Source organism: Lepus europaeus, chromosome 14 (assembly GCF_033115175.1).
Source record: "Lepus europaeus isolate LE1 chromosome 14, mLepTim1.pri, whole genome shotgun sequence".
NCBI lineage: Eukaryota > Metazoa > Chordata > Mammalia > Lagomorpha > Leporidae > Lepus > Lepus europaeus.
Window position 1 is genome coordinate 83,201,029 of NC_084840.1, and position 144,179 is coordinate 83,345,207.

General features: G+C 41.2%; 2 protein-coding genes across 6 annotated transcripts; one reads left to right on the forward strand and one right to left on the reverse strand.

Moving 5' to 3' along the window:
- Nucleotides 1-14,568: 14,568 nt before the first annotated feature.
- LOC133773617 (isopentenyl-diphosphate Delta-isomerase 1) lies at nucleotides 14,569-21,589 on the reverse strand. 4 transcript variants are annotated; one of them, XM_062211086.1, is made up of 6 exons: nucleotides 21,105-21,589; nucleotides 20,759-20,830; nucleotides 17,177-17,349; nucleotides 16,493-16,585; nucleotides 15,934-16,064; nucleotides 14,569-14,956 (listed from the first exon to the last, which is right to left on the reverse strand). In XM_062211086.1, exons 1-6 carry the CDS (start codon nucleotides 21,299-21,301, stop codon nucleotides 14,639-14,641), a joined length of 984 nt encoding a protein of 327 aa, XP_062067070.1. In that variant the 5' UTR covers nucleotides 21,302-21,589; the 3' UTR covers nucleotides 14,569-14,638. The 4 variants fall into 4 exon arrangements, with proteins under 4 accessions (XP_062067070.1, XP_062067066.1, XP_062067068.1 ...); XM_062211082.1 differs by lacking the exon at nucleotides 20,759-20,830 and having other exon boundaries at nucleotides 21,105-21,538; XM_062211084.1 differs by lacking the exon at nucleotides 20,759-20,830 and having other exon boundaries at nucleotides 21,120-21,532.
- Nucleotides 21,590-32,902: 11,313 nt separating this feature from the next.
- WDR37 (WD repeat domain 37) lies at nucleotides 32,903-110,043 on the forward strand. 2 transcript variants are annotated; one of them, XM_062211088.1, is made up of 14 exons: nucleotides 32,903-33,161; nucleotides 43,199-43,376; nucleotides 48,413-48,509; nucleotides 52,147-52,242; nucleotides 52,550-52,614; nucleotides 56,106-56,241; nucleotides 57,582-57,653; nucleotides 67,756-67,800; nucleotides 69,769-69,845; nucleotides 82,145-82,385; nucleotides 83,677-83,818; nucleotides 101,610-101,744; nucleotides 102,219-102,333; nucleotides 107,016-110,043. In XM_062211088.1, exons 2-14 carry the CDS (start codon nucleotides 43,239-43,241, stop codon nucleotides 107,145-107,147), a joined length of 1,491 nt encoding a protein of 496 aa, XP_062067072.1. In that variant the 5' UTR covers nucleotides 32,903-33,161; nucleotides 43,199-43,238; the 3' UTR covers nucleotides 107,148-110,043. The 2 variants fall into 2 exon arrangements, with proteins under 2 accessions (XP_062067072.1, XP_062067071.1); XM_062211087.1 differs by lacking the exon at nucleotides 32,903-33,161 and adding an exon at nucleotides 33,606-33,777.
- Nucleotides 110,044-144,179: the final 34,136 nt, after the last annotated feature.

Genomic DNA, 144,179 nt, shown 5'->3' on the forward strand with positions numbered 1-144,179 from the left:
GCTAATACTAACTGATAGAATCAAAAAGGGAGAGAAAGATCCAACATGGGAAGTGGGATACACAGCAGACTCATATGATGGCAGATGTCCTAAACAACACTCCGGCCTCAGAATCAGCCCTCAAGGCATTCAGATCTGGCTGAAGAGCCCAGGAGAGTATAGCAGGCATGGAAAGCCAAGATATCATGGAAAAAAAAAAAAAAGACCTAAATGAAGGATCTCTGTGAGTGAGATCCCAGTGGAAAGAACGGGGCCATCAAAGAAGGAGGTACCCTTCTCCGAAGGGAGGAGAGAACCTCCACTTTGACTATGACCCTATCGGAATAAGACCAAAGTCAGCGAACTCTAAAGGCTTCCATAGCCCTGGCAACTCATGACTAGAGCCTAGGGAGATTACTGACGCCATGAACAGGAGTGTCAAATTGTTAAGTCAGCAACAGGAGTCACTGTGTACTTACACCCCATGCGGGATCTGTCCCTAATGTGTCGTCTAAAGCCAAGTGATGCTATGACTGGTACTGAAACAGTATTTTTATACTTTGCGTTTCTGTGTGGGCGCAGACTGATGAGGTCTTTGCTAATTATATACTGAAGTGATCTTCTGTATATAAAGAGAATTGGAAATGAAAAAAAAAAAACAACCTGGTGTTAAAATGGAAATGGCATAGAAAATTAATTATTTTGAAAAAAAAAATTATGTAGGATCTCTGTCTTTAATGTGCTGTACATTGCTATTTAATGCTATAATTAGTAATCCAATGGTAGTTTTTTCACTTGATATTGCTATATGGGCAAAATGTTGAAATCTTTACCTAATATATACTAAATTGATCTTCTGTATACAAAGAGAATTGAAAATGAATCTTTACATGAATGGAAGGGGAAAGGGAGCGGGAGGGGGGAGGGCTGCGGGCGGGAGGGAGGTTGTGGGAGGGGAGAAGCCATTGTAACCCATAAGCTATACTTTGGAAATTTATATTCATTAAATAAAAGTTTAATAAAAAAAAAAAAGAAAATATACACTTTGCATGTCAAGGTGCTCTACCTATATAACACATTTGCCTGTCTATAAAGCAACCAAGAGTATAAAACTGTCATCCCCTTGGAGAATAAAAATATGGGAAAAAGGGTGGGTGTTGTGGTGAAACAGGTTAAGCCACTACTTGGGACACCTGCATCCCATATTGGAATGCTGATTTTAGTCTTTGCTTCTCTGTGCTTCTGATCCAACCTCCTGCTGATGTGTCTGAGAGGCAACAGATGATGGCACAAGTACTTGGGTGCCTGCCACTCACAAGGGAGACCTGGATGGAGTTCTGGGCTATTAGCTTTGCTGTTGTGGGCATTTGAGGGTGTGAGTCCCTGAATGGAAGATATCTCTCTCTCCCTTTCCCCTCCATCTCTCCCACTGTCTCTGTCATTCTGCCTTTCAAATAAAATAAATCTTAAAAAAAAAAATAGAAATAAATGTGCTCAGTGTAAGAACGTTGCTAACATCGGTATATAATAACTAGCACTAAGACTCACAGAATGCCACTATATGGTCAACAACAGAGTGCTTTGTGTGTCTAAGCCCATTTAATTCTGCTAATAAACTTCACAGTTCTATTATTACTCAGTTTAGAATGAAGACTGGGAGTTTCATAAATGTGCTTAGGGTCACTAAGATGATAGTTGCAGAGGTTGTGCTACGTGTAGTGTTTTAAAAAATGAGTTTAGAGTTAGCTTTGAATGATCCCCCTTTGCTTATGTTCCCTACCCAACTACAAATGCTTTTCAGAAAAGTTAAAATTGGCTCTGGTTTCTTGTAGCTCATTAGGCTAGAAAGATCTGATGGTGATATAATTTAGCAGTCCCATTTTAACAAAAAGCTGTGCTGTTAAAATACTTCTCGAAAGAAAAGATTTAGCAGAAATAGATCCATTTACTAGAAAATAGATGCATCTTAATATATCAGTACAAAGTAAAATCAATAACAGAATTCCTGCCTTGACTCTTATGTCCAGGCTCTACTGTACAACCTTGGGGTTATATGAGTGGTCTGGGTAGGGCTGGGTTTAGCAGCTCATGGAAAACAGGTGCGCCCTCCCTTCAGCCAGTCTTAGCTCTGGAAGAATCCTATGAAATGAGGAGGCAGGGTCTCTCCCAACAGAAAGAAACGCCCCCTCCGCTCAGGACTTCTGGATCTGGTGTTTTGTTTTTTTTTTTTAATTTTTATTTATTTATTTATTTATTTTTTGACAGGCAGAGTGGACAGTGAGAGAGAGAGACAGAGAGAAAGGTCTTCCTTTTGCTGTTGGTTCACCCTCCAATGGCCGCCGCGGTAGCGCGCTGCGGCCGAGGCACCGCGCTGTTCCGATGGCAGGAGCCAGGTGCTTCTCCTGGTCTCCCATGGGGTGCAGGACCCAAGGACTTGGGCCATCCTCCACTGCACTCCCTAGCCACAGCAGAGAGCTGGCCTGGAAGAGGGGCAACCGGGACAGGATCGGTGCCCCAACCGGGACTAGAACCCGGTGTGCCGGCGCCGCAAGGCGGAGGATTAGCCTGTTGAGCCACGGCGCCGGCTTGGATCTGGTGTTTTTGATGGTCCTGTTGGGTCACCCACTGCCCCCTCTGTGCTCAGAGACTCCAGTGGCCTCTCATCCTTTGGCTGGAGAAGAAGGAGCAGTATTCATCCTCCATCCCTGCTGAGTGTCAAGCTCCGCACGTAGGTGAACTCAAACTTAGTTTAATTTCTTTTTTTTTTTTTTTAAAGAGGTAGAAACTTTTTTATTTGATTGGCAAGCGACAGAGAAAACATCTGATCCGAGGAGACCGAGAGGAGTGTCCGAGTGGGACACTGGCTTTGAGGAAGTGTTCTGGGTGTTTAAGGCATTACTGTTTGTTCATTGGGTTATCTTGTTGGGGGTGCCCATTGGATAGGGGAGTTTCACATATGTATGTTGATTGGCTTGGGGCTCAAGGAGATTATGGGGGCCTCCTGGAGGGAGCTCAGCCCCCTCCTCTGCTAGCTCTGGCTGGAAGATTGCAACTCACTTGAAGGCGTGGTTTAAAACCACAAGGTCACACAAGATAGCCAGGATCTCTTGGAGCCAGTCCAACTCTTCCTGGGTGCTCAGCCCCGTCCCCTGCCAGCTCTGAGTGAAAGATGGCCCCCACCCTGGAGGTGTAATTTAAGACTGAACAAGAAGCTATTAGTGGGGGAGATGCCCATTGGCCTGGAGACAGGCTTTCCAGCCACAGCTGGCAGCCTGCGTAGGAAGGACATTCTACCCAAGTCTGAATGGGCCCACAGACTCCCAGCCCCACTGGCCGGCCTTTGCCAGTGAGTCTATTTTATCTGGTATTGGCATATCAGCTCTTTCGGTTACTGTTTTTGTGAAATATCTTCACCCTCTCACTTTCAACTTCTTTGTGATTTAAACTGAGTCTCTCTTAGACAATAAAGAGTTAGATCATTTTTTAAAAAATCCATTTTGTCAATCTATATCTGTTTTTTAAGAAAGCTTTTATTTAATAAATACAAATTTCATAGGTACAGCTTTAGGAATATAGTAGTTCTTCCTCCCATACCTGCCCTTCCAAACCCCAAGTTGAATTTTACCCCAGATGCCCAAGCATTGTCTTCCCAAAGTTGGGTGCTAGGGGCACCCTACTGTTTGTTGGACTCTTGTGAATCATCTGCTTTGCATCTGTAATGGGGCCCCATCTCAGACTTTAACATTTAGTTAATGATAAGACACTGTTCCTTTTTTTCAACAAACTTCTCTGTTTTATCTACCATTCAGTCCTCTGTTCTGTACAATGAGGTGCTTTGTAACTGTGGTTACGCTCAGACATAACCCAGACTCTGACTGAAACTGTAATAGGAAATTAAAGGAACTTTGAAAAAAAGTTTAAGATGTTTTCCATCTAGGAAGCTGAGTACACATAAATAACTCCAGATAAACTTTTTTGGCCACATGAATATGTATACTGTGTATGTGTATATAAATATTTAACTATATAATACTTTCATTTTTACTTATTTTGAAAGAGGGAGTAACACACACACACACACACAGGGAGAGAGAGAGGGGGAGAAAGAGAGAGAGATCTTCTCCATCCGCTGATTTACTTCCTAAATGTAGCTCAATTCTTAGTTGACTCATGCCTGAGTTTTTCCTATCCCAATTCCCTGAGAAGAATTCCTTTTCCTCTGACTGAGGATCCCATTTCTATCCCTCACATACATGCACACCTAAATTCCTCCAGGTGAATTTCTATGCCCAGTAACTCTGGACATAAATGTATAAACTTATAAAACCCTAAATTACCCATTACCAGTTTAAAATATAATCTGGGACCAGTGTTAGGGCACAGCTTTATGTAGCTATGTAGCTTATAACACCAGCATCCCACACTGGAGTGCCAGTTTGAGTCCTGGTTATTCTTCTTCCAATCCAGTTTCCTGCTAATGCTCCTAGGAAGGCCGCAGAAGATGGTGCAAGTACTTGTGCTAGCCGTCACCAAAGCACACCAAACACTGGAGTAAGGGAAAGGGCTTATTGGGGAAAACCAGCAGACTGGAGGGGAGGGATGAAGAGGGAAAAGGAGAGTAAGAGAGAAAGAGGAGAGAGGAACAGAGGAGGCTAGAGAGAGAGAGAAGGGAGAGACGAGGGAAGAGAGAGTAAGCGAGAGCAGACAGCAGGAGAGAGCAGAGAGCAGGAGAGAAGAGCCAAGAGAGCCAGGTGTTCAGGAACAGGTCCTTTTAAAACTTTGCCCCAAGTGAAGAGATAGATAGGTCTGGGCCTCTTAACTTACAAAGCCTAAAGCCCAACATATTATTATCAAGCCCCTTCTATCAGGTTCTACTTGCCTCTCAATCAGAAAACTTAATTGTAGCTTAGACAGCACCTTTCTTAGCTCCTCTAATAATGACTCTGTCCTTTGTTCTAGACCCTGTCTAGTGCACTTGGGCTTCATTTCTTTGTAATCATAACCTCTACTCTACCACCAATGGCTCTACTCCCAACCTGTGTGTACTGATGGTCCTCTTCCCCACTTAATGCTGTATAATTGTTCAGACCTGGTTAATGCCTCTCTTAGGATCATTGGTTACTATCCTCACCCTGTCTTTTATGACCTTGTCTAAATATGATCAGAGTCGGCAATCTTGGAAGGCTTCCATAGCCTTGGCAACTCTTGACGACAGCCTAGGGTGGTTACTGGCACCATAAACTAGAGTGTCAATTTGTTGGGTTAACAACAGGAGTCACTGTGCACTTGCTCCTCATGTGGGATCTCTGTCCATAATGTGCTGTACATTTTGATTTAATGCTATAACTAGTTCTCAAACAGTATGTTTCTATGTGGGTGCAAACTGTTGAAATCTTTATACTAAATTGATCTTCTGTATATAAAGAGAATTGCAAATGAATCTTGATGTGAATGGAAGGGGAGAGGGAGCGGGAGAGGGGAGGGTTGCAGGTGGGAGGGAAGTTTTGGGAGGGGGAAGCCATTGTAATCCATAAACTGTACACTGGAAATTTATATTCATTAAATAAAAGTTTAAAAAAAAAAAAACTTCGCCGGAGGGTGGGCAGGGAAACAGGAGCAGCGAATCCCATTAGGATGGGGGTGGAGCTGGACAACAGTGGTGGGGCCATGTGGCCACCTGGCTTCCAGCAATGGCGGCAGGGGCTAGAGCTTAGGATGTAAATCAGGGTGTAGATCGTGCCATAGATAAAACTGCGCCAGTTTCCTAACACGCGGACTTCTATTGCACATGTAGGAGACCAAGATGGAGTTCCTGGCTCCAGGTTTTGGCCTGGCCCAGACCTGGCTGTTGGCCATTGGGAGAGCGAACCAGCCGATGGAAGATGTCTCTCCCCTCTCTCTGACTTTCAAATAAGTAAATAAATAAATAAATCTTTTTAAAAAGTGTGATCTGGTTTGTACCTCCTAAAATCACTTACATGTAAAAAGAGAGCCTGAAAAAGGAATCACCAAGTAACATCTTGGAGTTTCTAGACTAAGAATGACAAAACTGCCATCATCAATGCAGCCAGGTGGAGGAAAGTATTTGTTGCAGCCTCTGCATGCAATATTTTCAAGGACACGTACACTCCTTAAGATCTTCATGTGCCATGATTCCACAAATTCCAAGAATGACTACTATTGGCCAGAAGCATTAAAATTCCAAAGACTTTAAATAAAGACATGTTTCAGTTGTACTTACCTAGGCCTATGACATCTCCCTCTCTTACTAACTCTGACTTAAAGGCTGTGAGGAACATTGTCCATAATGAAATGGAAATGGATTATTAGCCATGGGAACAGAAAAGGAAATAAATGTCTTGCTCCACAGCCTAAAGCAAGGAAGGCAGATCTCTCCATGGCTCTCAAGAGCCTCTCCCACCTTCTCAATGAATAGTTCACATGCAAGATATGTTTCTCTTTCTTCTCTCCTTCCCCTAAGAAACAATTATTGAGTGCCTACCATGTTCTGAGGATAGTTCTACAGTATCTATGATAAGAATCAATCAGGGGCTGGTACTGTGGTGCGGTAGGCTCAGCCAATGCTTGCAATGTCCACATCCCATATAGGAGTGCTGGTTTGAAACCTGGTTGCTCTGCTTCTAATCCAAATCCCTGCTAATGTACCTGGGAAAGCAGTGGAAGATGGTCCAAGTTCTGGGGCCCCTGCCACCTAAGTGAGAAACTAGGGTGGAGTTCCTGGCTACTGGCTTCAACCTGGCCCAGCCCTGAATGTTGCGGCCACTGGGGAGGGAACTAGCTGATAAAAGAACTATCTCGCTCCTGTCATTCTACCTTTTATATAGATAAATATTTATCTTTTTTGAAAAGAAACAATCAGAGTACCCCAGCCATGGTGTCTGTCTGGGTCCCATGGTCCCAAAGGACATCCTTTGCACTCCCAATCTGTTTGATTCCTTTCAAATAACTCAGTTAGTCTTAAAATTCACAATCATGTCTTTTATTTCCTTGATGATATTAGGCTTTATACCCTAGAATTTGTGATTAAACATAATGGCATTATCTTATCCGCCAGTGTCTGTTATCTGGGCTCTTGTTTCCTTGATATTCAGTCATGTTGGCTTTTCACCTCTGAGATCTGATCATTCCTACTGGATTCTGAGTCCTGTTTATGAAAAAATACAGGGGGGATACTTGGAGTCTGCAATGATGTTATTTTCCTTCAGAGATTATTTATTTATTTATTATAATATTTCAGGCCCTTAGTTCCTATAAGAATCAGCTTATTCCTAGTTCACCCTGGGATTTAAGCCTGGGAATTTCAACCTAGGCCACTAGGCTCAGCAGCCCCCTACACCTGGTATTTGTTCCCGTATATCCATCCATCTGGAAGAAAAAAAAAAACTCTCCTCTGTTTCTCAGCCTTGGCTCACTTACTGGAATTGGGCAATGTTTCTTGGGGAAAAAACATGTCAGGTTTTCTTCTCTTGGATTCTGACCCCATACCTATTTTCAGAGCTGCTCTCTCTCTGTGACATATCTCTCTCCAGGTTTTACAGTTCTTGGCAGGTGAGTTTTATCACTACCTGGCCTGTCATTACTTGAGGTGAAGCATGAAAAATATCCTTTGACATGAGAGCTGTGATTGCTTATCGGACACCATCCGCATTCAAAAGAGATGCGGGCTCAAGACCTTAAGTGTAAGCTTAAATTCTCATTCACTCATTCATTCACACATTTACTCAAACAGTAGTCACTGAGATCTCAATTTATGCCATAATTTGGATTTGTGAGTCATGGAAGGAAGGACTTCGTCTGAGATGCAAATTAAGAGAATACACATTCCAGGTAGAAGGACAGATTTAACACTTCAAGGTCAAGAAATGAGTTCTCAAAGCCAGTGCTGCACTTGTTACCTTGTGTGGAAGTCTACTCAATGTGTATGCCTTTGTTCTGCACAAGTAGAACACAGAAGGGGCCCTATGTTTTGAGTATGCATGTCATATGGCAACAGGCTCAGCCCACTGCTGTCACCTGTGGGAGGGGACACGGTTCTTTTACTGAAGCACAAGCCACTGCTCTGTGTCAGCTGCTGGGAGGCACCTGCTGGCTGGGAGGGGCTGACACCCACTATTGAAACTGACCTTGCTGTCCTTCCTCTATGGGAGTGTTGTTCCACCCAGTGCTTGTCTTCATTGTTTTTCTTGGCTAATCTCATACAAAGATGCAGTGGGCAGGAGCATCCAGACCTCTGTGCCTGGTGAGAAGCAAGTAGTGCCACCTGCTGGACATCAACTTCATATTTCACTAATATTGAACCATCGCCTATAGCGAAACGCACAAAGCTTAACTTTAATCAATTCTATTGTATATTTATTCTCCTGTGTAATAACACCCAATCAAAGCTGCATATTTCTGAAATCTGGAAAAGCTCCCTGTGCTTCCTTTCAGTCACTACAAGTAGCCTCTGTCCTGGCCTGTAACACCTTCAACTGGTTTTGCCTGTTCTGGAAATCTATTTAATTGGAATCTGACAGCAGACATTCTTTATTTGTATCTGTCTTCTTTCACTTACTAGGGCTGTGAGATTTCACCCATGTTGTTGTGTGTGGAAAGCCGGTTCTTTTCATTGGTTGATAGCATTCTATTGCATAACATAAAAATTGATTTTTTCATTCTAGTTTTTCTGCAGGGACTTCCCTGGGCTTGCAATAAAGAAAGAACTCCAGGAGAGAGAATAAGCTGACCTGAGACTGCATCATGTATTCATAGGTTAGTGTGAGACTCTAGGAAATATCTAGCTTTCTCAAGGTAAGGAATGTATTAATGATTTCCTTTCTCAAGAACAATGCTAGGGGTGGGAGTGGTGGTGGCAGTGCTGTGGCATGGTAGGTTGAGCCTCCACCTAAGGCGCCTGCATCCCATATGGGTGCTGGTTGGAGTCCCACCTGTTCCACTTCCGATCCAGCTCCATGCTGATGTGCCTGGGAAAGCAGTGGAAGATGGCCCAAATGCTTGGGCCCCTGCACCCACGTGGGGACCCGGAGGAAGCTCCTGGTTCCTGGCTTCAGCCTGGCAGAGCCCCGGTCATTGCAGCTATTTGGGGGGTACACCAGAGGATGGAAGACCTCTCTCTCTGTCTCTCCCTCTTTCTGTCTGTAACTCTACCTCTCAAATAAATAAATCTTAAAAAAAAAAAAAATGCTAGTTAAGTCTGCAAACTGAGGGCCAGGATCTAAATGCTAAGTCAGCAAAATGGAAATCAACCAAGGCAGAAGAATCATACAGACTTGTCTCTCGTTAGGTACAATTCATTTGATTTTAGTAGCTAGTACAGTATTTGATGGTGGCACCTATGCCTCTCAGCAGTTTGTCTGAAAGCAGCAGTTAGCTTACATCCTGTCAATACTTGGCAATGTCAGTCCTTTAAATTCTGATTTAAATTTGCATTTACCTAATGATTAATGAGATTAAGTGCCTTTGTATGTATTTAATACCCAATTGAATATTTTAAAAAGAATTTTATTCTTCAGACCAGTTTGGATTTACAGCAAAAATGAGCTGAAGACAGAGTCCCCTTATACAACCTACCGTTCTAATCCTATGTCAGCATTGGCCACTGTAACGTTTGTTATAACTAATGAACCCCACATTTATAGATGAATATCACCCAGAGTCTATAGCTTACATTGGAGCTCATTCTGGATGTGCATTCTGTGGGTCTGAACAACTGTAAATTGACAAGACTCCACCATAGCATCAGACAGAATAGCTTCATTGCCCTAAAATTCCTGTACTGATGCTGTGGCGTAGTGCGTTAAAGCCGCCACCTGCAGCGCCGGCATCCCATATGAGCGCTGGTTCAAGACCCAGCTGCTCTACTTCTGATCCAGCTCTTTGCTAGCTCTTTGCTAGCAGTAGAAGATGGCCCAAGTCGTTGGGCCCCTGCATCCGCATGGGAGACCCTGAAGAGGCTCCTGGCTTCTGGCTTCGGATTGGCACAGCTCCGGCTGTTGTGGCCAACTGGGGAGTGAACCAGCAGATGGAAGACCTCTCTCTCTTTGCCTCTCCTCCTCTAACTCTTGACTTTCAAATAAATAAATGAATAAATCTTTAAAAAAAAATCTAGCCCCCCTGGATAACCCCATGAGGTAGAAAGTCACTAAGATAACCTTCCCCTGCTCTCACCTCATGCCTCCAATATCTCTTTACTAATATTTTCTGAAAAAGTCCAGGTGCATTCAAGAGCCACAGGTCCTTGTTCTATAAATCCTTTTCTCCTGCCCCTGGCTATGAGGACCCATTGTCTTGCAGCTGCCCACTGAGTCACAGGTTGTGTACTCCTGCATGTGCCTTTTTTGGTCCCTACACCTTCCACCTTCAGTTCTCCTACACTGGGTTGTTCTAAACCACAGCCTATTTATCCCTCCTTGCCCCTAACCCCTGGCAATCACTTAGCTTGTCACTTTATTTTCCTTTTAGTAGAATGTCAAGAGTTGGACTCAAACAGACGTAGCTTTTTCACTGGCTTTTTAAAAAAGGTCTATTTATTTATTTGAAAGGCAGAATTAGGCAGAGAGTCTTCCATCTGCTGGTTCACTCCCCAAATGGTCGCAACAGCGGAGCTGGGTGGATCCAAAGCCAGGGCCTCCCAAATGGGTATCTTCCACTGCTCTCCCAGGCACATAAGCAGGGAGCTGGATCAAAAGAGGAGTACTTGGGACTTGAACTGGCACTTAACATGAGATGCTGGCACCCCAAGCAGTGATTTAATTCACTGTGTCATAATGTTGACCCCAATATGTGAAACTTGTAAAGCAGAAAGTACTTTGCAGGATAAATAATCACAAATATTCCGTAAGTGCTTAGTGCGTCTATGTTTGGAGCTCAAGAAAGTACTGAGTTGAGGGGTATGGAAGAGATGAATCTGAAATATGAAAGCCAAGCAAAACACAAAACCCACCTGGCAAGAGACCTAGAGTACTTCATCCCACAAGGGACCCTCCGTCATGTAAAGGTCCAATAGATGGAACTGACCCAACTGAGAGAATGAAACTTTTTAAAAGAAATTTCTTTTGAAATTGAGTTTGAGAATCTTCCATCCGCTGGTTCACTCCCCAGATGAAGTGTCGGTACCAGCGCCAGCACTGGATCAAACTCAGGCTAGGAGCCAGAAGCTTCATCCAAGTCTCCCACATGGTTGGCAGGGCCCCAAATACTTGGGCCATCCTCCTCTGCTTTTCCCAGGCCCTTAATAGGGAGCTGGGTGGGAAGTAGAGCAACTGGGACATGAAACAGTGTCCATATAGGATGCCAGCATCACAGGCAGCTTACCTGGTACACCACAATGTCTACCCCAAGAATGAAACTTTTCAAAGGGTCCCCAAGAGGAAAGATGGACAACTTTCACCTGAGAACTATCTAAGGCATGCCCCAGCAATCTGCTGATGTGTCTCTGAGCTTCACAGAACCACAGACTTGTCCTATCATCCATGCCCGTTCCCCTCTGCCAGGCCAGGTAAGAGTACATTTCCTATCTTCCCTCCTACATCTTCCTTTTTGCTCTTGTTCTCTGTATACTACAGACTTCTCTGCATCTACAGATATCGGCAGATATGGACGTCTGAGCATATACTCTAGTTTCTATCATTGTAAGTTGATTTTGTAATTTAATTATTTTGGAAGTATTTTGTTAATGCCAAAAATGTTAGAGGGCTATCTGCTTTGTCCTTAATGGAGCGGTCTATAGTTTGTCTGGAATCAAGCTGCTATATATTTTGGGGACTAACAATTTTAAACAGTTTAAGGAAGAAAATAAAGCTGAAAATTTGTGGGGCTGGCGCCGTGGTGCAGGTTAATCCTCTGCACCCATATGGGTGCCAGTTCTAGTCCTGGCTGCTCCACTTCCAATCCAGCTCTCTGCTGTGGCCTGGGAAGGCAGGCTCCAGCCGTTGCGGCCATCTGGGGAGTGAACCAACGGAAGGAAGACCTCTCTGTCTCTCCCTCTCACCATCTGTAACTCTACCTCTCAAATAAATAAATAAAAAAAAAGAAAAAAGAAAATTTGCATCTCTAAGTTGTATTTAGGGCTGGGATTAGGAAAGGGATACTAATCTTTTATTTATTTATAAGATTTATTTATTTATTTGAAAGTCAGAGTTACACAGTGAGAGAAGGAGAGACAGAGAGAGGTCTTCCATCTGCCGGTTCACTGCCCAACCGGCCGCAATGGCCAGAGCTGCGCAGATCCAAAGCCAGGAGCCAGGAGCTTCTTCTGCGTCTCCCACGTGGGTGCAGGGACCCAATGATTTGGGCCATCTTCCACTGCTTTCCCAGGCCAAAGAGAGCTGGAATGGAAGTAGAGCAGCCGGGACTCGAACCAGCACCCATATGGGATGCCCAGCACTGCAGGCAGTGGCTTTGCCCGCTAGGCCAGAATGCTGGCCCTGATACTAATCTTATAAAAGATAAAGTAGTTCTATGGAATTTACCAGGTCAATGAACATTCATACTTAACATGATCTAGAATGGCATTCTAGTAATATAACAGTGTATCTAATACTTGTTAAGTACTCAAAAAGTGCCAGGTAATAGTTTCCACTGTCCAATTCAGGAGTCACTAAGCATGTACCAACTATTGTGTGGGTGTTCAGCCTAAAACTTCCTAGAAAAAACTAAAGGATCCAAAATAATCTTATCAATGCATTTATATGACATGTATCCTGCAGTCAGACCAACTTATTACTGTATTAAAATCCTAACAAATCAGACAACGGTATTAAAATGTAGTCATTTTTAATTTTCAATAAAATAAATACTTGCCATATAGTCTTGCCTGAAATTAACTGTTTAGGGCTACCAAGAAATGAATTAGTCTGTTGAATTTATACAACTTCTAGCTTTGTTAAGAAATAAGGTTTTATTTTTTCTTCATTATTCATTAATCTATAGCATTTAAGAATAAAACTGAATGGAAGGGGAAAGGGAGCGGGAAAGGGGAGGGTTGCGGGTGGGAGGGAAGTTATGGGAGGGGGGAAGCCATTGTAACCCATAAGCTGTACTTTGGAAATTTATATTCATTAAATAAAAGTTTAAAAAAAAAAAAAGAATAAAACTGTCTTAGGATTACAAGTTTGAGGAATCTATTGCAAGTTTTGAAAAGTGCATTGTTTAAGCTACAATTTTAAATACATATTAATTCCATAACCCAAATCTAATGAACATAAACACTAGCTAGCCTTTCTGTTATTCTCTACCCCCTAAAATAAGGCCTGACAACTTTGGCTGTCATGAGAGAGAGGAGATGGTAATGGCATTTAGTGTGTAGAGCCCAGATATGCTGCTAAACATCCTACAATGCACTGAATAGACTGTCACAATAAAACATCCAACCCACCCGTCAACAGTGTCAAGGTTAAGAAACTGTTGTGGATAGAGTGGGACTCAGTTCCCATTTTATGAGTAGCTTTTCTGTCCATTCTTATTCTGAAAACTCAGACTTCACTAATAGGTAAATACTATTTAAAAGATGTCACTCTAACCATTGCTATTACCAAAAACAATATTTGGCATTATCAAAATACTTCCAGAATGATTAAACTACAAAATCAACTTAGAATGATAGAAATTAGGATATTCACTCAGACCTGCATAGGTGTAGGTCCTGCATCTAGATTTAATTAACTGTGGATGAAGATATTCAGAAACAACTTCATCTGTACTGATCCATGTACATTTTTTTGCTTGTTAAACAATAACAACTATTTGCATAGCATTTAAATTTTAGGTATAAGTAATCTGGAGATGAGTTAAAGAAATATGGGAGGATGTGCATATTGTATGCAAACAATAGGGAAATGCATTTATTTATTTTTTTAAAATGTATTTATTTGAAAGACTGAAAAACAGACAGAAAAAAAGATCGTTCATCCACTGGTTCACTTCCCAAATGCCTGCAACAGCCAGGGCTGGGCCAAGCTGAAGCTGGGATCTAGGAACTCCACCTGTATCTTCTGCATGGTGGCCCAGGTACTTGGGTTCCTGCCATCCATCTGTTGCCTCTACGGTACATTAGCAGGAAGTTCTATCAGAAGCATGGAGTAGCTGGGACTTGAACCAGGCAACCTGATATGGGATGTGGGTATCCCAAGGGGTGGCTTAACCTGCTGCAATACAGTGCTTGCCCCTGGAATTTTTTTATGCAGGGATGATTATACACTATTTTAATTTCCCTGTAACCTGCTTTGCCAGTTTAATCTGTTAATATGGAAAGTCAATTGGGTATTTTCCTGGACTATTATAAAAACAATAATACATAAAGCATCTGGCAAATAACAAAGATTTCTGAAAATGTGAATTACAACAGGTCAAAAACCATCTTCAATTACTTGTTCCAATTTCTCATAACCACATTTGAGCAGATTAAATCTTATCTGCCCTCTCATTTTACACTAATCTCATAAATGTCTTTTATAAGTAACAGTGAGTATGCAGTAGGTAATGCAAAATTGTAAGTCAGCTGTTTTTCCCACAGAAATTCTGGTTGCCAAAAACAGCAATGTATCTTATGAGATCTAGTGGGGAACCAAATTTAAAACAAACAGAAACATTCTAAGTTTACTACATAGAGAAAATATTCAACAGTCATTCATCTGTACATTCACATTCTATGTATTTTCTCATGGTCAACAAACTGATTCAAATGACTTAAGTTATCCCACCATTTAAAGAGGAAAGTCTCTGCAATAATTTGAAACCATGGAGTTATCTTAATTTCACCACTGGCTGCTTTTTTCAGAAGTTCTTCCAGTTCTTCTTTTGTCACGTAACAATAGCTTTTAATCTCATTGGGATCTGGGTTCAAAGTTACATTCTTCCTCACAAATAAAATGTAATCAATTTCATGTTCACCCCAAATGCCATCAGATTGAGCTTTGTAGTGAATTCGTGTTAGATAATTTATTTCTTCTGGAGGAACCTAGGACATTAAAAAAAAAAAAAAAAAAACTATTAAAAACAACCATAAAACGTAACCTAAAATTAATTCACATTTCAACAATGTCTTTAACAATGGCAGCAGAATTTTAGAATTAGAATGTTTAAAGTATTATTCTCCTATTAATGATATATGGAAAATGTACTATATTGTTAATTTCAAGTATTTAAATTTTGTTCCATGGAACAAAACATAAGTTATTTTTCAAAATATTTAAAAAAAGGTAGTCACTCAAGTTAGAAATGTAACATTCTCCTTATTCATAATTTGATTACTTTTTGTAGGAGAAAAATTACCAGTTAACTAGATATTTTAGGTGTCATTTAAAGGGTCTAATCTCAGAAAAAAAAAAAAAAAGATTGTTCCAATTCATTCAAATTTGCTAGTAATGATCTCCACAAGAAAATCTCCATCTTTAATTTAATCAACTATAAAGACAGTTAACCTTACATATTGGTTAAAAGATCAACCCACTGCAATACTGAGCTAAATTCTGACAACTGATTTTAAGAAATCAACATTCAAATAACCTGGACAGGCATTTGGCTTAGTGGTTAAGATGCCTGCATTCCATACTGGAATGCCTGGGTTCGGGTTCAATGTCTGTATCCTGCTTCTGCTAATGAAGACTCTGGGAAGCAGTGGTGATAGCTCAAGTAATCAGGCTCATGCCACCCGTAAATGGGAGACATGGGTTGAGTTCCTGAATCCTGACTTTAGCCTGGCTCCTGGTTGTTGTAGGCATTTGGGAAGTGACATAGCAGATGGGAGCTCTATCTGTCTATGTCTCTCCAATAAAAATTAAAACAAAATTTCTTTATGTAGTTGCCTTCTGGGGCTAACTAGTAACAAGAAGTTTAGAAAGCAGAAGACCTACACTTGAATTCAAAAATTTTATTGAACAATAGTTTAATGTATGTTTAGATTTCAGCTTGTTCAAAGTGCAATAAAACTGTTACCTCTTCCATAGGAATTCCTAGTTCAGCTTTTAAACGCCTCTGTGCCGCCCTTCTTACTCCAATGGCATCATTTTCTTCAAGTTCTTGTGGGTTACTTAACGGATGACTACAACAAGTATTGGTAAAACAACCTGGAAAATGATAGCAGAGATTAACTTTTCTTCAAAGTAGGTCTTAAAGATCAAGAAAAAGTTGTATAAGTAATGGAAAAAATAAAATGATATTTTAGGATTTTTAAGTCAATAATTACTAAATAGATAATTGAAAATAAGTTCTTTATTAATGTCCCCTTAACCAAAAAGATCAAAATGTGTAGAGATCCTGATAAAAAAAATGTATAATACATACAGACACACATCTATTCCTTAAGAGTTCTTATTCTTTATTGTTACTTTATCTGGTCACACTCACTGTAAAGGCTTACGTTTGGTGGAATATCAAATTGCATCACTTAAAGGATTTCCCTTTTTGATTTTTGTTCCAGAAAATTCAGAGTAATAAAAACTCAAATTCAATATAATCTCCAACAAAATCTACGTTGTACATTAAGTATACTAACCTGGAAAGGTAATTTTAGCATCTGATCTCTGCTGTAGCAGGAGCTTATTTTCAGTATTGAATAAGAAGACACTAAAAGCTCGGTGCAATAGCCCTGAAAGCAAGAGATATATGATTAGGTTAGTCATAAAATGCCAGGTATTTGTCCAATTCTCCTCTTGTGGTTCGAAATAACACTGGTAACTGTTCTGCTTTTTTCCTAGTCTTCTATCTGGATAGTCTTTGCATGACTGTGATGGAGAAGAGCTCTGGTATATCCGAGGAAGGTTGCCAAGTGTTAGAAATGGTCATCTTGCTAGCCACTTTGCTACAGGCCAAATCCCCTTTCAAGAATATCTAGCCCTAGACAAGTCAGTCTTCTGCTCCTTGGGAGAGTTGCAAAGCCACATTTCCCTTTGTGCTATCTGCTCTTTCCCCACTCATGAGAAAAAAAAAAAAGGCTTGACAACCACTGTTATGTTAGGATTAATCTGTTCTCCTTTCACAAACCAAAATAATTCCAAAGAAGTAGAAAGAAACAGATATTGCACAGGTAGCGAGTTAGATTTTACTACTCTATTTACCTAACTATAATCAGAGGTTAAAATACAAAGTTTAGAAATTACATCTCTTTTACCAATTTCCTCAGCTAATCTCAAGTGCCTAGGCAAATCACTTTATAAAAAAGAGTACTTTAAGACAATACCTTTCTCAATGTTTTCATTCAGGTGACAGTTCTTCTTGGTCTCAGCCCCAATTTTATTGTCATTTTCATCAATAAGAATACACATCTCTGCCAGAAGTTGAACCTGTTGCTCATCGAGATGGTCAGTATGTATTTCCGGCATCGTTACAAAATGTCTGATCTGGCCAAGAGTACTAATATTAAAAGGAAAGAGGAGAGGTTTTGTATTTTTCTTAACAGTGGAAAAGTGATTCTAAAGCTGCGTCCAGTGAACGTTTCAGCTATTTCAAAGGTTATGAATTACGCCCGCTGCTCCTATCTGCAATCTCACCACTCTTTATTCCCACTGAGTTCCTCCAGGAATGCTGCTGACCCAACATTCAGTCCCATCCTTGGCCATTTCTCCTTTGGGCAGTCAATCACCGCTGGTCTTTTACCACGGTCACTCTCAACGACCAAATTCAAGGTTCTAAATTCTTGGCCTCTGAAACTTAGTCAGCCTTGTTCCTTTGTGTACTTTTCTTGCTTAGAAGTCTGTCCACCCATGATCTGGCCCTAGCTTAATTTTTCACCCTGTTTTTCTACAACAGCTTCTGTATTCTTTATTATGTGGTTCCACAGCCATCCCAAAGAGTCTGTCATTCCCTGCTTCTTCATAGTTGCTCAAGAATGCCACAGGCCAGCCTTTACGGAAATCCATTTTTCAAAGTCCAATTCACATGCCAAACATTGACTAAGCCTTTAACCAATATCCTAGTAAGATTTAATCTAGTCTTTCCCAACCTGAGTGTTTTATGAGCAAAATGATTTAAGTAACTGCTTTGTCAACTGTCTCAAATACCATACACAGTTCATAAGATTCTAGATAAACAAGAGAAAGCTTAATTCATTATATTTAATGATACCTCAGAGCAATGCTCTGCAATTTTTTTCCTTTAAAGGGCCAGAGTAACAATTTTGCATTTGTAGCACTGAAGTAACCATAGGCAATGTGTAAATTAAGCATGGTCGTGTTCTAATGTTTATTTATGGGCACAGAAACGTGAATTTCATTTAATTTTCATACGTCACAGCATATTTCCCTCCCCACCCCAACCATTTAAAAATGCAAACATCTGGGGTGGGCCTTTGGCACCGTGATGAAGTCACCACTTTGGACTTATACATTCCATATTGAGTGCCTGATTTGGGTCTCGGGTCCCTGCTTCTGCATCCTGGGAAGCAGTGGATGATGGCTCTAGTACTTGGTTCCCAGCCACCCACAGAGGAGACCCAAACATTGTTCTGGGCTCCTGGGTTTGGCCTGGCCCAACCCCAGTGTTGTGGGCATTTAGAGAGTAAACCATGGATGAAAGCTATCTCTTCAAATTAAAAAAGAAGAAAGGAAGATGGAACACAAAAGAAATTTTAAAAAATTAAGGCCGGCGCCACGGCTCAATAGGCTAATCCTCCGCCTTGCAGCGCCGGCACACTGGGTTCTAGTCCTGGTCGGGGCGCCGGATTCTATCCCGGTTGCCCCTCTTCCAGGCCATCTCTCTGCTATGGCCCAGGAGGGCAGTGGAGGATGGCCCAACTGCTTGGGCCCTGCACACCCGCATGGGAGACCAGGAGAAGCACCTGGTTCCTGCCATCGGATCAGCGCAGTGCGCCAGCTGCGGCAGCTATTGGAGGGTGAACCAACGGCAAAGGAAGACCTTTCTCTCTCTCTCTCACTGTCCACTCTGCCTGTCAAAAAAAAAAAAATTTTTTTTTAAAAATTATTTGCTCATTGGGGGCCGGTGCTGTGGCTCAGCAGGTTAATGCCCTGGTCTGAAGCGCCGGCATCTCACTCGGGCGCTGGTTCTAGTCCCGGCTGCTCCTCTTGTGATCCAGCTCTCCGCTATGGCCTGGGAAACCAGTGGAAGATGGCCCAAGTCCTTGGGCCCCTGCACCCTCGTGGGTGACCCGGAAGAGATTCCTAGCTCCTGGCTTCGGATTGGCGCAGTTCCGGCCGTTGCAGCCAATTGGGGAGTGAACCAGCGGATGGAAGAGCTCTCTCTCTCTGCCTCTCCTCTCTCTGTGTAACTCTGTCTTTCAAATAAATAAATCTTTAAAAAAAATTATTTGCTCACAACACACCACAAAAACAGTAGGCCAGCTCTGGCCCATTCGGCCATAGTCCATCCTTACTTGGGGGCAGACACTGGGGCTTAATTTTCTGAACCCTAATTAATGCCTCTCCTGTTATTTAAAACACTAAACTCATCTGACTTACACTCTTTGAACATCTCTAGTGAGCAACTTCTAAGCTCTTTAACCTTTACATTCTTCAGAGCACCTTATACACAATATGTATTTCTTAAACCCCCTTTTCCAAATGGTATTTAGAAGATTCTGTGTTCTACTTTGTGATTTTCATTAAAATATACAGATTACTGAAACACTTCCAACAAAGTTCAAATACACTACAGGATATATACAAAGTGTTTAAGCACAAAAGTACAGAAATGGCTCCTTAAAACAAAGTTCTAGGCCGGCGCCGCGGCTCAATAGGCTAATGCTCCGCCTGTGGCGCCAGCACCCCGGGTTCTAGTCCCGGTTGGAGCACCGGATTCTGTCCCGGTTGCTCCTCTTCCAGTCTAGCTCTCTGCTGTGGCCCGGGAGTGCAGTGGAGGATGGCCCAAGTGCTTGGGCCTTGCACCCACATGGGAGACCAGGAGGAAGCACTTGGCTCCTGGCTTCTGATCAGCACAGCACACTGGCTGTGGTGGCCATTTGTGGGGTGAACCAATGGAAGCAAGACCTTTCTCTATGTCTCTAACTCTGCCTGTCAAAAATAAAACAAAACAAAAGAACAAAATTCTAAACCTAAATAGGCTCTTGAGTGGCCTGTGCCTTTGTGCAGACTGCGAGAACCAAAATAATGATATTTCATACCAAAAACAAGCTTAATGAATAAAAAGAGATAAAGAGGAAAAATACCACAGAAAGGAAAAGTCGACTTCAAAGTGAGCCTCATTTTACAAAAGGTGTACTTAAAACTTTCATCCCAATAGAATTAACAGGCGTTGGGAAGTAACAATATTTTAAGTTGCACTGCTCTTTTAGGATTTATACCTTAAGTCTGAAATTCATAATTACAAGACAAAATGATTACTTTTACTTATTCATCTAAAGATAACAATTATGGAGAAGATGCGCGAACACATCACCCCCACCCCCACCCCAAGAAAAAGACTGTTCCATCTCTGTGACGCTCCCCACTTAGGAGTAGTCTTTAGAATTTTGCAGCCAATCTCATGCATGTAGCTAAGTGTGTGTGCATCTGTATCCCATATTACCTGTACACTCCAGGCAGATTTGATCACACAGGTTTGCCTAGGCTTGTTTCTAAGCTTCTATAAAAACTGTCTTCTGAGACTTGAGTTCAGAGTCAACATTTTACTCAAGGTCAACTATTTTTATGTGCAGATGATGGTCTTTCCTTTCCACTGCTTAATACGACCGAAAAAGAATTTCAAAGTCTAAAATGGCTAAACGTGACAAAAGACTGGTTTCAAAGTTCTCGCACACCGACCTTTTTAAGCGGCACGTGAATTCTTTTTTAGCAATCACAGAACCTACCAAGTCTTCTCAACGAAGCTGGGAGCTGGCCTACATGCGTCCTCGGCGAGAAACAAGGGACCCACGCCCACGCTGCAGTGAAAACCAGACTTTCTCGTCAGTTCCCTTCCTGAAGGACCCTCGTCCTTAGCCGGCAAATCCCCCCGCTCCTCAGACAGCAGGTCCTCGAGGCGCCCATGCGGGGGTCCGACCCGCCCACCCCTCAGAGCGGGTCGGTGGGCTGCACCTGCCGCCCGCGCCTGACGCCAAGGGTAGAGGTGAGGGGCCGCCCCAGTGGCCTCCGTCCCCCTGTTCCCCTGCCCCGCCGTCTCTCTCAGCCCCGAGTCCCCTCGCCCAGCCGCCTCACCTGGCCCTCAGCCACCTCGCTCCACCGTGTAGCTCCCGCGCCGCCCCGAGGCGTGAGTTCTCCAACCTCAAACACAGAACCCTGGAGGCCTTGGGCGCGCGCCCCATTTGAGCGCCGTGCGCGGCGCGCACCGCCCCCAAGTCCCGCCCCCTGGTAGCGCGCCCAATGGCCCACGCCAGCGCCTGTCCACGCCACATATTGCTAACCAATCGCCGCCTGCGCTCGGTTGACGTCACGGTCGCGCCAGACAGTCGCGCGGTGGCACCACCTGCGAGGACCCGGGCTTCTGCAGGTGCACCAGGGCCCTTGACGGGCGGCGGGGCCTTTGGGCCGCCAGCCCGGGTCCTCGCCGCGCCCAGACCGAGGCTAAAGGAGACCAGCGTGCCTCCCTGTCCCGCAGAGGTGAAGCCCCGCGGCTGAGGAGCCGCCGGAGGGCGGGAGCGGCCGGGACTCGCCCACTGACCGCTGGCCAATCGCGCTCTCGTTTCTGCTCCTGCGCACCAATCGGTTCCCAGTAGCGGCCGGGGCGTGCCCACGGCGCAGCCGAGGCTACGTGCTGACGTCACACGCCCCGCAGTCCGGAGTGGAGTCTTCGTGCTAACTCTGCGGCGCGCTCTGCGGCAGCGACGCTGAGCGTCAGGGTTGGTGCGTCTGCTTGGAGGCGTTAGGTCGTGAAGTCTGTACCGGCAGTTAACGCGGGATGTAGCGGTTCTTCTGCCTGGGTGGATTTACTGCAAATTAAGGAAAAGCGGGATTGATGTGTTGCCTTGGGAGACTTAGCCCCTCTCCCCCTCCGCAGAGGTTACCTAGTGTGGAGTCTTTTCATAATTCCTGTCCCGTTTCCAAGGTGTTTGTAGCTACAGAGCAACCTGCAAAGCCAGCTGGCCAAGAGGCAGGTCGCGGAACCTTTCTACACTCAGACAGGATTGGTTTTGCACGCTCAAAGCCATCAGTGGCTTTCTAATATTCTATTCAAATAAGTTGAATAAAGCAAAGTTGTACGTTGGGAGTATTGTGCTTAGGAGTATACGGCATGATTTATAGATTTTAAATGGTAAGATGTATCTGTAAGTTGAATGAAAGTTTACTTCATCGTACTTGGGAAATTTAGAATAGTGACTGTGTCAGCTAAGCATGGTGTGGTGCACCAGTTCTCCAATTTTTTTTTTTTTTTACGTTCTTAAAAAGGCTTTTGCCTACTCTTATTTCTGTCTATTCCAATTTCCTACATTAGAAGTTGAAGCATATTAGAATACTAGTTCATCTAAAGTAATGATGAACATTGACTATTAAGTAACATTTTTAAAAAATAACATTTTTATGAAAAACTTTTTTTAAAATTCATTTTACATGAAATGCAATTAAGGAGGTGGGGAGAGATCGAGATCGAGATCTCCATCCCCTGGGTTCTCTCCGTAAATGGCCACAACAGCCAGAGGTGGGCCAGGAAGAAGCCTGGAGGTATTGGGTTTCCCATGTGGTTGGCGGGTGCTCAGGTACTTGGGCCATCTTCTACTGCTTTCTCAGGTGCATTAGCTGGGAGGTGGAGCAGCTGGAACTCGAATCGGTGCCATATGGGATGTGTTCCTCACAGGCGGTGGCTTAACCTGTTGTGTCACGTGCTAGCCCTGAAAAAAATGTTTTTTTGAAACAAAAATTAGAAGAATTTCTTGTCTCACATTTTTGCAAATGTAATGTCTAGCTTACTAGCAGACAGCTGTTAGGTGTTGTATTGGCTGAAGGAAGAAGAAAGTATGGTCTCAGATTTGTAGATACAAAGTTAAGGTTTTTAATAGCTTTTTCTGATGGTCATGGTTTAAGTTTGAAAGGCAGAGTGACAGAGGGAGAAGCACCCAACACGCACACACAGAGAAAGAGACAGAGGTTCCATCTCCTGTTTCTCTCCCCAAATGGCTGCAATAGCCAGGGTTGGGCCATGCTGAAGCCAGGAGCCAGGAACTCCATCCAGGTCTTCCACTTCAACAGAAGTCGACTGGAACATTCACCCTGCCGTAGCTGTGGTCACAGATGTTTTGATATATATGATATAAGAACTTCAAGATTAATTTGTAGACCCTTTTCCAGTTATACAGGATTGGAGGTAACCCTTGGTGTTAATTGGCAGATTCCTGCAGCGACTTTCAATTACTGCATTATCAGTAATTTAGCAAGCAGCTTTACTTTGCATGATGGCGTGATGCATGGGATATTGTTTTGTTTTAAAAATTCATTTATTTGAAAGGTGGAGTTACAGAGAGGCAGTGGCAGAGAGAGAGAGAGGTCCTCCATCTGCTGGTTCACTCCCCAAATGGCTGTTTACTCCCCCAAATGGCTGCAATGGCTGAAGCTGGGCTGACCTGAAGCCAGGAACCAGGAGCTTCTTCTGGGTCTCTCAGATGGGTGCAGGGGCCCGAGGACTTTGGACATCTTGTATTGCTTTCCCAGGCCATAGCAGAGAGCTGGAACGGAAGTGGAGCAGCCGAGATTCGAACTGGTGCCCATATGGGACGCCGGCACTGCAGGCGGTGGCTTTACCTGCTGTACCACAGCGCCAGCCCGTGGATATTGTTTTTCAGTGTTGTTGCTGCTTTTAATAGTCTGAAAGTGTAATCCTCTTGATTTCTTCTGTCCTCATTTCAGCCTTCTTGTATTAGTTTATTCATTCAACTGAAAGGTTCTTTCCTCCTTTATGTCTGGTTATCAGAGATACAAAAATAATAGAAATAACAGCTGCTGTCAAAGAGCCCCGTCGAGACAGATTCAAAAATAGAATGTTAAGATAAATTCAAAAACAAAGTTAAGATAAATCCCTGATTTAGAGATGTGAACAAAAATGTATCTTAGATTGGTAAAATACTTGGATTGAGAGGAGGGTGCTAGGCATAAGGGTTAGTCAGTCTCAGGTTACTGCTGGGTTCCTGGTGAGGGAAAGTGAGTGCAGCATTCAGGTAGGGTACACACGGAGGACCAACAGAACGGCGACAGAGAAGGGCTGTAACACAGTTCTGATTGTGCTGCACTTGTAGTGCCTGGGACAAAGTTACACTTGGCACCTCTTCTATATAACATGCATTGTTCCATTCCCTTTCCCCAGTACAGCCTCCTCTTTCTAGGCAGTATTCCCTCCCTATGCTCCAAGAATATGAAAAGAATAAAAAATGATTTATTTATTTACTTGAAAGAGCTACAGAGAAGGGGAGAAAGAACTTCCATCCACTGGTCCACTCCCTAAATGGACACAATGGCCAGGGCCGGGCCAGGTCGAAGCCAGGGGCCTCATCTGGGTCTCCCACATGGGTGACGGGGCACAAACAGATGGGCCATTTTCTGCTGCTTTCTAAGGCCATTAGAAGGGATCTGGATTGGAAGTGGAGCAGCCGGGACACTGGTGCCCATGTGAGATGCTGGCTTTGCAGACAGCAACATAACCTGCTATGCAAAAACTTCAGCCTCAAGAATATGAATTTTTTTTAAGATTTATTTATTTGAAAGTCAGAGTTACACAGAGAGAGAATAGGCAGAGAAAGAGAGAGGTCGGTCCGTCTTCCATGTGATGGTTCACTCCCCAAATGGCCGCAACGGCCGGAGCTGCGCTGATCAAAGCCAGGAGCTAGGAGCTTCTTCCGGGTCTCCCACATGGGGGCAGGAGCCCAAGGAATCTTCCACTGCCTTCCCAGGGCATAGCAGAGAGCTGGATCGGAAGTGGAGCAGCCGTGTCTCGAACCGGCGCCTATATGGATTGCTGGCTCTTCACGCCAGGGCATTAACCCACTGCGCCACAGCACCGGCCAAGAATATGATTTTTAAGGAGACTGCAGTTATCCCACTGAACAAAGCGTGGGCAGGTAGGCACAGGCTCTAACTTAAAACACCTAGGGTTTTTCTCTGAAGTTTTTGAGTTGTAGTGATGAGAAAAAGATCAGTGCTTCTTGGACACCTAAGCTGAAGATACCCTGGCTGTTGATGGCAGATAGGTAATCTACCTGGTGAAAGGAGCTGGTCTACTTAGGAGAGATTGAAGACAGCAGAAAGAGGTAAAGCACAGAGTTGGAGAGAAAGCCCTTCGTTTCTGTTTGCCTTCCTGGTCACTTGCATTCTTGCCCTTCTCATATTTTAAGAATCAATGGGAGCTGGCGCTGTGGTGTAGTGGGCCAAGCCTCTGCCTATAGTGCCGGCATCCTCTTGGGCACCAATGTAAGTCCTGGCTGCTGCACTTCCGATCCAGCTTCCTGCTAATAGCTTGGAAAAGCAGCAGAGGCTGGCCCAAGTGCTTGGGCCTTGCACCCATGTGGGAGATGCAGAAGAAGCTCCTGGCTCCTGGCTTCAGATTGGCTCAGCTCTGGCTGTTGCAGCCATTTGGGGAGTGAACCAGTGGATGGAAGACCTTTCCCTCTCTCTGTAACTCAAATAAATAAATCTTAAAAAAACAAAAAAGAATGAACTCCTTTTTTGCTCAATCAAGTTTAAGTTAGGTTTCTGTAACAAGAATTCACCAAAGCCTTGAGATACCCACACTGATGATTAGAGTATTATTTGACTATCTCATGTGTGCCAGGTAAAGTTATAAACACTTGGCATATATAAATTTATTTAATACAGTTGCAAAAGATGGAAAGCATGCTTATCCTAATTTGACCACAGATAAGTTAAGACCTTGCCCAATATCACACAGCTAGTAAGTGGCAAAACTCAGGGGTTTGAACCTGGATGATCTGGCTGAAGTCTAGAGAGGGCTCCAACTTTGATTACCTCTCCAGGCAGAAATATGCACATAAAACAAGTCAAAGGCTTGGGAGAGAGTTCTAGGTCAAACACAGAGATCTGAATCTATAAGTAGATAAACTGTGGGTGAAGCTGCAAGAGCGGATACAAGAGGGTGTGAATTGAGACTAGAAAGTGGCAGGACATAGATTACTGAGAACTGAAGGCTAACATGCAGACAGAAGAGGAGGCCACAAGAAGTCTGAGCATGAACGCTGGGAGGGAACCCTTCTGCCTACTTCTGCATGCTTCCATCCTCAGGAATGTACAACAAACCCCTATTTTTTTTTTTTTAAGACTGAGAGGTTTGATTTTACAGGCCTCCCAGAGTCTTCTAGAGTCATTTTTCATCATTTGCTGGTGCAAAACCTCTGAATACACCAGTTGGGCCAGTTTCTTTGCTGTCAGTTTTTTATAGACATCTTTTTTTCTGCCTTTATTTTTTTTTTTATGTCTATCTGAAATGTGCCTCCCTCTTCTCCATCCACCAGTCAGTATATCTTATACAGCCTTCAAAGTTCAGTTTACATTTCATTTCCTTGGTGCATTTCCCAACTATTCCAAACAAAAGTGCTCTAGTTTTCTTAAACTAGGAATATGCTTAATATCATGCTTCATGAACCTTATTTTGCTTCATGTCATTATTTTAAAAATTTCCATCTATTTATTTGAAAGGAAGAGAGAAAGAGGGAATGGGGGGGGGACAGAGTGAGAGAGGGAGAGACAACTTCCATCTACTGGATCACTTTCTAAATGCCTGCTCAGTTGGGGCCAGGCCAAAACCAAGAGCTGGACACTCCATCCAAGTTTCCCACTTGGGTGGCAGAGATCCAAGGACTTGGGCCATCACCTGCTGCCTCTCAAGGTGTGCATTAGCAGGAAGCTGATATGGAGAGCACAGCCAGGATTTAATTGAACCTAGCCACTCTGATATGGGTTGTACCTGTCCCAAGCAGCAGCTTAAGTACTAGACCTGCTCCATGTTACTGGTTTTAAGTAACTTAGAATTTGAAGTTTTGAACCATGTCTTAATGTTGTTATTATTTTAACACAAGTGTAAATATAGTTATGGGAAAATAAATACCCAATAAGTAGGTAATGCGAGGTACCACATGAGTTGGCACTTTAATGCATAAAGAAATGTATACATAAGCCATTGCAAATAAAATGGTATCTTTTCCAGTTTATTTCGCTCTTTATCCTTATGAAACAAAATTTGTGAAAGACCGTTTAATTTGGACTGAGCTCTTGTGCTAGGTCCTAAGAGACAAAACTAAAATGGAGTTGCTCGTGCTAAGTACCCCATAATTAAAAATGAAACCTTAAGGAAGCAGGTAAATTCTCCAAAAGACCAGTCTTTCATGAAAACAGCAGATTCACAGCAACCAGTTAGAAAGGGCCCATTCATCCTGAGCCTGTAATGAAGTCCCCTCTGCCTTAACTTAGAATAGTAACCTGCTTTTAACGTGCTCTTATTACTCTGTTTCCTTGTTTTCATCCTAGAAAAATCAACTGTTCTACCATGATTACTGCTATGGTTTGAACAAGACTCGGTTCTTGAACTCATGCAGATGTTTAAATTCATTAATTCATGATTAATGATACTCAAGGTGGAGACAGTCCAATTCTGGTGTTCAGGAGGCAGGTCTAATGGGAGATATTAGGACATTTGGGGTGATATTAGGACATTAGAATATTAGGACATTTAGGCTCTTGGAAGTGACAAAGCTGGTTATAAAAGCCTGAGTTGGGCCAATCTTTGCTTCCTGGCTTGCCATGTGACCCTTCCTTTGCCCATGCTCTGCCAATCCTAGTCCTATCTACCACCCTCACTACATGTCCAATCTTGTTCTTGAACCGTCAGAACCCTATGTGAGTCAGAATAAACCTCTGTCCTTTGTAAGTAGCTTGTGTCAGGTATTTTGTTCTAGTAGCAAAAATTGACCAATATGCCAGTGCAGCACTTTTTTAGAATGAGTTGCTTCCCCATTCTAGAATCTAATAAAATGCCAATTAAATTTTTAAATTTGTTAATTTTTTTTGATAGCATAAACTACCCACATTCTCCTAATGAATAGCTAGTGTTTGTTAGCAAAAGAGCAAAATGGAAAGATTTCTGTATTTGCATTTTAGGTGGTGTTTGTTATTTTTTGTGATTTATAACATAATGGGTAAACATTATGGACTTATTACATACTATAGTATTTGTATTCTAACATTCCAGTTTGAAGATTCTGTTATGTCAGACTTTGCCATCTGATGTGGCAATGATACCTTTACCATGATGCCTTTGTATTTAATGTTGATGGAGAAATACAGGATCAGAATACACGTCAGAGGAATTCCTCTGTGTATGCATAGGGCTACTTACACAATTCAGATTCATGTAACTGTTTCCCTGTGGCTAATACTAACAAAAAGAGATCTGCTCGGGGCGTTTCAGCTCAGCCTCCTCTGTGACACTGTGCTAGTTACTCTTTGGTGGAGTTCTTCTGCCCTGAAATAGGCACAACAGTACTGGGCAGTATCACTTTCGATAATGCAAATGCTTGTTGGGTCAGGAATTATGTGGTGTTAATAAAGAAATGAAAGTATCAACTGTGTGGCCAGTGTAAAGTTATTCATATGTACTTATTTTCAACAGAGGTAATAGTTTTCTGACATTATCTGTAACAGATTTATGATATATATTTGGCAGTTCATTAAGTAGAGTTTCCAACCATTTTTCCCCAGTATAACCCCACTGTGTAAGAATCCAGGTGACACAAATGAGACCAATGCCTATTTGTTTTACTCAAAATCATGAAAACTCCTATTCTACATCTGACTCAAACATATTTCTTTTTTTTAAAAAAAAAAGATTTATTTATTCGAAAGAGGTACACCGAGAGAGGAGAGGCAGAGAGAGAGAAAGCTTTTCCATGTGATGGTTCACTCCCCAGTTGGCCGCAATGGCTGGAGCTGCACTGATTCAAAGCCAGGAGCCAGGAGCTTCCTCCAGGTCTCCCGTGTGGGTGCAGGGGCCCAAGGACTTGGGCCATCTTCTACTGCTTTCCCAGGCCATAGCAGAGAGCTGGATTGGAAGAGGAGCAGCTGGGTCTTGAACCAGCGCCCATATGGGATGCCAGGGCTTCAGGCCAGGGCGTTAACCCACTGCGCCACAGCGCCAGCCCCAATCCAACAAACATATTTCTAAAAAGAGATTGAAGACTGAAATTAGACTACTTGTCCCTCTTTTTTAATCTTTTTTTTTTTTTTAAGATTTATTTATTTACTTGAGAGGCAGTTAGAGGGAGAGACAGAGAGAAAGTTCTTCCATCCACTGGTTCACTCCCCAAATGGCCACAGCAGCCAGAGCTGGACCAACCTGAAGTCAGGAGCTTCTTCCAGGTCTCCCACATGAGTGCAGGTGCCCAAGCACTTGGGCTATCTTCTATTACTTTCCCAGACCATCAGCTGAGCTGGATCAGAAGTGGAGCATCTGGGACTCGATCCAGTGTCAATATGGGATGCATATTGGCACCAATATGGCGCCGCAGGTGGATGCTTAACCTATTATGCCACAGTACCCGCATAGTCCTTTTTGTTTCTCACATTGATAGTACAAAAAGTAACAACCTACAGCACAGAAATTAGATACAGAAAACATGGTATGTACTAAGAGAATGCAATGTTTTCCCAGGTGAGACTTTGGGAGTATTTACTTAGCAGTATCTGTTCCAACCTCATGGATGATGGACAAGTGAATTAAGTCATCAAATCAGTGCTGGTGAATCTTTATCAGATGGACCGGTCTCTTTAGTCCTTAAGACTTTTAATGAAGTCTTCTTGGGTGAAGTGACAGTAGTCGTAAGTAGGAGAAAAGGCTGAGCAGTTCTTCAGGTGATTATATTCACATTCTAGCTGACTGTTTTTCTTAATGCTCTTCTTGAATAGAACTGGCAAAATTCGGTAGATCAAAGGAATGAGAAAACTTGACCTCTGCCATTAGGGAGTTTACATACTTATTAACAGTACAAACATTAATTGCTCTTTGGCAAACATTTATTGGGTGCACAGTATGCGGCCATCACTTTCCTAGGTCAGGGAAATATACCAGTGAACAAAACAGAAAAAGTTTGCGTACTTGAAAGAAATGCTAAATATGAAGTACCTGCCAAGAAGAAAAAATATGACAGGTAAATACATATATCAAATGATTATAAAGCAAGCTTTTTATTATTATTATTTATTTGAGAGGTAGAGTTATAGATAGTGAGAAGGAGAGACAGAGAGAAAGGTCTTCCATTTGCTGGTTCACTCCCCAAATGGCCACAACAGCTGGTGTTGAGGTGATCCAAAGCCAGGAGCCAGGAGCTTCTTCTGGGTCTCCCACGCGGGTGCAGTGGCTCAAGGATTTGGGCCATCTTCTACTGCTTTCCCAGGCCATAGCAGAGAGCTGGATCAGAAGTGGAGCAGCCAGGACTAGAACTGGTGCTCATATGGGATGCCAGCACTGCAGGCGTCGGCTTTACCTGCTACGCCACAGTGCTGGCCCCTGAATGAAGTTTATTTATTTATTTTTTATTTATTTATTTTTTTTTTGACAGGCAGAGTGGATAGTGAGAGAGAGAGAGACAGAAAGACAGAGAGAAAGGTCTTCCTTTTTGCCGTTGGTTCACCCTCCAATGGCCGCTGCGACCAGCGCATAGTGCTGATCCGAAGCCAGGAGCCAGGTGCTTCTCCTGGTCTCCCATGCGGGTGCAGGGCCCAAGCACTTGGGCCAACCGCCACTGCCTTCCTGGGCCATAGCAGAGAGCTCGCCTGGAAGAGGGGCCACCGGGATAGAATCCAGCGCCCCAACCAGGACTAGAACCCAGTGTGCCGGCACCGCAAGGCAGAAGATTAGCCTGTTAGGCCAGGGCGCCGGCCATGAATGAAGTTTTTAATACTATGGTACACTCCCCCACCCCATTATCCATGAGGGACTGGCTCCAGGACGCCTTGGAGATGCCAAAAATTCTTGTCTCTTATATAACATGGGGTAATATTTGCCTATAACCTATGCACAACTTCCTGCATATTTTACATAATCTGTAGGTTACTGTAATAGCTAATGTGAGGAGTCTTCCAGCAGTTCATGAAAAATGCCTAATATGAAAAAGCTGCATGGATTTCAAATGTTTTTGCACCAAAATACACCTACTATTTAATTCCATTTTGCAGTCTTTTTGTAGCACTTATGATGTAAATACTACGTATAGTTGTCACACTATATTGCTTAGGGAATAATGATAAGAAAGTCTGTATATGTTCTGTACAGGGGAAATTTTTTAAAAATATTTTTGATGCATACTTGGTTGAATCGAAGGTTACAGGATTACCCACAGATAAGGAGGGGTGATTGTAGCACAGATAAAATAATCAGCGATGAGGCAAATGAAGGAATATCAAACCATGTTCATAATTCAATTTTACTAAATCATTTTATTACTGATGGGGGTGAGGCACGCATATTAGACCTGGAAAGACATGTGACAAGACAGGAACTTGTTTTGTGGGAAGGGTCTGCAGGAGGGAGTATGTAACTGGATACCAGGACTGCAATCATAACCTTTTACAATTTAGGCTAGTTTTGTGTCATTTAAAAAATGATGAGACAATTATTTCAGGATAGTCTTATGGACTGAATTCATCTGCACTCCTTCCCCTGCTGCGGCCCTATGTCATAAGCTGAAATCCTTACTCCGTTCTTTAAAAAGGAGGTCTGACGTCCAAAAACAGAACTGTTGTGGTTATTTGGGGAGTGAAACTGCAGACAGAAATTCTCTCTGCCTTTCCAATACATAAAATGTTAAAAAATGAATGTCACGTGAAGATCAGATATCACATGGGAACACCATGTGAAGATTACTTACACTGCTACAAGCAGCATGGGAAAGACTCACCCCGACAGCTCTGAGCAGAAACAACCCCTTGCCTTGGACTTGTAGCTTCCAGAACTGTGAGAGAGCTATTTAGACCGCAGTGTGTGGTGTTTTGTTACTGCGGCCCTACCAAACTTAATATACAGTGGAAAGGACGGGGCTTTGATGTCAGCCTGGATTTTAATCTTTGCCTCATTGCATACTAGCTTTTTTAACTTTTGACATTTCATCTCAATGTTCTCACGCTCAGTTAACAGCGAATTTGGAATAAAGATTTCTGCTTTACTGCATTGCTTTGGGGACATGCAAGCTATAAGATATGTAACATGACTGGCTCACAAAAGTGTAGATTCTTTTCCCTTGGATTTGTGACATCCCATCATGCCCTCAGTTGATCTCAGTGACTTTTGTGGAATCTTAAGCATATCAAAGGAAAGTATGACTTTTGTTAAAATCCTACCATCTGAACTGTGACTGCTCTGCTACCAAATAACCCACCAATTTGAATGGGAACCTGAGATTCACAAAGCTTTCTGTCATCACACACAGTCTTGGGCATATTATTTGCTAAACAAAATTGCTACTTGAATGTCTGTCACAACCTCCAAGTCTGAAAGTGACAAATGAAATACCCTCTCCTTAGAGTTCCTCTTACCGAACCGTTTCCAGCAGTAAGCCTTTATTATTGCACTTAACGCAGAAGTAACTCTGTTGAACATGTTTTTAAAAATCTGGATACCCAAATCTGTTAAATTTATTTCTTGTGCAACAAATATATCCTATCACTGCTTCTTGCATGTGAATCTTGATCTTTATTTTTAAAGGGAGCAGCAAGAATCTTGACTCATATGGAAGAAGAATGCTTTTTTTTTCTTTTCTTTTTTAAATTATTTGGTGCGCTTTAACGCCTGATTAGAGTTGCTGGCAAAGCCAAGAGACTGTTTACGTAATCGTTCCAGTCTATTATGTAGGTTTTCCAACCTAGATTAAAGGGGGTATAAAAAAAAAAGCAGTTCAAGTCCCACCTTTCGCAGTGAACAGCTGATTCTGTTTTCTCTTTTTAGCCAATGGTGATCAAATATTTCAGGAGGAAACTGGGTGAGTCATCTTCTGCAGATAAGCTGGAATATTAATAGTTCTAGCTCCATCAGGTTTTCCCAGCAGCCAAAAGCAAGTCTCCCACAGAGCTCTGCCAGTGAAACAGTTCACGGCAAGTCGGCGGTTTGGATCGGAAAGGTTTGAAACTCATCCACAGTTAGGAGCAGTAGGCTTGAGCTTGTAGCTTAAGGGACTGTTTTCTCTTTCCCAGGTCTTAGGCTTGGGCGAGATTTTAGGGCAGATGGAATTAAAACCTGCTTGACCGTGGACCGCCACCGGAACCCCTGCAGCGGTGAGTACAGGTCTCGTGTGCGTGTTTCACATGCTACAAACGCTCGGGGCACCCAAGGAAGCTGCGCCCTGAACGACCGTGCGTCTCTGCAGGGTGCAAGGCTGGCGTCTGCCGGGGTCTGCGTCCTGGTTTTCTCCATGAAGCTCCCAACTCAAAAAGGTAACGCGCCGCCCCACGGCACCAGGGGGCGCCACGCCCGCTTCCCTTCCCAGGCCATACGCCTTGTCCTCCCCCGGCGCCGGGGGACAGAGGCAGCCTGGGTGGCCGAGCGCCAACCCCACACGGTAGGCAAGGACAGCGCCGTGTACTCAGGTTTCTCTGGCAGGAGGGCGGAAACCGGTATGCGTTTCTGGCTGCGCCTGCGTGAGCGGCACTTCCGGCGACGCTGGGCGTACGGCGGGGGGCCGACTTCCGGTGGCTCCGGGCGGAGGCGGAGGCCGGGGCGGGACTTCCGATGGCAGGCGGAAGTGCGGTTGGGCCAACTCGGGGTCGTGGGGTCGCGTCAGTGCGAAGTCGGTGGGTGTCTTGTGTGTTGGCTTGGGTGCTACGTATTGGGGACCGACGAGCTGAGCGCAGCCCGGACAGGCTCCGGGTAGTGACGAGCGCGGCGGCTGAGGTAGGTTTGCACCGCCATCTTCCCGCTATCCAGCGCCGCGTCTTCTCCCCTCTGCCAGGGGGAAGGGTCGAGGTGGACGTGGAGGTGTGGGAGTGGAACTCTAGGGGCTAGGGTGGACGGGAGGCCGGGGTGCAGTTGGAGACGCGGCCCAGCGGGGGGTCTGAGTGGCCCGGGGGTCGGGTTCCCGCTGTCCCGCGGCGCCGCGGCCCGGGCATCTCGGAGCTTCCTGTGTGGCGGGGACAGCGCTTGGGAGGTTTTTCCGAGACCAGGGCCTTCTGTTGCACTCAAAGGGGCGGCGGGGAGGGGGAGAGTTGAGAGCAGATGCTGAAGCGGTTACTCTAGCGCCTTGCTGCTTTTGTTCCTCTTCTGAAGAGTGGTTTCCTATCCCCCGGTGGACTGACCACCGCTGGGGGTGGGGAACGTAGCAGGGACACAGTTACAATGTGTCCGCTTCCTAAAGAAAGTTGTGGAAGTGCGAGAACTTCCTCAGCTTGGGAGGAAAGGTATCCTGGAGTCGGCCAGGTGGTTGGAGGTTTTGTCATCTGTCTTCAAACTCTGCAGCGGTGCTCACCGCCGGGGCAGGTCCATTGGAAACTGACAGCCATTGTTCAGAAGTTTCCTTTACGTTCAGATGGTTCTGTCTTAAACTCGGTATGTTTTGACCCATGGATTACGGCCTTCAGGGGGTTCTGAGAACGAGCTGCTTCCAGTAGGAAAACAGTATCCAAATGATTATGTCTGACCAAAGTGGAGTAAGTAGAGTTGACACTGTTAGCCCCTTGTTTCGGATGCTGCCCTGTTAACACTGCTCACAGGAGACAGTATGCTGGGTAGTGGATGCCGGACACATCACAGCTCTGTGACCTTGATCGAGGAATCTGTAAGTCTCCATTTCCTGTCCTCTAAAATGGTATTTATCTTAACCTCATTTTGTTATTTGGAAGGTTATTTAATACATGGCAAGCATTCTTGTAAAGCGCTGGACACAGGACACAGGAGATCTTTATTAAGTATGTTTCCTTCCCTTTCTCTCAACCTGACTACTTTTTTGGGGATAGTGTGTCCTTAGACTATTCCACTTATTTTGTGCTTGTCTTGTAAAATCTGTTAAGTCCTTTTTTTTCTGAACTGATGGTAAGAGACTTCTTAATTATCCTGCCTTGCATTCTTTAAGGAAAAGATTTTATATTCTTGACTTTCATCCTTGGTTTGAACTCATTCTTTTAACTGTTGAGATCTTTAAAAAATCTTGCTTTTTTTTTTTTTATCCTGTTAACGATGCCCATGTTCTGTAATGTCCACAAAATTGATAAGCATGCATTCTATGCATTTATCTCATCAGTGACAAAACATTGTAAGCAGAGAAATGTTGGTGACAGACTTCTGAGATTGCTACTAAAGATCTTTCTCTCCTTTGGTAACTGCTTCGAAGTTGTGGTTGGTGTTTCAGTCTGCAGGCAATTCACTTAACATTTGTATTACCATAAAATTTAACAGAAAACTTTACCAGACTTCTGGAAATTTGGTCACCTGTTTTTTTAAAGCCACACACAAATTATATCCTTTAATCATTGTTTTGTGTATGAGTCATGGAATTAGCCATGAAAGCAAGTGTTTTTTTCTCTTGATGAAGAAAAATAGGTGACATCTCAGCTTTTTTTTTTTTTTTTTTTTTTAGTTTTGTATCTTTTATTTCAAATGAAGGCATAAATTAATATGCTGTCTTGCTTCTAAAAGCCACTTTGGTTATCTGCCTTCTTGGGATTACATACATTTAGAAGGATCTGATAATTTATGAAAGCTAAATGTTCATTGATGGCATATAATGTAACAGCATTTGCAGAGGTGAGGAGTTCAGCTTGCTGAGATGAAGAAGTAAGTTTGTTTTTCATTAGTTTGTTAAGTGTTCATCACATGCTGTATGTAGAGCCCTGCTGCATGAGAATGTAGGAAGGGGCAGGCATTGTGCTGCAGCAGCTAAAATGCTGCTCGGGATGCCTGCATCCCACACTGGAGTGCCTGGATTTGAGTCTTGGCTCTACCCCCCATCTACCTTCATGCTCACGTGTAACAAAGGGCAACAGGTGAAGGTTCAGGTACTTGAGGTCCCTGCTCCCACACAGGAGACCCATGTAGAGTTCTAGGCTCTTGACTTCGGCTTGGACCAGCCTTGCTGTCGCAGGCTTTTGGGGAGACCTATCCACTGGTTCATTCCCCAAGTTTCTACCACACCTGGGACTGGGGCAAGCTGAAACCAGGAGCCAGGAACTCCATCTGGGACTCCCACATACTTGGGCAATCCGAGTACTTTGGGCCATCATCTGCTGCCTTCCAGGGTGTGCATTAGCAGGAAGCTGGTACTGGGAGTGGAGCTGGGACTTGAACCCAGGTGCTCCTGTATGGGATAGGTTGACTCAACTGGTGCTTAACCTCTAGTGTAAACCCTGCCCCTTATTTTTAGATTGAAGTTAATAAAATTTTAGATACCAAAATAAACTTACCTTTAATTCCATTTTCCACAAACTTTTTGAAGTGACTTCATATAATCAGTTTACCAAAGTGTTAAGTCTGTACAGGTTGTTAATTGGATTTGGGAACTTTAATTCATATGGATGTTGTAAGGTTTAGTGATTGTTTATATTTATTGAGCCATTTAAGCCTTAAAGCTACCGTTTGTAGTAATAGTAGTTCTTCAGCCTTAGATAGAACTGCCCATCGACTTTCCTCCAGTATCTCTCTATTCTTTATTTTCACTTCATGTCAGCTTAGATAACTCATGTCAATATTCCTTTTACAGACACCTGCAGCTTCCTTGCCTGTCTTTCCATGACACCAGCCTGAAATTCTAAATTTGTTATTAAATCACACATTTAATATGATTGCTGCTAATACTGACACATGACCTGAGATGAGTTCAGTAGAGTCTGTAGCCTTAAGATAATGTAGGTTCTTGAGCCAAAGCTTACTCTCCGTGGAGGATGTGGTGTGAAAGGAAGTAGTGATAGTATCGGTACAGACTTCTGGGGAAAAAGGTGGAGGGTATGAATGAGAAACAAAAGTAAAATTATAAAAAGTCACTGGAAATGTGACAAAGAGAAAGATTAATAACAAAAGAGACTAGAGGGAAAAACTATAGAACTAATTTTGGAAGAATATTGATAGTTGAACAATGGCTGAAGAAATTATAGGAAGAGGCAGAACTTGAATTAGCCAGATAATCTTTTAGTGTAAATAATACAGTGTGTGATACAGACATCATCAGTCCATTTTTGAGCTATGACTTCATAGAGTTCAAAAAATTACTAAAAGATAAAATTCTGGTATGAAAAAAATCTCCATTTGGTGTCCGGTTTTTGGAAAGTAATTGTTTGAAATGTATATATGTGGTTGAAAATTTCTCAGTGGAAAAAGATTGCCAGTGTATTAATTTTTTGGTGAAATGGTAAACAAAAGCATGCAAAGTTTAGGGGGAGGGGAATTAAAGGCTTAGCTAAAGCATAATTGAGGATTTTTAGTGTTAGTTGTGAAGAACACTGCTTATTTCCTGGTGGAAATGCAGGGGACTAGAAAAAAAGCCAGAGTGTTATGACTTGAGATAAAAATAACTGATCTCAAACCTTTATTTTTATTTTATTTTATTTTTTTATTTTTGACAGGCAGAGTGGACAGTGAGAGAGAGAGAGAGAAAGGTCTTCCTTTGCCATTGGTTCACCCTCCAATGGCCGCCGCGGCCGGTGCGCTGTGGCCGGCGCATCCCGCTGATCCGAAGCCAGGAGCCAGGTGCTTCTCCTGGTCTCCCATGCGGGTGCAGGGCCCAAGGACCTGGGCCATCCTCCACTGCACTCCCGGGACACGGCAGAGAGCTGGCCTGGAAGAGGGGCAACCGGGACAGAATCTGGTGCCCCGACAGGGACTAGAACCCGGTGTGTCAGCGCTGCAGGCAGAGGATTAGCCTATTGAGCCACGGCACTGGCCGATCTCAAACCTTTATTTACTTATTTATTTTTAAAGATTTACTTCTGTGTGTGTGAGAGAGAGCAAGTGAGCATGCAATTGATAGATCTTCCGTCTTTTGGTTTACTCCTCTGATGGCTACAACAGCTAGAACTGGGCCAGGCTAAAGCCAGGAACCAGGAACTCCATCTGGGTTTCCCATGTAGGTGACTTCCCATGTAGGTGTTGTCCATGCCTTCCAGAAACATCAGCAGGGAGGTGCGTTAGAACCTAGTAGCTGGGACTTGCACAGGCGCTCTGACATGGGAGTTGGACATGCTGAGACTTCACTCGCTGAGCTTTAATGTAATGTCTGCCCCCATCCAGAACTTTTAACCTGGAAATGAAAAGGATTGGTACTGCAGTTTTCCCTTTTTTTGTGGAATCTTCAAGATGCATTAACCAATGAAGTTCTTTTGAGGGGCAAAGGAAACCCTTTACCATTTTTATTGGTTTGATTTAAATGATTTGAAGATAAAGTCTTTTTTCCATCTGAGGCCGTATCAGGGTAGGTTTCACAGGCTTTTGATATTTGCTTTACTTTATAAATGCAAGGTAACTGAATGTTCTTAGTGTTGTACAGCAAGATGTTCTTGTTGCAGTTTAAAAATAAAGCCTACATGTAATGCAGGTTGAGAAGCAAAAGGTGATCTTTGGCTTTGTACATGTGGATAAATGGGCAAGGTACATTTTTCCTTATTCCTCCCATTAAGTGTAACCAAAAATACTGGACTTCATATGTTAAACAAATATAAAGCAGAAAGGTGGAGAAAAGAAAGTAGACTTGATAATTTTTGGTACCTGAGAGATGACACAGATGATAGTTTTCCTCGATTTTTCTTTAGTTTCACTTACCCTGACTGGTGCTGGAGAAGCTAGTGACCCAGGAACACTAAAGAGCTCTGGCAAAGCCCCAAGGAAAGCCTGCCCTTCTTACCTGAAGGACCAGGAAAAGGGCAACCTACCAGACAGAAAACTTCTAGACCATTAAGTGCTTTACTCCACCCACCTACCCAGAAAATACTGTATCATGCATCCGTACCCTAATATCAAAGGCCATATGGCCAATCCAGACTTCCAACCTTGACAGACTGATGAGATGCCCCTTTCTACAGGGTGGGATTCAGAAGACTGGATGAAGTGGTGGGGTTTTCGTATCTGTTGGGTAGTAACAAAGCACACCCATCCCTCTTCAGCTGAGTTGGCCGTCAGAGGAGACCTGGCAAAGGGTCAGGAATTTTACTACCACACGGTGCTAGGGAAGCCACTTATCTTTGGTGTTGGGAGGCTATGTAGGGAACAGTAACAAAGCACCCCAATTCAGCTTTGATAGTGTAAGTAAGGTAAGGGGAGGACCTGAACTCACTCCGCCCAGAATTAACAAGGAATACATCCTCAAATAGGTGTCAGTGGAGGCTGAAGGGGGGGACCTTAACTTCCACCTCTACCTTGTGTTCCAAGTGGCAGAACAAGGTGGTTTCTGTCTTTTTTCTGAAGGACTGTGAGCAGAGGCCTTCTGTAACAGAACTTTCAGATGAGTCTGATAACCTAAGACCCAAAATGTTAAGGTTTCAAGTCAAAATAATTTTTCATCTAAATAACGGAAAATATCAGCCTGAATAAAAAAATAAAACTGATACCAAACACAGAGAAGATACAGATGTTAGAATTATTTGGCAAGGATTTTAAAGCAGCCATCATAAAAATGCTTCAGTAAACAATTACACTAATACGTGAGAGAAAATAAAAATTTCAGGAAGAAATTTCAGGACATAAAAAAGAAACATGAACATTTTAGAAGCAAAAAATACTGTAAAGGAAATAAAGTTAGTGGATGCTCAACAGCAGGATGGGGAAAGATGAAGTGGACTTGAAGATTGAACAATAGAAATAACGCAGTTTGAACAAAGAGATATAGAGTGGAAAAAAATAAACAGAATCTCAGGACTTGTAAGACTTTAACAGAAGATCTAACAGTTGTGTCTCAGAGTTCCAGAAAGAGAGGATAATGACTGTTGGACTGAGAAAGTATTTGAAGAAGTAGTGGTTGAGTACTTACTAAATTTCGCAAGCCATAAACCTAGTTTCAAGAAACAGTGAAGCCCAAGCTTGATAAAGGCAATGATGTTATCACCATAGTGAAACTTCTGAAAAATAGAGACACAAATGCAGTGAAATACCATTCTGCTTATTGTGTAAAACAATTTGACAGTGAGTTTCTCATAAAAAGTCATAGAGACAGAAGGAAATACAACATTTTTCAGATGCTGAAGGAAAAGTACTATCAGCTGAGAATACTGTGTCATGTGAAAACGCTCTTCACGTGGTCTGCAGCAGATGTGCTCTCAAATGTAAAGGAAGTTGTCTACACAGACAATGATGAAAGGAACATGGGAGCATCAAGGAGAAACTAACAATGGAAAGAGTAAAAATATGGGTAAATTTAGTAGGTGTTCCTTTTCTAAACTGTGTTTGAAAGTTGAAACGTGATTGTCCATGGTTCTCAGGAAATATTGAAAGTGATGTTATAAATGAGGAAGGGTAAGGGACATGGAGGAATGTAAGATTTTTTTCACTCTTTTATGACCTGGTAAAATGTTGAAAATCTGTAGGCAATGATTTGTGAGTGTATAATGTGATACCTAGAGCAGCCACTAAGAAAAGTAAAAGAGATAAACTCAAACACTGAGTAAATCAAAATGAAGTTCTAAAATAGTTTCAAGTAACATTATAAGAAAAAAAGAAAAAGTAGACAAAACAGAAGGAGAAAGACTTCTACACAGTGACCAAGTAGAGTTTATTTCATGGATGCAAGGTTAGATTAATATTTGAAAATTGTCACTGTAATTAACTATTACTTGGAGGTTAAAAAAACCACTGTGCCATCATATTGATGCAGGAAATGCTAATAGAAGAATTCACTTTTTCATGAAGGAAACTTAGAAATAAGAGTGATTGAAGGAGGTGACCTAAACTTGTTAAAAAAATACAAAAAAAACCTATGGCTAATTTAGCATCATATATTATAAGATCTGAGTATTTTAACAGTATGAGTAGGGGCAAAGCAAGATTGCTTACTGTCACAATGATAATTCACAGCACTGGAATTTCTAGCTAAATCAATAAAGTATGTAAAGGAAATAAAAGGCTTATATATCAAAAATAATTAAAACTCTTCCCCCCATGACATAATAGTGTACATGGAAAATGCCAAGGAATCTATACAGAAATCTCTTATAATTTATAAATATATCCATCAAGAATACATGGTAAAAGTTCAGCACTCAGAAAACAATGGTATTTCTATATATAGAAATTAGCATGTGAAAACATAAACACAATATCATTTAAAATTATTAAAAGACCAGTGTAAAACTGAGAAAATGTGTAACTTATACAGAGAACTACAAAATTTAGGAAAGAAAAATCTCAATAAATACTGTGTTCATAGATTGGAAAGCTCAGTATAATAAAGATACCATTTCTCAAATTGGTGTGCAGATTCAACACAATTTCTATCAGAATTCCAGCAAGATTTTATATTTATGGAAAAGAATATTCTAAACTTTGAGAAAAAAGTTTTTTGAAGCATTGAGACAGATCTCCCGTCTACTGGTTTACTTTCTAAATGCTGGTAATAGCTGGGGCTGGGCAAGGCTGAAGCCAGGAGCCAGAAATTCAGTGCATGTTTCACCTGTGGGTGGCAGGGACCCAAGTACTTGAGCCATCACTTGCTGCCTCCCACAATGTGCATTAACAGAAAGCTGGAGTTGAAAGCTGAGCCAGAACTTGAACTCCGGCACTCTGATAAGGGATGTGGGCGTCCCTAGTGACATCTTAACTACTAGACCAAATGCCTGCCCCAAGAATATTCTGAAAATTTAAAGGAAAGATAAACTAGGGTAGCTAAAACAATTTTGAGAAAGATTTAAATGATAGGATTTAGTGTAACTGATTTGAAAACCTATCAAACAGTTACAGAGAGGGACAGAGAGAGAGCATCAATTTGCTGGTTCACTCCCTAAATGTCCACAATGCCTGGTGCTGGGCCAGGCTGGAGCCAGGATCTTCATCCAGGTCCAAGGATTTGGGCCATTCTCTGCTACTTTCCCAGGTGCGTTAGCAGGGAGCTGGATCGGAAGAGGAGCAGCTGAGACTCTTAACTAGCTTCCCATGTGGGATGCTGGCATTACAGGCAGTGGCTTAACATTACACCACAACACAGCCCCCTAGTAATCTTAAGGTAGTAAATAAACCATTTGGGAGGCATCTAGAAGGAGAAGAGTAACATTTTAGAGATTTCAGCATCTGGTGGTGTCTGAGGAGATGGAAGGTTGGACACACTGGAAATATGGTCTTGCCTTTAGGGACAGGTCTATGATGTGGTCACTAAAGCCGCAGATTTAACTGCACACTTGGAATTTGAATGTTTACATAGTCTCCATGTTGATTTTAAAGGTCAACATATTTTCCCATCATGTAATACACTTATTTAGTAGATCCATTTCTGTAATGTTGCGTTTTAGGCCAGTTTTTCTTTCTAAATCAAGATAAGAGAACCTTTGGCATGTTGGTTTCTCAGCAGTCACAGGTGTACCTTGTTTTACCTTAATATATAGCATTTGGAAGAAAGGCATTCTATTAACAATGAAGCACAATGCTACTTAGCATTTATATGAACTGCCATAGTAATAGGATTGTATGTGAAGGAGAATTTGTAGCAAAAATCAGTAGGTAATGTTCACCACAAACAGATCTGTAACTGAAGAAGGAAGATGTAATGTGTTAATATATTAAAACTGCTAATGTGGAGATATTGACAGAAGGAATGGTTAATTGCAGGAATTGAATACAAAATGCCCAAAGCAGCAGGTAAATCATAATGTTTAGATTATTTAGAGTAGTTTAAATAACAATCATCTGGTAGTTTGATTTGTGATGTTCTGTGAAATTAAAATACTAACTGAATTTTGAAGAGGTAATCACAGAAACAATATAAAATGTCCCATAATTTTTCTGTTGACTAAAATATTTTAGACACTTTTAAATCATTAGAAATAATTTTCACGTTTCTACTTTTTTTAATGTGGACCCTAGAAAATTTGAAGTTACATATGTAGCTTTAGATTGTATTTCTCTTAGATTATGTTCTTCTAGAATCTTTTGTTTAGAACATGCAATTAAAATTAGTTTTCTCTGAGGAACTAGACTGAGCCTGAGGAAAGTGAGGTAAAGAGTGAGTTTTTTGTTTTAAGCCTTTACTTGCTCTTTGATCGCTAAAACGTTAATGAAATTTAATAAAAAGATTATGTTAACCATGGTAAGAAAACTTTTAATTAAAAGTAATAGTTTTCTTGTCTACTGTTTTTCCTTTATTTCCGTTTGCTATACAAGAAATAAAATACTTGTTTTTCTTGCTCTTGTTTAGCTTATTGCAGGAGTGACCAGGACACTACCTTCTGGAAGTAATGCCCACAGAAAGCGGAAGTTGTTCAACTGCTCGCCAAGCGAAACAAAAACGCAAATCACATAGCCTTTCTATACGAAGAACTAACAGCTCGGAACAGGAGAGGACAGGACTACCAAGAGAAATGTTAGAAGGACAAGTAAGTTAATATTGATTGGTACCACATTTTAAAGATGGTGATTGTAATATTTTCAAGATAGCCAAATATACATTGGTCTTCAAAGTAGAAAAAAGACATGGGTTACCAAAACGGATCCTACCCCAGAGCCCCCAAAATAAACTTATTAAAACTACTGTCAAATACAACAGTATTCACAGAGAATTCAATTTCTGGTTTAATGTATTTATAATTAATAACCAAAAGAAGTAGATGTGACAGTATGTGTTAGCTTTTATTCTTTGTACAGGTTAATTTTGGAGTTTCTGTCTCTAATAGTCTCAAGAAGAGAAGAGCATCATACAATTGTATTGATGTCTTTCAGTTCCCTGAAGAGTTTGGGGAGTCAGATCTCTTACTAACTTGACTTTGTCCTTGTCTTTGCTGTAATGAGCATGTATGCCATCTGATTAAATGAACTAATGTTCTATTGACAAAGATAAGTTTTGCCTCTACTTTTTCTAGTTCCATTAAAGATGATGAAAATGTTAGAATCTCTAGACTATTTGTGAGTCCTATACAAAAGTATATGTTACATTAAAATAAACTATAGATATTTCTAATACATGCTAATATGTATATATAAATATACATGTATTTAATTTTATAACCATTCCTTTACAGTTATACTGATTCATTGGCTGTAATGCTATATAAAAATAACACTTAAATTTGAGGAATTGGCTTAAATAACTGTTGGATCTTTTTAGAACCAGTTGAATAACTTTATGCCTAAGACTTTCAGAATTTAACTGCTACAGTATAGTTGTGTGCACTCAGAACCCAATATAGTTATTGCCACAAAAGATATTTATTTAGACATCAGTAATTATGTGTTGAATGGATGAATAAATAAATGCAGTTGTACAGATAAACAAAATCATGAAAGATCTCCCAAGCATAACAAAATCTGTTGGATACACAAATCTCTTAGTGTACAGTATTTGCATATAACTTGTCACATTCTCTTGTATACTTCATTTATTTATTTATTTTTACTTGAAAGACAAAGATCTTCCATCTGCAAGTTCACTTCACGAATGCCTGCAGTAACCAGGGCTGGGTCAGGTCAAAGCTAGGAGCCAGGAACTCTATTAGATCTCCCACATGGGTGTCAGGGATCCAAGTACTTGAACCATCACCTGCTGCCTCCTAGGGTGCACGGAAGCAGGTAGCTAGACTCAGAAGTGGAGCCAGGACTCCAACCTAGGCCCTCTAATATAGGATGCAGATGTCTTAAACACTGTGCCTATTGCCCATCCCCTCTTGTTTCCTTTAAATTCTCTAGATTACTTATGGTACCTAATACAGTATAAACGCTAAGTGAATGGTTGTGCTGTATTGTTCAGGGGATAATGACAAAAAAATCTGCACACGTTCAGTAAAGATGGGATTTTTTTCTCTGAATATTTTCAACGTGTGGTTGGTTGACTCTGAGGGTGAGACCCATTCATGTTGAAGGCTGACTGTACCTTGTTCTATTTTCCTTAAAAGTTAATTCCATTTTATTAATTTGCCATGGATATTGTAACAAATTACCACAAAGTGACTTAAGCAATATAAATTTGTTTTCTTACCATTCTGGAAGCAGAAGTCTGAAATCAAAGTGATGTGGGTTTGGTTTTTCCTTGAATTTTGTAAATGGCTACCTTCTCCCAGTCCTTAGATGGCTTGTCCTTTCTACATCTCCATGTCCTAATCTCTTTTAAAGACACCAGTAATATTGGATTAATACCCACCTCTGTGACATTATTTTCCACCTTAATTACCTCTGTAAAACCCTTACCCCTAAATATAGTTGTGTTCTGAGGTAGTGAGTTTTAGGGGCTTCAGCATTTGAATTTTGAGGGACTTAATTACTTAAATGATAACGTAACACTTTGGAGAGTGAAACCAGATCTGTATGTTAGAACATCTGTGATGATGGAAGTGTTCTGATTCAGTGCTGTGTGATGACAGCCACAGCCTCATGTGACTGGGGAGCACTTGAAGTGTAGCTGATGTGACTCAGAACCTCAAATTTTACTTTTTAAAAATTCTGATTACTTGATGTAGAAATTTAAATAGGTGTGGCTAGTGGCTACCATATCGGTTAGTTCAGGTAAACAGTCAAAAATAGGCTTAGATTTCTAGCCATGCCATTTCTCCAACCTCTTTACTGGTATAGTCTAGAGTTACCTCACATAGGAGGTAATTATGTTCTTCTCTTGACCTTCTTGAGCCCCTGTCCTCTATTGTGATGTAGTACAAGGAGGTACATTTCAAAGTAACTTTCATGAAAGTAATTCAGAATTCTCCAAGCTGAACAACTCATTCCTCTGAACCCCTCTATGGCTCTTTACTTTGTGTTTCCTGCATTCCTTAGGCAGTACTTATTTGTTGAATAAATACAGTTATTTAGAGTGGGACTGAGCAGCATGTTCTGTGAGGAGCCAGTGTAAGGTGCTGTGCCTTCCCTCTGCAGCAGGTAGAGAGTGAAAATGTTTGGTGTGAGCAGTTGGCATGGTAGGTATAAGCAGATCACTTTTTGGCCATTTGGCCAAGATCAAGTGTAAGTGGGGTGATCTAAGAATACAGATTATTGATTGCCAGTAGATTTGAATTAAATAATAGGGGAAATCACAATCTAGACAAAGTATGAATAGTGGTATTCTTTGTTGGGGAGTAGTATCAAAAAAAGGTGAAGGTTAGTCTGGATGAGATCTATTAGGTTTAACTTTATATGAATTAGATTTGTAAATCTGAAGTAACTTAGAAAACAGTGGTTAGTGTGGGAATGAGGTCTGTGTTTGCTGGATCTAAATACTTCTACTCACAGTGTTGATTACAGAATGAAGAGCTGCTCTTGCCTGTATGTATCACGGTTTTTTAGCTGTTTGGTGAAGTGCAGTTTCTTTAAAAGCTTTACTGAATCATAGTAGCCTTTCTGACTTGAGTTTTTTATTTTGGTGTCTATGGAATTGTGTAGCATAAAAAAAGAGCTGATAGAAAAGATGAAAAGGTAGTTTTGTAAGGCTCAACTTGTTCTCATTTCACTTTTTATATATTTTGTTTCTTAATTATCTATTTTATAAATTGGAGCTAATGTTTTATTTTTTTATTTTTCATATTGCATCTCAGCTTTGTTTTCCACAACAGTTACTTAAAGATTCATTTAGTATTCAAGTAAATAAACATTTTGTTACTGAATGATAAAGATCTTAAAATGTGATGAGTCTAGATCAGTGGGAGGAAATTTGCCACCTGTAGAAGTCAGAAGGCTTCTGTGAAGAGGTAACACTTATGAGGAAGGAGCGTTCCACAGAAAGGGAATGGGATATGCAAAGACCACAAGGCAGGACTGAGAGAGAAAGGTTAACTATTCTCATTTCTGTACAGGTTTATGTTTTATACTTATAAGAATGTGATAGTTTGGTTTTGATTTTTGTTAGAGTTTTCCTTTTTTGTTTTCATTGGCATTTTAGAGGGATGTTAAATTACTGATTCTGTCAGATTCATATTTTATTCATTTTTAAGTGTTTTTCATCTACTTGAAAGAAGGTGGAGGGGAGAGAAAGAAAGAGAGATCTTTTATGTACTGGTTCAGTTCCCAAATGCCTGCAGCAGCCCTGGCTGGCCAGGCTGAAGATTAGAGCCCAGAATTCCACCTGGGTCTTCCATGTGAGTAGCATGGGCCAAACCAATTGAGGCATCATCTGTTACCTCCCAAGATGCATTATCAGAAGTAGAGCAGGTGGGATTTAAACTGGCACCCTGATATGGGATTTGGGTGCCCCAAGTGGTGATGTAATCCACTGCACCTCAATGCCCAGCCAAATTTGTATTTTCAACTAATGGTTTCACATAAATATTTAAGTAGTTTGTAAAATTTGTGTCAGAGATCTGTGATTATTGTAGAACTTTATCCTAAAACATTAACATTTTCCCTAAAATTTGCTTTCTTATGAAGTTAATCTCAGAAGAAACTTAATAAATATATTTTAAAAATATTTATTGATTTATTTAATGTATTTGAAAGGCAGAAATTCAAAGAGAGCTTCTGTCTGCTGATTCACTCCCTAAATGTCTGCAATAGCCAGGGCTGGGCCAGGCCAAAGCCAAGAGCTGGGAACTCAATCCAGGTCTCAGGTAACAGTTGTCAGGGACCTAAGTATTTGAGCTATTTCGTGCTGCTTCCCATAGTACACTTTAGCAGGCAGCTGGAATTTCTAACAGTGGGGACTGCCACGTAGGCACTCCAATGTGGGCATCCTAAGATGTATCTTAATGCCTCTGCCAAATTCCTGCCTCCATCTTTTTTCTTTTTTTCAAATTTGGATCAAAAACAATTATCAAAACGTTTGTGCTATGGGGCCAGTGCTGTGGCATAGCGGATAAAGCCACAGCCTGCAGTGCCAGCATCCCATATGGGCGCCGGTTTGCGACCTGGCTGTTCCACTTCTGATCCAGGTCTCTGCTATGGCCTGGAAAAGCAGTAGAAGATGACCCAAGTCCTTGCTAGGACTGTTGTGGCCATTTGGGGAGTAAACCAGTGGATGGAAGATCTCTCTCTGTGTCTTGATCTCTCTCACACTACTTTTCAAATACATGTATACATATATACATATATAAATCTTTAAAATAATTTATAATAGCATATGATAGGCTTAAAGGCTGTTTATAATATTTCATTTATGGGAACTGCATTCCTTCTCTACAAATTTGGAAGTTTTTTAACATAATAGGCATACATCCTGTCATATATAAAGAAAATTTAATGCTGTTTTAGAGAAGTGCTTGCTCTTAAATCCCATAGTATTCTGATTAGCCACTTATACAATTTGCTTATATTTTCCTTTGTAAAAATTTGGAAGTTTGAGTTTTTAAAGCATTTTATGTATAAAAAATAAAATATATAATAATGTAAAATAAGAGTTTAGAATAAAAGATTCACTGGAGAAATATTTTATACTTGGTATTAGAATTTGTTACTCATTGATTCCTTCATTTCTTTTAAACAAAATCTTTGTCTTCTGCAGGATTCTAAACTGCCTTCCTCAGTTCGCAGTACACTTCTGGAACTATTTGGTCAAATAGAAAGAGAATTTGAAAACCTTTATATTGAAAATTTAGAGTGTGAGTATCTCCTACCTTAATATACTTTTACAATTTTTCAGTTACCCTTCAAAATCTTTGAGAGTAAAGTTCATAGACAAACATAAATGCCTGTTTTAGTTTTCTAATCTGCTGTAATGAACTTTATGGCTTAAAATAGTACACGTCTGTTATCTTACAGTTCTAAAAGTGTGGACTGATTCTTACTAGAGGAAAGAAAGCCAAGGAAGCAGAGCTGTGCTTCCTTCTGGAGGCTTTCGGGATGAGTGTCTCCCAAAGGCTGTCTCTGTGTTTTTTTAGGACAGAGTCTCTTTGCTGCACTCCTTGACTCATGGTCCCCTTCCCCCTTGGTGATAGGTCCTCCTGTTGCCCCTCTGGTTCAACTTTCTGCTTCCCCTGCACTCATAAGGATGAATGTGCTTGGATTGGGCACTCTGGATAATCCAGGGTAATCTCCCCACCTGCAGAGTTCCTTGTGAGGTAGCATATAGGTTATGTAGTATTTAGGTTATGGGACTTAGGCCTTGGGCCTTTCTGGAGGGCTGTCAGGCTGCTTAAAGTATCTACCCCTCCTAATTGTGGTTTTATTTTGAAAAAGTTTCATATTTTTTCCTATATCAACCATGTAATGTAAATTAAGACAACTTTTATTTATATTTTTCCTTTTATTATCGCTTGAAAATTTTCTAAGAAATGTATTAATTGGCTTATTAAGATAAATCAAAAGAATTTGTAGTTAGTTTGGCTTTATTTTTTTTTTTTTTTTAATTTTAGAAATAGTGGCTATTATTCTAATATACTTAAAATGAAGACTGAAAAAGGAGAGATAGCTACCATTACCCCTTGACCCCATCACACTCTCTAGGGGAAAACATTTTCTGCATCTTTTGCTTTTAGTTCTTGTGGAGATTATTTATGTAAATGTAAGTAGTCTACTTCTGGTTCTCCATCTGTACACTTCAAACTGTCTGCATTAAGGGGACTGGCACTGTGGTGCAGCGGGTTGACACTCTGGCCTGGGGCGCTGGCATCCTATGTGGGCACCGGTTCAAAACCTGGCCCTGCATCCACATGGGAGACCCGGAGGAAGCTCCTGGCTCCTGGCTTTGGATCAGCACAGCTCTGGCCGTTGCGGCTAATTGGGGAGTGAACTGTTGGATGGAAAGCCTCCCCCCCCCCCCCCCCCCCCCCCACCGTGTAACTCTGACTTTCAAATGAATAAATAAATCTTTAAATTGTCTGCATTAATAGTTTACCTTGAAATGTTAGAAAATGAGCATGTCCTTTGCTGCTCCGTTGCTAAGCAATTTTTCTTCTTATAGAGTTTTTTTCATAAAATTTGCTTTATGCAGATATAACTAATCAAATCTTCTGTGCCTTTATCTGCAAGTTGATTCCAAAAATTGGATACTGATGAACAGCATTTGTATCATGAAACAATTTTTCACTCCATGGCTAAGTGATATAGTTGGATCAATAATAAAGACAAGGTATAATCCTATGTCATTTAAACTTTGCTATTGGAAAATTTAATGTTTTAATAACTGGGTTCTTTTTTAAAAATCTTCTACGAAAATTTATGGAGGTAGAAGTGATTCCAACTTTTTATAAAATAAAAATTAGGTACTGCCTCTAATTTTTAAGATGTTTAGAAATATTAGAGTTTTAACAACTGGAGTATTATCGAGCTTCCATTGATTAAAGGTCTTCATTTTATGAATTTATGCAGTTTGGACAAGAAATGAAAGGATTATGAGTTGCTAATTCTGGAAAGTACTTTGAGTTTACATTATTACTTAGTACTTAACAGGTTTTGATGGATCCTTGCTATCCAAAAAATAAAATCCGAGTTGCTCATACTGGGTACTGTTTAGAGCCTTTTGCTCTCAGTGTTTTTCTGATCTTACCTTGTTCTGCCCTTTCACTAATACCTTTGGCCAGACCAGTCTTCTTTTCCCACAGATCTGAGAGACTGCAGGTGTCATTGGCGTGCCATTGTGTCACTTCAGTAACTGTATTTTTGGACCAGTTGTTTCCCGGTTGAGTCTCTCTTTCCTTATCCTCACAGTCTGGCTAACAGCATGGATGCTGCAGGAGGACCTGATGTACAGAAGGATCCACATTTCCATTCTCATTGGTTCCTTCTGTTCTTTATAGCTGTTGTCCTTTTTTTTTAATTTTTATTTTTGACAGTGAGAGAGAGAGACAGAGAGAAAGGTCTTCCTTTGCCGTTGGTTCACCCTCCAATGGCTGCCGCGGCTGGCGTGCTGCGGCCGGTGCACCGTGCTGATCCGAAGGCAGGAGCCAGGTGCTTCTCCTGGTCTCCCATGGGGTGCAGGGCCCAAGAACTTGGGCCATCCTCCATTGCACTCCCGGGCCATAGCAGAGAGCTGGCCTGGAAGAGGGGCAACCGGGACAGAATCTGGCGCCCCGATCGGGACTAGAACCTGGTGTGCCAGCGCCGCTAGGCGGAGGATTAGCCTGTTGAGCCATGGCGCCGGCCGCTATTGTCCTTTTTTATGCTTTTCTTACCCCTCCTGTATTCTGTAATTCCTCTTTATTTTTCAGAACTTTCTTGAATTTTTAAAAAAGATTTATTTATTTATTTCCAAGGCAAAGTTACAGAAAGAAGCAGAGGCAGAGAAAGAGAGAGAGAGAGCAAGAGAGAAAGAGAGAGAGAAAGGACACTTCCATCCTCTGGTTCACTCCCCAGGTGGCTGCAACAGCTGGAGCTGGACTAATCCGAAGCCAGGAGCCTGGAGTTTCTTCCAGGTCTCCCACACTGGTACAGGGGTCCAAGCATTCTCCCTGGCAATTATGTGGTACCATATGTCAGTAGCTATATATTATTTTTCCCTAGTTACAGTGTCCTCAGCTAGATTGTAAATACAAGGAACCTCCAAAAAAAGTAATGAAAGATGTGTATTATGAAGGAACTATGTATGGATTTCAAAGTTTTTACCACAAAAATGAGCTTACTTATTTTGTTTTTTAAATGTTTATTTTCATTTTATTTGGAAGGCAGAAAGAGATTCCATATACTGTTTTACCGTCCAAATGCTGTGACAGCCAGGTTGGGGCCAGGTTCAAGACAGAAGCTTAGCACTCAATCTGGGTCTCTCACATGAGTGGCAGGAACCAAGTATTTCAACCTCACTCTTGCCCCCAGGGTGTGCATTAGCAGGAAACTGAATCAGAATTAGTGATGGAATTTGAACCCAGGCATTTCAGTGATGGTTTGTGGGTGCCTGAGGCAGTGTCCTAACTACCTTGTCAAACTGTTATTTTGGTCTTTTTATGAACTTTTTGAAGTACCTGCTTGCTTCTCTGAATTTCAGACAGTATCAGAATAATGTTTCTAAGTGCACAGATCCAAGCACAAAGGAAACTGTTGCAGAACTGTCGAAATCAGGTATCTTGTTGGAGCTCCTGATAGTAGAGTCTTCCATTGTGTTAGTAAGATTATGAATATATATTTTTGGAATGAAATTTTGAATGTCTTGAGTCTTTTGGGAATGCTATAAATTGTGATTGTTTCTGTTAGAATATTTTTCACATGTTTGTTTAGATAGCACTAGCATATAACCTTTTTATATGTGCAAGTTTTGGAATCGGTAAGTACATTTAGCATAAAAATTGTTTTTTTTTTTACCCATAGTACGAAGAGAAATTGATACTCTTAATGAACGCTTAGCTGCTGAAGGACAAGCAATTGATGGAGCAGAACTTAGTAAGGGCCAACTCAAAGCAAAAGGTAAGGTCAATGCTCATAAAAAGTATTGTTCTCATATTATCAAGGAAGTTTGGAATTTAATGAAGGGCACTGATTTGCTTTTTTGCTGTAAGCAGAACTTGAAGTACATAATTCAGCTGTGGGTCTAGAGAAATAAAGAGTTGGGGAGCAGCTTGGGTTCTTTCTCCAGCTCTGCCATTGTTGCCATGTTACTGTGGATAAACGAACCCTTCTGGGTTTCACTTTCTTCCTAGGATGAAAGATATGCTTTGTGATGCTGTGGTTCTTTGTAAGATTGTATTTGATTGTTGATTCTTTGTCTCTACAGCCAGTCACAGTACCAGTCAGCTGTCTCAGAAACTAAAGACCACTTACAAGGCTTCTACCAGCAAGGTATGCAGGGCACTGACACTTGAACCAGTCATGTGGTGTTTAAAGTGTGCTGATGTGTACTTCAACCTGCATATTTTCCAATTAGAAATGTGTAATAGAAAAAGATAAATGTCTAGTGTCTAGGAAAATTTAATTTTTAAAAGAAATATCATGTTAAGTGGCCACAGTATGTAGGTACCTATACACTAACTTGCCCTAATGCTTATTGTTATCAATATATTTGTATATTAGTCAATATATTGTCTTTAGAAATAGATATTTTCTATTCTTAATTGGCTTGTTATAAAAGGTATGAAGTTGGAGAAAGCTTATAAATAGGTGTAAAGCAATGAGTTTTCTGAGTTAAAGTTACATTTTAGTTACATTGAGTTCATTATCTTCTATTTTCCAAGTATGATCAGGAAGAGGCAAATAGGGACAGTTGTGGTATTTTACTTAAAGTATCTCGTATTGCCCTCATTAAAGTGGCAATGATTTATATTGGGAATCTGTTTATCTATGGTATTACTGCAACAAGGTCATATTTTTGAGATAGTTTTGTATATGTCTCTCTATTTTGGAGTATTTCAGGGATGTAAAAGATAAATTATGTACCTAATCTTAGTGAATGTATGTTCCTTTTGCTAAGCCTGAGGGGAAAAGCTAAAATTTGCAGTGAGTCTACTATGATGACATAGTTAATATTAGCTTTTTACTTTTCCAGTTTGTTTTCTTGAGTTTAAGGTTATTTAGCATGTCATCTGCAGTGAGATAAACTGCAATTAATAGAGCAAATTTAGACTTTTTGCTGTTTCTTCTTATTTGAAAATCTTTGGTATTTCCTTTTATTAAAAAGAAAAAGTAAATATTGCTGGCATTTCCTACTGTTTACCTTGTTTTCATAGCATTTAGATTGTAAATCAATTTATTTGATGTTTTTGGTTATATAATATGTAGCTTATACTTACTAGACATTTTTAATAAATTAGCTTAAAACATTTTCTTCTAAATGAAGTGTGAAATTATGGTCTTTACATTTAATTTCTTGTTAAAATATCCTGAATTATATTGCATATTGTGCTCACAGTTGTATATATACAGTGTGTGGTCTTAGAATTTCAAAACTTTCTAATTATGAAGTAGAGGAAGAAATGATTATATAAAGTTATCCTTTACCACGAGCAATAAAAACTAAGATTTGGACAAAGGTAAGGATATCTATAATATACTTTGCTTTAATTATTACAATTATTTAACACTCCAATCATTTTAGGTACTAGAAATTCATCTGAATTTGTTAAGAAGCATATTATTGGTAATATTTATAGCATTTTGCACACTGTGTATACCTATCTTAAAAATATTGAAAAAATAGAACATCATTAAAAAATTGAAGAGATAATTTGGTAAAAGAATATATTCTGATTTGTACTGCAGCATGGATTCTTGTTATTAAAGCTAAGCATGAATCTAACAGGAAAATGCATCAGTCTACATTCATTACTTTCCCTCCTTCTGGCTCCGAGCCATGAAAGGCAAGTAGCATGTTTGATGAGATAGTGGGAGAAAACAGTGTTATAAGTTAAACCCAGAAGAGGTTGTTCTCCTTTCTGGGTGGCCAGTGATCTAGTTCTGATGTGTTATTGGGAGGGTAGTAAGATAGTCTAACCTGCAAACCCCTTTAAAGAAACTTGTAAAATTATTTGCAATTATTTTTATGAAAATAAGTATCTTTCATTGTGAAAAAGGCTGTCTGATTTTTTTCAAGTGCTTTAGCTTGTATCTTAATTGTTGAAATGATTTAGGATGACAGGTGTCATCATTCTGCTATTTTTCTTCTAAGTAATTCATTCTGTTTTTTGGACTGTTTTGTACTTGGGACTAAGTCAAAGAATAAAGAGTTGAAGTTAACAGAACGTCCGAGTCTAATGGGCATTTTGGAAGCGACACATGAGATGATATATTACAGTATTCTAAGAGCACATTATCTTCTGCTTCTAAAATAACACCAGAAATGCAGCTAGAGTTTCAAGGCAGTAACCCCTCTGCTTCACAGTATGAATGGGATGTGTGAAGAAGGTGGCTCTAGTAGTTTGTTTTCATGGTATTTATGTTAGCAATGCTGAGGAACTTGGAAAAGGAAATTTATTATAGCTTCTTATATGGGAAAGTTTCATGTGCTTTATAACTTCATTCCCTTCTAAAATTCTGTAATATTATTCAACATCTAAATGGCACTGTATGTTAGCAAAAACACTTTTTCATATTGTGGAGGGATAATTTTTCTGGGTTGCATAGCTTTCAGAAAGAAAAGAAGGTAATGATGGATTTGATGTTGAACAAATCCTTTTAAATACTTGTTAAATTAAAAAAAAAAACCAAGCCAAATGAATCTTTTGATTACTGGTAAAAGTGTCAATCTCTTGATCAAGCACTTTGTTTTAGTCTCCTACTGTACTGGAAATAAATTTTATGTATGTGCCTGAATTAATGTAGCAGTGGATTCTGGATTATGTTTTTATGTTTATGTAAGAATGAATTTAGATACATTTTCCAGTTGCTTTGCTAAAGCAACATTTAAAGTGAGCTGTATAAGGTTATCAACTTTTTTTTGTTTATGGTTTCATTATTCTGAATAATCTATATTATTATGATTTACTTAAAAGCTCAAAAGCCCTTTTATATGAGAGCAATTTAAAAACCAAACTATAAGGAAATATTTGTTTCATTAGTTTCTTCTCTCACATATTTTTCTTTATAAGAGAAACTGAGAACTGTTTGTTGTGTATATCATTATGTGAGACAATACTTTATTGTGTGTGTTTGTCATTGTTTGTATTGTTTTCATGTCTGTCTCCCTTTAGACTGTGAGCTTCTGAAGGCAAGGAGCCCCTGTGTTGCTTTGCTATGTCTCTTCCATCTAGCAGAGCGTCTGACTCAAGACAGGTGCTCAATAAACAATCTTGAACAAACTTACTCATCTGTTAGAAGTGTCGTCTTTTGATTCCTCCCCTACCATGGGCTTTTTTCTTCCTGATAGTTTGTGGTTGGTGTCATGATCCAAAACTGAACAATCCAAGTCCTGCCATGATCACAGCAATTGGTGATAATGGTTTGGGGGATCCTTCTTGCCTTTTCCATGTCTGGCTGCTAATTAGCTATGTGGTTTGTTAAAAAAATTTGGAAATTTTGTCTGATGATTTGGATTTGTGGAAGAGTGACTCTTCTTGTGTAGTAAGACATTAAGTACCTCACTCCCATCAAGGGGGTGAAGGGGGAGAAGTCTTCTGAAACCTCTGTAAGGACTTTATTCTCTGTGGTGTTGAGCTGAAGGAACCTGACATTACCGTACAAGGTGGTTCTGTTCATGCTTGTGTTCTTTCATTGTTTAAAATAGTCTATTCAGTGATATAATACATTTTTCAAGACCTCTTTTTCTGTTTCACCTTTTTTAACTTGGAACATTTTACTTCAGTACATGTTTACAATGCTACTTCCCTTCTCCATTTCAGATTGTCTCTAGCTTTAAGACCACCACTTCGAGGGCTGTCTGCCAGCTTGTGAAGGAGTACATCGGCCACAGGGATGGCATCTGGGATGTTAGTGTTGCAAGGACACAGCCAGTGGTGCTGGGGACCGCGTCTGCTGGTGAGTCAGATACTGATCCAGCTGGCTTACTGAACATGGCTTTGATGACTGACTGAAGTGGCAGACTTTCAGCTGTCCATAATGGAGTGATTTGTGGAAGCAAAAGTATGATGCAGGAATTGTCAGAACTGCAGCATCTGGCTTTGATATGGGAACATGTGAGGATGTCCTAAAGCATATCGTCCTCTCTTTCTGTAGTCCTAGGGGTGGGATATTACTGTAAACAGTGGATTTGAATATCTGCAGAGGGAAATATTTGGATTTAACTTAATTTTGTTAAGGAGTCAGTGTTCAAATAATAGAGGCAACAGAGGTAGAATATTTTTTAAGCATTAGGTATTGTTTGATTGACTCTATTCTTATTCACATTCATGTGTGTTTCTTTTCTGGAGTTATATATGATGTTTTTCTGGTACTAGTGAAGTACAGCTGTGGGAACTGTTGTGATAAAAACTGGAAAATGCACACTTTCTAGAGAGTTGAATTGGCAGTGGAGGCTGGTGGCATTCCTCAGGGTTTGCCTGTGGAATCACAGGGGTGTGGAGTATTAGAGAAATAAAGGATCTCCCTTTCTTCTTACTAAAAGATATTTTGTGAAAGCTGTGGCAATTTAATACCCCTTCAGAGAAAAATCAGTAACATTAAAAATGTTGCTTTCTTGTTGAGACTTATTTTCCCAGCTTATGAGAAGTCAACTACTTGCTATAATCTGACAAATTAGTTACAGTGATGGAAGAAGCAATTTCTCTGATTTGAAACTCATGTTCATACATGAACATCCCAGATTGCTTTGGAAATCATAATTTAAAAAAGATTAAAGGCATCCTTTCTGATATTTCTGCAGTGTCGTTTGGATAGTTGCTACTTTTCAGATTTTCCTATCAAATCTACTTGATTTTTTTTTAAGCATTATCCCATAAGAGAAAGGGTAAAAGGAATAGTTAACCTCCGATAATTGGTAACTGGATTTGGATGCTAGTTGAATTTGAATATTGTGTTCTGGAAAGTTTTAATACTTAAGTAAAATAATGAAAGCATCATCTTCAGTGACTTCTAAGTGTAAGTTTCAAGTATAAATGCAGCCAGGGTCATATTACACTAAGAAATTGAGTCCCTGATTATCCATTTATTTGCCAAATCCATGGCACCAGAGGAGTCACAGTCTCCCCAGTATTAGAAATCGTTTCTTTGAGTAATTGTATTTTACAGAGTAATAGAATCAAAGTTGCAGGCAATATTAGGGGTAACAGAACTTACCACTTTTAGAATATCTTACTCATTTATGGGACAGGCTGTAAACTGATGGTGGCTAAGTCACAACCATGATTTTGATCTTACAGATCACACTGCTTTGCTGTGGAGCATAGAGACGGGGAAGTGCCTTGTCAAATATACAGGCCATGTAGGTTCAGGTAAGCATTTACCTTAATTAGAGCTGTAGTCAGAGGTTATTTTCTGCTTTGATTTAATTTTAAAATCTTGTATGATAAAATCAACTGTAGAACGTTTTACTATTTTGGTTATCAGAGGACAGTGTGGTGTATTTGGAGATAAGGATAAACTCTGTGCCTTTTGCTTGGTTGGATTTAATAAAAAGTAAAAGCCGTACTCCCTTAACAATGTATAATTAACATTAGTTTATGTTAGTAAACCATATGTAGGAAATTTTGAAACTGATGTGTGTGTGTTATTTATCTCAAAATATTAATCTATTTTAGAGATTTACTTCTAATGTCAATTATATTGAAGCTAAATAAATTGTACTCTGTTAGTGTGCTTCTGTGCCTGTAGTTCATGCTATTAGATACTGTAGCTCCTTCCTGCCTTCTCAGTTATGCCTGTGCAGGTAACCATATCCTGATCAAATTCTTTGTTTACTTTCTCCCAAATGCCCTGTGTGGTTCCTTCCATCTAGAATGCCCTCATCCCTAGTACCTGTTAGGAGCCACCTCTCCACTGACTCACCCTTCTCTGCCAGCTCTCAGTGTCAGAGTCAGCATTGATTTTACCCTGTGCAAAATTACCTGCTTGGGTGAACTCTCATTCGTCTGAGCACCTCGCTTCTTCCCTTGGTGGTCCCGCTGAAATCCAGGGCTCCTCATGAGCTGTCGATACCCACCTCTTCCCTTTCCTAGGGCCCTCTCCCCCTTCAGCTGTTCCTGTTGCCTGGGACATGATGCTTTCTTGCCGTACATTTTTTTTCCTTAGCATATAATCAAGTTCAAGCCTTTCTCATTAAATTTCCTACTATCTTATAAGTCTTCCTCTCTAACTTGTATCCCACAGACTGTCTAGGCTGCTGTTGTATTGCTTATAATTTTTTAACACTGTGCGTGAAATATAAAAGATAAGTGCTCGAAAGTGAAGAGAACTTTGTTAAAAGAGTGTTGTATTTTCTTTTTTTTCCTTTTTTTTATTTCTTCACCTCAGATTTACTCTTTAAAAATATTTAAAAAGGGGCCAGTGTGGGTTAAACCCTGTCTGCAACCTCAGCATCCCATGGTCTTGGCTGTTCCATTTCTATTCTAACTTCTTGCTAAGGTGTATGGGAAAGCAGCAGGAGACGGCTGAAGTTCTTGGGCCCCTGCCACCCACATGGGCAACCTGGATGGAGCTTCTGACCCCTAGCTCCAGCCTGGCCCAGACCTGGCTGTTGGTGGCCATTTGAAGAATGAACCAGCCTGGGAGAGCTCTCTGTCTGTCTGTTTCTGTTGCTCTTCCTTTCAAATAAATATATAAATAAATATTTAAAAAATAAGAAAAAATATTATATATATATGTAAATACTTGACCTAAAATTTTAGCAGTGTTATATGTTGCACAGAAAAACATCATTGGTAATTTCCTGCATCCTCCCTCTTCACTCCCATGTTCACATCCCAGAGACAACTATTTTAAGTAGTATTCTGCTTTTTCCTTCCATTTTTATACATAACAACCAATTTCATTACTTAATTTCTGAGTTTTAAATTAAGTGACTCTTACTATACTCTTCTTTTTTTTTTTTTTTTAAAAGATTTATTTGAAAGGCAGAGTTAGGAAGATAGAGAGATCTTCTATCTGCTGGTTCACCCCCAAAATGGCTGCAACAATTGGGACTAGGCCAGGCTGAAGCCAGGAGTCAGGGGCTTCATCTGGGGTCTCCCACATGGGTGGCAGGGGCTCGGGGACTTGGGCCATCTTCTGCTGCTTTCCCAGTTGCATTACTAGGGAGCTGGATTGGAATTGGAGCAACTGGTACTTGAACCAGTGTTCATATGGGATGCTGGTGTGGCAGGCAGTGGCTTAACCCATTACACCACAATGCTAGCCCCTCTGTACTTTTTATCATTCCAGTTATACTATGATTTTTATTTAAATGGATATTCAGATTTTCTTTCTTTCTTTCTTTCTTTTTTTTTGACAGGCAGAGTGGACAGTGAGACAGAGACAGAGAGAAAGGTCTTCCTTTGCCATTGGTTCACCCTCCAATGGCCGCCGCGGTAGGCGCGCTGCGGCTGGCGCACCGCGCCGATCCGATGGCAGGAGCCAGGTGCTTCTCCTGGTCTCCCATGGGGCGCAGGGCCCAAGCACTTGGGCCATCCTCCACTGCACTCCCAGGCCACAGCAGAGAGCTGGCCTGGAAGAGGGGCAACCGGGACAGGATCGGTGCCCCGACCGGGACTAGAACCCGGTGTGCCGGCGCTGCAAGGCGGAGGATTAGCCTAGTGAGCTGCGGCGCCGGCGGATATTCAGATTATAATTATTGTGGCCGTGTTGTTCATACCTCTCCATGTATTGAACCTTAAGTTCATCCTTAGTTTTGTTTTCCCTGGAGCCAGAAGTTGCTGAAGTTTTTTCTCTGGCTTGTTATTCTATATTTGTTCCTAATTCATCCTTAAACTCTGCCAGATTTCTAAAGTGTGATCCAAGTCAATGGTAATCTTTGTTCCGTCTGATGTTCTTATTCTGTCCCTGAGTCCTCCGTTGTCTGCACTGGTTTGATATTGAGTACTTCAAGCAGTTGCCCTTGGAATTTCCCTTCAGCATCAACCTGTGATTACTCTCAGCTTCTTCTCCATTATAGCCTCTGTGTTTGGATCCCATATCATCTTTCTTCATGGAGGCCTGTCAACAGCTTCCTTAACAAAAGGTTATCTTGGTGACAAAATTTTTGAAGGATTTCAAATGTTTGAAAAATAGATTTAATCTTTACATTTGATTTAAACTGTGGCTGAGTATATTATGCTACATAGGAAATACTTTTCTTTCATAAAATTTGAAGATTTTGTTATTTTGTCCTGTTTTTTGTAGCATCTCAGATTGATATTAAGTTTAATGCCATTTTGAATCCCGACCCTTTGTAGGTGAGCTAATTTTCTCTTTAGAAGTTTCTAGGAGTTTCTATTTTTTGTTGTTTTTGTTTTTGCTTGTTGACTTAAAAAAATTGTGCTGGGTATTCAGTAGGATTTTTCAGCCTAGAAATGTTAGGTATTTAGAAATATTCTTGCGTTGCTTTTAGATCTTTCTGCACTTTATCCTTTGCCCTTTATTTTAAAAACAATTATGCTGGCCGGCGCTGTGGCTCAATAGGCTAATCCTCCGCCTGCAGTGCTGGCACACCGAGTTCTAGTCCCAGTTGGGGTGCCAGATTCTGTCCCGGTTGCCCCTCTTCCAGGCCAGCTCTCTGCTGTGGCCCGGGAGTGCAATGGAGGATGGCTCCAGTCCTTGGGCCCTGCATCCCATGGGAGACCAGGAGAAGCACCTGGCTCCTGCCTTTGGATCAGCGTGGTGCGCCGGCCACAGCGTGCTGGCTGCAGTGGCCATTGGAGGGTAAACCAATGGCAAAGGAAGACCTTTGTCTCTCTCTCTCTCTCACTGTCCACTCTGCCTTTAAAAAAAAGAAAGAAAAGAAAAAAAGAAAAAAAAACAATTATGCCATCATGATTTTACTGTTTTAACATATGTTCTTTCTTGTTCTCTGAAAGTTCCTTCTTAACATAATCTGTAAAATCTTATCTTACTCCTCCATCAAGAAAGTCTTCTTGGGATGATGAGGTGAAAATATGGAGCGGACAGGGTGGGTGCTTCCTGGGACTCCAGCTACTGCTTAAACCAAGTTTAGATTAGTTTTCTGTTTAGCCTGTTCCGTACCCCTGCCTTCGGGGCACCTGGACCCTGTTTTTTTTTTTGTGAACTTTTTATAATAGTATGACATACGTACTGAAAATTGAAAAAATTATAAGCATACAGTGAATTTTTTAAAAAGATCTATTTATTTATTTGAAAGTCAAAGTTACACAGAGAGAGAAGAGGCAGAGAGAGGTCTTCCATCTGATGTTCACTCCCCAATTGGCTGCAACAGCCGGAGCTGCTCCAATCCGAAGCCAGGAGCCGGGAGCTTCTTCCAGGTCTCCCACACGGGTGCAGAGGCCCAAGGACTTGGGCCATCTTCTACTGCTTTCCCAGGCCATAGCAGAGAGCCGGATAGGAAGTGGAGCAGCTGGGTCTCGAACCGGCGCCCATATGGGTTACCGGCACTTCAGGCCAGGGCGTTAACCTGTTGTGCCACAGCGCCAGCCTCCATACGGTAAATTTTTACAAAGTAATAATAGAGACCTCTAAGGATAAAATGTTGATTATGAGAGTTCATCTTTTTTTTTTTTTTTTGCATTGTTGTGTGGTCTATTAATTGTCGGCCGTTTATTTGGGTATTTCCAGTTTTGAGATATTGCAGATAATTGTGTTTGCAGTTTATGTTTTAGTCTCTTGAAATAGCATGCACACATGAACATACACACCCTCGTATGTGATCATTTCTGTTTGGTGTGCACCTTGAAGTGGGTTGTTTGGATCTTACAGCCTCTGCAGATACTTCAAAGCAGTTTTCACAGTGCTGCCTTATACTTCTCATGCCTCATTGTAGCACCACCATGTGAGAGCTCAAGTTGCTCCATATTTTCTAACAGTTGATACTATTAGCCAAAGATGTTGTCCTTTAAGAGTTTACTCCACAGCCCCAGAACTTTGTCTCATACTGCTCTCAGCTTTTTAGCTCTTGGAGGTTGCTCTCTGTTTGGTTTCTGGCCCCTTGCCCTACATATCCAGGGTAGGTATCGACATTGCCTGGCCTACTTCTTCATGGTCACCTTTTGCAGTCACTTTTAATATGGAATGCAGATGCCTTAACTGCTAGGCCATACACTCCTGGCCCTATATGCAATTTTTATGATTGAACCCAGTAGGGAAGTTGCATGAATCTTGATTCAAGCTGTTTCATCCTAGCAGGAAGAAGTTTCTTCCTGTTCTTGAGTCATACTTTGTTTCATGTCAGATTTCCTGTCTTTGTTTCGGTTGATGACATCCTTCCCGTGTTCCCTCTTTTTTTTTTTTTTTTTTAAAGATTTTATTTATTTATTTGAGATGTATAGTTACAGACAATGAGAGGAAGACAGAAAGGTCTTCCTTCCGTTGGTTCAGTCCCCAATTGGCCACAATGGTTGGAGCTGTGCCGATCCGAAGCCAGGAGCCAGGAGCTTCTTCCAGGTCTCCCACGTGGGTGCAGGGGCCCAAGGCCTTGGGCCATCTTCTACTGCTTTCCCAGGCATAGCAGAGAGCTGGATCAGAAGAGGAGCAGCCGGGTCTCGCCCATATGGGATGCTGGCACTGCAGGCAGAGGATTAACCTATTGCGTCTACTGTGCCATGGTGCCAGCCTCTTCCGTGTTCTCTTAAATACTTACCATTACCCATCTAGTTTTCTGACTTTAAGTATTTGGTGGATGTCACTTTGCTCATTGTACATTTAGTTCTTTCTTTATAGGTTTATGGGTATTCATTTAGTACCTCTGCTGCATTTACAGAAGTTTCAGGAGAGAATAGAGGAGCTTCTGTTTCCAGCACCATTTTTGTGGTGTTTATCTCCCTGCTTTTTCTACCCAGAACTTCATTTGCTTTTTTAATTGCTAACTAAATTTATGGAAACCAAGGGACTAGTTAAACTGATTGCAATTTCTAATCAGTAGAACTCACCAAAATGATTGTCTTGATGGTATATCCTTTTCTCTCCCCCTTTCCTTTTGGATCCTCTGAATAAAATACCCAACTGTATCCTGCTGTCCTCAAACAGAGTAAAATTCGTGAGATTCGTACTTTTGCTCTTTCTGGTCATCTTAAAGAGTTGTTGTCCTATTTATCCTTTCCCTTATATTTTAGTTTTTTACTGAAGTTATACATGCTTATGTTTTGAAGAGGTTTGGATGCTTGTTACCAAAAATAGCAGTTGTGTATCCTTTTCCTTTTCAACTCTAAGTTGTGGCCACTGTGAATTGTTTTAGCTGCATTTTGGGCACTATTGCTACATCTTTAAATGATGTCCTCATGATGCTGCCATCTGATTTTTCTATTTTTTTTTTTTTTACCCTTTATCTGTTGCATAGTTTGCAAATATTTTTTCCCATTCTGTCTGTTGCCTCTTCACTTTCCTGACTGTTTCTTTTGCAGTACAGAAACTTCTCAATTTGATGCAATCCCAAATGTTGATTTTGGCTTTGACTGCCTATGCTCCTGGGGTCTTTTCCAAGAAGTCTTTGCCTGTACCTATATCTTGCAGGGTTTCTCCAATGCTCTCTAATAATTTGATGGTGTCGGGTCATAGATTTAGGTCTTTAATCCATGTGGATTTTTGTGTAAGGTGAAAGGTAGGGGTCTTGCTTCATGCTTCTGCATGTGGAAATCCAATTTTCCCAGCACCATTTATTGAATAGACTGTCCTTGCTCCAGGAATTGGTTTTGGATCCTTGATCAAATATAAGTTGGCTGTAGATGTTTGGATTGATTTCTGGTGTTTCTATTCTGTTCCATTGGTCTATCCATCTGTTTCTGTACCAGTACCATGCTGTTTTGATTACAACTGCCCTGTAGTATGTTCTGAAATCTGGTATTGTGATGCCTCCGGCTTTGTTTTTGTTTTACAAGATTGCTTTAGCTATTCGAGGTCTGCTGTGTCTCCATATGAATTGCAGCATCATTTTTTCTAGATCTGAGAAGAATGTCTTTGGTATTTTGATTGGTATCACATTGAATCTATAAATTGCTTTTGGGAGAATGGACATTTTGATGATATTGATTTTTCCAATCCATGAGCATGGAAGACTTTTCCATTTTTTGGTATCCTCTTCTATTTCTTTCTTAAAGATTTTGTAATTTTTATCATAGAGATCTTTAACGCCCTTAGTTAAGTTTATTCCAAGGTATTTGATTGTTTTTGTAGCTATTGTGAATGGGATTGATCTTAGAAGTTCTTCCTCATGTGCTGGCGCCGCGGCTCACTAGGCTAATCCTCCGCCTTGCGGTGCTGGCACACTGGGTTCTAGTCCCGGTCGGGGCACCGGATCCTGTCCCGGTTGCCCCTCTTCCAGGCCAGCTCTCTGCTGTGGCCTGGGAGTGCAGTGGCGGATGGCCCAAGTCTTGGGCCCTGCACCCGCATGGGAGACCAGGAGAAGCACCTGGCACCTGGCTTCGGATCAGCGAGATGCGCTGGCCGCAGTGCGCCAGCCGCAGCGGCCATTGGAGGGTGAACCAATGGCCAAAGGAAGACCTTTCTCTCTGTCTCTCTGTCTCACTGTCCACTCTGTCTGTCAAAAAAAAAAAAAAAAAAAAAAAAGTTCTTCCTCAGCCGTGGCATTGCCTGCGTATACAAAGGCTGTTGATTTTTGTGCATTGATTTTGTATGCTGCTACTTTGCCAAACTCTTCTATGAGTTCCAATAGTCTCTTAGTAGAGTTCTTTGGGTCCCCTAAATAAAGAATCCTATCATCTGCAAAGAGGGATAGTTTGAGTTCTTCCTTCCCAATTTGTATCCCTTTAATTTCTTTTTCTTGCCTAATAGCTCTGGCTAAAACTTCCAGAACTATGTTGAATAGCAGTGGTGAGAGTGGGCATCCCTGTCTGGTACCAGATCTCAGTGGAAATGCTTCCAACTTTTCCCCATTCAATAGGATGTTGGCCGTGGGTTTTTCATAAATTGCTTTGATTGTATTGAGGAATGTTCCTTCCATACCCAGTTTGCTTAGAGTTTTCATCATGAAAGGGTGTTGTATTTTATCAAATGCTTTCTCTGCATCTATTGAGATAATCATATGGTTTTTCTTCTGCAGTCTGTTAATGTGGTGTATCACATTGATTGTTTTGACAACATTGAACCATCCCTGCATACCAGGGATAAATCCTACTTGGTCTGGGTGGATGATCTTTCTGATGTGTTGTTGCACTCTATTGGCCAGAATTTTATTGAGGATTTTTGCATCTATGTTCATCAGGGATATTGGTCTGTAATTTTCTTTCAATGCTGCATCTTTTTCCAGTGATTTTTCTATTTTAGACACTCTTTGTTGACTTTCTACTATAAAAAATTATTTTGTGCTCTTACAAACATTGTTCTCTGTCATAATACACCCATGTGTGGTTTCAGTCCCTATCTGTGAATATAATTTAATTATATTGTAATTTTGGTAAAGTCAGTGATCAGTTTGCACTATATTTTTTGGTGTAAGCCATGCTTGAAGGTAAATTACCACTATAAGTGCCTACTGTTTAATAATCACAGTAGCCTTGAGAAATATAGTGCTAATGGTCCCAGTTTCATTAGTGATTTGCTGAAGGTTTACATAGACAAAGTGAAACTTGATCACTTACCAAAATTTTAACAGAAATTGAGGCATTAATACTGTTTATCTGTTAGTAGTTGAGTGATAGTTTACCATTTATTACTTAAAACGTATATATAATTTTCATCAGTTTTTCCACAGTTATCTGTATTTTGATGTCACTAATAAAAGAACATCTAGCATTTTTTATTTAGTTCTCTAGAAAAATACTAAATAGCTAACAAAATTTAATTAAAAGACAAACGTTACTCAAGATTGGTAAAATTTCTTCTACATTCTATATAAGGAACATACATTTTCTTTTTAAGGTTATGGAAGGAGGGCTGGAATTTTTCCATAGTCACTGAATTGAGCTCTTATGTCAGACTGACTTGATAGTTTCAGCCTATTTGAAGACCTGTTGATTACTTGAGGAACATCCTAAGTGGGTAGAGTAGTTTAGGATCAGGTTAGGATGTTGAAAGTCCCACTGAGCTATGTGTGTTAGTTTATGTGCTCATGCTTACTGTCTTGTTGAGCACACATTATGCTATCCCATCTATAGTTAAAGCAAGAAAAAGGGGTGGGGGTGGAGGTGCTAGAACTGTCTCCTCTGGCTCTGGCTCCTTTAGCAAGAATATGAGTGTTGTGGTACAGTGGTTAAGCTGCCACTTTCTGTGCCACAACCCTAATCGGCATGCTGGTTTGAGACCCAGCTACTTTGCTTCTGAACTTTAATGTGCCTGCGAAGGCTGTGGAAGATGGCTGAAGTGCTTGGGCCCTTGCCACCCATGTGGGATACCCACATGGCGTTCCTGGCTCCTCGCTTAGACTGGCCCAGACAGACCTGGCTGTTGCAGTCATTTGGGAAGTGAGCCAGTCGATGGAATATCTCTCTTTGTCTCTCCCTCTTTCTCTCTGTAGCTTTGCCTTTCAAATAAATAGGTCTTAAAAAAGGAATATGAGAACATCCAAAATGACCTTTCCTGCATTCCTCTTTTGCCTGATTGACACATCTGGATAAGGAGAATGGGAGGATAATGACTTGGTAAACCAGTTCTCATTCATTCCCTAAGGCTGGCAAAAGGTTTTTTCTCAGAGTTCCTGGGGTCTCCACTGGTCACAGAAAAGATTGGGATTCTGGAAGCAGGCAACAAGGGCAGGGTGGGGCTTATGGCCAGTTGGTAAAAAACAACGTTCAGGCCGGCGCCACGGCTCACTAGGCTAATCCTCCACCTGTGGTGCCGGTACCTTGGGTTTAGTCCCGGTTGGGGCGCCAGATTCTGTCTGGGTTGCTCCTCTTCCAGTCCAGCTCTCTGCTGTGGCCCGGGAAGGCAGTGGAGGATGGCCCAAGTCCTTGGGCCCTGCATCCGCGTGGGAGACCAGGAGGAAGCACCTGGTTCCTGGCTTTGGATCAGCGCAGTGCGGGCTGTAGCGGCCATTTGGGGGGTGAACCAATGGAAGGAAGACGTTTCTCTCTGTCTCTCTCACTGTCTAACTCTGCCTGTCAAAACAAAACAAAACAAAACAAAACAAAACACCAAAAACAGTGTTCACCACATTGTAACTTGCCTTTGCCTGCTGTCATAATTATGTTTTCTTTTTTAAATCTTGGTTTATTTTTAGCTTTAAATGACTGTCTATAAAAAGATGATTAATATTTTTCTGTGAGTCTTATAATTTAGCAATTTGGTGGTTCATACTTCAGTTATTTTGTATCGTGCTACTAACATGTATTTACCCATAGTTTAATTGGATGGGAGGAGCTACTATTGAAATATCGTAATAACTCTTGATTTTTAATTTTGCAAAATATGCAATAACTAATAAATTTTGATAACATGCGTTGGTTATTTTAAACCTCTTTTTGCAATATTTTTATTTTGCAGTAAATTCTATAAAATTTCATCCCTCAGAGCAGTTGGCTCTCACTGGTATGTTGACTTTTTTCTTTACTGAACAAAATTATTAATAATTTAAAAACAACTATAAGTACTCCTTTATCGGTAGCATCAGAATTATCTGTGGCTTTTAGAAACATTAGGCAATCTTTTGTAGGCATTTTATGAATTAAGTGAGAAATGAACAGAGAAAATGTAGCAAGCAGTACTTCAATAGTGAAGGAACTTGAATTTATTATGAAAGTAAATTCATGTTCTTGAAATCTTTTAATCATTTTATTATTGCTCATGATGATTCACAGTGGATTGTAACACAGTTGATTACTGCTGTGTTTCCTTATATGCATCTGAAATAAATCAGAAAAATAATATTTAAGTAGAATAATTTGCTAGAGTCAGAATTTTCCTGCTTTTCCAGGTAATTTGCTTAAGCAATAATGGCTTGGGTTTGTCATAATTTATATTGTGGTTTAAGAAAAGACCTTCATTTGTTGCTTCCGAAGGGTAGCTTTATTGTACTGAGAGTTTTCCCCATAAAATTGTCATATATCTGTGTATGTCCACAGTGTTACATCTGGATAGCTCTGTGATGTTTTGGGGATGCTGGTGATAATATTGAACGGTATATGTAGGCTTTCCATAGACCAGAGGTCAGCATACTTTCTCTGCAAAGACTAGACAGTTAATGTTTTCATCTTTGTGGGCCATATGGCTTCTGTCTCACACAGTTCTGCTGTTACAATATGACAGGAAGGAGACAATGAAAAATGAATGGATGTAGCTGTGTTCTAGTAAACTTTATTTACAAAAGTGGATGGCTACCTGGAATTGGCTCATACACCAGATTATGCTGATCTCAGGATAGGATGAGAAAGTTGATGATCCAGTGCTTCATGCAGGTGGAATTGTTTAAGCAAGGAGCCCAATCACAAGTAATTTCAATGTGTGAGAGAATTTTCGGTCAGATAATTTTTATATATGAGAGGAATATGGTGGGAAGGTTAGTCTGAGAGTTATTTTAACAGGCCTAAACTGTGGCAGCTAATTTCTATCTCAGTAAATATTTGAGAAGTAAAATAGGCAAGAAGTTTAAGTCTTATTAAATTAAGGTTTGTTTTATGATTGGAATGGGGGAGAGGCAAGGAGACTAGTGGCAGTTGGATGTGTCTGTATTCAAACCAAAGGGGTAGAAAGGGAGGGCTGAAACCATGAAGCATTTAAAAAAGGAACTGATAGAAACTTTGAAGTACATAACTGGTGGGGAGAATAGAGATAGAGGAGGGTTAGACTGATTGTTGGATATATGATGATGATTTAAAGAGAAATTGGCAAGTCAGAGCAACAAATTCATATCTGCCATAAAAAGTGTACTACCATCAATATGTAGTGACTTCTTTAGGGAAGCTCTGTAGAAGTGCTTTTGTGAGGGGTAAGACACGACCACTGTGTTATATCTGAGGCCTTGCTTTGTGCCCTGTCATGCTATCCTTTGTCTTTTCATTTCTGAGTCAAGGCAGTTTTTTCATAAACTTTGGCTGATGAACAGAGAGGAACTAGAAGGCAGCACAAATAAATAGCACTAATAGGTGCCTGGCAGATTGTGAGGTTCTCTCAGTGTTGAATGGCTGGAAATGAATTTGCTCTCCTGAAACATATCAAAATCTATTGTAGTTGTAAGTTATAGTATAATAGTTTCCATTTACTTAGTTTAGATAGAAAATGAAATTTACTATTTGTTAATTTTCTCTGGACTGCCACAATTTTTAGCCTGAAATGAAAGGGAAAATATTGTTATACATAACCATCTTAATTTTGCACATTTACTCTATTCTCAGTAGCATGAAGCAGTTTTAGAAATAGCTATTTAAATACAGTACATTTTACTAAATGATTACTAAGTTAGAAAAGTCTTGTTGATGTTGCTTAGCCAGACCATAACAAGGAATGCGTTTTTTGGATAGTATGCACATTGGGTAATTTTCCTCTGATTTCTCTCTTCAGCTTCTGGAGATCAGACTGCTCATATTTGGAGATATGTGGTACAGCTGCCAACACCTCAGCCTATTGCCGACCCTAGTGTAAGCACATTTAATTACCCTGAAAACTCAACATGGGCTAAGCTCGTAGGGTTCTGGATATTTGCAAATTTTAGAATAAATTTATTTTTATTAGAGACTGAATGTTTGTGTTCTGTCATAAATTCATATTTTGAAACACTAATCCCCGGTGTTTCTGTATTTGGAGATGGAGCCTTTTAGGAAGCAGTTAAGGTTAAACAAGATCATGAGCATGTGTTCCGATCCAATGGGATTAGTGTCCTTCTACTAAGAGGTACTAGAAAGCTTGTTCCTTCCCCTGTCTCCTCCCTTCTTCCTCTCAATTCCTACTTCTCGTCCCCTCTCTCCCCTAATCATGTGAGGACAAAGTGAAAGGGAGGCCATTTCCAAGCCAGGAAGAGAGCTCATGAGAAACTTAATTGGTAGGAACCTCGATCTTGGACTTCTAACCTCCTGCATTATGTGAAAATAAATTTCTGTTGACTATAAGTAACTCAGTCTGTGGTAACTTGTTACGGCAACTCAAATTGACTAAGGTGGATTTTGGATCCAGAAGTGGGGTGCTGATGTAAGAAATACCAAAAAATGTGGAAGTGGCTTAGGAGCTAAGTAATGGGTAGAGGTTGGAGGCATTTTGAAGCATATGATAGAAAAGGCTTAGATTACCATGAAGGGATTGTTGGAAGAAATGTGTTGGTAAGGGCCGGTGTTGGCATAGCAGATAAAACTGCCAGCTGCTACACTGTCATCCCATATAGGTGCTGGTTTGGGTCCTTGCTGCTCCACTTCCAATCCAGCTCCCTGCTAATGCACTTGGGAAAGCAGTGGAAGATGGCCCAAATGCTTGGGCCCTTGTTCTCATGTGGGAGACGTTGGAAGAAGCTTGTGGTTTCAGCCTGGCCCAGACTTGGTTGTTGCAGCTATTTGGGGAGTGGATGGAAGACCACCTCCCCACCCACTCATTCTGCCTTTTAAATAAATAAAATAAATATTAAAAAGAAATATGTTGGTAGTGAAGGCTTAGGAAGAAAAGAGGAGATCTGAGTAGAAACCTATTATTTAACAGATGTACCTATATCATCATGAAGAGGATGTTGATAGAAATGTGGATGTTAAAGATTGTTCTGATTTAGTGTCTGTAGGAAATGGAAACAGGAGGAAAGTTCATTCTTGTTACAGAGTGGCAAAGAGCTTAGATGAACTGTGTTCTGGTGTTCAGTGAAAGGGAGGACTTTTAAGCAATGAACTTATTTAGCTGAGAAGATTTCAAAGGAAAATGTTAAAGATGTAACTTGGTTTTTCCTGTTTAAAGTTCAAAAGAGAGAGAGAAATTAAAGAAATTGTTAAAAATAATCACAACTTGAAGATTTGGCAAATTTTCACCTATTCATATCGCAAAAAATGATAAAGCTTATTCTGAAGAGAACTCTAAGGATATGGCTGATCAACCATTTGATAAAGGGATTAGTATAGGTATGGACCATGAATTTAACTGGCTACTTTAGCAGAAGCCAAGAGTAGAGATGGGTTATACCACCAGCTCTGGGACTAGAGGAAATAGAAAATGGGTTGAAATGAAGGAAGACTGTGAGACTGCTGGAATTTTACAGCACTGGAAAATAGAGCTATTTGGCTATAAATAAGTTTCATCCTTCAAGACAAAGAAATAAGGACCAGGAAGGTGATTCAGACAACAGGGCGCCACTCCCACCACTGGGAGCAGGATTGGCTCCTCTTCAGTTTCAAAGGATGGGGTTTGTTTGTTTTCTAGGGGCCAGAATATCATAGTCCAGCCAGGTGGTGAGGTTAATTATTCCACCCAGTGGGTCTGGAAGACAGAGCCTTGGTCCAAAGAGGATTATTCTTACACTTTAAGCTCAAAGGGAATTTGCCTTACTAACTTTTGGACTTGCTTGGCACTTGTCACCCATTCCCTTCTTATTTCTTGCTTCTAGAATGGGAATTATCTATACTGTTGCCTATGCCATCATGTCTTGGTAAAACAGAAATTGTTTGTAGTTGCTGTAGTAAATAGCTGGAGAGGTGTTTTTGCCCTAGGATGAATTGTACTTCTGGGATCACATGTACTGGATTTAGGTGATATTTCGTTGAGACTTTGGACTTCATAGACCAGTATTAGTTCTAGAATGAGTTAAGACTTGTGTGACTTTTGGGATGGAATGAACACATGAGGGTACTCCAGAAAGTTCATGGTAAAGTAGAATTAAAATATTAGTTTGTTTTGATATGAAAAAAAATTTTGAAATCCATGTATAGGTTTTTTCTTATGTATTTTCCATGAACTGTTTGACTATTTCCATGTTTTGCCATGCGAGGACATGATTTTGGAGGACTAAGGGTAGAATGTTAGAGATTTAATATTTTTGTGACTCCCAGATTCAAATGTTGAAGTCAGAAGCTTGGGACCATGATGCCATAGGATTAGGGTGCTTGGAAGAAAGGATGTCAGAGTGTGGTTGCCCTTTCCATTTCTATTATGTGAGAACCCAGTGAGAAGGCAGCTGTCTACCAGCCAGGAAGAATGCTTACCAGAAACTGAACTGGATGACACCTTCATCAAGGACTTTTAGTTTGCATGTGAAAACTCTGAGAAAATAAATTTCTTGTTTAAGCTACTTGGCCTGTGGTATTTTGTAATGGCAGCCCAAGCTGACTAAGACAAGATCTAAAAAGAAGTACTTTTATTTATATTTATATATTATTTCTTTAATTTTCCTTTTCCACATATATTAAACAATCTGCCATTCATTCTTTTAAATTTTATCTTTATATTTCATAATGTTTTATGTATTTACTATTAGACATCTTGCAGATTTTTATTTGGCTGTTAGTGGCAGTTACAGTATCATTTTTATGTGGGTAAATATAGATGAAAGGGTTACATGTTGAGAAGAAGACTACATGTACATATTAGACTATAACCCTTAAGTTACTGTTTGCGCTGTTAGGTACATTTGTATCAGTGCAGCCCGAGAGCCTACACATAGCTTTCTGGTTTCTGCTAAGCAGGTAGACATGATGACGTGCAGAGAAAGCAGACGACCTTGGTCAAGTGCGCATCTAATGGAGTTTTGTTTGTGTTGGGCTATGAGTGTGATGAGGATGGTAGGAGTTTTCTAGCTTTGATATTGCTCTCTCTCAGTATTCCTTTGATGTTTCTGTCTGAGTATTGCTTTACTTTTCTTGCTTTAATAACATTTTGAACATTGTTCTACTTGGAAATGAGTTAAGCAGTTGGTAAGAGTGAGTTTTCTTTAGACCTTGATGGTTCATTTTTAGTTAAGCCTACAGCAGTCCCTCTTTATCTGTAATTTCTATGATTTTAATGAACTGTATTATCTGAAAATATTAAATGGGAAATTCCAGAAATAAACAATTCGTAATTTTATTGTTATAATTGTCCTATTTTATCATTAGTTATTGTTAATCAGTTCCTGTGCCTAATTTACAAATTAAACTTTATTATAGGTATATTTGTATAGGAAAAAAACAAATGGGGTTCAGATACATGCAGAATGTCTTGACACAGATCCCTCACAAAGGAAGGGGTGTTTATTGTAATATGTGTTTTATTTTAATACATTTTTTTCTTCTGTGTACAATTACCAGACTTCATTATGTGGCACACTTAACATGCACATTCATTTAAAGACAAGCCCATTGAGCGGTAAAAAGGGCTAAAGATAGAGAGATGAAGGTGAGGATTAATGTTCAAAAATTTTTAAAAATGGACTTTTTTTCTAAACAAAGCAACAGTTTTGTGAAAGGGAAAAATATTTGAACTGCAGTTAAAAACAGTAGTTTATTTATGTATTTTTTTAAAGATTTATTTATTTGAAAGAGTTACAGAGAGAGGTAGAGACAGATTGGTCTTCCATCCTCTGGTTCACTCCCCAGATGGCTGCATTGGCCAGAGCTGCGCTGATCGGAAGCCAGGAGCCAGGAGCTTCTTCCAGGTCTCCCACGTGGGTGCAGGGGCCCAAGGCCTTGGGCCATCTTCTACTGCTTTCCCAGGTTATAGCAGAGAGCTAGATCGGAAGTGGAGCAGCCAGGACTCAAACTGGCACCCATACGGGATGCTGGCACTTCAGGCCAGGGCTTTAACCCGCTGTACCACAGCTCCGGCCCCTACTTATGTATTAAATTAACGTTATTCTTAATTATTTTTCTGGCATTGGACATGGGAGTTTTTCATTGCTGCGTTAAGGATTTGGGGCCCATGGTGAGAGTGAAGGGAGCGCATCCTGAGTTAAGCATGAGCACACGATATTTGCTGTAGCTGTAACTGCTTCAGGTGCACTGCCAGGACAGACTGATCTTCCCTTGTAAAGATTAGATACTACTCTTCTTCAGTTAGTGATGAGAGCAAGTAGTACTTCCTAAGTTGAAAGAGATGTGTTTTCTTAAGTTTTTCTTGCCTGTCTTGACTCAGATTTGCATAGCAGTTCCAATTCTAGGTTTTAAAATAAACTCGAATCTTTTAAAATCTGTTTGTCTTGAATTAGCACAGCTTTCCAACAGATGTTTTCTTGTGTAGGTAGAGACATCCTGTGTAGGTAGAGAAGTACTGGGGGGTATGATGCAAACAGATGCAGATTACCAACTAAATAACTGTCGCACACCATGTCACACTAAGTCATTCTTTTAACGAGTAGCATTAATTTTTCCATTTGAAAGTGAAAATCTAATGGAGTTAAGTGGCTTCTAGTGGCTCTTGCTACATTAGGACACTGAGCAGTTCATTGATTGGTGGGCTGCTAGTACTCAGCAGATACTTTTCAGTTTAAATTGGCAATTCTTGGACAATCTCTTAAAATATTACTGTCAGTAAAGACGATTAAAATTAAATAGATAACCATTTAAAGTGGTAAAAATACATGTAAATTCCTCACTCCCTTTTAAGCTCCTGCATTTGCAAAATTAAGGCAAAAGAGTGTATAATTATTTTTAAATGTAGGACTTATTATACACTGTAAAGTTCCTTTAATGCCTTATATAGTTTAGAAAAATTACCTCTACAGAGTACTGACTTTGTTTAACCTTTTGAAGCATGGATCCTGACATCAGGAATTCCAGGACCCCCTTCCAAACTCCCATCACATTATGCCCCACTGCACACACACATTTTTCTCTCCACTGGATTGTTTGCAGTACATCACACTAAACATAACCCAAACCGAACACACAGTCTTAGTCCCAATCCCCTCAGACGTTCCCTATGTGAGGGAGAAGCTCCATTGTATGCCTAGTTGTTTTATTTCCCTCCATCAAAAATATTTAGTAAATAGCCTGCTGGGTTCACTGATCTAGGTCAGGCGTACAGTAATTAACAAACTGTCAGAAAGTTTTTGGAATTCTCTTTGACCCATCCTTTTTTTTTTTTTTGACAGGCAGAGTGTGACCCATCCTTTTTATCCTGCCCCTTCTCCATCTCTTTCAACCATGAAATCTTTTGATTACAGTTCCTAAGTAATTGCTCACCTACTTATCTCTGTCCCTATAATACCCTTTCTTTCTTTCTTTCTTTCTTTCTTTCTTTCTTTCTTTCTTTCTTTCTTTCTTTCTTTCTTTCTTTCTTTCTTTCTTTCTTTCTTTCTTTCTTTCTTTCTTTCTTTCTTTCTTTCTTTCTTTCTTTCTTTCTTTCTTTCTTTCTTTCTTTCTTTCTTTCTTTCTTTCTTTCTTTCTTTCTTTCTTTCTTTCTTTCTTTCTTTCTTTCTTTCTTTCTTTCTTTCTTTCTTTCTTTCTTTCTTTCTTTCTTTCTTTCTTTCTTTCTTTCTTTCTTTCTTTCTTTCTTTCTTTCTTTCTTTCTTTCTTTCTTTCTTTCTTTCTTTCTTTCTTTCTTTCTTTCTTTCTTTCTTTCTTTCTTTCTTTCTTTCTTTCTTTCTTTTAAAGATTTATTTATTTATTTGAAAGGTGAGTTACAGAAAGGCAGAGAGAGAGATATCTTCCATCTACTGGTTCACTCCCCAAATGGCTGCAATGGCTGGAGCTGGGCTGATACAAAGCCAAGAGCCAGGAGCTTCTTCTGGGTCTCCCACATAGGTGCAGGGGCCCAAGGCCTTGTGCCATCTTCTGCTGCTTTCACAGGAGCAATAACAGGGAGCTGGATCAAAAGTGGAGCAGTTGGGACATGAACCAGCGACCATATGGGATACTGGCATTGCTGTGCCGATCTGAAGCCAAAAGCCAGGAGCTTCCGGGTCTCCCATGCAGGTGCAGGGGCCCAAGGACTTGGGCCATCCTCTACTGCTTTGCGAGGCATTGCAGGCAGCTGCTTTGGGCACTACGCCACAGCGCCGGCCCCTATGATACCACAGGCTGCCCTTGGGGTCACATCAGCAAGGAGAAGGCAAGACAGGACATAGTGTCAGAGATCAGAACCCCTACCGTTATCTGCTGGAGCCTTTGCTACCCACTCATGTACCTGTCCATAAAGACTCCTGACCATAGAACTGTCTGGAAAAGAACAGCACAAGTACAAGTGAATAGGATTCCTCAGGCACAGCTGTGGGATCTGAGAAGCCTCTTGGCCCAGGAGCCATTTCTGAGCACCAACCATGTGCCAGGGTTAATCGCCAGACACAAGGCCCACAGCTGTATTTTTCCGTTAAGAATTTCTACGGAATGTAGAGTTCCTGTCTGTCCAGATGCAGTTGGGGGTTCTTTGTACCTTGAGCATCATGTGTTGGGGACAGAGTTCTCATTTCATGCAGAAGGGAAGGGTTTTTTCACTCCCTTACTGTTCCACAGGTTTGTAAGCCATCATCTTCTCTTAGCCAGACCCCTGTAGTCATATCATAACCCGTCTGGCTGCCCATGTTGTCCCTTGTCTATGCTCCATCAGGAGTCACCTTTCTAGCATGCGCACGCGTGATTTCAGTGATTCCATTTGCCTTCCAAATAAAGTCTAAAACACTTTCCTTGCTTTGCGATGGCTGCTTTGAGTGCCTTTTGCCAGCCTTTCTAGCTTTAGTTTTCGGCGTTGTCCTCCCCACTGCAGCCCAAACTGAACTGCTCTTGCTGCCCTGCATTTACCAAACTCTCTTCCTTCTTTTCCTATGCTGTCTCCCTGTCAAACCTACCCTTAGATCCTGTTCTTTTTATGTGGTAGCTCAGGTATTGGTCCCTTAGAGTTATAGCACCCTCATCTACTAAAGCATCCTGAATTTCTGCATACCATTTAGCATAATCTGAACTGGGCAATTCATGGTATAATTGTGTATGTTGGATTTTCTCACTAGGTTATAAATCCGTCTCTCCCTGGAGAAATGTCAACTCTGATAAAATACACTTTGCCAGTGTACCTTTCCTGCGCTTAAGTTGTGAACACCCTGCTTTTTTTTTTTTTTTAAGATTTATTTATTTGGGGGCAGTGCCGTGGGTCACTAGGCTAATCCTCCGCCTGTGGCACTGGCACCCTGGGTTCTAGTCCCGGTTGGGGTGCCAGGTACTAGTCGCGGTTGCTCCTCTTCCAGTCCAGCTCTCTGCTGTGGCCTGGGAGGGCAGTGGAGGATGGCCCAAGTGCTTGGGTCCCTGCACCCGCATGGGAGACCGGGAGGAAGTACCCGGCTCCTGGCTTCGGATTGGCGCAGTGCCGGCCGTAGCTGCCATTAGGGGAGTGAGCCAACGGAAGGAAGACCTTTCTCTCTGCCTCTCTCTCCCTGTCTATAACTCTCTCTCTGTCTCTCTCTCTCACTGTCTAACTGCCTGGCAAAAAAAAAAAAAAAAAAAGATTATTTATTTGAAAGGCAGAGTTACAAAGAGGCAGAGGCAGAGAGAGAAAGGTCTTCCCATTCGATGGTTAACTCCCCAGATGTCTGCAATGGCTGGGGCTGAGCTGATCTGAAGCCAGAAGCTTCTTCTGGGTCTCCCATGTGTATGCAAGGGCCCAAGCACTTGTCCTACTTCTACTGCTTTCCCAGGCCATAGCAGAGAGCTGGATTGGAAGTGGAGCAGCCGGAACTCGAACTGGTGCCCATATGGGATGCCAGCACTGCAGGTGGCGGCTTTATCCTCTATACCACAGTGCCAGACCCGGACCTTTTTTTTTTTTTTTTTTTTTTTTTTAAGATTTATTCATTTATTTGAAAGTCAGAATTACACACAGAGAAAAGGAGAGGCAGAGAGAGAGAGAGAGAGAGGTCTTTGATCCGCCAGTTAACTCTCCAGTTGGCTGCAACGGCCAGAGCTGTGCTGATCTGAAGCCAGGAGCTTCCTCTGTGTCTCCCACACAGGTGCAGGGGCCCAAGGATCTGGGCCATCTTCTACTGCTTTCCCAGGCCATAGCAGAGAGCTTGGTCAGAAGTGGAGCAGCTGGGACTTGAAATGGCACCCATATGGGATGCCAGCACTGCAGGCAGCGACTCTACCGCTGTGCTACAGTGCCGGCCCCTGACTGTTCTTACGTTGAGTTGATGGTCTCCTCTGATGGCCAGCAGGCCTTGTACTACAGCACTGTCGTTGCACTTCCTGTTCCTTTGCTCACTCTTCCTCTTTCCTCCCTCCAGCTGCAGTATTTGTTTCTTGATTCTCTGAGATGGAAACAGTTGAAGAGGACTTCCGTACCCTTCCTCCCCTAGAGGCCTGGGTTCATGGCACCAGCTGTCCTGTTGCAGTAATGGGGCGTAATCTTTCCCTGTCTTTAAGGTCTTGTCTGCTCTCCTCCTTGTGGATGTTGCCCTTACAGTGATTCCTTCTGTCTCGCATCATCAAGTTTGTCCCCTTCTTGGATCCTTCGCAACAGCACACATCTGACCCACAGCTTATCAAGATTCATCACCTTGGTGGTTTGCTCATGATGAGTCTCACAGGTGTCACCTGTGCCCTTTTCTCTGCCAAGGTACACTTCTCTCCAGCCAGCTTTGTGCCCCTGCCACTCTTCTGGGCCTTGATCATTTATCCCCTCCGTGTTGCCCACACAGTTTCAAGTAACTTTTTAGGTGCCTTAATTGCCTTTATTACTGTTTCTCTCCCTCCAACATATACCTTATTTCTACCATTTTCTTCCTTCACATTGAGTATTATTGTCTGGGTCTCTTTTCTCCAGACTTCTGGCTCTCTGACACACTACCCACTTACCTGTGAGAGTTCTTCCTGACCTTCCACCTTCTTGTCTGGGCGTTTACCTCTCCTGATACTTCCCTCTCACCTGTGTGTGGGTCTCCTCTCCTGACCTCCACCTGCTTACCTGCTTTCCTCCTACAGTTGTCTATAACTGATCTCACTCAGTACCCCAGGCTTTAAGGGCCTTCTGTGGTTTCTGACCCCCAGTTTCCAAACCATCTTTGACTCCGTTTTTAATCCAAACTCTTGTAGCCATCTTCTTTCTTACTCAGCCTCTGGATATCCCACAGACGTCCTGAAGGAATAGGTTAGTAATAGAAGTTAGGTTCTGGGTGTCTCCTCTACATGCCTCTTCCACTGTGCTACTTGTCTCAGAAAATGTCAGCATTATTCACCCACTGGTTTAGGCCTTTTAACTTTAAATTGTGAATTCCTGCATTTTTCTTATATTCTGTTGGTTTGTCTGCAAGTCCTGACTGTTACACAGAGGATGTTTTAATTTTGCCTTTCTTTGCAACTCTATAGCCACCACTGTAGTCCAGCTTGTGGTCTCTTACTTGTATATACTTCCATAATCTCCTACTGATTTCCCCCTATTGTTTTCTATGGTTGCCGTAATAAAATATCATAGGCTGGTCAGCTTAAATAACAAATTTATGTTATTATTTCATGAAGGTTAGAAGCCCAGGACCCCACTTTTGTCATCAGGGTTGGTTTCTCTGAGGTCTCTCTCCTTGGCTTGCAGATTGCTGTCTTCCTGCTATGTCCTCACATGGCCTTTCCTCTGTATATGTCTGTATTGTTAATCTCTTCCTATATAAGGGCATCAGTCATTTTAACTTAATTACCTCTATAAAGGCCTTTCATTTTTTCCCCCTGTTTGCTAGCACAAGCCAGATTATATCATATTGTTGGAAAAGCTGTGTGATGATTTTTCAGCAGAGTAAAATTCAAAGTTCTTTCCTTATTCTACCAGTTTTTAATTTTTTTTAAGAATTATTTATTTTAAAGGCGGAGTTAAAGAGAGGGAGAGGCAGAGAGAGAAGTGTTCCATCTACTGGTTCACTCCTCAAATGGCTGCAATGGCCAGGGCTGGACCAGATTGAAGCCAGGAGCCAGGAGCTTCATCAAGGGTCTCCCACGAGGATGCAAGGGCCTGTGTACTTGGGCCACCATCTGCTGGTTTCCCAGGCACATTGGCAGGGAGCTGGATTGGAACTGGAGCAACCAGTACTCGAACTGGCACCCATATGGGATGCTGGTGCTGGAGGCAGAGGCTTAACCCATTACGCCACAGCACTGGCCCCTCTACTAGTTTTTTTTTTTTTTTTTCTTTTTAAAGATTTATTTATTTATTTGAAAGTCAAAGTTACACAGAGAGAGGAGAGGTAGAGGTGGAGGTAGAGGTAGAGAGAGAGAGAGAGAGAGAGGTCTTCCAGCTCTGGTTCACTCCCCAATTGGCCGCAATAGCCAGAGCTGTGCTGATCTGAAGCCAAGAGCCAGGAGCTTCCTCTGGGTTTCCCATGCCAGTGCAGGGGCCCAAGGACTTGGGCCATCTTCTACTGCTTTCCTAGGCCATAGCAGAGAGCTGGATGGGAAGTAGAGCAGCTGGCACTCCCAACAGGTACCTATATGGGATGCCGGTGCCTCAGGCTAGGGCATTAACCCTCTGTGCCACAGCACCGGCACCGGTCCCTCTACCAGGTTTTATATATGCTGTTTCCTAGGTCATGTCTCCCCCTTGCACTATGCCCAGTATACAACTGGCAGACTCCGTCTAGTACACAAGGACCTTTACACTTGCTCCCTCTGCTTGGGATGCTGTTCCCCTTGGTGTTACATGCCTTACTCTCAGGTTTTCCTCACATTCTGATGCAAATGTTACCTTATCAAAATATTTTTTAGAAATTTTATATAAAATAATAGTTCCTTAACTATGTCTTATTTTTTCTTCATAGTGTTTATTTTACTACCTGATTCTCTGTATGCATACATCTGATATATTCCATATTAGTACATACACGTGACATTCCCATGCACGTCTATGTACTTGTGACATACATTATAGTAGTGTGTGCATATGTGCTACTTACAATACTTGTGTATGTGTACCTATGACATATATTCCCATATTTGTGTGGGGGAGCAGTCTGTCTTGCTAGAATAATAGTCTTCTGAGGACAGGGACTGTTTCAGTCTTGTTTACTCCAGCATTCTTGCCACCTAGAATGAGCGTAGTGTTACCTATGACAGGCATCACCTATCACCTTCTTTGCTGTCTGGGACCTGGTACATTGTAAGAATCTGATCGTTATTTGTTGAGTGAATAAACAAGTTTTCTTAAAGAATTGAAGCCTAGGATGTTATTTTTACATTATCCTTGGCTTTTGACAAAAGACTTCATTGATACTGTAAGAAATTATAGCAGTAGAATTCTAGGCGTATTTTAAACAGGCTCCTAAGAATTGAAATGCCTTTTTTTTTAATTAAAGATTTATTTATTTATTTGAAAGTCAAAGTTACACAGAGGGAAGGAGAGGCAGGGAAAGAGAGAGAGAGAAAGAAAGAGAGAGAGAGAGAGAGGGAGAGAGGTCTTCATCCACTGGTTCACTCCCCAACTGGCTGCAATGGCTGGAGCTAAGCCGATCTGAAGCCAGTAGCCAGGAGCTTCTTCTGGGTCTCCCATGAGGGTGCAGGGGCCCAAGGACTTGGGCCATCTTCTAACTGATTTCCCAGGCCATAGCAGAGAGCTGGATTGGAAATGGAGCAGCCGGGACATGAACTGGCACCCATATGGAATACTGGCACTAGTAGGCGGTAGTTTTACCTGCTATACTTCAGCAGTGGCCCCGAAATACATTTTTTATTGTGGTAAATTATTGACTTCTAATTGTAATTTTTAGTTTTGTATTACATTTCTAGTAATAAGTAGAGAAAAGTTAAAATGTTTTTTCAACATTTTGTCATTTTATTGGTTAGTGGTCATGAATTGTAGCTTCATGTGATGTCACAGTAGCCTTAATTTATTTTCTTAGATTTGGCCTGTGGTTTTAGCCAAGTTATAAAATTGCTAAACATTCATTGAGCACCAGTTAGTGCCAGACTGCTCTGATATTGCTCAGTATGATGAAAGAGTTGCCTTCAAAGTTAAATGAGAACCATCTGATTGTTTAGCTGTGTCAGAAAAATCTCAGGATTCCCAGGACATTTTTTTTCCTTCTGATTTTTAACATTAGCAACAAATATCTGGAGAAGATGAAATCGAGTGCTCTGATAAAGATGAACCTGATATTGATGGAGACGTGTCCAGTGACTGCCCTACCATTCGAGTTCCACTGACATCTCTCAAGAGCCACCAAGGCGTGGTCATAGCTGCTGACTGGCTGGTTGGAGGCAAGCAGGCAGTGACAGCTTCCTGGGATAGAACAGCGAACCTGTATGATGTTGAGACATCTGAACTGGTTCATTCTCTGACAGGTACCATACTTTAAATGTTTGAACTTTCTGGTTATGCACTTTGATTTAGGTTTGTTTGTGTCTGATCTTGCAAATTTTTTCTTGGCTAGAACTAACTGTACTCTGTTGTTGGCTCCTTGATTGTAATTTTATGATGTCCTAATAGAACTATTGGTAGCTAAATGGATTTTATCTTTCGGGGACTTAACTGTAGCATGTATTATCTAGATATTTGAAATATGGGTGATATCCTTTTGTTCTATAACAAATTTCTGCAAACTTAGTGGCTTTAAAACAGTAGGAATTTATTACCTCCTGGTTTCCTGGGTCAGGATTTCTGTGTCCATCATAGATGTTCCTCTTCTCAGGGCCTTGAAGGCTGAAGTGAAGTGGTTGACCAGGCGAGACCCCACTGAGGATTTTACTCCTCTTCTAAGCTCACTGGTAGTTGGAAGAATACATTTCCTGGTGGTTGGTGTGATTAAAGCCTCTGTTTTCTTGCTAACTTTCACTTGGGGACTGTTCTAAGCACCACAGGCTACCCCCAAATCCCTGGTGGTCCCTCCAAAAAAAGGCCTTTTACCAACTACAGACAGTTCTCTTTCTTTCGGGCTAGTGAGAGCTGTCTCTACGGCCCTGATTAATTCTCTTTTGAGAAGGCCTGGGCTGTTTGGAAGGGTCCACTTGGTTAGGTCAAGCCACTGGGACAAACTCTTGATTAACTCAGTTAACTGATTAAGGGCCATATCAATCTGCAAAATCCTTTTTGCCCTATAATAAGCCATAATCACTAGTGAAGTATTTCATCATATTAACAGGTTCTGCCCCAGTACACAAGAAGAGTGTTATATAGGGTGTGCATCTAAAGATGGAATCTTGGAGACATCCTAGAATTCTACCATAGTTTTTGCAAGTGTGTCAGGATGTACATTTCCTGAATGTTGAAGATTGCATTTTACTGAGGGCCCAAAGTATTATATCATTAGAAGATATTTTGGAATTAAATTTTACATTGTTCACATATTCAACCTGTGGATTTACCCGACCTGCTTGCTGTTAGGATCAGAAAACAGATTATACATATACCTGCTTTCCTGTTTGTTTTAAAAGGATGTTTGATAGGCTTTCCAGCTTCTGAAGGAAAATATGTGACCCACTTGTTATTAAGTGAATTCTTTAGGTATACCTTTCCATTGAATGCTAACAGTAGAACCCATAAGAACTTAAAATTTTTTGTGTGTTTTTTAAAGTTTCATTCTAATTGTGTATCTGTATGTGGATGATCTTGCATTTTTGTTGTACTTGGTTGTAGGGCATGACCAGGAGTTAACGCACTGTTGCACACACCCCACCCAGCGGCTCGTGGTGACCTCCTCCCGTGACACAACTTTCCGTCTCTGGGATTTCAGGGACCCTTCCATCCACTCCGTGAATGTTTTCCAGGGACACACGGAGTGAGTTGCGGTAGTTCAGAGATCCATTCTTAACTATTCATGAGAAAATTCTTAACTATTCATGCGTTGACAATAAAATGTAAATCTAATCTTAATTTTCAGTATTTGCAACTTTATTCTCTTTCAAAATGGTTTTTTCCTGAGCATTTAGCTGCATTTTTGAGATTTCCAAGAATTTAGGAGATTAAGAAAAGATACTTAAATGCTATGAGGAAATTGGATGGGTTTGGACTTGGGACAGTAGGGGAAGAGAGAGGAATCAAAACACTCGAGGGTTTGTGGCACAAGTAACTAGTATGGTCATGTCATCCATGGAGAAGGTCCAGTTGGAGCAGTTTGTAGCTGCTCAAATCATCTTACTAAATGTTTTTAGTCTTGTTTTTTGTTACTACGTGTATTTGCAGCATATGTTCTGAAAGGTGCACACGTGTGTGCACACACATACACACACAGACCCTCAATCTCATGTATGTCCTTCTCTGCCTGGATGTTTCTTAGGCTCCCTTATACATAAAGATGTCTTAATAGAATTGTGTTTTTTTTCTAGAAACTTGTTCTTCCCCCAGTCTGACCTTTCTCAGTCTCAGTGAATGACAGTGTAACATCTGTCCAGTTTCTCAGGACACACAGACCTTTGGCTATTTCTTGATTTTTCTTATTTAAAACTCCCTTTCATGAGTCCCCCATCCAGTCTCTCAGCAAGAGTGATGTTCAGTCATACCTCCCAAATGGATCCTGACTTCTGTTCCCCAGTGCACTGCTTCCCCTCCAGACCCTGTGTCTCATCTGGATGACAGTGCTTGTCTTGCTTCTTACCCTGATATCCAGATAAGTGCCTGCCCATCATAATACTCAGTGTTAGACACGAAAGTTTAGATTTCATGTTCAAAATGTTAATGAAGTGTTTGAGAGGAAAATGCTTGAAATTGATTAAATAATACTTGAGTCTGAGAGCCTGCAGGAACTTTAGCGATTACAAACATATATTGAGATTTTAATATATTACCCAGAACTTGACCTATGTTGAGGAAAGTTTTATTTTACTAGCTTGGGTTATGATAACCAAAGTAAAGGAAAATGTCTGTTAATCAGTGGCTGAACACAATACAGTGTTGCATTGCCACTCCCTCACAGTATAGCCTGGCCCTACTTGGGCCTTTGAGAGCCCCATTGTGTGTGGTTCCACCCTTGTCAGGGCTCAGTCTTTGTCAGTGGGGAAGAGGTCATAGCAGGGGTGCAGCTGCTTCTCAGCCACATTAGCCTGGATGTGATACTCCCTCGTATCTACCATGTGAAAAGGAGACTCACATGCAAACATCCCTGTCTGGCAGTAGTGCATTCTAGGGTATTTGAGGGGCCGTTCTTGCTGTACACCAGATTTTACAGTGAGGCCACTCAGAGACCCAGCAGTGAGGATTCACACTTAGACAATCTTATTTATGAAGCTACAGATTTTTTTCTAAGCCTTTTATTTTGAAAAGTTTAAAGCTTACATAAAAGTTACTTGAAAGGCAGTGAGTAATAGAGACAAGAGTGCTGGTGGTTCAATCCCCAAATGCCTGCAATAGCTGAGACTGTACCAGACAGAAGCCAGAGCCTGGAATTCAATCTAGGTCCCCCATATGCAGGGACCCAAGTACCTGAACCATCACCTGCTTCCTCCTTAGGATGCTCATTAGCAGGATGGTGAATTGGAAGCAGAGTAGCCCGGACTCACACCATGTACTCTAATATGGAATGTGAGCATCCCAGGAGGTTACTTAACCACTGTGCCAGACACCTGTCCCCATTCATTACATTTAGATATCACTTCCTTTGTCCTCTTTTAATCTAAGATCGTCCTCCTCTCATTTTTGATTGTCAGTTTTCATGACATTGGGTTTTTCTGTGAAGAACCTGAAGCAGCCGTCTTGTAGTGTTCCATGTTTTGGCAGTTTTTTTTTTTTTTAAATTTTTATTTTTTAAATTTTTTTTTGACAGGCAGAGTGGACAGTGAGAGACAGAGAGAAAGGTCTTCCTTTTTTGCCGTTGGTTCACCCTCCAATGGCCGCCGCGGTAGGCACGCTGCGGCCAGCGCACCGCGCTGATCCGATGGCAGGAGCCAGGTGCTTCTCCTGATCTCCCATGGGGTGCAGGGCCCAAGGACTTGGGCCATCCTCCACTGCACTCCCTGGCCACAGCAGAGAGCTGGCCTGGAAGAGGGGCTACCGGGACAGGATCGGTGCCCCGACCAGGACTAGAACCTGGTGTGCCGGCGCCGCAAGGCTGAGGATTAGCCTAGTGAGCTGCGGCGCCGGCCGTTTTGGCAGTTTTTTGATGAAAACATGTCTCAGCTGTGATTGTGTATGCTTTTTGCATCGTACCAGATACACATAATGCCAGGTATCTCGCTGTTGGGTATGCCGATTTGTATCCCTTGGTTAAGGTGTTGTTTGCCACTTGTCCCTACTGGGAGGTATGCTTTCCAGTTTGAAGTTAGTAAGAGATACTTTTAAGATATTCGTATCTTAATCCTTAGCATTGTTTCATCCAGTGGATCTAAATATCACTGAAGATTTTTGTCCCAAATACTTAGTACATTAATGTTTCCAAAGGGTGATGTTTGTAATTCTGTCATTCTTTCTGTACTCATTATCTGGCACTTTATTTTTTGAGTCTGAGCATAGATTTGTAGACTTAACAGTTGTGATCCTTGATTGTCATTTTATTTCTGGCTTTAAGTGGACTTGACTGTGGGCCTCTGTACCTTGCACATGACCCTTTGTCTCTGAGTGCTGCTGCCCTGGCAGAGTAAGATGGACTAGGTCGGAAAAAGCCAACAGCTTTTTAATGAATTGACTGCTGTACTTGATCAAGAAAAGCCCATTAGATAGTTGAAAATTGAATTAAGCAGGAAGTTCTGTGTGTAGAGAATAGGGCAGCTGTACTTCAGTCGTGGAGGAAGAGATACAGTCACAAGGAGATGGGGCCGTGTTCCCCTGCCGTGCTTACTGCTGCAAGGACCGAATGGAGGCGCTTGCTGGGCCGCAGGGAGGGCTGAAGCATGTGTCCAGAGAGGGGGTCAGAATGGTCAGGGTGTGGTGAGTCCTTGGTGTGTGGCATTTCACAGGTTGCACTTGCTGACTTTCACAGAGTCTGGCTGGTGTCATCTCTGTTCAGGAAGAAATTGGAGGAGGCCAGGTGATTCACTGAGGGCTGCCTGAGGGAAAGTGAAGTTTGAGTCTAGGGAAGTCATTCTAGACAGTCTCTGCTGGTGCTTCCCAGTTACTTCGTAGTCTTTGTTATTCAGAGACCCTTTTGGTTGCATTCTGACTCTTCTGTTGCCCTGTTGGATTTGTCTGAAAAATATTATTTTTGTTTTGTTTTGTGCAAAATGAGGCAAGAATGTACTCGGAATAGTGGGAGTTTATGGAAGTGCATGTTCTAGCTTTTTAAGGATGTTTTAACAATAGATTGTTTCTCATTTGTCTCCCTCTGGTTGTAAAGTCTTAGGGAATGCTGGTATTTTGTCTAAAATATGTATTTGTGGTATATTTTTGCAACTGGCATGTAAATGAAGTAATAGTTAATTTTTAGAGAAATAAACTTATGAGGAATGCAGCTGGCTATGAAGGAGTTCTTATATTTAAAAAAAATTTGTTTATTTGAAAAACAGAGGGAGAAAGACAAAGACAGACAGCTCTTCCATCTTCTGGTTCACTCCCCAAATACCCACAACTGCCCAGGTTGGGCCATGTTGAAGCCAGGAGCCAGGAACTCAGTCTGGGTCTCTTTCATGGAGGTGTTATGTACGTAGGTACTTGAGCCGTCAATTGCTGCCTTCCAAGATGTACATTGACAGGAAACTGGAATCAAAAGCAGAACCAGAACTTGAACTCGGACACTCCAATATGGGAAGTGTTCTTAAGTGCTGTGCCAAAAGCCCATTCTGAGTTTTTTTTAAATGTAGATCTGGGAGCACTGAAAGTTTTAAGAGTTTATTTATTTGTTTATTTTAAAGTTTGAGTGGATACTAGATACCTCTTTTTTTTTTTTTTTCTTAAGATTTATTTATTTATTTGGAAGTCAGAGTTACACAGAGAGAAGGAGAGGCAGAGAGAGAGAGGGGTCTTCCATCCACTGTTTAACTCCCTAATTGGCCACAATGGCTGGAGCTGTGCCAATCAGAAGCCAGGAGCCAGGAGCTTCTTCCAGGTCTTCCATATGGGTGCAGGGGCCCAAGGACTTGAGTAATTTTCTGTTGCTTTCCCAGCCATAGCAGAGAGCTGGATTGGAAGTGGAGCAGCTGGGACTCGAACTGGCGCCCATATGGGATGCCGGCACTGCAGGTGGTGGCTTTACCTGCTACGTTACACACAGGCCCCAAGAGTTTACTTACTTATTTATTTATTTTTTTTGACAGGCAGAGTGGACAGTGAGAGAGAGAGAGACAGAGAGAAAGGTCTTCCTTTGCCGTTGGTTCACCCTCCAATGGCCGCCGCGGTAGGCGCGCTGTGGCCGGCGCACCGCGCTGATCCGATGGCAGGAGCCAGGTGCTCATCCTGGTCTCCCATGGGGTGCAGGGCCCAAGGACTTGGACCATCCTCCACTGCACTCCCTGGCCACAGCAGAGAGCTGGCCTGGAAGAGGGGCAACCGGGACAGGATCAGTGCCCTGACCGGGACTAGAAGCCGGTGTGCCGGCGCCGCAAGGTGGAGGATTAGCCTAGTGAGTCGCGGCGCCGGCCAAGTTTACTTATTTTTTTAATTAATCAGGTGAGAGTTTGGAGTAAATGTGGAGTGTATAATTCATGTGAATCCTGTCTCTCATCTACATCTTCCGAGACTTAAGTTAATACTTGCATTCACTCTACAATAAATGAGAATCAAAGTTTTAAATGAAAATAGATATACCTATGTGCAGTACTACTGTTATTCAGATTGTCTATGTTTTCTCATTAAGTATGAACAGTCATACTTTATTGATAGTAAATCTGAAAGTAAGTTTGAAAAGATTTTTCTTTGTTGTAGAGTAAGAGAAGGGGAGTTTAACTTTCTTTAACCCTTTCTGAATTGGCTTGTCTTATTAGGAGTATCGAGGCTGGTTAGCTCCTCTGCCTCCAAGGTCTGTGTAGATTAAGGGTAGCTTGGTACCATTGCCTGGGGTACCCTGGCACCACTCCCCATGCAGGCTTAGGACTTGGTCAGCAGAGGGAGCTGTAGATGTCTTTATTGAATACAAAAATATTTCTTTCTAATATTAGATCAGCAGTAGTCCTCCAGGAATACCTCAAGCTTAGTAAAGGAGGGAAGGAGACATCTTACAGGGTTTCAGTTGAGGAATCTTAGACAGCAGCTATGATTTTTTGTCTCAGAGATTCTGCAGCTTGGAGCCCAGTTAACAAATAAAACATGTAGAACGTTTTATCTTGCAGATGTGTATAGGGGTGTATGCCATACCAAGACAGCTTTCATTGAAAGCAGGTATGAGGATTTAGTTCACAGTTAAGAGCTGAGGAATGGTTAATGTCAGCAGTGTCCTGTTTTAGCACTTATCTGTAATATTCCGAATGTGACTTGTAAAATCAAACCCTAGATCTCCCATTCTGATGGATCCTCTGTTTTGGAGGCTCTTCTCCTGTGATCCGCAACATCCTTGTGGACATCCATGAAGTCCTAATGCTATGTTCCCATTTCGTTACCACCCTCAGTCCTAGGGCAGTAGCCATCCTGTCTGCCTATCTAGCCCTTAGCACAGTATCTGCACCTTAATAAATGAGTGAAAATGCTCCTTTAAGAGTTCATTTTTAGAGTTACAGTGCTGGCTTCTAGTCTGGTAAGTGACTCCTTGATTTTCCAGGATGATTTTCTTGAGTCCTTTTAACTCGTTTCTTTTCCTGAATATTAAAAGCAACATTTAGACATGTAGTCCTTTAGAAATTTGTTATTCATGTTGGTGTAGTCCTGAAAAATCAATTTTTTAAAAATGATAACTCCTCTTTCAGTTTTTAAAAATATTTTATTATTTATTTCTTTGAGAAGTAGAGTTACAAACAGAGGGAGAGACAGAAAGAAAAAGGTCTTCCTAGGGAGGGTTGCGGGTGGGAGGGAGCCATTGTAATCCATAAGCTGTACTTTGGAAATTTATATTCATTAAATAAAAGTTAAAAAAAGAAAGAAAAAGGTCTTCCATCCACTGGTTCACTTCCCAAATGGCCTCTATGGCCAGAGCTGAGCTGATCCAAAGCTGGGAGCTGGGAGTTTCTTCCGGGTCTCCCAAGCAGGTGCAGGAGCCCAAACATTCAACCATTTTAGTGTTTTTGTTTTTTAAATTTTTTAGAAACCTTTTATTTAATGAATACAAATTTCATAAGTACAACTTTAGGAATCTTGTGATTCTTCCTAACATACCTGCCCTTTCACCCCCACTCCCACCCTACTTTTCCTCCCTTTCCCAATCCCAGTCCCATCCTCCATTAAGATTCGTTTTCAATTAACTTTATACACAGAAGACTAACTTTATACTAAGTAAAGATTTCAGCAATTTACACACAAACACACACACACAAAATATACAAAACTGTTTGAGAACAAGTTTTACAGTTAATTCTCATAGTACAACTCATTGAGGACAGAGGTCCTGCGTGGAGAGTAAGTGCACAGTGACTCTTGTTGTTAATTTAACAATTAACACTCTTATGTATGGCTTCAGTGATTACCTAGGGCTTTTGACATGAGCTGTCAAGGCTGTGGAAGCCTTTTGAGTTCACCATCTCCGTCAGTATTTAGGCAAGGTCATAAGAAAAGTGGAAGCTCTCTCCTCCTTCAGAGAAAAGTACCTCCTTCTTTGATGGCCCATTTTTTCCACTGGGATCTCACTCACAGAGATCCTTCATGTAGGACAATATTTTTGCCACAGTGTCTTAGCTTTCCATGCCTGAAATGCTCTCATGGGCTTCTCAGCCAAACCAGGTGCATTAAGGCTGATTATGAGATCAGAGTGCTATGTAGGCGCTCGGCCATCTTCCACTGCTTTCCCAGGCCATAGCAGAGAGCTGGATTGGAAGAGGAGTAGTGGGACTAGAACCGTTGTCCATATGGGATGCTGGTGCTGTAGGTGGAGGATTAACCTACTGCGCCACAGTGGGAGCCCCAAAAGTCTATTTTTAATGAATCATTGCTTAAACAGAAGCAGTGCTTCTTCTTTTTTTTTTTTTTTAATTATACAGACTTTTTTTTTTTTTTTATTTGAGAGAGAGAGAGAAAGATGTGGAGACCAAGAGTGGGAGGAAGGGAGGGAGAAAGGGAGAGAAGGGAGGTAGATACTTCCATCTGCTGATTCACCACTTCCCAGATGGCCACAATAGCCAGGTCTGGATCAGGCTGAAACCAGGAGCCAGGAGCTTCATCCACATCTCCCATGTGTGTGGCAGGGGTCCAGTTACTTGGGTCATCTTCCACTGCTTTTCTCAGGTCATTAACAAGTAGCTGGATTGGAAGTAGAGCAGCTGGGACATGAATTGGTGCCCATATGGGATGCTGACCTTGCAGGCAGTGGCTTTACCCATTATACCATAATGCCTGCCACAATAATATTTATTAACCATATGTGACTATAAAATCCTTTGTTTGCATAATTCATATTAACATGATGAGTAATACATTTTTGGAAAATTTATTTAACTGTCCGGTTCATTTGAATACCTGTTATTGGATTTTCTTAAGGCATGTATAATTACTTAGGTGTCAAGATTATTGGCTCAGATGCTGGGAGAGACATATTTTCCTTTTCATTTTCTCTCACTGCTACCTCTATGCTTTTACATGGATTCTATGCCTTTTTGAAAAACTGGATTTTAGATAGCATGCTCCACTGTAAGATAAAAAACTAGCTAAATGGGTCCCCTTGAAATTTGTACTGTCATTATCTTTGCTGGATAGAGATAGAACTCCTTGATGTAAGCTCTGCTTAAGCCTTTTATCATAATTTTTTGGAAAGAGCTAATAAGCCTTTTTCTGTTTTGATGTGTCACATTTGCTTTTACTCTGTATTATGACATCTCTTCATTATATCAGAAATTCTACCCTAATAGTATTTACTTGGTGTAACTCTGTGGCTGCTGTTATTTGACTAGTTATTAGAGGCCCAGTGTGTACCAATTTATGTGGAAAATAATTTTACATACTTTAAAAGATTGTTTTCTTAAGAACACAAAATTTTAATGTGTTATTGTTCTTAGAAATAATAGAAATGTTTATCTGAAAATTTTGGAATGTGACAGAAATTTCAGCTTTTGGCAGTTCTCATATATTTCTGTCCTAATCATCATGTTTTGGGATGGAAATTCAATGGTTTTTACCTGAAATAAGGTACATCCTTATATATTTATGTGTTTTTCACATGGCAATATAATTCAGTAAGCCTGTCTTTTTTTTTTTTTTTTAAGATTTATTTATTTGAAAGTCAGAGTTACACAGAGAGAGAAGGAGAGGCAGAGAGAGAGAGATATGGATCGATCGATCGATTGATCATCCATCTGCTGGTTCACTTCCCAACTGGCTGCAAGGGCCAGAGCTACCCCGATCTGAAGCCAGGAGCCAGGAGCTTCCTCTGGGTCTCCCACGCAGGTGCAGGGGCCCAAGGACTTGGGCCCTCTTTTACTGCTTTCCCAGGCCATAGCAGAGAGCTGGATAGGAAGTGGAGCAGCAGGGACAAGGAGCCCATACTGGATGCCTGCTGGGATGCTGGCACTGCAGGTGGCAGCTTTAAGGGCTAAGCCTGTCTTTAAAACTTAACCCTTTCCTCTCCACTGCATTTTTCTTGTGAACTCTTGTGGAGTTGAACTCAACATGCAGACCATGCCAGCATAGGCCTTCATTCTGTGGAAAGTGTATAGCTAACTCTGTGTGCTTCCAAGAAGCTCTTACTGTCAAGATGTTTATTTTTAGATTAAATTCTCTACCATCTTTGAAAGAACATGATGGATGACCATTTAGATTGTTCTTAAACAGGAGGATCCTATCTTCAGTCTTACTTTCTCAAATTCTGCCTGCTTGGCACTGCCACCTTTCCTATGTGCTTGGTAGTTTTTTTCCCTTCCCCTCACTCCTCCTCTTTTTGTTTTGTCTTGTTCTATTTTGTTTCAGTTGCTATGAAAGGGAACTGAGAGTTGAAGCAGTCACTGGTCATTAAGCTTCCTCCATGGGTGGCCCATCATTCTAGTTTATACCTGACTGACAGTGCTTACAAGAGTGAGTAAACTTTGGCATTGAAAAAATGTGACATTACCTCAACATATATACCATATTCTAGAATACAAAAATTTTCTTCTTTCCTTTTCACATGGTTGTACCTTTATCCCCAAAATGTGAACTTCTGGTACTTCTAAAGAAAACAGAAAGCACATATGACAAAACAATTTAAAAGTCAATTTGAAAATTACAAGATTACTCTCAAGTTGTGACATTTTCATGTGCCTTTTTTGCCAAAGAAAATCAGAGGAGATACTAGGTACCACATACTAAATTCTAGATAATTCCTGTGTACTTACAAATATGAAAATAGTTTTGAATTTTATATCCTGATAAAATAGTTTTCTTTATGCTTTTCAGGAATAAAGTGTGTTTAGAAAATGACATTTCTACCTGAATGGTGGTCGATTTTAATTATAGCTGAATTTTGTGCTTGATCAAAGTCAGCATGCAGAATCAGCTTCTGTGTAGGTTCTGGGAGGGGTGGGCAGCTTGTGCCTTCAGAGTGTTTGTTTTGGACAACTGAGGAGGGGTATGATAAACAGGAATCTACTGATTAGTGCCTTCTAGGGACAGAAGGGTGGTTCTATAATTGCCTCCCACCATAGATTTGGCTATTTGAGAAATAAAATGACTGTAGATAACAGTAGCCTCAAAACCATTGTTTGCCTTAGAGCCACATCTCACATCTTTGAACTCAGATTCTCCCAGTCCTATACAACTTTATCCACATTTCTGAAATCTTTTTTAAAAGATTTATTTATTTGAGAGGCAGAGTTGCAAACAGAGGGAAAGACAGAGAGAGAGGTCTTCCATCTGTTGAGTTACTCCCCAAATGGCCTCCGTGGCTGGAGCTGGGCCAATCCAAAGCCAGAACCAGGAGCTTCTTCTTTGTCTCTTATGTGGGTGCAGGGGCCCAGGCACTTGGGCCGTCTTCCACTGCCTTCCCAGCCATTAGCAGTGACACGAATTGGTGCCCATATGTGTAGATGGGAGGCTTAAACTACATGCCACAGCGTTGGCCCCACATTTCTGAAATTATGATTGTTCTATTATCTTTTAGTTAGGTGGATTAAAAATAATTTTATTTTGACAAACTTTGGATTTACGTAATTCCTGGCAATAATAAAACTAAGGCTGATGCTCTCTGGGGACTAATGGGCAATTAGTATAAACTCCCAACATATTGTTCCACTTTGGGTTTTTATCTCAGCTTTATTAGTTAGCCTAAATAGGTTGCACAGATTCACAGAGAAATATAATATGCAGTAGTTGGCAGAAATGAGATCTCACTGCATTGATTGTTTTCAAGTGTTTTGGGAGTGTTTCTTTTGTGTTAGTGATAGATTGTTTCTCTGTGATCACAGAAGTAACCATGCAAGCACAGTTACTCCTCGATGTGAAGGACACCACTCTGCTTATCTTTGATTTTCATAGGTTAGCACCTGCAGAGCTACTGCATCACTTTTCTTCTCAGCCTAGCATCCCATAGTTTGAATAGACAGCAATTTATGGAGTGGGTCCCTTGCATCTGGATATCCCTTATCTTAACCTTTTAAAAATTCCACGTGTAGGAAGAGCTGTTTACAGGAAGTAATAAAAATAAGGACATAAAGAAAATTAGTACTAAATTATTCTACTTGACAGCTTTGTTGGAAGCTGTCAGATTGTATCTCTTTTCATGGAGTTGGCCTAAAAAATAACTGTCACATTATTGACACAGACCAGAAACTTCCCGAGATAGTTCAGTCCAGACTCACGGGAACATTCACAAGCTCTCTGTCAGATTCCCGGTGTTGGCTGAAACCACTGTGTATTGTGCAGAATCAGCAGAGTGAGGGAGAGAACAAATGGCAGAAGGTCTGGCTTATTTTTGGAACAAATAGTGGTGACAAGAGTGTGTGTTTGGTCCCTTGAATAGCCAGTGTCAGGCTGGCAGCCTGGTCCACACTTAGATCGGTTGAGTGTGTCACTTTAGATCTGCAGCTTCTTTTACTTCTTTTCACACTCAGTGGCTGCCTGAATTCTCCGCTTTGCATCTGAGCTGCAGGGTTCTGATGCTGGTAATGGAGCAGAGTAACACCTCATTTAACTGCCATCTTTGGGGAGTGAGATGTTCCACATAAGCGATTTCTCCAGTAATCCCCCAAGAACCAAAACTTTTCAGAAAAACTAAATCTTCGAAGTGTGTGTGTTTGTATGTGTATAAAGAGGAATGTGGATACTGAATGTCATCTTTGCATAGTCTGTGGAAAACGTCCTTACTAATTGAATTAATTAAATCTTAAGTAGAATTTATCCCAGTAACCAAACAATACTCTGAAGTCACTAGAAGCTTTCCTTTGTAGGCCAGTAATACATATAGTTATTATAGGAGATTATTTGTAGCTTTGGCTTGATGACTATCAGCAGCACATTTTTGGTTATTAGAATGCTACCATGCCCTTTAAAAACTCTATGGTGTTCCATTGAAAATAGGGTGGCTGTTGTCATTTTCTCCCCTAGAATGGAGTTGCCGTACGTAGCAATTGTACCCTCTTTTCTGTTGCTCTCCCATACTGACTGCAACCTGGCCCACAGTAGGTGCTTAGTAAATACTTACTGAATGAACAATGTGGTACACACTTATCAGTAATTTTGATGGGAAATCTTTCCATTATTCCTGAAGAAAGGGAGGTTTAGAAAGTAGTGTAACCAAGTGAGAATATTAAGGTAGTCTGCAGGTGAGGTGAGTTAACTTTGTTCTTCCCGGGGACAATTGAATTTTAAATTTTTAAAAAGAATCTGTTACAGTTTTATCATTAACCCAGGTGCAGCCTATCTACTTTCAAGTTTGAGCAGTCATGCTGTTTTTGATCATAGTTTCAGGCCAAAGTCTCACGTGGGGTAGGAGGTGCCTTCCCAGAATGGAGTCCCTACTGTCAAGGTGCTACTTCAAGAACCTGGAGGCAGGAATTCAATGCTGGTACTCTTATGTGGGATGCAGTGTTTTAACTACTAGGCTAAGTGCCTGCTCCTTATATTACCTATTTCCTTGAATTAGTTAAGAAGACCAATCTATTTTGCTGACAGAAAAATCTGACTTAAATATATAAATTCTAAGCAATATCTTTTTACTCAGTTTACTACTTTGCAATAAAATGCTAAATAGAATTCTCTGTTTACTACTACTTCATTATGTCTAATGTTTTATGCAAAAATATAGCATTGTTTTGAATTAAAAAAAAAAAAAGAATCTGTGATACAAGTTTGTCTTCTCTTGTGTTTTTTGTTTCATAGTCCACTTTTTTGAGAGTTAGCCGTCCAGGCCCTAGAAATATTCAGAAACGTGTTTCATTTGGACATGACTTTTCTCTTTGTCAGCTATGCATGTGGATTCTTAAAATACAGGCTTTGAGAGAGTTCTTCAAATTCTGAACAGCACATATTATAGGAGAGGCAAAATAAGGATCTACTTTCTGAGGTCCTAAAATGCCCATTTATCTTGGCTTTCTGGCTTTTAAGGATGAAAAGTTGTTTCATCTGTTGGAAGTGTGGTTTTCAACAAATAACTTGGGAAACAGCAGGCAGGAATCTGGCAGTCTGATTTCTTTGCACACAGAAAACACTGTTGTTTCACTTTGCATTTTACAGTGTTCTGTGCAGGTGCATCAGTGAGCCCTGGATTGGCTTGTTGGAATGCACTGTGCTTTCTAGCTTCAGACAGTGCTCTGCTTTTAAAGTCAGGAATTTTGGGGAATGATACAGATATTGTACTTACACATTTATACTAACTTTGTAATATACATGAACAGTTCACAATATACCTTATAGGATCCTCCTTAAAAGGATAGTTATAGCTATCCTTTTAAAAGATGAATTTTGTGTGTTTTGAACAGGTAAGCTTGTGTTTTAAGGAAAGGAATGCCCCATACTCCAGTGTTTTATTAGGGAATATTTGCTGTCTGAACACACTGCTCCTCACATATAAAAATGTTATTTTGTAAGAAGCTATGATTTTAAAATAAGAAATGTAAACTCTTTAGTCAATTTTTGATGTGGTGCCAGAAAAGCACACTGCATCAGCATTTCATGGTCCAGCATTTTCCACATCGTATATATTTTTTCTTAGCCGTGAAATTTCGGCAGATTGTTATGTAAAACAGTTTTGTGCCTCTCTGTGACTGGGAAGACAGCTGTTAGTCCTAATGAGGAGTGCTAGCATTACAGTATTTCCGTTGATTGAGACCCACGGAGGGAACAGAATGTTCCAGATCAGGCAGTGGTGTGCGGTGAGGAGGTACCATACTGTCAGCTGGAAGTATATGCTCGGCTGCTCTCCACGACAAGATAAATGAGTTTTGCTGGAGTTTGGCAGAGTCTGAAGCTTTTCCAGTGAGCGGTTGCAGCTTACCAGCTTCCCCGTGGGACCCATGGTCCGAGGGTGCCTTTAAAACTACTGCCTCTTTGCCAATTCTTTTTTCTTTTGATGTCCTATAATACCTGTCAAGATTATGATTTATTAAAAACCTAATGTCTTTTAGCATTTCATTAACATGGGTTAGACAATCTTTTGTTGGGGCTTTTTTTTTTTTTTTTTTTCTTGCTTTTCATTAATTTGGCAGAGTGGTTGTGGAAATTTAACTTGGCTAAAACCTCCTGAAGACTGGTCCAAAGAGAAGTCAATAGGCATCTCTAACTTAAGTTTTTAAAGCTTAGCCAGTAGTTGAAGTTCTTTAAGTTTCCTTCTAACCTTTGCATTTAAGGGATAGCAACAGCTGAGCTCTCAGGTTATTCTTTATTTTCTTAAATAATTCAGGGGGTCAGTGAGTTGATTTTGTGGATTTAAACTTTCTCTCTACCTACTTCTCCCCTTATCGTATTTGGTCACGTGCAAGACTGTATCTTCCTTTATATCCCTCCAGATGTAGTACAGTGGTTTTCAGCTGAGACAGTTAGGCTCCCAAGAGTCAGGACATGTGATGGTATCTGATAAGCAGGAGCAGAGAGGTGACTACATGGTGTAGTGCACAGGATGCCTCCACAGAACATGGCAGTTTCAGGCGAGGGATTAGCATAAGTGAAGTTACCACAGAGGTGTGTTTGCTGTGGGAAGACTCTTTCAGAAGGCAGATATGCTATGTGAGCTTTCTGTCACCATCACACTGTTCCTGAATATGTTCCTGCGGCCTCAGTGTTACCTCTTAATTTGTTGTCAATTGCTTCTCGACCTTTTGGCTAAGATCAAGTGTAATTTGTTGTCAGTCATTGTTAAGGCTCCTTGGTTCTGAGTAGTTTTGCTGCATTCTGATACTGAATTTTTTAAAACTTTAATTCACTTAGAACTTGACCTGTGTCCATTTAAATTAAGATTTTCATAAATGGAGCGTGATGGCTGAATAGTGCTCATCACATCTCGACAGTACAGCTTCAGTGACAGGAACAACTAGTATATACATTAGAATTAGTAGGTTCCACGCATTTGATGGATCTGACATGGATATGTGTAAATTAAGGATATGGAAATCATGCCTATGTTCATATAAATTAATGATTTGCAAAGATAAAAGAACGCCTTTCTTTATGGGTAAGTGGAAGCGTATGTGTGTGTGTTCTTGTAGGGCCATTTTAATGGTGTCAGTGAATATTGAGGTGGTTTTAAGCCTCTCTGCAGCATGAGTGACCACAGGTTTTTGTGGCCATTTCTGAGATGTCTCTTAGAAGCTGCTGCCCTGGCATCTTTGGATCTACTGATTATGGCCTGAGATCAGGTGACATTTTCTTGGGTGAACCAATTGTGGTGAGAGTGATTGTTAACATATAGACTAAAATGTGTGCTTGGGTCCATTCTAGGAAGGAAGCGGGTCCTTTTATAGCCTTTTGAAGAGATGAATGATAAAAATGCTAACTTGTCAGCGTGTAACAAAAATGACTCCCAAGTACCCTGAGATATGCCTGCATGACACTGGATCATGTTTTAAAGACTGTGTGTGTAGTATCTCAGTTCACTGGGCAATATGGGTATTTTACCACATTCTTTTTACTGAACTTTGCCAGTGAGCAGGGGTGATGGAATTAAGGTCTGTCTTCTTCAAATATCACCTTATTGTTTCTATTCTAAATATCTTTTTTTTTTTTTTGACAGGCAGAGTTAGACAGTGAGAGAGAGAGAGAGACAGAGAGACAGAGACAGAGAGAAAGGTCTTCCTTTCCGTTGGTTAACCTCCCAAATGGCCGCTATGGCTGGTGTGTTGCAGCCAGAAGCCAGGAGCCAGGTGCTTCCTTCTGGTCTCCCATGTGGGTGCAGGGCCCAAGCACTTGGGCCATCCTCCACTGCCTTCCCGGGCCACAGCAGAGCGCTGGACAGAAAGAGGAGCAACCGGGACAGAATCCGGCGTCCCAACTGGGTCTAAAACCCCAGGGTGCTGGCGCCACAGGCGGAGGATTAGCCTAGTGAGCTGCAGCGCCGGCCAGTTCTAAATGTCTTCTAATAAGTGACTGGAGAGGGAGGTTAGCAATCCCCCCATACTTAGCTGGTAGAGACTTTTGGTTTTATTTGAAAGTTTTTAATTGGGTTTATTTGAACATTATCATTATGAGTTCAGTGATGAACACTTGTTTGTATTTTTAATTCAATTTCACCATTAGTTAGAATATTGGATATTCTAACATTAGATTTTCTAATACTTAACACTTAAATGCATTTTCTACATTTCAAGAGCAAAGTTTATGAACTAACTGCAGTGAACTAACAATGCAAAGTTTATAAACTAACAATACAAATGAAACAATTTATCTTTTCTTTTTTTTTTTTTTTTTTAAGAATCATTTATTTATTTGAAAGTCAGAGTTAGAGGAAGAGACAGAGATCTTCCATCCACTGGTTCACTTCCCAGATAGCCACAATGGTTCACTTCCCAAATAGCCACAATGGCCAGGGCTGGACCAGGTTGAAGCCAGGAGACAAGAGCTTTATCTAAGTCTCCTATGTGGCTGCAGAGGCCCAATCCTCTGCTGCTTTTCCCATGCCATTAGCAGGGAGCTGGATCAGAAGTGGAGCAGCCAGGACTCAAACTGATGCCCATAAGGCATTGGTTTTACCTGCTATGCCATAACAACAAGCCTTTATCTTCTTGTTTTAATAAAACTTTTGATCTTTAGTACATGATTCTTGTATTTCTCCATCAATTATAGGGCATCTTCTCTTTCCATGAGCCCTCTCCCCAAGACATGAAAGATTTCAAAACATTTAAATTAGGAAATTATTATTATCTTGGATTATAAAAGCCGGTTCTAAGAGCATGTTTCTAATGTTGAGTTTTCCTCTCAAATTCTTTTCTAAAATTATTAAATATTATAACAAAGTTGACCATTTCAGTCATTTTTAAGATTACAATTCAGTGACATTAAGTAAATTTACATTATTGTGCACCCACCATAGCTGTTCCCAGAGCTTTCTTACCATTGCAAACAGAATCTGTATGCCCATTAAGTAATTCTCCATTCCCATCTTTCCCCCAACCCAATAACCTCTATTCTACTTTTTGTCTTTGAATTTATCTATTCCAGGAACCTTGCCTCAGGGCAGTTCTTCTGTGTTTTAAAGTTTCATTCATGTTGTAGCATTTATTAGAATTTCCTTCCTTTTTAATGGCTGAATAATATGGCATTATATGTATACAGCACTTAAAAAAAAATCCATCTGCTGATAGTTGTTTATACCTTTTGGTCTATTGTCAGTAATGCTGCTGCGAACATCTGTTTCAATCACTCCTTTCAGTTATTTGGAGTATGTACCCAGAAGTGCAATTGCTGACGCTAGTTTCCAGTGGCTGCACCGTTTTCCAGTCCCAACAGGAGTGCACAAGGGCTTTAACTTCCCGCATCCTTGCCAATACTTGTTTCCTGCTTTTTGTTTGTTTGTTTCTTGATAAAAGCTATCCTAATGCGCATTACTGGTATCATTTTGCTTTTGCTTTTCATTTTCCTAATGACCAATGATGTTGAACATCTTTGTGTGTGTGTGTGTGTGTGTGTATACACACACATTATGATTATACATACACACATATATGTGTGTATATATGTATGTCTTCTTTAGAGAAATATCCGTTGAAGCCCTTTTATATTTTTGAATTGTCAGAGTAAGCTTTTTTTCTACTTTTTTGTGTTCTGATTAAATTGAGAGTTGCAATTGGAGTTTTTTTTTTTTAATTCTCTGCCATCAAACCCAAATATGTAGAAATTTTGGGAGGTTCTGTTCATTTCGTATTTTTTCTGGTAACTTCTTTTTGCTTCATTGCCTGGAGGTGGTAGATGAGGTGGTATGGGCCGTATTTTCCTCCTGAGAAGAAATCAGATGTTCTTATTTTGCACACCTATGGGAAGAATTTAAGAAGTAGGAGAAGTTTGCAGAGTAGAAGGTAACTAACTGTAGCTTGCATATCTCTAACCTCCATTCCATCCACACCCCCTATGCCTCTTTGGGAAGCAAAGTTGATTATCAGGCAGTGTGGGAGGATGTGTTGTTGTATCCTGTACCCTTGTCAATGAGGCCTTTGACCTATTCCCTTTACTTGTAGCACTGTGACCTCTGCTGTGTTCACCGTGGGAGACAACGTTGTTTCAGGCAGTGATGACCGCACAGTGAAAGTCTGGGATTTAAAAAATATGAGATCCCCAATTGCAACTATTCGCACAGACTCTGCCATCAACAGGTAAAGTAAATCAGTTCACTTACATAAGACATATTCAACCTGACGTGAAGGGGTTCATTGTAATGCAGCGTATTATTCATACAGATTTAGTGTTTAATTGGTAAAGCCTTGGGACAAGTGCTTCATACTCCTGGGAGAATATATTTTGTTGAACCTGCAATGCAAATTTAGTATTTCATAAATAATTAAAGCTTATTCAGCATAAAACCAGGTTGGTGTAGTAAGACTTGAAAGAATAAGAATGAGCTATTTATGGCCAGGTACATGTTTGTGGGTGGATGTGCAGTTCTGTTTAAGTAAGTCAGTGTCTATTCTAATGCCAAAGGCAGACAATCCCTGGGTTTGCTAATGTAGTTTACCTTGAAATATGAATAAATATGGAACATACTACTACTACCTCATTATCTGTAAACTCAAAAATTTATTTTATCACTTTTTTTTTAATAAACACCCACTTTTATCTCTTCTTTGCAGGATCAATGTATGTGTTGGCCAAAAAATCATAGCTCTCCCCCATGACAACAGACAGGTGCGATTGTTTGACATGTCGGGTGTGCGACTAGCGCGGCTTCCCCGGAGTAGTCGACAGGTAATGGACTGTTAATACGTACTCACAAAACATGTTAGGGAACATGGAGTTTCGCATCTGAAGTTATTGCTGTCCAAGAAATAGAGCAGCCATGTTTACAATTTTGTATTTTTCTAATAACATTAACAAAGGAAAGAAATTAGCTTTAAGAATATGTTTTATTTAACCAGATATTACAAAAATATGTTTAACACATAATCAATATAAAAAAATCAGATATATTTTGTATTCTTGTTTTCTTACGAAGTTTCTGGATGTCATTAGAAATACTTGTTAGAGAATGCAGCCTGTTGAAATCCTTGCTTAGTATATACTAAGTTGATCTTTAGTATATAAAGGTAATTAAAAATGAAACTCGATAAAGGGCGGGATGGGCGAGGGAGAGGGGAGGGGCACGGGAGGGAGGGAGGGAGGTTAGGGGGGGAGCCACAACAATACAAAAGTTGCACTTTGTAAATTCACATTTATGAAATAAAAAAAAAAATACTTGTTAGAGTTCAAAAACTGAAAAAATAGATTCATATGCCCAAGTTGTTCCAAATTACTTTAGTATTTACCAGTACTCTATGTATCAGTTTTTACGTTAAAAACTATATGAAATCAGACATTGAGTTCCTCAGTTTTGCTGGCACATTTGATGAACTTATTAGCATATGTGTTGTTACTTGATTGGTATTTGTGATTGAATTTCTTTAAATTGGAAATGTATGAAATGACAAGTGATTTGTCAGGCAAGAGCAGCGTTGGTCATAGATTACCCCCCCCACTCCCTTTTTTTAAGATTGACTGATTTATTTGAAAGAGATGACCGCAACAGCTAAGGCTGAGTGAGGCCAAAGCCAGGAGCACCTGGGTCTCTCATGTGGGTGAAAGGAGCCTGAACACTTGGGCCATCTTCAGGCCATTAGCAGGGAGCTGGATCAGAAGTGAAGTTGCCAAGACATGAATTGGCACCCATATGCAATATCAGCATTGCAGGCAGCAGCTTTACCATTATGTCACAATGCTGGCACCTATTTTCACTATCCTAAAATATCAGATAACTAAACATTGCTGGAGTCCCTAAGAAATACTGGTGATTAAGGATTTGTCTCTCAAGTCGTAAAAAGTTTTATATTGCATTATAACTATTGTAAATAGAAATCTCCAATACTTTATGCATTTCCATGATGTCATCAATCGTGGCTTGTCAAACATCCTAGGACTCTGACGGGTATCTCAGGATCATGGCTGTGTACTTCACATCGAACTCTGTGATGATACATGGATGCTCTCAGGAATGCTGTGGAACATTCACTTCTATTCTGAATGGCTTTGGTCATGGACTTTCTAGTTTCAGTAGTAAAATTTTATGTTATTTGGGACTAGCATGTATTTTACATGTCAATAAAAAGTTCATTCTCTTAAAAAAAAAAAAAGAGTTACAGCCAGAGAGGGAGAAACAGAAAGAGGGAGATTTTTCCATCCCCTGGTTCATTCCCCAAATGATATATGGAATTAGATTAATGTTTGTGTGTGTGATGTTCAGACTACCCCATCACAGTTACTTGGAATAATGTGATAAGCCTTGAAACTTCATGGTACCAATTTGGACCAATGGAGTCAGAGTATCTGAAGGGGAAACCCCTGGGAGCCTGCATTTAGATAAATTCCTTGGGCGAATCTGATTTACTTTGAGAGCCAGAGTCTTAGCATGGATGACATTAGTGGCTCTTTTTCCTTGGTATGTAATGGAGCTAGCTGTACTAAATAAAAACTCCCAGTACTAAATAAAAATTCTGTGGTTGTCAGCATATCCCCTGGCCTTTGTGTTTATTGAGCCCTACCACATAATCACTCTCTCTTTTGTTTTAATCTTTTGAGTGTCTTCATATCTGTGAGATGAGTACGTTAGTTTATTCTGTTCCTTTAAAATGAATTCATTCTCTGATCCTCCTGTCAACATGCATGCATCCACATTCGTGTGCCTGTGAGCATCACTAGCTGGCCTGCACAGCACTCCCCACTGTTGCTGCCTTCCAGCTGCTCCTCTGTTGATTCCGTATTGCTGTTGCCAGTCTCATTTCACGGTGTAAAGCCACAGTGCAGCTCATGTACCATGAGCCAGCTCTGCACTAGATGTGTACTTCAAAAACTGTAGGCCAAGAATGTAGTGATAGGGTGTAAGTAAAGTAGTGATTTGCTACCAACATTCCAACACCTTTACATTTTAAAAAGAAATTATTTCAGAGTCAGGCACACTGACGGAGTTCACTTCCTAAATACAATGCCTGACCAAAGCTAGCAGCTGGGAACCCGGTCTAGATCACCCGTGTGGGTGGCAGGAACTATGTTGTTTGCCATCACCATGCCTCCCAGGGTACGCATTAGCAGGAAGCTGGAGTCAGGAGCCAGAGTTGGAACTCAGACCCAGGTATTCTGATGTGGAACACAGGCATCTTAACTAGCATCGGAACACTTAGGCTAGATGCCTTCCCCCACCTTTTCTTTCAGTGATTCGGACTTTCTGAAAATGGTCCATCCTTAATACAAGGGTATTATAGCCATTCTCTTTTATGGTTCATAATTATACAGTTCAAAGTTAATATTGATCTTTATATTCTTTGAATGCACATCATAGAAAAATTATTCATGAAATTAAGAGTAACTAAGGAAAGGCTTCACAACCCCCTAACAAAGCCATCAGTTGTTTCTCTGGGGGAACTTCTTCGTTTTTTAAAATGCTGCTAAGTATCATAGATTGCATCTTGCACACAGTAGAATATTGTCCTTTGAATGTGCTCTATGTGCATTACATAAAATAGCTCAGCAACGTGTGAAGTTTGCATTTTGAAACAAATTTATGAGATTGTGTTTGACTTTATTACTTTGAGAATGTTGTCCTCCAAGAAGGTAGGGAATCCTAAATGGTTCCACGTGATCCTGATTCCATGTAGACAATTTCATTTTTAATTAGCTGTAAACATTCACTATTGTTGGAATTATAGAATTCTGTTGTGATTGGGTGTATTCCCTGCTTAAATGGTATGTGGAATAGATTTAGTTTTGAAATTAAGACACTTAATTCATTTTGAGTTTGTAACAATTCTTCAGATAAATATGGTTTCAGTGTCACAGAACCACAGCTGGAAGTCACTGGTTTGTATTGCTCTGACTTCTTTCAGCTGACTGATATTTCTAAAAGGAGAAAAAATACTTATTTGATCTTTTAAGTAGTAGAAGGACTAATAATTTAAAATTATTTTATTCTGGAGATAGTGTAAGCAACATTTTCTAAAAGTGTGTTTTAGGGATGTGAGATCTGTGGAATGTTGGGAGGAACTGAGGTACAGTTGTTTATGAAATGTTGGTTTTCAGAATAGGGTCCTGTACTGCTGAAGTCCTGGAGCTTTCAGGGTGGGAGTGCATAGTATGACCATCCATAGGTGGTCTGGAGCGGCTTTCCAGTGTTTATGGATTCTCTAAGTGGGTGATGACACAGTAAGCACAGAGACAAGGAAACCCCTGTGGGTGCACCAGTTGAGGTGAAAGTATGGACTTGTCAGAACCAAGAGGTGCCACTTCCAGCTTTCTTTCTCACTGTGTGGTTCTTGGCCATGTGAAAGTTTTTCCTTACCCACTTGTTAAATACCTGATGTCACTGTTTCTAACAATGAATGCCTTGAGTTTATGTTTAAATTGTTCTTGTCCAAAGGCTTGGTTTTCCTGCCAGTTAATGGATACATTGTTTCTTCTTTGTTTTTGATAATTAATGAGGAAATAATAGAAGATACCTTTTGTAATCCTTTGTAATGCGATCTTTCTCACGGTTTAATTTTTGTGGCCTATTAAAGTTCTCTTTCCAAATATATAGATAGCATTATGTATTGTGAGTGCTTTCCAGAGGAAAATTTTGTGCCTTCTTTGAGTCTTTCTTTTACTTAAATATCTGTCAGTTTTACTTAATAATGATTCTTGTGTTTCTTTCATGATATATTAGAACCATTAGTTGAATTTAGAAATGGAAATAAGTTCTAAACTGTTGCTTGCAGACTTTCTAAGTAGTAGTTAGGCATTATGTTAAGTGCTTGTTTCTGTATGCATATATCTGTGTGCTAATTTGCCATAGTATAAACATCAAACATTTTGTAGTAATTTTCTCAACATTCTTATATTTAATTGGAACCCCCCAAAATGGCAGGAATCCACCTAAAGGACCATTTCTAAAATCCTTGTTTTGACACCAGATGTACTTTCTAGCTCCTTTATTACCGGAACTAATTATTTTTAAAAATGATATTGGAAGTCTTTGAGTGAATTTAATTTAACTTATCCCCAAATATCTTCTGGGCTCTTATATAACAGATTTTTTTTTTTTCAGATTGGTTGTTTATTTACTTTCTTTCTGATTGTATAATCTTACTCATTTTCTTAAAGGAAGAATCATTGTGCTCTTGATGCTAGTTCCACTGAATCCAGTCATTCAGCTGGTGTTTTGACCTCACTCATTCCCTGCTGACTTTGCCAGTTTATCACTAAAGGTCCATTGCTGTGCTTGGTGTTTTGGGCTCACTTGGACTACTGCTGCTGTTAGTTTTTTTTAAAAAAAATTGTTTCGAGTGGTATAGTTGTCACTTTGGCTGAGATTTTAGAAATCTTAGGTTTCAGGAATAATGCACCCATTTTGGTTTGTTTGTTCACAGGGCCACAGAAGAATGGTGTGCTGCTCAGCGTGGAGTGAAGATCACCCCATATGCAATCTATTCACCTGTGGGTTTGATAGGCAGGCCATTGGCTGGAACATCAACATCCCTGCATTATTACAAGAAAAATAAGGTTTCTGATGTTTCTCAGTTTCGTGGTTTGCCATGGACCTTTGACTCATGCAGGCTTTTCTGCATATTAATCAGCCATTTTTGTGAGAGTTTGACCCTGGGAGGGGTGCTTTTTATATGTTCTTCTCACATTGTGCCAGCTTGCATGACATGTACAGAAAAATGAGTGGTCATATTTTTATTTTTGTCTTGTGTGTATATATTGGCATCCTCTGGTCAGTAGAAGTGAAACTCACCTCCCACGTAGCAGATAAATACTTGTGAGTTGTTGACATTTGACAGATGAACAGTAGGGCATTAAGTTTGTGTCAGTTAAATGTGAACCTATGTACTTGTTATGAGGCCTAAGAGTCTGTTGCATTTTCTGGAATAATTATACATATCTACCTTTTACGGGGAGGATTGCAGAGCTACATTTGCATTGGCTAATGAGTGGCAGGAATGATCAAAGATTTCATGTTTACTTCTGTGTGAAGTTTTATCATGTGCTATGTGTAATTCAGTTTTAACTCTAATTTCCATTACATTCTGTAGAAATAACTTGGATATTAGCAGTTAAAAAAATAGCACAGAATGTTGAGTTTGCAACATTCTGAGAGTTTCTTTTGAAAAGAAAAAGTTTCTGCTCTTTTTATAGAAAATCATTTCAATCTCCTGAGGTCTCATACTAACAAATTCTAAAATACAATGATTCTAATCACCAATTTTAGATATTAAGCAAGATTTAAAGCACTTTAGTTTATAGCTGTGGTTATAAACAGTTTTTAGCAGTTTCAAATGATTTATCCACTGAATGTGACTTGACCTTTATAAGAAGGCTTGCTACCTGAAAACAAAATCCTATTTATTTACTACATTTTTGGTTTGCATATTTCTAAATGGGTTCACTTCCTTGGTGGTATTTGAGAGCCAACAATGCAAATAAATGAGTACTACCTCAAAAATAAATATTTGGAAAACTTTGGAGTCTCACTGTTGCCTAGCAGCACTTTTGATTCATAGCTGGAATACTTAATTCAGTTCAGAAGGCAAGAAAGACAATCATATCAAATGTATCCCAAAGGTAAAAGGTTCTTCAATTAGTCTTATAAGGTAATAACTATAACAAATAGTCCCATAAGTAACCAGATGCTTTTGTCTTAAGTAGCTGGGATACCTCTCAGTGCCAATCCTACTACTGCGTGAGTGAGCCTGTTGTTCTTGCCTTCTTAGAAACGCCTGTTCATCTGATATTTGTAAGTTAATGTTTCTTGTTGAGTTACGGTTTTGATAGAGACATCTCAGTTTCAACCCCTCATATTTTTAATTAATTAAATATGGCCATTTGGAGGCTGATTGCAGGAGAGGCACGGGAAAATAATACTTCAAACTGTCATGGTGACTCCTCCCCCCTCTTCCCAGTTTCCTTCCTGTGTTTTCCCCTGTTTTGTGGTGACTCAGGAGGGTAACCAGCTGGGAACCAGTCAGTAGTCACTTGGTAAATATGGTTTGGAGGATGTTCCGGTTATCCTTTGGTGTAGCTGATCAAGAATGAGAAACACCTCATTTTTGGCACCTTTGACTAGGGTCTTGCAGGAGCTGTTGGTAGAGCCTTCAGATCTGAATCATTCAGAAATTCTGAAATGACGGACATCGCCTGGAAGGGAGGGGAGAGCCCAAGAGTAGCAGTAATGACGTAGAGTTGAGGGTGCTAATGAAGGACAAATGGCGAATGTTCGCGATTACTTTTACTTTTAAATTCCAAAGGTTTGTTGTAACTTTAAGTTCGACAACTTTACGTGATCACACTGTTTCAAGAACTGAAGTCAGACTGGTCACTGTGGTTGATTAGAATTTCAAGTTTCAGCTCTTGGTATCCTAAGTGTATTTTTGCTTGATGGAATACTGTATCGAGATATTTGCTGTGGTCTCGTTTTATCTTACAGTGAGAGATCTGACTGCCACATCCCTCCACTGCACTGCATATGCAAAAGCATGACTTCCAGTGATGAGCTGCACAAGCCATGTTCTTAGGTTCCTTGTATTTTAATTTGAAAGTCTAGATGTCTTAGAATGATTTTTAGAAACGTTGAAATATGTATACAGATAGCTAAATCAAACTTATGAACCAGAATCTGCCAGAATAAACAGTTTTGAAGCTTTTAAAGCATACATTCATGATGGCCGTTTAGTTGAATGGCAGACTAGTGACCTTCACTGCCAGTAGCTGCTCACCTTCTCTCGCTAACTGGAGGGACCAGCCTCTGACACCAGAAGTGAGGCTCTTTCACTCATTTCCACGAGAGGGCAGAAGACTCTAATGGTGCTTGAGCGGAGTTCTCAGGAGCAGGATATGACTTACTGTTAACTACTGTGTCATCTTCTAACATGATTTCATCCACTGCTGCTGGGACCATAAGATTGGGGAAAGTGTATCTGTGTGCGTGCGCATGTGTGTGTGTGTATGGCTAAATTAAATCATGTTATCAATCTCATGTGATCTCATTTGAAACAGTATTTGGAAATGGGAACGGTTTTGTCTTATATACTGACGTGTCCAGAATTTCATTTAATAATGGAAGGAAAATGTGTAGTTACTAAATAATGTGTATTGATAAAGATTTCATAAGAGATATGTTGTTGAACAAAGCAACACTGTTCTCAACCACTGCACATCCGTTTATTTAGAGTCAGAATGTCTGTACATATTTTGAAATCTGAAGAATTCTATGTAAATCATTTGTTACTTAAACCTGTGAAAACAAGTTTGTTTTTTTGGAGTAAAAAGTATGCATTTGTAAGTGTTATGTGGAATCAGTTGTTTTTGTATTGATGTAATTGTTTTTAAGTGTTCAGTGTCTTCATTGCAATATGAAATTCATTAAAACTTCCATGTTCTATAATTACTCTTACAGGAGTTTTATGTTATTGAGAGTCTTATTGTTTTTACTTTTTTTCATGTTTTGCTTTAGTGAGATATTCTTAGTGGTTATAAACATCACAATAACCTGGAAGTTGAACAAATTAATTATAATATTGCTCATTTAAAAGAATTTAATTTTAGACTTATCATCAATTGTGTTATAGCTCCTGTTTCTCTCTAATGCGAAAATCAAGCAATGCAGAATTATGCTACCTTTGCCCAATCACAACCCCAAAACCTTCTGTAGCTGTAATTTTTCTTAAGCTTTCAAATGAACTTTTTATATTTTATGACACTCTGCGAACTTAACCAAAAGCTTGTACTATGTGAGTGTTAGAAAATAGTCTTCATTTTCTGTGGGAGAATGCAAGTCAAGGTTGGCAGTGACTGTTCATACTTTGTTATATTCTGATCCTGCTGAACGAAGTGTTTTCTTTGTTATGAAACCTGAGGCGGTGTTGCAGTACTACAGGGCATTTCTGGGCTTGTTAGGGGCTCCTGATTCAGACTTTAAGACTCACTGCCTGAATTCCATGGGCTTTCAGAGTACATTCAGATTCGAGGGAGAAATTACCTAACTTTTTCTTACCTTACTTTTCAGATGGCGTGTGATTCTTGTCTAATTTTATAATGACACCCCCAGTTAACTTGAATGTACATGGTACATTAATAACAAAAGTCAAGAAGCAGGTTGGATGTTGGGCGTGGTGGGTAGGATGCCACTGCAGTGACTTGCGTCCCGTCCTGGCGTGCCTGGGGCTGAGTCCTGGCTTCACTTCCAAGTCCAGCTTGTGCTCATGCAGACCCTGGGAGGCAGCAGTGATGGCTCAAGTGGTTGGGTCTCTGCCACCCCCGTGGAAGACTGAGATGGAGTTCCTGGCTCCTGGCTTCAACCTGGTCCAGCCTCTGCCATCGAAGGCATTTGGGGAGTGAACCAGTGGATGTTTGTCTGTCTCAATCCCTCTTTGTCTCTCTGTCTTTTAAATAAATAAAAAGAATCAAGAAGAAAATATTTGCGTTGTTATGATTTCATCAAAATGCTGCTAAGACGTCTGCCTCCCTTACTGTACAGGTTTTCTACTTCGTTCTTCTAATGAGTTTTTAAAACTAATTTGAAAAATTGGGAACACTTCTGTTGTTACATGTGTAACATAATATTAGCCCATAATTCAATGAGAAGAAACTGAAAATGAGGTAAGAGGAAAGTCTTGTGTAGTTTAAAAACAATTTTATTAAAACAGCTTTCATTAAGCCAGCCTTGAGTAAAACAAAGAGATTGAATACATCTTTGGAGCTGTAAGAGCTCTGTGTGAAAATAGGTGATACCGTTTCTTGGGTTTCCATTTATGATTTGTAAGATTATGATTTCCAAGATAAGAGAACCACAAGGGAGCTACTTTAGAGAGTCTGGTCAGAGGCTTCTGTATGGAGGTGGCATTTAAACATGAAGCCTAAAGATTGATGAAGTGTGTCTAAGAAATTGCAGGAGCAATTCCAGGCAAAGCATAGGCCAGATGTAAGCCAGAGCAATGGGAGAGACATTGGCATATTTTAAGACTGAAATAACTGTGACTGAGCAGAGTGTGAGGGGTGTGTATGGCTCAGGATGAGGTTGAAGTGATGAGCAGGCACCATCTCATTTGGAGGCCTCGGGGACCAGCATAGGGGTTTTTTTTTTTTATTTTTAAAATTTTTTTGACAGGCAGAGTGGACAGTGAGAGAGAGAGACAGAAAGAAAGGTCTTCCTTTGCCGTTGGTTCACCCTCCAACGGCCGCTGCGGCCGGCGCACTGTGCTAGTCCGAAACCAGGAGCCAGGTGCTTCTCCTGGTCTCCCATGCGGGTGCAGGGCCCAAAGACTTGGGCCATCCTCCACTGCACTCCCAGGCCATAGCAGAGGGCTGGCCTGGAAGAGGGGCAACCAGGACAGAATCCGGCACCCCGACCGGGACTAGAACCCGGTGTGCCGGCGCCGCAAGGAGGAGGATTAGCCTATTAAGCCACGGCGCCGGCCCCAACATAGGTTTTATTTCACATGGCACTGGCTTCCTCATGGAGTTGGACTGGAGGGGTGAAGATCAGAAGCAGGGAGGCCATGAAGTCATACATGGCGAAAGGCTGGCTTCCAGGCTAAGATGGAGAAGGGAATCAATTTGAGATCTGTTTTCGAGTTCGAACAGGCAATTCTTTTTTTTTTTTTTTTTTGACAGGCAGAGTGGACAGTAGAGGGAGACACAGAGAAAGGTCTTCCTTTTTGCCGTTGGTTCACCCTCCAATGGCCGCCGCGGTAGGCGCGCTGCGGCCGGCGCACCGCGCTGATCCGATGGCAGGAGCCAGGTGCTTCTCCTGGTCTCCCATGGGGTGCAGGGCCCAAGGACTTGGGCCATCCTCCACTGCACTCCCTGGCCACAGCAGAGAGCTGGCCTGGAAGAGGGGCAACCGGGACAGGATCGGTGCCCCGACCGGGACTAGAACCCGGTGTGCCGGCGCCGCAAGGTGGAGGATTAGCCTACTGAGCCACAGCGCCGGCCTCGAACAGGCAATTCTTGCTGGAAGGAAGGAAGCTTTACAATTCAGCCTACATCTGGGAAAAAGGCCGTTACTGCTGCAGGTACAGCTTTGTGCAGGCACTGCTTAGTGTACTACAAAGGTGTTTCAAGTGCTGACAGACTATAGGATAAAGATTTTTCCCTTCAAAAAGGTATTAGGAAATTTCAGACACAATTCAGAGACATTAGGTTTAAGATAACTGTGTTAAAATTTTTACCTGTATTTACAGATATTTTGTCGCCACCACTTCACAAAGACCATTGCCCCCTCACACTTGGTGTCGGTCCCTCCTGCATTTATTTTCTGTTGTGTGGCTCTCCAGGCAAGATGGACTGTGAGGTGGGAGGGTGCACCTAACCCGAACTGACCAGTCAGCATCCTCCCTTAGACATTTTGGAATTATAACTGAGGAGGTCAGTTTCTAATAGCTCAGAAGTAATGGACTCCAAGAGTGACGCTTAACTGTGTTTTTTGCCTGTAAAAAATAACATGAGGTACTTCAAAGTGCAGTGACGAGAAAATTACTAGAATTGTGTGCTCAGGAAAACTATCAAACACGAGTGTGAAAGAAACATCCCTTGGGAGTAAACCAGAACAGTGATCACTGATACACCTTTCTTCATGGCACATCTTAGGAGATAGGGTAATTTACAGCACAGTTTCAAAACTGGCGAAAATGCCAAGACATCTATGTTAAAAACGTATGGTTAGAGTTCAGGACTTCAGTTTACTGTTTGATGCGGCACTGAGGTCGTGATTAGTCTTTAGGCTGGTAAATATGCATAGTAAAATTTCAAGGGTGAACACTTAAAAACCACCTCTCAGCTCCCATCATTGTATGTGTCAGTCCCTCATAATGTCCTTTCTATATATGAGAGTTCTTTAAAAAATCATAAAAAGAATTAAAATATAAATTTATTTTGGTGCAAAACATGAAATCTGCATTATTTATTTTTTTAAGTTCCTGTGAAAAATATGCATTTTTCCATGAACTTTGTGAAGGCTACTCATAGCTCTAGAAATCCAATTGTTTCTTTTGCTCTAGAGAACCTAATACAGTGACTTGCTTGATTAATGGTTCTAGGACTACTGGTTATTCAGATGATGTGAAATACTGAACTTGGGCCGGCGCCGCGGCTCACTTGGTTAATCCTTTGCCTGTGGCGCCGGCACCCCAGGTTCTAGTCCTGGTTGGGGCGCCGGATTCTGTCCCGGTTGCTCCTCTTTCGGTTCAGCTCTCTGCTGTGGCCCGGGAAGGCAGTGGAGGATGGCCCAAGTGCTTGGGCCCTGCACCCACATGGGAGACCAGGAGGGAGCACCTGGCTCCTGGCTTCGGATTGGTGCAGTGTGCCGGCCGTGGAGGCCATTTGGGGGGTGAACCAACGGAAAGGAAGACCTTTCTCTCTCTCTCTCTCTCTCTCTCTCTCTCTCTCTCTAACTCTGCCTGTCAAAAAAAAAAAACAAACAAACAAACAAAAAAAACCAAAACTAAACTTGTATCCCTACCATACACCAAACAAAAACCAATTCCAGCATCAACTGTTAGAGGAAAAGTTAAAGGAGAAACATTAAAATTAAGAGAATGAATAACTTGGGTTTTTAGGCAATGAAACCGTTGATTGGAATATAGAATACAGTGACTTTGAAAAGAACTATCTTGTAGGTCTGGATGTGTGTATACTTCATGCTCCAGGAATTACTAGATGTTTGAACAGTGTTTATTACAGAATTATGTCTTGAGCGCTTGTATTACAATCATCTTCAGGAGATGGCGCTGTGGCGTAGCGAGTAAAGCCATAACTCGTGGTGCCAGCATCCCTCCCATATGGATGCCAGTTCAAGTCCCAGCTGCTCCACTTGGAATCCAGCTCTCTGCTATGGCCTGGAAAAGCAGTAGAACATAGCCCAAGTCATTTGGCCCCTGCACCAGCGTGGGAGACCCAGAGGAAGCTCCTAGCTTTGGATTGGCCCAGCTCCAGCTATTGCAGCCATTTGGGGAATGAATCAGCTGATGGAAGACTTTCTCTCTCTCTCTCTCTCTCTCTCTCTCTCTCTCTCTCTCTCTCTTTCTCTCTCATCTCTCTAGCTCTTCCTCTGTGTAACTCTTTCAAATTAATAATCATTTTTAAAAGAATCATCTTGAGGGTTTGTTAAAATGGAGACTTCTAGGTTCAGGCTCAGAACTTTTGACTGAGAATAACCAGGGAGTGGATACAAGCCTGCATTTTTTTTTTTATTTCATAAATGTGAATTTACAAAGTGCAACTTTTGTATTGCTATGGCTTCCGCCCCCCAACCTCCCTGCCTCCCGTGGCCCTCCCCTCTCCCTCTCCCATCCCGCCCTTTATCGAGTTTCATTTTCAATTACCTTCATTTACTGAAGATCAACTTAGTATATACTAAGCAAGGATTTCAACAGGCTGCATTCACACAACCGCACAAGGTATAGGGTATTGTTTGACTAGTAGTGTTTTTAAGTTTCATAGAAAAATACATTAAGGACAGAGATCCTACGTGGGGAGCATGTACCCAGTGACTCCCGTTGTTGATTTAACAATTGGCACTCTTATTTGTGATGTCAGCAATCACCCGAGACTCTTGCTATGAGTTGTCTACAAGCCTGCATTTTAAACAAGCTCCTGCTGTCCAGTTTGACAACCTCTGTCCTTAAAGAACCTCTTCCACATATACACTAGAAGGCATATGCAAAGTTATAGAACCAAAATAGAAACAACCCAAATGCCCTTCAATGTCCCAAGTAAACTCTGGTGTATCTACACAGGGAAATACACTACATAGCAGTAAAAATCAGGGGACCACACACCACGACATCCAATTCTTGATCTTAGGAACATAACATTGAATAAAAAAGGCAATAAGGGGGCTTGGCACTGTGGCATAGCAGTTAAAGCTGCCGCCTGCAGTGCCAGCATCCCATAAGGGCACTGGTTTGAGTCCCAGCTACTCTACTTCTAACCCAGCTCTCTGCTATGGCCTGGGAAAGCAGTAGAAGATGACCCAAGTCCTTGGGACCCTGCACCTGCGTTGGAGACTCAGAAGAGGCTCCTGGCTCCTGGCTTCGAATCGGCTTAACTCCAGCCATTGCAGTCAATTGGGGAGTGAACTAGAGGATGGAAGACCTCTCTCTGCCTCTGCCTGTCTGTAACTCTCCCTTTCAAATAAGGCAACCTAAAGTAAAAACAAGCAAAACCCACCTAATGTTATCTATCTATCATCTATTGTCACGTTTTTGCGGATATGGGAATAAAGATAAAACATTTAGTGTCCTGTTCTCTGGCTGGGAATGGAAGGTGGACTGTGGAGGTAGAGGATGGGATTGGAGAGAAACTAGTACTGATTTGGATGGTGGAAACATAAGTCTTTGTGTTTCAATTTTCATACTTCATAAATTTATAAAATTTTAATGCCTCTAATACTATAAATGATGATATTTTTGACAGCATTAGTTTCAAATTTTATGGCATAGCCGTATTTTATTCTCTTCATATATTCGTTCTTTTCCATTTACAAACAGGTAGTTCTAGTATTGTAAAATGGCTGACTTTTAGTCAGTGTGTACACTCCAAAGGAGGAAATAAAAAGCCAATTTTGTTTCAAGGTAGTGTTCTTAAAAAATGGTCACTAAGGAAATTGTAAAAAGACTGTTACATTGTGTCACAATTGGGCTGTTTTCAAATACATTTTAGAAACCCTAGCTTTAAAGTAGGAAATGTAATAAGGATTTCATTTACCAGGTGTGATCATAAAACAATAAAAGTAGTTTTCTTATGTTGCTCATAAACTGGGACTGAAGATAATTTCAAATCCAGGAGATAGTCCAAAAATTGTGTTGAGCAATGGCTACATAATGGAATAGAAATTTTATTCTCACAGTTTGTGTTTTGGGAAAATAACGTTTGTTTGGACAGGTGGATAAGTTCTGGAATATTTGCAAAAAAATCATCAAATGTATCTGCTATACAAATGCCTACTAGCTCCTGAAGCGAGTCAATAAATAATACTAAAGTGTTCTATTAGTAAACTTTTAAAAAGCTTCTTCACTGGTATATATTCTCTAAACAGTCATTAGATGGAGCTAGTTTTATATTTTCTGTCTTTAAATGGATTTATTGTGTAATTGACAGACGACACGCTGAAATATTTAAAATTTAAGATTTGATGAGTTGCGATTTATTTACCTATGAAATCATCACCATACTCAGGGTAATGCATGTATCAATAACCCAAAATGTTGACTCATGCCCATTTCGACTCCCTCAAATTGTCCTTCCCCACCCTATGTCACACTTAGGGAACTACTAATCTATTTTCTGTCACTAAAGATTAATTTACATTTTCTACAATATTATATACATGCAATTATATAAGTACTTAAGTGTTTTGTTTTGGCTTCTTTCAGAAAAACTGTTTTGAGATTAATTAGTTATTGCATAAATCAATGTGTTTTTAAAAAAGATTTTTTTTTTTTTTTTTGACAGGCAGAGTGGATAGTGAGAGAGAGAGACAGAGAGAAAGGTCTTTCTTTTTGCCGTTGGTTCACCCTCTAATGGCTGCTGCGGCCGGCGCATCGTGCTGATCCAAAGCCAGGAGCCAGGTGCTTCTCCTGGTCTCCCATGTGGGTGCAGGGCCCAAGGACTTGGGCCATCCTCCACTGCCTTCCCGGGCCATAGCAGAGAGCTGGCCTGGAAGAGGGGCAACCGGGATAGAATCCTGCGCCCCAACTGGGACTAGAACCCGGTGTGCTGGCGCCACAAGGTGGAGGATTAGCCTGTTAAGCCACGGCGCTGGCCAAAAGATTTATTTCTTTATTTGAAAGAGTTAAACAGAGAGAGGAGAGGCAGAGAGAGAGAGAGAGGTCCTCCATCCACTAGTTCACACCCCAATTGAACGCAATGGTCAAAGCTGCGCCAATCCGAAGCCAGGAGCCAGGAGCTTCTTCTAGGTCTCCCATATGGGTGCAGGGGCCCAAGGACTTGGGCCATCTTCTACTGCTTTCCCAGGCCATAGCAGAGAGCTGGATAGGAAGTGGAGCAGCCGGGTCTTGAACTGGTGCCCATAAGGGATGCCGGCACTGCAGGCCAGGGCGTTAATCCACTGTGCCACAGTGCCATCCCCCAACATATATCAATATATTACTTCTTGTTGCTGAGTAGGATTTCGTCACATGGATATACTACATTTGTTTAATCCATCGACCTGTTGGAAATTTAAATTGTTTCCAGTGTTTGGCTATTTCAAATAAAACTGGAATGAACATTTGTGTACAGTCTTTTATGTTGATATTTACTTTCATTTCTCTTGGATAAATTTCTAGGATTGAAATGTCCAAATCATAGAGTTGGTATATTTTTAACTTTTTCAAAAAAAATTTATTTATTTGAAAGCCACAGTGAGAGAGGGAGAGACAGAGAAAGAGGAGAGAGGTCTTCCATTCACTGGTTCACTTCCCAAATGGTTACAATGGCTGGATCTGGGCTGGTCTGAAGCAATGAGTGAGGAGCTTCTGGGTCTCCCACATGAGTGGAGGGGCCCAAGCACTTGGGCCATTCTCAGCTACTTTTCTAGGCGGATTAGCAGGGAGCTGGATGGGAAATGCAATAGCTTGGTCTCGAACTGGTGTCCGTGTGGGATGCTGTCATCGTAGGCAGTGGCTTAAGCTGCTATACCGGCCCCAGTATATCGTTTTAACTTTTTAAGAATCTGCCATACAGTTTTCTTTCTTTCTTTCTTTTTTCTTTTCTTTGACAGGCAGAGTGGATAGTGAGAGAGAGAGACAGAGAGAAAGGTCTTCCTTTTTGCCGTTGGTTCACCCTCCAATGGCCGCCGCGGCCGGCGCATCACGTGGATCCGAAGCCAGGAACCAGGTGCTTCTCCTGGTCTCCCATGGGGTGCAGGGCCCAAGCACCTGGGCCATCCTCCACTGCCTTCCCGGGCCATAGCAGAGAGCTGGCCTGGAAGAGGGGCAACCAGGACAGAATCCTGCGCCCCAACCGGGACTAGAACCCGGTGTGCCGGCGCCGCAAGGTGGAGGATTAGCCTGTTAAGCCACGGCGCCGGCCTGCCATACAGTTTTCAAAATGGTTTTACAGGAGGCTTCCAGTTTTTGTCCCAACATGTCACATGTAAAGAATTTGAAAGTTGCCTCTCTTTTCCTCACATCAAAAAAAAAAAAAAAAAATTAAAGGTCAAAAGCTGAAAATTGATCTTTTTTCTTTGACAGGCAGAGTGGACATGAGAGAGAGACAGAGAGAAAGGTCTTCCTTTTGCCGTTGGTTCACCCTCCAATCGCCACCACGGTAGGCGCGCTGCGGCCGGCACACCACACTGATCCGAAGGCAGGAGCCAGGTGCTTCTCCTGGTCTCCCATGGGGTGCAGGGCCCAAGCACTTGGGCCATCCTCCACTGCACTCCCGGGCCACAGCAGAGAGCTGGCCTGGAAGAGGGGCAACCGGGACAGGATCGGTGCCCCGACCGGGACTAGAACCCGGTGTGCTGGCGCCGCAAGGCGGAGGATTAGCCTAGGGAGCTGCGGCGCCGGCCGAAAATCGATCATTTTTTATTAGATTTGTTAGCAAATTGAGGTCACAGGGGAATATACTGTCTCCAAACTAGAGAAACAGGCAAGCAGATACAGAGAATGGCAGCCTACGTGAAGCAAAAGGTGTTGGAGCCAGAAAAAATTAGGACACTTAATTTTGATGAATTGGTGGAGGCTGAATGTGCGTGGACTAGCTTGAGAGTTACAATTCCTAGAGGTGCAGCTCAGACTTAGAGGTGCCCACAGTTTCATGGGTTTTACTTGCAGGAGCACCTCCCACTTCCCATGGTGAAGAATGATCCCTCACTAGGATGCTTGGGAGAGGAAGTAACTACTTTCAATGAAACCACAGCTTTCTCCGCGGCACAGGTCTGGTGTGTAAGGGAAAACTCTTGACCACAGCCTTTAGGAGTGGAGATTACTCAGTTACTCAGGAAAATACATTTAGAATCTCTTTGGAAGGTCACAGCCAAAATGCATGGGCTCACAAAATGTCCCGAAGGGCCCAAATTGTGGGACTATAGAATACATACTCTCTCCCGGCCCCCACAACCACAGCTCTCCTGTGCTTATAATTACAATAGGTCGTGGCTGAAAGAGTCACATCTTCAGACTGTGTTTCCAGGGGTGGCTGATCCGGTGTAGTAGATAAAGCCACTGCCTGCAGTGCCGGCATCCCATATGGGTGCTGGTTCAAGTTCTAGCTGTTGCACTTCCAATCCAGCTCTCTGCTAATGCATCTTGGAAAGCAGCAGAAGATAGCCCAAGTGCGTGGGTGCCTGCACCCATGTGGGAGACCTGGAAGAAGCTCCTGGCTCCTGGCTTCGGCCTGGCCCAGGCCCAGTCATTGAAGCCATTTGGGTATCTACCAGCAGATGTAAGATTTCTCTGTCTCTCCATCTCTCTGTAATTCTGCCTTTCAAGTAAAGAAATAAACCTAAAAAAAAAAAAAAAAAAAAAAAGGTGTTTCCAGGGAAGTCCAAGACAATAAGGGAGATAAAACACAAGAGGATACAGAAGCTTCACACAACGCTTACAACAAACCTAACCTTAATAAGCATAACTCCTAACTAGATAAATATAAATCCTCAAGCTAAAGACCTTATTTCCTTTTAATCAACACATCATGTCCAGTTTTCAATAAAAAAATTATGATGTGCTAAAAGGCGAGAAAAAAACAAAAGAGACAAAGTAAGCATTAGACCATGTTTAGATATAATAGAGATGTTGGAATTATTGGAGAGTGATTTTTAAAACAACTGTAACTTATATGTTAAGGGCTAGAAAAAGTAGAACAACAGATAAGAATGGCTAGGTGATGTGAGAAGTAAAATATATGATTCATTCGCAAAAGTAGAATATTTAGAGAAGAGGTGAGAGTCATTGCCAGAAAGATTCCCGCCAGAGGTTGTGGGTGGAGTAATGCTGCCCTTCTGGGTTGAGAGAGATCACAGGGACTCTGAGAGACAACATCTCAAGATTGGCATTGACTATCCTCTCCCTGGGTTGGGCCTTGGTTGGTCTTTATCTCTTGCATGCCAATAGGCTGTCTTTGAGCTAGTTTTTTTTTTTTTAGATTTATTTATTTATTTGAGAGTCAAAGTTACACAGAAGAAGAGAGAGGGAGAGAGAGGGAGAGAGAGAGACCCATCCATCCCGTTTCATGTCCCTGATGGCCATAATGCCATGCTGGGCCAGGGTGAAGCCAGGAGCTTCATCTGGGTCTCCCGTGTGGGTGGCAGGGGCCTAAACACTTGGGCCATCTTCCACTGCTTTTCCCAGGCCATTAGCAGGGAGCTGGATCAGAAGTGGAGCATTTGGGACATGAGTCAGTCAGCGCAATAGGATGCCAGAGTTGCAGGCAGCAGCTTAACCCTCTATGGCACAACACTAGCCCTGAGCTTGTGGGTTTTAAACTGGCATTTGTAAGCAAATAAGTTTTAAATAGAAACTGTTTTAGCCTTTTTCTTCCTTCTTAAATAATAAAATGTTTAGCTCTGAGTAGAAAATTACTGGTAGCTAGCTTGCATGATAGCTTGCAGATGCAGTAACTACAGTTTAACACACAAAAACCGGATGTCAAAACAGGGCAGAACTGGCTTAGTGGAACAAGCAGACCATTTCTGAGAGGCGGGAGCTTGAACAGGGGAGGGAGGGGGGAGTTTCCTTACATTAGAATAATAAAGCTTATGCTATGTCTGGGAGGGTTGTAACCCCATGGTACTCAGCCAAGGAGGAACTGGGGAAGGGGGTTGGCACCAGGGAGTAATGTGCTTTCTGTAACCATGCCGGGTGTGCCTGCCTGCCAGACATATGATCTTGCAAGACCATCATTAAAAGTGTCTCCAAGTCCATTCTTTGAGTTTGGGCATGTGGCTGCTTGTCACAATTTTGAGGGTTTGTTAGCTCCCTGCTAATGCACCTGGGAAGGCAGTGGAAGATGGTCCAAGTGCTTGGGCCCCTGCACCCACGTGGGAGAACCAATGGAAGATTTCTCTCTCTCTCTCTTTCTGTAACTCTGCCTTTCAAATAAATCTTTTTTTTTAAAAAAGAAAACAGTGACAATAATTACATCAGACTTCTTATCAGAAGCCATTAAAGCAAGAAGAATGAAGTGAGATATTTAACATCTTGGTGGGAAGACCAAAATCTAGAATTTTGTATCTGGGCAAAAATAAAGAATTAATTTATACATTTTTCTAAATTTGCCTATCAATTCTAACAGCTTTTTTGAAAGAGATGTTTTTATTTGAAAGGCAGAATAACAAGGGAGGGAGTGAGAAACAGATCTTCCTTCTGCTGGTTAATTCCCTAAATATCCACATCTAGGTTTGTGCAAGACCAAAGCCAGAAGCCAGGAACTCTATCCAGGTCTCCCACACGGCGGGCAGGGAGCCAAGCACTTGGGACATCTTCCACTGCCTTCCTAGGTACATTAGCAGGAAGCTGGATGGCAAGGGAGCAGGACCAGCACTTTGATAGGGGATGCTGGTATCCCAAGCAGCAGCTTAACCCACTGTACCACAACTCCAGCCTCTATCCTAGCTTTTAAAAATAGATTCTTTCAGATTTTCTACATGGGTGCTAATGCCACTGGATGTTTATTTCCTTCCTTTGCCTTGTTGCGCTGGCTAGAACCTTAGTGTAGTGGAAAATGAGCTCCCTTGTCCATGTTCTGAGGGAGAAAACACCCAGTATTTTAGCACTGATGAGGATGTTAGCTGAATGGTTTCTATAGATGTTCCTTTTCAAGTTGAAGATGTTCTGTTCATTGTTTGCTTGGGTTTTTATCAGGCATGGTTATAGGATTTTTTTTTTTAAATTTTGGGGAGTTGAGATAAACATTGGTTTTCTTTTATATTTTGTTAATATGATTCACACTGATGAGTATATATATGAGTGTTAAGATAACCCTGGGGCTGGTGCTGTGGCGTATCAGGTAAAGTCTCCACCTGCAGTCCTGGCATTACCATATGGGTGCTGGTTCAAGTCCCAGCTGCTCCACTTCTGATCCATCTCTCTCCTATGGCCTGGGAGAGCAGTAGAAGATGGCCCAAGTCCTTGGGCCCCTGCACCCACATGGGAGACCCAGAAGAAGCTCCTGGCTCCTGGCTTCAGATTGGCTTAGCTTCATCCGTTGTGGCCAACTGGGGAGTGAACCAGTGGATGGAAGACCTCTCTCTCTCTCTCTCTCTCCTTCTCTCTCTCTGTAACTCTGACTTTCAAATAAATAAATAGATCTTTTTTAAAAAAAATATAGCCCTGCAATTTGGGAGATAAACACCATTTTGTCATACTGTCCTCTTCTTGGTTCCATTTCTGGATTTGGTTTGCTCTTATTTTGTTAGGGATTCTTGTGTCCAGGTTTATGAGAGATCCTGGTCTGTAGTTTTCTTGTACTGTCTTTGTTTGGTGTTAGTCTGAGTAAAATGCAGGTTTATGGAATAAGTGGGGAAGGCTTCCCTCTTCAGGTTTTGTGAACAGTTTGTGTAGAATTGGTATTAATGATTCTTTGCATGTTTGGTAAAATTCGCAGGTGAACAACATCAACATGGAGTTCTCTTTGTTTGATTTTAAAGTATAAATTAAATTTATTTCAATCCCTGCAGGTGTAATATGCTGTGGTTTGAATGTCCCTTCCGAATCTCATTGAAATTTAATGGCCATTGTGATGGAGCTGGGAGGTGGGACTTCTGTGAGGTGATGATGGATTAATGCTGTTATGGAGATGGCTTTGCTGGAAAACTCTATTTCTTTTTTTTTTTTTTTAATATTTATTTGACAGGTAGAGCTATAGACAGTGAGAGAGAGACAGAGAGAAAGGTCTTCCTTCGTTGGTTCACCCCTCAAATGGCCGCCACAGCCGCGCTGCGCCGATCTGAAGCCAGGAACAAGGTGCTTCTGCGGGTGCAGGGCCCAAGCACTTGGGCCATCCTCCACTGCCTTCCCAGGCCACAGCAGAGAGCTGGACTGGAAGAGGAGCAACCGGGACTAGAACCTGGCGCCCATGTGGGATGCTGGTGCCGCAGGTGGAGGATTAACCCAGTGAGCCGCGGCGCCAGCCCCTGTAAAACTCTATTTCATTAGAGAGTGCTGTCTCACTCCTGTCCAGTGCATGCTGCTTCCCTCGTGTTGCCCTCTCCGTGCTGTGCCACATTGAGGGGACCCCGCTAGATGTACTTTGATCCTGGACTTCCCAGCCTCTATAACGGTGTGGAAGTAATTACCTTTCTTTATAAGTTTCCCAATCATTGGGATTCTGCTTGAGCATCAGAAAACAGGTGAAGGCACAAGGGAATTCGGTTCATCTGTTTTTACATGAGTTAAGCCTTGGTAGTTTGTGCTTTCCAATAAACGTTTTCATTTGATCTAAGCTGTTGCATTTATTACAAAAATATGTTCATATGATTTCCCTGCCAGCCTTTAATAGATGTGGAATCTGTCATAATGTCACCTGTCTTATTTCTGATATTGGTAATTATGTCTTTCTTTCTTTCCCAGTCTGACTGGAGGTCTGTTAATTTTATTCATATTCTTAAAGGAGCAGCCTTTGGTTCATTGATTTTTCTATTATATTTTGTTAATTTTTTTTCTGTTTTGGTATTTATTTCATTTCTTCTAATTATTTTGGGTTTGATTTGTTCTTTTTCCAGTTTCTCATGGTGAAGCTATGATCTTTGATTTGAGTTCCTTTTTTTTCTTTCAGGTTTCCAGTGCTGTACATTTTTTCTAAGTACTATCTTAGCAGCATCCCACAAATTTTGATGTCTTGTTACCATTTTCATTTACTCCACTATACTCTCTGATTTTGCTTTTTTATTTCTTCTTTCACATTTTAAAAGACTGTCAGTTTCCAAACGTGGAGTTTTCCAGACGTCTTTCATTTATATTGTAATAAAAAAAATCGTACTTTCTATGATGAGTTATTGATAAAGGAAAGACAATTGTGAACTTCCCTGTCTTTCCCTACAATTCTACGTTTTTACTTCTTGTATTTTGAAACTTTGTTATTAGGAACAAAAACATCTGGCTGATTATGTCCTTTCGGTCAGCTCATCCCTCGTCACTGTGAAGTGGACTTGTTTATTCCCGGGAAGATTCTTTTTCTGGAATCTACTTCATCTGACATTGATTGAGGGATTCCAACTTTGTTTTGATTAATCTTTGCATATTATAATCTTTTTCCTCTTTAAAATGTTTCTCTATTTGTCACTCTGTGTGTGAAAGCATTTTTTTTTTTTTTGACAGGCAGAGTGGACAGTGAGAGAGAGTGAGAGACAGAGAGAAAGGTGTTCCTTTGCCATTGGTTCACCCTCCAATGGCTGCCGTGGCTGGTGCACTGCGGCCAGTGCACCGCGCTGACCCGTGAAAGCATTTTTAATACAAAGGATATGGTTAGGTTTTACTTCAAAATTTTGTTATCAAATATAATACTTTTGCCTTTAACCGTGGTGTTCAGATCATTATATTTAATGAGAGTATACATATATGATTGAACATGCCATCTTACTCCTTGTTTTATCTGTTGTCTCTTTTCTCCTACTTTTGTAATTTTTCTTGGATTGTTTTTATCATTCCATTTTTTTTCTCCTGTAGGCTCACCAGATAATTCTTTATTTAGGAAAAGTAGAGTTACAAAAGCATGCAGGTCATCTTAGCAAAACAAAAGCACATTCATTAGCTCTTTGTCTTTATGAAACACCGCAGTCACTTTACACTGTTGTTTTCTCAAGAATGGAATTCTGTGTCCCCTTTCCTAGGAAGGAGCTGAGTGGTACCAGACTCCTTAGACCTCTTAGTGTAGTCATAAGATTCCAACTGCAAGGTTCTGATCAAACCGCTTCCCCAGCCATGATGGATTTTCATCACTTCCCTGGCCTTGCCTTGCTACTACTGCCTATCACACGTCACATGTGTCATTATCACACGTTTTTACCAATGGAATTATTAATGATGCTTCCAACATCTGTTTTTAAAATCCTCCCCTAATGTGTTTGTTTATGAATGGTGTTATTTTCCTTTTTTTAAACTTTTATTTAATAAATATAAATTTCCAAAGTACAACTTTTGGATTATAGCAGCTTTTTCCCCCCATAACCACCCTCCCACCCACAACCATCCCAGCTCCCACTCCCTCTCCCATCCCATTCACATAAAGATTCATTTTCAATTATCTTTATATTCAGAAGATCAATTTATTTATTATTTTTTTAAATTAAACTTTTATTTAATGAATATAAATTTCCAAAGTACAGCTTATGGGTTACAATGGCTTCCCCCTCCCAGAACTTACCTCCCACCCACAACCCTCCCCTTTCCCGCTCCCTCTCCCCTTCCAATCACATCATGATTCATTTTCAATTCTCTTTATATACAGAAGATCAGTTTAGTATATATTAGGTAACAATTTCAACAGTTTGCCCCCATATAGCAACACAAAGTGAAAAAAAATACTGTTGGAGTACTAGTTATAGCATTAAATAAGAGTGTACAGCACATTAAAGACAGAGATCCTACATAATTTTTTTTAATTAATTAATTTTCTATGCCATTTCCAATTTAACACCAGGTTTTTTTTTTTTCATTTCCAATTAAGAAGATCAATTTATTATACTAAGTAAAGATGTCAACAGTTTGCACCCGCACAGAAACACAAAGTATAAAGTTCGGTTTGAGTACTAGTTATACTGTTAATTCACATAGTACACCACATTAAGGACAGAGATCCTACATGGGGAGTAAATGCACAGTGACTCCTGTTGTTGATTTAACAATTGACACTCTTATTTATGATGTCAGTAATCACCCAAGACTATTGTCATGAGCTGTCAAGGCTATGGAAGCCTCTTGAGTTCACCAACTCTGATCTTATTTAGACAAGGCCATAGTCAAAGTGGAAGTTCTCTCTTGCCTTCAGAGAAAGGTAGCTCCTTCTTTGATGACCTGTTCTTTCCACTGGGATCTCACTCACAGAGATCTTTCATTTAGGTTTTTTTTTTTTTTTTTGCCAGAATGTCTTGGCTTTCCACGCCTGAAATACTCTCATGGGCTCTTCAGCTAGATCCGAATGCCTTAAGGGCTGATTCTGAGGCCAGAGTACTGTTTAGGACATCTGCCATTCTATGGATCTGCTGTGTATCCTGCTTCCCATGTTGGATCATTCTCTCCCTTTTTAATTATATCAGTTAGTATTAGAAGACATTAGTCTTGTTTATGTGATCCCTTTGACTCTTAGACTTATCATAATGATCAATTGTGAACTGAAATTGATCACTTGGACTAGTGAGATGGCATTGGTACATGCCACCTTGATGGGATTGAATTGGAATCCCCTGGCACGTTTCTAACTACCTTTTGGGGCTAGTCTGATTGAGCATGTGCAGAACTGTACATCTCCTCCCTTTCTTATTCCCACTCTTATATTTAACGGGGGTCACTTTTCAGTTAAATTTAAACACCTAAGAATAATTGTGTGTTAATTAAAGAATTCCACCAATGACATTAAGTAGAACAAAAAAATTCTAAAAGAAATAAAGTAGTAAGTTGTTCCTCGACAGCACAAGGGCTGATCAAGTCACTGTTTCTCCTAGTGTTCATTTCACTTCAACAGGTTTCCTTTTAGGTGCTCGGTTAGTTGTCACCAATCAGGGAGAACATATGATGTTTGTCCCTGTGGGACTGGCTTATTTCACTCAGCATGATGTTTTCCAGATTCCTCCATTTTGTTGCAAATGACTGGATTTCATTTTTTTTCTTTTACTGCTGTATAGTATTCTATAGAGTACATATCCCATAATTTCTTTATCCAGTCTTCTGTTGGTCATTTAGGTTGATTCCAGGTCTTAGCTATTGTGAATTGAGCTGCAATAAACATTGAGGTGCAGACAGCTCTTTTATTTGCCAATTTAATTTCCTTTGGGTAAATTCCAAGGAGTGGGATGGCTGGGTTGTATGGTAGAGTTATGTTCAGGTTTCTGAGGAATCTCCAGACTGACTTCCATAGTGGCTTTACCAGTTTGCATTCCCACCAACAGTGGGTTAGTGTCCCTTTTTCCCACATCCTCACCAGCATCTGTTGTTGGTAGATTTCTGTATGTGAGCCATTGTAACCAATGTGAGGTGAAACCTCATTGTGGTTTTGATTTGCATTTCCCTGATTGCTAGTGATCCTGAACATTTTTTCATGTGCCTGTTGGCCATTTGGATTTCCTCTTTCGAAAAATGTCTATTGAGGTCCTTGGCCCATCTCTTAAGTGGGTTGTTTGTTTTGTTGTTGTGGAGTGTCTTGATCTCTTTGTAGATTCTGGTTATTAAACCTTTATCAGGGCCGGCGCCGTGGCTTAATAGGCTAATCCTCCGCCTGCGGTGCCGGCACCCCGGGTTCTAGTCCCGGTTGGGGCACTGGATTCTGTCCTGGTTGCCCCTCTTCCAGGCCAGCTCTCTGCTGTGGCCAGGGAGTGCAGTGGAGGATGGCCCAAGTCCTTGGGCCCTGCACCCCATGGGAGACCAGGATAAGCACCTGGCTCCTGCCTTCGGATCAGCGCGGTACGCCGGCAGCAGTGCGCAGGTCGCGGTGGCCATTGGAGGGTGAACCAACAGCAAAAGGAAGACCTTTCTCTCTGTCTCTCTCTCTGTCCACTCTGCCTGTCAAAACAAAACAAAACAAAAAAAACACAACAACAACAAAAAAACAAACAAAAAAAAACCTTTATCGGTTGCATGGTTTGCAAATATTTTTTTCCATTCTATTGATTGCCTCTTCACTTTCCTGACTGTTTCTTTTGAAGTACAGAAACTTCTCAATTTTATGTAATCCCAAATGTTAATTTTGGCTTTGACTGTTTGTGCCTCTGGGGTCTTTTCCAAGAAGTCTTTGCCTGTGCCTATATCTTACATGGTTTCTCCCATGCTCTCTAATAATTTGATGGTGTCGGGTCATAGATTTAGGTCTTTAATCCATGTTGAGTGGATTTTTGTGTAAGGTGTAAGGTATAAGAAGCTTCATGCTTCTGCATGTGGAAATCCAGTTTTCCCAGCACCGTTTGTTGAATAGACTGTCCTTACTCCAGGAATTGGTTTTAGATCCTTGATCAAATATAAGTTAGCTATAGATGTTTGGATTGATTTCTGGTGTTTCTATTCTGTTCCATTGGTCTATCCATCTGTTTCTGTACCAGTACCATGCTGTTTTGATTATAACTTCCCTGTAGTATGTCCTGAAATCTGTTATTGTGATGCCACCGGCTTTGTTTTTGTTTTACAAGATTGCTCTAGCTATTTGAGATCTCCTGTGCCTCCATATGAATTTCAGCATCATTTTTTCCAGATATGAGAAGAATGTCTTTGGTAGAAAGGTGTTGTTTTCTTACCCATTGTTCAGTGTCTTGCAGAGACTCAGTAAATATGTTGCTGGCACAAACCTGAACAAACTGAGGAAATGTCAGTGCTGTCTTTATTATTATATTTTTGGGCTGAAATCTTGGGATTGTATTGTTGCTACAAGGATCAATTGATTTTTCCATGTGAATCTTTTTTTTTTTTTTTAGACAGGCAGAGTGGAGAGTGAGAGAGAGAGACAGAGAGAAAGGTCTTCCTTTTGCCGTTGGTTCACCCTCCAATGGCTGTCGCGGCTGGTGCGCTGCGGCTGGCACACCGCGCTGATCCGATGGCAGGAGCCAGGTGCTTATCCTGGTCTTCCATGGGGTGCAGGGCCCAAGGACTTGGGCCATCCTCCACTGCACTCCCTGGCCACAGCAGAGAGCTGGCCTGGAAGAGGGGCAACCGGGACAGGATCGGTGCCCCGACCGGGACTAGAACCCGGTGTGCCGGCGCCGCAAGGCGGAGGATTAGCCTGGTGAGCTGCGGCGCCGCCCTCCATGTGAATCTTTTAAAAGCACTTATTCACTCACATGTGGACTTGGGTATACTTTAAGGGGGGATGACTTTGTGACTCCTGAACTGTGGACCTCCCAATACTCACTTAAGATATCTGAAGTTCTTTCATGATTACTCAGGAAAAGAAATAAAGCGTTGTGGTTATGACTGACATGTGAGGCCTTGCGACTGAAACTGTTCAGAATTTTCATGCAAATGAAAATGAGCTCATTTAATGTTGGAGACAGTTGTGAAGCCATATATACGTTTTTTGTAAATTTTCTAGTTGGTGGTCATATTCGGTATTTCAAAGGTTTCCAGGGGCTGGCGCTGTGGCATCGCGGGTAAAGCTGCCGCCTGCAATGCCGGCATCCCACATGGGCTCCACTTTGAGTCCCGGCTGCTTCACTTCTGATCCAGCTCTTTGCTGTGGCCTGAGAAAGCAGTAGAAGATGGCCCAAGTCCTTGGGCCCCTGCACCCGCATGGGAGACCCGGAGGAGGCGCCTGGCTCTGGCTTTGGATTGGCGCAGTTCTGGCTGTTGCAGCCAACTGGGGAGTGAACCAGCAAATGGAGGACCTTTCTCTCTGCCTCTCCTTCTCTCTCTGTATAACTCTGACTTTCAAATAAATAAATCAATCTTTAAATAATAATAATAATAATAATACACAGTGTCTGAATGTATACTTGGCAGTGGTCCTTGGGATTTTTGGCAAAATCCTTATCAAATTTGCAATGATGGTTTGGTACCACCAGGCCATCTTCACATGTGCCACCTACTGAAAGCCTTGGGCCTACAGGTGATCCAATCCTTTTATCTAATTGCTCGAAGAACTATACAACTTCATAGGAATTCTGGATCCCACAAGTAGGAATTAACTGAGGGAATGTTGTTGGATTCCTCTTTCCTAGCACATTTGGAAATCTTTTTCCTTTTTTTTTTTTAAAAGCTATGGGATTTTTAAAAAAGATTTATTTTTTTATTTATTTATTTGAAAGGCAGAGTTACAGAGAGGCCGAGGTAGAGAGACAGAGAGAGGTCTTCCATCCAATGGTTCAATCCCCAGATGGCCGCGATGGCTAGAGCTGTGCTGATCTGAAGCCAGGACCCTGGAGCTCCCATGTGGGTGCAGGGACTCTAGAACTTGGGCCATCTTCTACTGCTTTCCCAGGGTGTAGTGCCGGCCCCATATTATTTTTTTTTGAAGTTAACATTTACATCTAACATTGATGAAGCAGAAGGTTTGTAGTTCAGATTTTTGCCATTTCTTGAAAATATTAGGATATCAGACAAATGGGCCAGCATCTCCGTGTTGCAATTAGCTGGAGCTGAAGAGAGCTGCCCCATTTAGATAGCTGAGCATGGCCCAGGTTAGCCCAGGCCCACTTTTCCCAATCATCCTAGCTGCTTGGTTCCCGTGAGAATTTGCATTTGCACCCCGCAAAACATATACAGACTGGTTTTCATCTTCAGAGCCAGTGTCTGTGCTGAGTTTACCAGACTCCAACACATGGATATCCCAGATGTCCTGGGTGACCAAAACTCACTACATCAAAGTTTATTTTTCTGTAGTATTTTGTCATGAAATCTTTCAAGCCTAGAGCAAAATTGAAAGAGTTTTACAACACAAAGCCATATTTTCACCCATTGGCTTTGATGTGTAACGTTTTACGTTCTTGTTTTATCACATATTTATCTATCCATCCTTCTATCTCTTTACCAATCCATTTCTTTTATGTTTAGTTCTAACTTTTTAGGACAGTTTTAGGCTTATGGCAGAACTGAGCAAAAATGGGGTTATTCCATATAGCCACTGCTTCCACACAAATTCAGTCTCCACCAGCACACCCTTCCCCCCCACCAGAGTGATTCATTTGTTACAGTAGATGAAACTATGCTGACATTATTTTTATTATTATTAATATTAATGGACGGCATACATTAGGGTTCACTTTTGGTGTGTAAAGGTATGGATCTACCATTATGGCATCACACGGAGAGTTTCACTGCCCTAAACATCCTCTATGCTCATCTGTTCATCTATCCCTTCCTCCTAATCTTGGGGAATCACTCATCTCTGTATGTCTCTGTAGTTTTGCTTTTTCCAGAAAGTCATGTGGTTGGAACCATACAATATGTAGCCATTCATATTGGCTTTTTTACTTAGCAATATGTGCTTAAGTTTCTTCCATTTTTTTTCACAGCTTGACAGCTCATTTTTTAAAAAAATAATTTATTTTTTTGAACGACAGAAATAGAGAGAGAGAGAGACAGAGACAGAGACAGAGAGATAGAGATATCTTTCATCCACTGGTTCAGTCTCCAAATGGCTGCAATGGCTGGGGTTGGGCCAGGCAAAGCCAGGAGCCAGGAGCTGCATCTGGGTCTCCTATGTGGGTGCAGGGGCCCAGTTCTTAGGCCATCTTTAGCTGCTCTTCCAGGCACATTAGCAGAAGTGGAGCAGCTAGGACTCGAACTGGAGCCCATATGGGATGGTGGCGCTACAAGCAGAGGCTTAGCCTACGCAACAGCATCAGCCCCAGCTCATTTAGATTTAGTGCTAAATCATATTTCATTGTTTGGATGGACCACAGTTAATTTATTTGTTAACTTGCTTCCTACAGGGCATCTTGGTTGCCTCCAAGTTTTGGCAATTATAAATGAAGTTGCTATAAACATCTGTGTGCAGGTTTTTGTGTGGATACAAATTGTCAGCTAATTTGGGTAAATACAGAGGACTGCGATTGCTGAATCATATAGTAAGAATATGCTTCATTTTGTAAAAAACTGTCACACTGCTTTCTAAAGTGTGGCTGTGCCATTTTGCACAGCAGTGAATGAGAGCTCCCACTGCTCCACATCCCTGCCAGCATTTGGTGTTGTCAGTGTTTTAGATTTTGACCATTCTAACTTTTGGTGGTGGAATGTAATTCCTCTCCTAATTTGCAATTATGTAATGATATCTGATGGTGAGCATCTTTCATTATGCTTATTTATCATCTTCTTGGGTGAGATGTCTGTTCGGGCTCTTGCCCATTTTTTGATTGGGTTGTTCATGTTATTTTTTGAATATTTTAATTTTAATAGTTTTTAACAGGTTCAGTGTGCCTTGTAGATACAATTCTAAGAACACAATGATATTCCTTCCTCCCCCTCCCTCTCTGCTCCTCTTCCCTTCCCACCCTGCTTCCTCTTCTCTTCCTTTTTTTTGTGTTTGAGATGACATATTTTAAATTTATGTTACAGTAAAAAGGCTTGATACTTTGATGAATAAGAAGTTTAACAAGTAAAAAGCAAAAAGACCCTAATTTAGTGAAAATATAGACAGCTATAAACAGTAGTGGATGGAAAAATGACCACTTCACTCATATACAGTAAATTTCAAAGTGATCACAGATCACTAAAACTATAGTAGTATAGTGTTCTTAACCATTGGTTTGACAAAGATATAAGGTGAATTTTTATGAAAATAGATCTATAGCAATACTGATACACACAGACATTTTTTTTTTTTAAATTTTATCTCCCACATATAATGGACAACATGCAGTGTTTGTCTTTCCTTTTTTTTTTTTCAAATATTTATTTTATTTATCTGAAAGACATAGTTGCAGAGAGAGGTAGAGACACAGAGAGAGGTCTTTCACCCGCTGGTTCACTACCCAGATGGCCACAATGGCTGGAGCTGCGCCGATCCAAAGCCAGGAGCCAGGAGCTTCTTCTGGGTCTCCCACGTGAGTGCAGGGGCCCAAGGACTTGGACCATCTTCCACTGCTTTTTCAGGCCATAGCAGAGGCTGGATCGGAAGAGGAGCAGCTGGGGCTAGATGCCAATGCTTCAGGCCAGGGCTTTAACCCACTGCTCCACAGCGCTGGCTCCTACAGGGTTTATCTTTCTGGGTCCAGCTTATTTCAGTCACATGGTGTCTTCCAGTTGCATCCATTTTGCTGCAAATGGTAGAATTTCATTTTTTAAATTAGCTGAATGATGTTCCATTGTGTATATATACCACATTTTCTTTATCCATTCATCTGATGATGAACATCTTGGTTGATTCCAAATTTTCACTATTGGGAACAGTGCTGCTATGAACATGGTGGTGCAGGTATCTCTTTGCTATACTGTGCTTAAGTCTTTTGGGTATATAGCCAGTAGTGGAATTGCTGGACCATGTGGCTAAACTATTTCTAGTTTTTTAAGAAATCTCCAAACTGTTTTCCACTAATTTACACTCCTAGCAGCAGTGTAAGAGTGTTCCCCTTTCTCAACATCCTCGCCAGCATTTGTTGCTCTTCTGTGTTTTGGATTTTATCCATTCTCGACAGGGTGCCCTGATATCTCATTGTGGTTTTGTTTTGCATTTCCTTGATGGCTGGTGATGTTGAGCGTTTTTTCCCTATACTTGTGTGCCTTTTGTATTTCTTCTTTTGAGAACTGTCTGTTGAAGTACTTTGCCCATTTCTCAACTGGATCAGTGGTTTTTCTGTTGTTGAGTCTTTAAAGTTGCTGATATATTTCGGTTATTAATTATTTGACAGATAGGTCATTTGCAATTATTTTTTTCCCATTCTGTTGGATGTCTCTTCACTCTGTTGTTTCCTTTGCTGTGCAAAAGCTTCTAGTTTGATATAATCTCGTTTATTTAGTTTTGCTTTTGTTGCCTGTGCTTTGGTGGTCTTGTCCAAGAAGTCACCCCCTACACCAATGTCTTGGAGTGTTTCCCCTACAGTTTCTTTTAGCAACTTCATAGTCTCAGGTCTTAAAGTCTTTGATCCAACTGGATTAGATTTTTGTATATGGGGAGAGGTATGGGTCTAATTTCATTCTTCTACATATATGAATCCAATTTTGCTAGCACTATTTGTTGAAGAAACCATCCTTGCTCCACTGTATGGTCTGAGCACTTTCTTTAGCAATCAGTTGGTTCAGGGGCGGCACTGTTGCACAGCATTTTAAAGCCTCAGTTTGCAATGCCGGCAACCCACATGGGTCCCTGACTGGAGCCCTGACTGCTCCACTTCTGATCCAGCTCCCTTCTATGGCCTGGGAAAGCAGTGGAGAATGGCCCAAGTGCTTGGGCCCCTGCCACCCATGGGGGAGACCCAGAAGAGGCTCCTGGCTCCCAGCTTTGGCCTGACCCAACCCTGGCTGTTGCAGCCTTTTAGGGAGTGAACTAGTGGATGGAAGATCTCTCTGTCTCTTCTGTGCTCTCTTTGTAACTCTGCCTTTCAAATAAATAAATAAAATCTTAAACACACACACACACACATCAATTGGTTGTGTGTATATGGATTAATTTTGGGGCTTTCTATTCTGTTCCCTTGATCTATGTATCGGTTTTTATGCAAGTACCATGATGCTTTCTCTCTTTTTTTTGAATTTTTATTAACCTTTTCAACCTTGATTCAGGTAACTACCTGTCTCTCCCATCAAAGGAGAAGGGTCCTGCACATTACAACAAGCAAGAAAGGCTTTTAGGAAATAAAACTTTAAATTGATCCATTACAATTTTCTAAATTTTCTTGAGTACATTGGAAAGTGGGAAAAAGACAGAGGAAAACACTGTACTTCAAACAAGGAGACTGTAATAACCTTAGTTAGGTTGGTAGTCTATATATTTTTCCTCCAGACAACAAAGAGGTTCAAATGCTCTCTGTGGATGCTTTTCTATACCTTAGTAACTTTTTTTCATTCCCAGTACTCCCAACCAGTGTTTGTCTTAACTCTCTGAAGCACATTAAGGAGTCTAATTATGCAAAGTAACCCTGGGCAATCACAAAGGGGAACCACGTCGCTTAGACATACTGAAAAGCTGTACCTAAACTCCATTATCAGAATTGAGTTGCCAGTTCAAGATGGGTAATATGCAGCGGTTAAGAGTTATGTAAAAGGTAACAGGACTTGACCAATACAAGAGTATGAAATGCAGATTTTAAGACGAGAAGATCTTTCTGGAGGGACAACAAAACACCGTGGAGAACAGGAAGGAAATGGGAGGAGGGCTTAGTTTGCTTACACAAACTCTTTTTTTTTTTAAATAAAGATTTATTTATTTTACTTGAAAGAGTTACACAGAGAGAGGAGAGGCAGAGAGAAAGGTCCTCCATCCCCTGGTTCACTCCTCAATTGGCCGCAACAGCCAGAACTGCGCCGATCCAAAGCCAGGAGCCAGGAGCTTTCTCCGGATCTCCAACGTGGGTGCAAGGGCCCTAGGACTTGGGCTATCTTCTACTGCTTTTCCAGGTCATAGCAGAGAGCTGGATCGGAAGTGGAGCAGCTGGGACTTCAACCGGAGCCCACATGGGATGCTAGCACTGCAGGCAGCTTCACCCGCTACGCCACAGTGCTGGCCCCTCTACACAAACTCTTTACCTATGCTAGCACCTCTTTCCCAAAAGGAAAATAAAAAGTTCATGAAAAACATTTTAAAATCTATTGCAAAATGCTACAATAATTTACTGCAGGCAATGATAGTTCTGAAGAAGAAAAAAAGAGGAGAAAATAGGAAGTTCCTAATTATTAGGACTATTTAGTTGCTTTTTGTAGTATAGGCAAGGAGAACAATGTATTTTCCCTCCTCTCAGAAAGAGAAGATTTAAAAAAATGTGGTTTGCTTTTGTGTAGGTGGCTATCTGATGATTAACCACTGCAAATGAAAACTTATGGAGACAAAGTTTACATGTGACAGACAATGCTAAGTGTGGAACATAGATGCTAGCTAGTACAACATGGACTTATTTGTGAGTGGAACAACTTTGCTGTAGATCCATCTGATCTTAAAATATTTTTAAATCTAAGTCAACTTTGAATTCTTATTGTGGGCAGGAGAGCATATTCTACATCCCTTCTTCTACGCTTATTCCACGTTCTACCCCTACATTGAAGGGACACTCCAAGAAGAAACAATAGTGCATTTAAGACTGTTCACTGTAGGTGTCTTGCTCCCTGTTCCCTGGCATCCCAACCACTGACACAGTGGGTTATACAATAAGTCTCCTTCAGAGATGACATTTTATTACCCTTCTTTCTGGGAAAAGATAAATCAAAGAGAAAACTGATAAATTTTGTAGCATGCTGTTTTAATTACTATAGCTTTGTAGTATGCTTTGAAGTTAGGTATTGCAGTGCCTACAGCTTGATTTTTCTTGTTCAGGATTGCTTTGACAATTCTGGGTCTTTTGTGATTCTATGTGAAATTTAGGATTGCTTTTTCTAGTTCTGTAAGGAATGTCATTGGTATTTTTTAAAGATTTATTTACTTATTTGGAAGTAAGAATTACACAGAGAGAGAAGGAGAGGCAGAGAGAGAGGTTTTCCATCCGCTGGTTTACTCCCCAGATGGCCGCAACAGCCGGAGCTGCACTGATCTGAAGCCAGGAGTCAGGAGCTTCTTCTGGGTCTCCCACGTGGGTGCAGGGGTCCAAGGACTTGGCCATCTTCTACTGCTTTCCCAGGCCATAGCAGAGAGCTGGATCAGAAGTGGAGCAGCTGGGTCTCAAACCGGTGCCCATATGGGATGCTGGCACTGCAGGCGGCAGCTTTATCCACTATGCCACAGCACCGGCCCTATAGCACAAATGCTTTGATAATTGTTTTTGATCCAAATTTGAAAAAAGAAAAAAGATGGAGGCAAGCATTTGGCATAGGCATTAAGATGCATCTTGGGATGCCTACGTGGCAGTCCCCACTCTGTTAGAAATTCCAGCTGCCTGCTATAGTCTACCACGGGAAGTAGCACAAAATGGCTCAAATACTTAAGTTCCTGACAACCGTTCTATGCATTTTAAATGTCTTTAAAACTTCCTGCTTGACCCATGCATTATTTAGAATAGTGTTGTTTGGATGCTTGCTCTTTCTTTCTTTCTCTTTTTGTTTGTTTGTTTCTTTAAAAGATTTATTTATTTATTTGAAAGAATTACACATACACACACACACAGAGAGAGAGAGAGAGAGAGAGAGAGAGAGAGGTCTTCCATCCTTTGGTTCACTCCTGAGATGGCTGCAACAGCCATCAGAGCTGTGCTGATCAGAAGCCAGGAGCCAGGAGCTTCTTCCTGGTCTCCCATGTGGGTGTAGGGGTCCGAGGACTCGGGCCATCTTCCACTTCTTTCTCAGGCCATAGCAGACAGCTGGATCAGAAGTGGAGCAGTTGGGACTCTATCTGGCGCCCATAAGGGATGCCAGCACTGCAGGCAGTGGCTTTAGCCACTATGCCACATTGCTGGCCCCTGCATGCTTCCTTGTTGTCTTTCTGCGATTAACTTTTAGATTCTTCCATTATTTTCTGAGAACAAACTATATTTTTGGTTTCAATTATTTAAACTTTTCTGAGGTTTGGATTATAACCCAGGCTATGTTCTTAGTGAGAGGTCTGTGAGTGATTGAAAATAGTCTGATTTCTGCTGTTGTTGGGTAGAGAAGCCTCTAAATAGATCTTTTGGGTCAGTGGTGTTGCTCAGTTCTTTTATATCTTTGATGGATGTCTTTCTAGCTGTTAAATAAATTACCAGGAGTAGGATGTTGAAGTTCTCAATATAATTTTTGATGTTTCTATTTCATTTTTCAGCATTATCAGTTTTTGCTTCACCTGTTTTGAAGCTTTGTCAGTAGTAGCATGCACATTTGGGAATCAGTGTCTTCTTGGTGCCTTGTTTTTTTGTCCCTAGTGACTTTTTTGGCTCTGAAGTCTATTTTATATATAACCATTCTTGCTCTTTAAAATTATTGCTTTCATGGCACATGGTAAGTCTTTTTCCATTCTTATTTGTTTAATTTCAACCTATCTGTCTGAAGTGGAGTTCTTACAGAGAATAATCCATGCTGTCAATTGCTGGCTTTTAATTACTGTATTTAGACTTTTTTTTTTTTAAAAGAGATTTATTTATTTATTTGAAAGTCGGAGTTACACAGAGAGAGAAGGAGAGGCAGAGAGAGAGAGAGAGAGAGAGAGAGAGAGAGAGAGAGGTCCTCGAACCGCTGGTTCACTCCCCAACTGGCCACAATGGCCAGGGCTGTGTTGATCCAAAGCCAAGAGCCAGGAGCTTCTTCCGGGTCTCCCACGTGGGTGCAGGGGCCAAGGACTACTGCCACAGCAGAGAGCTGGATTGGAAGTGGAGCAACCAGAACTCGAACTGGCGACCATATGGGATGCTGGCACTGCATCCCACTACACTACAACGCTGGCCCCATATTTAGTCTTTTTATACTTAAAGTAATTATAGATATGTGGGGGCTTAAACAGTTGCCTGTTTGTTTTCTCTTTACCATTTCTTTTTTCTTAACTTTCTGTTGGTTGAACTTTTTTTTACCATTCCATTTTGATTTACTTATAGTATTTGTGAGTATATTGATTCATGTAACTTTCTCAGTGTTTACTCTAGGCATTACAATGTACATGCATAAATTATCACAGTCTGCTGGCATCAACATCTTACCACTTTGAAATGTAAAAGTCTACTGTCCTTCCTACTTTTAAAATATAATTATTATAGGGGCCAGTGCTGTGGCATAGCAGGTGGGGCTGCTGTCTGCGGTGCTAGCATCCCATATGGGCACCAGTTCGAGCCCTGGCTCGAACTCCACTTCTGATCCAGCTCTCTGCTCTGGCCTGGGAAGGCAGTGGAGGATGGCCCAAGTGCTTGGGCACATGCACCCATGTGGGAGACCTGAAAGAAGCTCCTGGCTCCTGGCTTTGGATCGGCACAGCTCTGGCTGTTGCGGCCAGTTGGGGAGTAAACCAGCAGATGGAAGACTTCTCTCTCTCTCTGTCTCTTCCTCTCCTTCTCTCTCTGTGTAACTCTGACTTTCAAATAAATAAATAAATAAATACATCTTTTAAAAAATATAATTATCATAAATATTCACTCCAAATACATTGACTACCACATCAGGTGGTTTCCTAATTTTTGCTTGAATCATCAATTAGGATTTTAAAAACTCATGAGGGAAACCACATTTATTCCTAATCTTACCTTTTCCTGTGTTCTTCCTTCTAAGGCTCTAAATTTTCTTTTATTGGTTCCTTTCTCATTGGAGAGCTTCCTCTAGCAATACTTTAAGTTTCATAGTAACAAATTCTCTCCCTCTCTCCCTCTCTCTCCTTTTCATCTGAGAATATCTTTGTTTTTTCATTCCTGGGGGACATTTCTGCTGGACACACAATTCAAGGTTGATAGTTATTTTCTCTCAGTACTTGAAAATTTTATACTACTTTCTATTGGTCTCCAAGGTTTTTGATTAAAAACCTGCCATGTTTAATGAGTTTTTTCACTATAGGTAATGCACTAATTTTCTTGTAACTTGAAAAATATTTTATTTGTCTTTAGGTTTTAGACATTTAATTAAGATGTATCTTGGCATGAATTTCTTTGAGTTTTTCCTGTTTGGGGTTCCTGAAGTTCTTTAATCTTTGAATATATGTCTTTTCCAAACTTGGGTAGTTTTCAGTTATTTCTTTGAGTTCTTTTTTAGTATTGTACACGTTAGTTTTTCTTCTGGGACTCTGATGACATGAATTTTGATTTCTTATTATTGCCCCACAGGTCCCTGGCACTTAATTACTTTTTCTTTTCAATTTATTTTTTTCTATGTTGTTAAGATTCTGTATTTTCAGGCTAGCGCTGTGGCTCACTTGGCTAATCCTCCGCCTACAGCGCTGGCATCCCATATGGGCACCGAGTTCTGTCCCAGTTGCTCCTCTTCCAGTCCAGCTCTCTGCTGTGGCTCAGGAAGGCAGTGGTGAATGGCCCAAGTGCTTGGGCCCTGCACCCACATGGGAGACCGGGAGAAGCACCTGGCTCCTGGCTTCGGATCGGCGCAGCGCTGGCTGTGGTGGCCATTTGGATAGTGAACCAACGGAAGGAAGACCTTTCTCTCTGTCTCTCTCTCACTGTCTATAACTCTACCTGTCAAATAATAATAATGATAATAATAAAAAGATTCTGTAGTTTCCATTGCTATTTTTTTTTGGGTAAAGATTTATTTATTTATTTGGAAGTCGGAGTTACAGAGAGAGAGAGAGAGGAGAGGTAGAGAGAGAGAGATAGGTCTTCCATCTTCTGGTTCATTCCCCAATTAGCTGCAACAGCTGGAGCTGCGCCTGTCCTGCAGGTGGGTTAGTGGGGGGAGGGAACATTTTCCCGGGCCCCTGAGTTTTGGTGGGCCCTCTTTACCAGTGCCACTGGGAGGAGGTGTTGGTGGTGATACATCCTTCCTGAGACACCTGATGGAGTGTGGGCCAGGAAGTCTTTCTAGTGCTGACTGGTGTCTACAGTTCCCCTGCTGAATCCCAGTTTGTGTTATCCAGTCGATGCTGGTATTGGCTGCTGCTGATCACCGAGGCCAGGTGGCTCTCATGGCTGTGAACTGGGGATGCTGGGCTGAGGCTGGGGAGTGTTTCCTGGGTGACTCTGTGCTAACGAGACTCCTGCTTACTCCCTGTTGATATGACTTATGGACTGGAAGTGCTTCCCAGGGCTACTTGGTGGATATGAGCAGACTCCAGAGCTACAGGGTGGAGAGTGTTTCTCCAAACCATCCTGTGCTGAGGAGGCTCCTGGTTAATCTATGCTTGCACCACAAATAGGAGAGAGAAGACAACTTGGGCTCCTGCCTCTTGTTAGGGGTGCGGGGTGGTCTGGAGATGTTGTGCTTGGGCTCCTTCTGCCATTGGAATTGTTGGATACTGTATTGTTTGTCAAGTCCTTGGCCCCGAACCCTTTCTCTTTCCATTTCCTGTCAGATAGCTCTTCTGATAGTCTTTTGGGTTATTTCCAGAGATTTTAACTGTAAGGTCAGGGAGAGAAGAGTCCACATCATCAGAAACAGAAGTCATTATATGTTTTTAGAAGATTTATTTATTTATTTGAAAGGCAGAGTTACAGAGAGAAAGACAGCGACAGCAAGAGAGATCTTCCATCCACTAGTTCACCCCCCAAATGTCTGCAATGGCTGGAGCTGGGCCATCTGAAGCCTGAAGCTAGGAGCTTCTTCTGGGTCTCCTATGAGGTTGCAGGGACCCAAATATTTGGGCCATCTTCAACTGCTTTCCCAGGTGCATTAGCAGGGAGCAGGATCAGAAGTGGAGCAGCCGGGACTTGAATTGGCACCATATGGGATGCCAATACCAAAGGCTGCAGCTTTACCCACTATGCCACAGTGCAAACCTTAAGTTATTACATCTTGACAGTGTCTTTGGAGGAAAAGTAGTGTTTAATTTTGATGAAGTAAAACTTAAATGGTCAGATGGTAAGTATGTTAAATGCTGCAGGTCATTTTGCCTCTGTTGCAAGTATTCAACTCTGCTGTTGTAGGCTGAAAGCTGCTATAGGCAGCATGTAAATGAATGGATATGACTGTGTACCAATAAAACTTTATTTAGACAAGAAGCAGTGGGATGACTTTGGCCCATGGATTGTAATTTGCTGACCTCTGTAGAATAAAGTTGAATGCAACATTTCATAACTTCATGGTTGGACTCTCACTTTAATTTTTTTATTTTTTATTTATTTTTAAAGATTTATTTATTTACTTGAAAGTCAGTTCCACAGAGAGAAGGAGAGAGAGAGAGGGAGAGAGAGAGAGAGTGAGTCTTCCATCCGGATGGCCACAATGGCTGGAGAAGTGCGGATCTGAAGCCAGGAGCCAGGAGTTTCTTCCGGTTCTCTCACGCAGTGCAGGGGCCCAAGCACTTGGGCCATCTTCTACTGCTTTCCCAGGCCATAGCAGAGAGCTGGATTGGAAGTGGAACAGCCAGAACTAGAACCAGTGCACTGCAGGTGGTGGCTTCACCCACTGTGTCACAGCACCGGACTCTTTTTAATTTTTTTTTAAAAAGAGATTTATTTATTTATTTATTTGAAAGTAAGAGTTAAAAAGAGATAGAAGGGAGGCAGAGAGAAAGAGAGAAAGAGAGAGAGTCTTCCATCTGCTGGTTCATTACCCACGTGGCCACAATGGCCAAAGCCAGGATCCAGGAGCTTCTTCCAGGTTTCCTACATGGGTGATAGGGGCCCAAGTACTTGGACCATCTTCCATTGCTTTTCCCAGATCATTAACAGGGATCTGGATCAGAGGTGAAGTAGCTGAGATGTGAACCCGTGTTCATATGGGATGCCAGTGGTATAGGTGGAGGCTTAACTCTCTATCCCACAATGTGGGCCCTGGAACCAACTTGATTGGACTTGATTATTAGAGATCCTTTTACTACTTTGTGCTATGTCACATTGCTGTGTCTTTGCCTGTGGAACATGGGCCTAGAACACATTTTATTCCACCTCCTCCAAACTCCTGGAGAAATTGTGACTTACGCATTAAGATCCTGCCATTGATCCAGCCATCTGTCAAGCCTGATCTTCAGCCACGACAAGATTTCAAACCACTATCAAAATATATTCTTACTATTTTTGGTAATTATTCACTTTATTTTATTTTTTACCATCTTGTAACCCTAAGATCCATCAGAAATCATATCTTATTACTACTATTGAACCTAATTCATGGTCACACTTAAAAAATGTTTACTAGATGAATCAGTGACAATGGATCCTTAATAAAACTTGGTTTGACGAAGTATTGTAAACCTGTTGTGTTTCCTGGCCATATGCACCCAATACATTCATTTAAGAGATCTCAGACATCATTTATTCTTGCTGTTTTCCCATCCTACCTTCCTAGGAGATCCCACCTGCTTGTACCCTAGCCAGCTGTGCTCAGTAGTACAGTTCCCTGCTGAGACACCTTTCCTCTTGTTCCCAGCCTGAAGGATCATCAATTTTTCCTGACTCAGTTTAGATGTTCCACATCATGTGTTCAGTAAATTTCTGTAAAATCTCGGAAGCAAACAGTATATACAAACAGCCACCAACACTTTGCCACCTCTAAACTGTCAGTAGCATCTTTTAAATAAAGCTACCTTTCAATTCAGAAGCATTGAATCCCCAAGAAGTGTCCCAGCCACATTTCTGCCTGGCGTCAGAAAGCTACCACCATCTTAACCTCTTGGCCGCAATGAACAGCTGTGGCGACCACAGCTGAAGGAAACTGCAAGGCAGTGTGTGGGTTACTATGGCAGTTATCAGTGTTCCCAAATATCACAGGGTGGAAATTGCCGCACTCAGCAGTGTTCATTTTCAATCTGCACATTAGTCCTTCCTGCAAATCAGTCCCTGGTAGGAAAAACTGATCTGCTGTGAGATTGAGTGGCTCTGGCAGCCTCTCTTTGTGGAAGCAGGAGAGATAAGGGAAGAGGAAATATTTTCCACAGTCTCTGCCATTCTGAAGCCATTGATCCTAACTGACAGGAGAGACATTTTAACTGGTCTCAGGAGCCCGTGTACAGTGGGAAGGCTGGGCTTAGAGTTGGTGGGCAGTGCCTGCAGGAGACACCCAGGGCACAACTAAATGGCTGTCTGCTTTGTCCTTAAGATTCCGTTCCACTACTTCTTCCCTCCTAATCTATCCTCGGGTACCCCCTGCCCCCCTGATTTTCCATCTATCATACACACACACATAAGCACACTCACACAAGCGCACACAAGTGTACTCACATAACTCAACCATGCACATACCACATAAACATGCACACACATCACACAAACATGCATACATACATCCAGACATCACAATGTGCTCATGCACACATGCACAAAC

Bases quoted from the DNA above. Each gene is read 5' to 3' on its own strand.
- WDR37 (XM_062211088.1), top strand. From the start codon at position 43,239: ATGCCCACAGAAAGCGGAAGTTGTTCAACTGCTCGCCAAGCGAAACAA. The intron at 57,654-67,755 runs GTAAGCATTTAC...TTTATTTTGCAG, and splicing joins TACAGGCCATGTAGGTTCAG to TAAATTCTATAAAATTTCAT. The intron at 82,386-83,676 runs GTACCATACTTT...ACTTGGTTGTAG, and splicing joins ACTGGTTCATTCTCTGACAG to GGCATGACCAGGAGTTAACG.
- LOC133773617 (XM_062211086.1), bottom strand. From the start codon at position 21,301: ATGTGGCGTGGACAGGCGCTGGCGTGGGCCATTGGGCGCGCTACCAGG. The intron at 16,065-16,492 runs GTTAGTATACTT...ATCATTTTCCAG, and splicing joins TGCTAAAATTACCTTTCCAG to GTTGTTTTACCAATACTTGT. The intron at 14,957-15,933 runs GTAACAGTTTTA...TTAATGTCCTAG, and splicing joins TAGGAATTCCTATGGAAGAG to GTTCCTCCAGAAGAAATAAA.